Source organism: Panthera onca, chromosome A1 (genome assembly GCF_046562875.1).
Source record: "Panthera onca isolate mPanOnc1 chromosome A1, mPanOnc1 haplotype 2, whole genome shotgun sequence".
NCBI lineage: Eukaryota > Metazoa > Chordata > Mammalia > Carnivora > Felidae > Panthera > Panthera onca.
Genome location: NC_138339.1, coordinates 149,756,624 through 149,896,758, shown reverse-complemented (window position 1 = coordinate 149,896,758; position 140,135 = coordinate 149,756,624). Strand labels below are relative to the sequence as shown.

The 140,135-nt window shown below is 44.8% G+C and overlaps 6 protein-coding genes and 9 non-coding genes across 39 annotated transcripts; 4 read left to right on the top strand and 11 right to left on the bottom strand.

Annotated features, from left to right (window-relative positions):
* Positions 1 to 30,815: 30,815 nt before the first annotated feature.
* TRNAP-UGG (transfer RNA proline (anticodon UGG)) lies at positions 30,816 to 30,887 on the bottom strand. Its single transcript has one exon. It is a non-coding gene; the product is annotated as a tRNA-Pro (tRNA).
* Positions 30,888 to 33,409: 2,522 nt separating this feature from the next.
* On the bottom strand, positions 33,410 to 33,482 carry TRNAT-UGU (transfer RNA threonine (anticodon UGU)). The gene has a single exon. It is a non-coding gene; the product is annotated as a tRNA-Thr (tRNA).
* A 1,954-nt stretch (positions 33,483 to 35,436) lies between these two features.
* Positions 35,437 to 46,366, bottom strand: TRIM7 (tripartite motif containing 7). Of its 9 annotated transcripts, XM_078452094.2 has the most exons (8): positions 45,308 to 46,301; positions 44,294 to 44,389; positions 41,647 to 41,877; positions 40,416 to 40,438; positions 40,007 to 40,122; positions 39,491 to 39,526; positions 39,144 to 39,252; positions 37,915 to 38,083 (listed from the first exon to the last, which is right to left on the bottom strand). In XM_078452094.2, exons 1-8 carry the CDS (start codon positions 45,812 to 45,814, stop codon positions 38,023 to 38,025), a joined length of 1,179 nt encoding a protein of 392 aa, XP_078308220.1. In that variant the 5' UTR covers positions 45,815 to 46,301; the 3' UTR covers positions 37,915 to 38,022. The 9 variants fall into 9 exon arrangements, with proteins under 9 accessions (XP_060492454.1, XP_060492453.2, XP_060492456.1 ...); XM_060636471.3 differs by lacking the exon at positions 39,144 to 39,252 and having other exon boundaries at positions 35,437 to 38,083; positions 45,308 to 46,217; XM_060636470.2 differs by lacking the exons at positions 39,144 to 39,252; positions 45,308 to 46,301 and adding an exon at positions 45,206 to 45,302 and having other exon boundaries at positions 35,437 to 38,083.
* A 1,954-nt stretch (positions 46,367 to 48,320) lies between these two features.
* TRNAA-UGC (transfer RNA alanine (anticodon UGC)) lies at positions 48,321 to 48,392 on the top strand. Its single transcript has one exon. It is a non-coding gene; the product is annotated as a tRNA-Ala (tRNA).
* Positions 48,393 to 48,840: 448 nt separating this feature from the next.
* Positions 48,841 to 48,913, top strand: TRNAK-CUU (transfer RNA lysine (anticodon CUU)). Its single transcript has one exon. It is a non-coding gene; the product is annotated as a tRNA-Lys (tRNA).
* A 6,501-nt stretch (positions 48,914 to 55,414) lies between these two features.
* Positions 55,415 to 55,487, bottom strand: TRNAV-AAC (transfer RNA valine (anticodon AAC)). Its single transcript has one exon. It is a non-coding gene; the product is annotated as a tRNA-Val (tRNA).
* A 3,362-nt stretch (positions 55,488 to 58,849) lies between these two features.
* On the bottom strand, positions 58,850 to 58,922 carry TRNAK-CUU (transfer RNA lysine (anticodon CUU)). The gene has a single exon. It is a non-coding gene; the product is annotated as a tRNA-Lys (tRNA).
* Positions 58,923 to 59,378: 456 nt separating this feature from the next.
* TRNAV-CAC (transfer RNA valine (anticodon CAC)) lies at positions 59,379 to 59,451 on the bottom strand. The gene has a single exon. It is a non-coding gene; the product is annotated as a tRNA-Val (tRNA).
* Positions 59,452 to 60,407: 956 nt separating this feature from the next.
* TRIM41 (tripartite motif containing 41) lies at positions 60,408 to 71,333 on the top strand. 5 transcript variants are annotated; one of them, XM_060636463.2, is made up of 7 exons: positions 60,408 to 62,150; positions 64,105 to 64,152; positions 66,300 to 66,395; positions 68,170 to 68,400; positions 68,966 to 68,988; positions 69,189 to 69,316; positions 69,744 to 71,333. In XM_060636463.2, the coding sequence occupies exons 1-7, from the start codon at positions 61,341 to 61,343 to the stop codon at positions 70,343 to 70,345; spliced, it is 1,938 nt and encodes a 645-aa protein (XP_060492446.1). In that variant the 5' UTR covers positions 60,408 to 61,340; the 3' UTR covers positions 70,346 to 71,333. The 5 variants fall into 5 exon arrangements, with proteins under 5 accessions (XP_060492446.1, XP_060492444.1, XP_060492448.1 ...); XM_060636461.2 differs by having other exon boundaries at positions 68,137 to 68,400; XM_060636465.2 differs by lacking the exon at positions 64,105 to 64,152.
* An 858-nt stretch (positions 71,334 to 72,191) lies between these two features.
* Positions 72,192 to 76,708, bottom strand: RACK1 (receptor for activated C kinase 1). Its single transcript, XM_060636482.1, has 8 exons — positions 76,476 to 76,708; positions 75,284 to 75,455; positions 74,597 to 74,744; positions 74,256 to 74,351; positions 73,748 to 73,858; positions 73,186 to 73,326; positions 72,685 to 72,795; positions 72,192 to 72,300 (listed from the first exon to the last, which is right to left on the bottom strand). The coding sequence occupies exons 1-8, from the start codon at positions 76,582 to 76,584 to the stop codon at positions 72,235 to 72,237; spliced, it is 954 nt and encodes a 317-aa protein (XP_060492465.1). The 5' UTR covers positions 76,585 to 76,708; the 3' UTR covers positions 72,192 to 72,234.
* On the bottom strand, positions 74,899 to 74,977 carry LOC132682590 (small nucleolar RNA SNORD96 family). The gene has a single exon (XR_009611762.1). It is a non-coding gene; the product is annotated as a small nucleolar RNA SNORD96 family (small nucleolar RNA).
* Positions 76,114 to 76,181, bottom strand: LOC132682602 (small nucleolar RNA SNORD95). The gene has a single exon (XR_009611774.1). It is a non-coding gene; the product is annotated as a small nucleolar RNA SNORD95 (small nucleolar RNA).
* Positions 76,709 to 76,714: 6 nt separating the features above from the next.
* Positions 76,715 to 91,821, bottom strand: TRIM52 (tripartite motif containing 52). 4 transcript variants are annotated; one of them, XM_060636485.3, is made up of 2 exons: positions 90,371 to 91,821; positions 76,715 to 79,010 (listed from the first exon to the last, which is right to left on the bottom strand). In XM_060636485.3, exons 1-2 carry the CDS (start codon positions 91,193 to 91,195, stop codon positions 78,969 to 78,971), a joined length of 867 nt encoding a protein of 288 aa, XP_060492468.1. In that variant the 5' UTR covers positions 91,196 to 91,821; the 3' UTR covers positions 76,715 to 78,968. The 4 variants fall into 4 exon arrangements, with proteins under 4 accessions (XP_060492468.1, XP_060492470.1, XP_060492467.1 ...); XM_060636487.2 differs by lacking the exon at positions 76,715 to 79,010 and adding an exon at positions 80,499 to 87,844; XM_060636484.2 differs by lacking the exon at positions 76,715 to 79,010 and adding an exon at positions 80,499 to 87,281.
* A 2,337-nt stretch (positions 91,822 to 94,158) lies between these two features.
* LOC132681726 (H-2 class I histocompatibility antigen, Q10 alpha chain-like) lies at positions 94,159 to 115,234 on the bottom strand. Of its 10 annotated transcripts, XR_009611217.3 has the most exons (11): positions 114,179 to 115,234; positions 113,676 to 113,842; positions 110,410 to 110,513; positions 105,213 to 105,473; positions 103,825 to 104,100; positions 101,768 to 102,043; positions 101,544 to 101,654; positions 99,287 to 99,419; positions 98,750 to 98,920; positions 97,533 to 97,675; positions 94,159 to 97,410 (listed from the first exon to the last, which is right to left on the bottom strand). XR_009611217.3 is itself a non-coding variant. In XM_060636475.3 (9 exons), the coding sequence occupies exons 1-8, from the start codon at positions 114,218 to 114,220 to the stop codon at positions 99,310 to 99,312; spliced, it is 1,347 nt and encodes a 448-aa protein (XP_060492458.1). In that variant the 5' UTR covers positions 114,221 to 115,234; the 3' UTR covers positions 94,159 to 97,675; positions 99,287 to 99,309. The 10 variants fall into 10 exon arrangements, 7 of the variants coding, with proteins under 7 accessions (XP_060492458.1, XP_060492459.1, XP_081652675.1 ...); XR_009611216.3 differs by lacking the exon at positions 98,750 to 98,920; XM_060636475.3 differs by lacking the exon at positions 98,750 to 98,920 and having other exon boundaries at positions 94,159 to 97,675.
* Positions 115,235 to 122,824: 7,590 nt separating this feature from the next.
* Positions 122,825 to 123,992, top strand: LOC132681728 (immunity-related GTPase family M protein). Its single transcript, XM_060636483.1, is given in 8 exon segments — positions 122,825 to 123,018; positions 123,020 to 123,084; positions 123,087 to 123,125; positions 123,128 to 123,207; positions 123,209 to 123,698; positions 123,701 to 123,741; positions 123,743 to 123,817; positions 123,819 to 123,992. Coding segments are annotated over 8 exon segments (1,158 nt in total).
* Positions 123,993 to 140,135: the final 16,143 nt, after the last annotated feature.

Below are 140,135 nucleotides of genomic sequence, written 5' to 3'. Positions count from 1 at the left end.
AGGCTGGAGGATAGAGGTGGCCCATGATTAGCCTAGTATTTTCCTGGTCTCCTCACTTGTGAACATTGGAAGCAGGGTACGCGGTAGGCATTTGACAAAATAACCTCTACATGTTATTCTCTCCTGTTCACCAGGGCACTTTACACCATTCATTTTCTTTCCTTGAATTCTTGCCTTTGAGGATTGACTGATGAGAAGGACTTTTTTGGCAAACTCACCCTGACTCTCTCATAATGGGAATGAGTGGGAGCCCAGTCTTCTCATGTTCTCCCTGTCTTCAAGGATACCCCTATGGGTCCTCCTGAGACAATTATCAGCTTTGTCCCAACCCAGGGCAGGGAAGCCAGTGGTTGGAAGAGCTCTGAGAACAAACAGCTCTTTCTCTGAACTCCTACTATGTCCCAGGTCCAGGCCAAGAGCTCCAGGGATCAATTAGATAGGAAGAACAATCCCAGGAAGGGGTACTTGGGAAGCATTTGGGGATGGGTACCCTATCATATGTCACATGGGTCACCTTATCTAACTGTAATAAAAGAAGCCCAGAAAATATACTCTTTATCTTGGCCTTAACCCACCCTGATAATGGGCAGGATATTCAGCAAAGATGTTGGAAACAGGACAAATAAAAATGCCATGAAAATGAGGTATTTTGGAGTCAGAAGAGACCTTTTAAGATCACCCCATTCTACCTTCTTATTTTACAGATGTGAAAACAGACTCAGATAGGTGTGACAGGCTCATGTCACAGAGCAGGTCCTCCCTCCATGCTCTAGGCTCTGCCTATGGCCTCTCAGAACCATGCATTCCTGGAACTGAATTCTCATGGATTTCCGTATGGTCAGTGACCAAGCCAATCTGGTTTTACCCTGGATGCTGGACTTATGATGGGTCCCTCCAAGTCTGGACTCTGCCTCTGTGCTGAGCTAGAGTACTGGTGAACAAAAGTCACTTTCTCAAGAGACCTCAGTACTTTCAGGTACAGTCCTAGAATATGGCAAGGCCCAAGGGAAACTTTGAGGAAACTTTGAGCCCAGTACCCACCTTCAGGTCAGATGAAGTGAGTACATAGGGAGTTGGTCTGAAACCTTCTCCAGAAAGCTGCCTGGAGTCCCCAGGTGGAAGATGTCACTCCCCCCACTCCTTCAGTATCTTCTCTGTCCCTCTTTTGGCATCTGCTTCATTCTATCCTGTACTTACACAGTAAGTAAGACACAGTACTTACATTCAGTTAAGTTTTGGAAACCAATGAACACACCAAACTCCCTCTCATCCCTAGAACAACACCAAGAGTGGATGACCAAGGTTATGCCCCCATTAAAGAGCCCATCCAGGAGAGAAGTAAGGGCTGTGGGGTCTGGGCCAAGTAAGGAATGCTGAGGGATCATTCTGGCCAGCAAAGGAAGGATCTAGCAGAAAAGGACAGTTCCTGTTCCTGCAGTGGGCACAGTAATGCTTCACTTCGCCTTTGGAGCCCTGGCAGGTTTCCCTGGAGCTGTTGCCAAAGACATCTGGCTTCACGCCAGCTGGAGGCTCTGGGTCCTCTCCCACTGGGAACAGCTGACACACTTGCTTACATCTACTCCCTCTAGCAGACTTGCAGGCCCAGTAAGTTTCTTGGCATAACCAAGGGCCTTGTTATGGTTCCTGAGAGATGCTTGCCTCCCTGGCAGCACACCTGTTAGAAACTTTGGCATTAATGAGCCCTGGAGGGAGGCAGGATGCAGAAGGAACTGGGGGGGAGGGGTGGTGGGTAGGGATTTGAGGCCTGAGGAACAGGTGACCTCAACCCTCTTGGGCGTCATATGCCACTTCAGAAGCTCCTAAAACAGCTTCAAGAATGCCAGGCTCTGAGCAACCTGCTTTACATATACTCTCTCAGTTAAGAGAAAAACAGTTTAGGCTGCAAGAAATGGGCCAACTCCCAACACTTTTATTTTTTTCTTACTATCATTATTGTTGTTGATAATCACACTAGCCTCAGCCCAGCACCCCCAGCCTCTCTACCTTTTGTCTTACCCTACCCTTCTGATCTGGTCAGACCTTAGATGTCCCCCTCCTACCCGCCCCGCCATCACTGAGCACTCTTCATTCTTTTTGGTCTGCATATTGTATCTTCCATTGTTCCTCCTCCCAGCCTATAAATGCTGGTCAGCAGGTTCCTTCTGCCTCCTTTCCTCCCTGCTGTATCCCGTGGGCCTAAACAGTGTCTTCCTTGACACACCTGATGATTCAGTAAGCATTTCTCAGTCCTGACTTGTGCTTTGCACACACTAACTCCTTCAACCCTCCTCACCACCCTATAAGAAAGGTGCTACTATCATCCTTTCTCTAGATGAGGAACCCAGGACCTCCAAATGAAGCCTTACTTGCCCTGGACCACCCTGACACTGAGAGATCACACATACTCAACACCACAACTGCTCCACACCCCTGAGTGCTCATAAACAAAAGCTTTTTTATTAGTTATTTTTAAAATTTTTTTAACGTTTATTTATTATTGAGAGACAGAGACAGAGCATGAGCATGGGAGGGGCAGAGGAGACACAGAATCTGAAGCAGGGTCCAGGCTCTGAACTGTTAGCACAGAGCCCGACAGGGGGCTCGAACTCACAAACCACGAGATCATGACCTGAGCCGAAGTAGGGCTCTTAACCAACTGAGGCACCCCAACCTTTTTTTTTTAATTTAAAAAGACAGATACAGGAAATAAAGGTGAAAGTCCCCCCTCCACCCTCACCCTCATTCTGACACACCACGGGGTGGACTTATTGTCACCATAAATTCATTCATTTTAGGGGCAGCTGGGTGGCTCAGTCAGTTGAGCACTGGACTCTTGATTTCAGCTCAGGTTACAATCCGAGGTTCATGGGATCCAGCCCTGCATTGGGCTCTGTGCCAAGTGTGGAGCCCGCTTAAGATTCTCTCTCTCTCTCTCTCTCTCTCTCTCTCTCTCTTTCTACCCTTCTGCCTTGCTCTCACACACTCTCATAAATAAATAAATAAATAAACAAACAAATAAATAAATTTGATCATTTTATGCATCCACACTTCATTTCTATGACATGCATTTTCCTTTCGTAAATTTATCCCATGGCAAATTTTCCATTTTGGCAATTTTGGATTGGGTGATTTCTATCACCCCCATTCAACTTCTCTGGTCTTGCAATGGCCACTCACCTCCTTCATTTAATTGGGATTTCTTTAAATTTACTTATATCTTTATTACTTCTATAACTACTTTAGCTTCAGCACAAGTAGTACTATCAATAAGTTCAATTTTCAAGACATAAGCTACATGTCTTCTAAACTACATTAAAGCATTACATAAACAGTAAGGATGTCTCTGCATCACTGAAATCATTTTGAACACTACAATTGTCACCTGTGCCATTCCCTGGGAAACAACTGCTTTCTTGTAGTTTAGTTTTTCTGTTTTGTTTTAGCATTTCATAACAGTTTTATTGAGGTATAATTTTCATGCAATAAAATTTACTCATTGTTGGGATACCCTGGCTGGCTCAGTTGGTGGAGCATGTTGACTCTTGATCTCAGGGTTGTAGGTCTGAGCTCCACATTGGGTGTAGAGATTACTTTATAACTAAAAAAAAAACACTCATTGTTAAGTGTACAGTTTAATGATTTTTTAGTCAATGTTCAGAGTTCCACGACCATTATTTGAATCCATTTTTACAACAGTTCTATTACCATAAACATTTCCTGCATGTCCATTTTCAGTCAATCCTGGCTTGCACCCTCAGGCCCAGACCCTACTTATCTGCTATCTGTCTCTATGAATGTGCCTTTTCTGGAAATCTCACATAAATAAATGGTAGGAGTGGAATTGCTAGATTGTAAGCTTAACTTTGCTATACCAAAATGTCAAACATAGAGTTTATACTATGCTAAACTATACTATAGCCAGCAATTCCACATGTAGGTATATATACCCCCCAAAATGGAAAACATACGTTCACTTAAAAACTTATACACAAATGTTCATAGTAGTATTATTCATAATAGTCAAAAAGTGAAAGGATAAACAAAATGTGGTATATCCATACAGTGAAATATTATGCAGCCATGAAAAGAACTAACTGATACATAATACAATATGAATAATCCTCAAAAACATTATGCCAAGTGAAACAAGCCAGACATAAAGGCCACATATTTTATGACTACTTATATGACATATCTAGAAGAGGCAAATCCATAGAAACAGAAAGTAGATTAGTGGTTGCCAGGGACTTGGGGGGGGGGGGTTGAGAATGGGGAGTATCTGCTAATGGGAAGGATGACAGATAGTATCTTTTTGGAGTGATGAAAATATTCTGGAATTTAATAGTGCTGATGGTTGTGCAATGTTATGAATATACTAAAAAAAACTATACATGAACTATACTAAAAACAACTGAATTGTACCCTTTTAAAAGGTGAATTTTATGATCCATGAAATTTTCTCTCAATAAAAAAGATGCAGCAAAGAAAACAGACTATTGCATGTAAAAACATGAATAAAGCCCAAAAAATATATAAAATTAAGAGAAGTAATTCTAACACCAAGGGATACATACCAGATCATTCTATTTATGTAAAGCTCAAAAACTATTCAAGGTGTTAGAAATCAGGATTGTGATAACATTTGAGGATAGCAGGGTATTGACTGAGAAGGAACACAAGGGGAACCTCTGGGCTGCTGGTAATGATCTATTTGTTAATATTGATTTGTCACATAAACTTAAAAATTATATTAAAATGTCAAGAGAAAAAATATCAATTGACCATAAATTTAAGGTCTGCTTCTGGACTTTCTATTATATGTCTTTTTTTATGCCAGTACTGCCTATCTTGATTACTAAGCTTCATGAAAAATGTTGGAATTGTCATACTCTAACTTTGTTCTTTTTCAAAGTTGTTTTGGCTAATCTCAGTCTATTGCATTTATATATCATTTTTCAAATGAGCTGTTCAATTTCTATGGTAAGGTCTTCTGGGATTTTGATAGCAGTTTTTATGAACTCTGGAACAATTTGGGCAGAATTGCCTTCATAAAAATAGACTCTTCCACTCCATGAACATGGACTGTCTCTCCATTTTATAGACCTTTATCTCAATAATGTTTTATAGTTCTAGGAGCACAAGGCTTTCAATCCTTTGTTTATATTTTATATTTCTTCTTTTTTTACTGTTTTATTTATTTTTGAGAAAGAGAGACAGAGATAGAGCATGAGCAGGGGAGGTGCAGAAAGAGAGGGAGACATAGAATCTGAAGCAGGCTCCAGGTTATGAGCTGTCAGCACAGAGCCCAATGCAGGGCTTGAACTCATGGACTGCAAGATCATGACCTGAGCCAAAGTTGGACCCTTAACCAACTGAGCCACCCAGACACCCCTGTTTATATTTATTCTTAAGTACTTTTTTTCTTTTTGATGCTATTGTGAATTGGATTGATTCTGCAATTTCATTCTTGAATTATTTATTGCTAGTATAAAGAAATCCAATTGATTTTGTATATTGATCTTATATTCTGAAATCTTGCCAAACTCATTTATTATTTCTAATACAGGTTTTTGTATGTGTGTTTTAAAAAAATATTCCTTAGGATTTCATACTTGCAAGAGCATACTGTCTGCTAATAAAGACTGTTTTATAAATGCCAGGGTGCATGTATCCCTTTGAATTAGTATTTGGGTAAATATCTACAGTGCAATTGCTGGATCATAGGGTAGTTTATAGCAGCATTATCAACAATAACCAATAGCTCATTTCCATTGACCCATTGACTGATGAATGGATAAAGAAGTGAGATAGATGATAGATAGATAGATAGATAGATAGATAGATAGATACAATGGAATATTACTCAGCCATTAAGAAGAATGAAAGCTTATGGAACAGAATAGAGAACCCAGAAATGGACCCACAAATGTATGGCCAACTTATCTTTGACAAAGCTGGAAAGAATATCCAATGGAATAAACACAGTCTCTTCAGCAACTGGTGCTGGGAAAACTGGACAGAGACATGCTAAAAAATGAACCTGGACCACTTTCTTATATCATAGACAAAAATAAACTCAAAATGGATGAAAGACCTAAAGGTAAGACAGGAAGGCATCAAAATCCTCGAGGAGAAAACAGGCAAAAACCTCTTTGATCTTGGCCACAGCAACTTCTTACTCAACACGTCTCCGGAGGCAAGGGAAACAAAAGCAAAAATGAACCACTGGGACCTCATCAAAATAAAAACCTCCTGCACAGCGAAGGAAACAATCAGCAAAACTAAAAGGCAACCGACAGAATAGGAGAAGATATTTGCAAATGACATATCAGATAAAGGGTTAGTATCCAAAATCTATAAAGAACTTATCAGACTCAACACCCAAAAAACAAATAATTCAGTGAAGAAATGGGCAAAAGACATGACTGGACACTTCTCCAAAGAAGACATCCAGATGGCCAACTGACACATGAAAAAATGCTCATCAGGGAAATACAAATCAAAACCACCATGAGATACCACCTTATTCCTGTCAGGATGGTTAACATGAACAACTCAGGCAACAAGAGATGTTGGTGAGGATGCGGGGAAAGAGGATCTCTTTTGCATTGTTGGTGGCAATGCAAGCTGGTGCAGCCACTCTGGAAAACAGTATGGAGGTTCCTCAAAAAACTAAAAATAGAACTACCCTACAACCCAGCAATTGCGCTACTAGGTATTTGTCCAAGGGATACAGGTGTGCTGTTTTGAAGGGACACATGCACTCCCATATTTATAGCAGCACTATCAACAATAGCCAAAGTATGGAAAGAGCCCAAATGTCCATCGATGGATGAATGGATAAAGAAAATGTATATATATACAATGGAGTACTACTCAGCAATCAAAAAGAATGAAATCTTGCCATTTGCAACTATGTGGATGGAATTGGAGGGTGTTATGCTAATTGAAATTAGTCAGTCAGAGAAAGACAAAAATCATTTGACTTCACTCATATGAGGACTTTAAGAGACAAAACAGATGAACATAAGGGAAGGGAAACAAAAATAATATAAAAACAGGGAGGGGGACAAAACAGAAGAGACTCATAAATATGGAGAACAAACAGGGGGTTACTGGAGGGGGTGTAGGAGGGAGGATGAGCTAAATGGGTAAGGGGCATTAAGGAATCTACTCCTGAAATCATTGTTGCACTATCTGCTAACTAATTTGAATGTAAATTTAAAATAAAAATTGAAAAAAAGAAGAATGAAATCTTGACATTTGCAATGACATAGAAGGAGCTAGAGAGTATAATGCCTAATGACAAGCAAAATAAGTCAGAGAAAGACAAATGCCATATCACTTCATTCATATGTGGAATTTAAGAAACAAAATAAATGAGCAAAGGGGGAAAAAAAACCAGAGAGAGGCAAACCAAGAAACCGACTCTTAACCATGGAGAATAAACTAACAGTTACCAGAGGTGAGGTGGGTGGGGGGATGGGTGAAATAGGTGATGGGGATTAAGGAGTGCACTTGTCCTAATGAGCACTGGGTAATGTATGGAAATGTTGAATAACTACATCGTACACCTGAAACTAATGTAACACTGTATGTTAACTAACAAATTTAAATAAAAACATTTTTTAAAATATTTTTATTTCTTCATTTCCAGTCTGATACCTTCAACTTCTTTTTCTCACCTCCAGTACTATGTTGAAAAAAAATGTTGAAGATATCCTTGTCTTACTCCAAAATTTAGAGGGAAACATTTGGTCTTTCACCATAAGCATGAAGTTTGCTGTAGATCTTTTGTAGCTGCACTTCATCAGACTGAGGAATTGTCCTTCTCCTCCTACTTTGTTGAGGGCTCTTCTTTAGTAGGCAGGAGTAGATAAGACTAGATAGAACTGGGAATGAGGTGGGAGCTGGAGGATGATCACTGAGGAGGTGCTGGGTATGGGGGTGGGATGAGTTGACACAATAGGACAGTTCATAAGGGGATGTTGGTTCTGGGGAAGGGCCATTTCAATGTTTGCCCAAGGGTGGTCAAGGTCTGGGGGCCTTTGGGGAGGGGGAAACCTGACTAAAGTTTACTCAACTCAATTTAACAGGCATTTTGTACAGATTGGTTAGTTCAGCTAGTCGTTTCTGAATCTGGGTCAGCCTTGTTCACAGATACATAAGATCATCTCAAGTGACATGGGGAAGGCTCGTTTTTGGAGAGGATTTCCTAACTGTTGTTGTCTTCCAGGAACACTGCATCAGGTAAAATTCAGTGTCAGAGACACTGGAGACCTTCCTTTTTTGCCCCCCCCCCCCCCCCGCCCTGCCGCCAGCCAGGCCTGCAGCACTGAAGAGGTCTCTCCCCAACCCCAAACATATTTGAAGATGATTTTTATGTCTCCCTGGGCCACCTGTCCTGCTTTCCCCTACTTTGTCTCTCTCAAATGAAATGCTCTTCCCCTAGTTCTGGCCAAAGGCCATGACCTCCTCAAATGGAATAAGAGTTGCTCATGCCTGCTCCCAGGTGACAGTTACACAGAACAGTTCTCTCTCCCCTAACAGTTCTGAGACACAAGGTCAAGGTTAACTACCTGTGTGCCCAGCACACAGTGGATTAAATGGTCGTTTGTCTTTTGTTCATTGTTTATAAACTTTTATCGAAGCCTAAACGTATTCAGAAAAGTACACAAATCCTAAGTGTACAGCTCAGTGAATTTTCACAAAGAGAATGCATGATGTAACCAACACCCATGAATAAATAATATTACTAGTATCACAGAAGACCCCTCATGCCTATCCTACCCTCAGTCTATACCCGAATGCAACCCCAGCTTGAATTCCTGTACCATAGATGAGTTTTTCCTGTCTAAGCTTTAGGTGTAGATTGTGGTATTTTCATGTGACTGACATCTCTCTCTCAACATTATGCTTGTGAGACCCATCCATGTTGTGGTGTGCAGTTTGTAGTAGTTTTTCACTGTTAATACTGTATCATACTGCATTGTACAAATTTACTGTCAAATAAAACACATCTTGATTTAGATAAGGAGAGGCTTTCTTCAAAAGAACCATTGTAACAAAGGGAGGAACTATTGCAGGAGAGGGAAGGCTCAGACAGGTGAGATCTCAGAGTTCTCAAAGATTAGGCAGAAGGAAGTTACTCTGATAAAGAAAGCTCAAGAGAACTGCCTGTTAGTGGGTCACCTGGTTCTCGTCCCAGGTGCACCAAAGAATCGGAGGCCTGAGACCAGAATGGGGAGAGTTTATTGAGTAGATTAGTACACTTTCAAGAATGAAAGTGGGTCATTGCCAGAGCAAGAGTGGCAATGGCCCCAAGAAACTCTAGTTTCATTCTTTTAAGCCTGCTTTATGTGCATGGAAATGTGGCTTTGATTGACAGCTGGTGGTTATATAACATTTTGGCCTGCACATGCGCCTACCCATGATGCATTCTGTTATAATTGTATTTATATATTGCATATTTATAGACTTTTAATGAGTTTTGTGGTGACCTTAAAGGTATTTAAGGGCAAGTTGCAGTTGCGCCCTTTGTGAACCTGCTTAGCTCTTAGAAGTCCCCTTGTGGCTTTTGAGCCAGCTCTGTGGCTAGGCCTTTCCTGTTATGTTATCACTTAGAGGTGATTCTGAAGGTGTGGCTGTATCCCTGGGGGTGGCTCAGAGGGTGTGGCCAGCACCTGTTTTATATTTCCTTGCTCAGATCTAACTATCACTGCCTGTGGGCTGGCGGGATGAGAGGGTGAGTGATCAAGTCACTGAACACATGTTTTTCTTTGTGGTCAGCCATTGTCTATAGCTGAGGCCCTCTGCAGGAATTGCCGAGGGGGGAAGGGAGCTGTCTCACCCACGGTTACCCAGAATCCAAAGATGGATTGGGCCTGGCCCACTCACCTCAGCCTCACCTCAACTGGGACATTTCTGCAGGTTCCTCCCAGTTCCACAACTCCTCATGAAACAGCTGAGACCTCAGTAGTAACTTCCTTGCAGTTCAGCTTCTCCCTCTGCACATTCCTGCCTGCGTGCCACCCTTACTGCTGTTGATCTTACAACTTACTGTTGATCTCGGGAGCACTCCCCAACAGACTTCCTGCGTGCAAATCTTTGCCTCATGACCTGTTTGCTTGGGGCACAAACTTTGAGTCAAGTGTGAGTTTCCATGGGGTACATTCCAGGTGTGGCACTGGGGCAACAGCCTGAGGTCTGGCTTGGGTCCAAAACACACCCTGAGGCTCAAGCAGAATTACATAACTGCTCTGAGCTTGGGTATCTTCACAGTAAAGCATAGCTAATGACTGATGATTCCAGTAACGATGCCTGATAATCAGCACTGTGAATGCTGTTGTTACACAGTTAACACTGCCATCCAGAGTGTGTGCTGTTGAGGGGCTCTGGTGCCTGGCATCTGCTGGTCAGATCCTCTCACCACTTCCTACATGACCATAAACTCCTCCTGACCCACTCTGCTCATCTATAAACTGGAGCTAATAGAATTTACTTCCTAACACCGTTTTGAGAGTTAAGTGGGTTTGATGCCAGCAGTGGGTTTGATGTAGAGTGGGGCCCTACAGGACTAGCCAAGAGGGTCCTTGCCTTTGCAAAGGATGGGAATCAGATGCGAGCCAGCAGGAGGTGAAAGCAGAGTTTATTCAAGATATACATAGAAAGAGAACAACAAAAAAAAAAGATCTGGACAGAGTGTCTGGAAGACTTGGAAAGGAAAAGAACATGCTTGGGGTATGGGGTTTTTATTGGGGATTGTGGTGTGGTGCACATGTTCTCTTAGGCATCCAGGAACTAGTCAGAACAAGGACAGAGTCCAGGTGTCCTTCATAAATCATTCATTCCCGGGGCTCCTGGGCGGCTCAGTCAGTTGTATTCAACTCCTGATTTCAGCTCAGGTCATGATCTCATGGTTCATGAGTTCAACCCAAGTTGGGCTCTGAACTGACAGTGCAGAACCTGCTTGGGATTCTCTGTCTCTGCCCCTCCCCTGCACGCGGGCGCGCGCACGCGCACACACACACACACACACACACACACTCTTTCTCTCTCTAAACAAACTTAAATAAATAAATAAATAAATAAATAAAAATACTCATTTCCTGAAGCCAGAGGTCTTGTTAGGGTGTTTGGACTCACAGTCTTGGAGAATGTTTATGAACACCTTGCCCCATCACTCCTTAGATGTTATCTATGTGCTGGAAGATTCCAAAGACATCATCTCTGTCTCTTATAAGGAGGACATATGCTATTTGCATCACAAGACATATGTAGAGTAATAGTGGGGTGGGGGTGCAGGCCCTAGCAAGAATAGAAACTGAAAAGCAGTGAAGGAAAAAATGGCTTTTTCCCCCCATGGGGTCCCTTCAATTTCCCTGTCCCAGATTGAACCAAGTCAATGAGTGTGAGGAAAACGGATGGGCCTCTTGAGTGCTTGGCAAAGGGTGGCCTTTATTAAGTGTGATCAAAAACAAAATTCAAGATCTTATTTGCGTAAAGATCTTATTGGCTTTATTCATCAAAGATTCATGAGTTGGGTAGCATTCAATCTAGTGAATGAAAAGGAGCTCTGAGGAGTCATCCAAAGTGAAAGACATTTGTAGGCAAAGGAGAGAGGGAACAAGGAAGCTATGCTAAGCAAAAAAAAAAAAAAGTGAATTGGTTATGGCAAGATCACCTTTCTTTAGGAGATGGCAGGGGGGGTCTATCAGGCAGATTACTTAACTAGTGCTGATCAAGCAATTCCCAACTGGCTGGTTAAAATTCTATTCCTGGGAGAGTCAAAACTATAAATAAATCTCAGTTCAGTGACTGAGGCTTAGCATAAGTGACTCCATTTGGGGCCTGTTGTTCTGTTTTTAACAAGGGCAAGGGTGTTTCCCAGGATTGGAAGGACCTCAGAAGTGCAAAGTACTCATTTAAATCAGGCTGTGTCTAGGGGCACCTGGGTGGCTCAGTCGGTTAAGTGGCCGACTTTGGCTCAGGTCATGTTCTCACAGTCCGTGAGTTCCAGCCCTGTGTCGGGCTCTGTGCTGACAGCTCAGAGCCTGGAGCCTGTTTCAGATTCTGTGTCTCCCTCTCTCTCTGACCCTCCCCCATTCAAGCTCTGTCTCAAAAGTAAGAATGAAAAAACGTTAAAAAAAATTTTATAAATCAGGCTGTGTCTAGATGGACACTGGATGCACCTCGTATCCTATCCAGCCTGGATCCACTAGGAGAAGGTGATGGAAGTTGGTGGGACTCCTCGTGGCAGTTGAGAAATTTCTTTTTTTTTTTTTACTGTTTGTTTTTGAGAGAGAGAGAGACAGAGCACAATCAGGGGAGAAACAGAGAGAGAGGGAGACACAGAATCTGAAGCAGGCTCCAGGCTCTGAACTGTCAGCACAGAGCCCAACATGGGGCTCAAACCACAAACCATGAGATCATGACCTGAGCTGAAGTCAGACACTTAACTGACTGAGCCACCCAGACGCCCTTAGAGGTGAGAAATTTCTGATTTGTCAGCATAGTCTTTGGGGCTCAAGCCCTCAGAAAAGCTAATGGTGAAAAACCCTTGAGTTTTGGAGTCAGAACACTAGGGCTTGAATCCTATGACTGAGCCACCCAGGAGCCCTTAGAGGTGAGAAATTTCTGATTTGTCAGCATAGTCTTTGGGGCTCAAGCCCTCAGAAAAGCTAATGGTGAAAAACCCTTGAGTTTTGGAGTCAGAACACTAGGGCTTGAATCCTAGTCCAGTTATGTCACTTCTTAGCTATTATGAAGTTACTTAATCCTTCTATCAAGAGTACAATAAGGAAACTATGCCTACTAATGGGGTTTTAGTTAAGATTAGAGTTTAAGTATTTATTGTGAATATCTGACATGTAGCAGCGACTTAAATAAATAGCAGCTAGTGTTAAAAATCATCAGGAATTTTCTATAGGATAAAAATCTTTAGACCTAAGTGCTGTCTCCAGCTAGAACCCAAGATTTGACCTTTACCTCTCACCTGCTTGTACTTACCAGCCTTTGTCCCACATTTTCTCTTAAGCTCTTCTTTCTAGCTTACCTCTCAGGCAAATGGAAAGTGAAACCGCCCCTCAAGCAATAGTGACTGCCCTGGCCCAGACCACCCAGACTAGTTTGAGCTTAACCCCTGACTCTTGCCTGCACAGATGGACCATGGAGTGACCTCGAGGGTGACCAACAATTACCTGTACCTCATTAATATAATACTAAAATCTCCACCCAAGGAGGAGCTCAAGCCTCATTTACGTAACATACAATGTATGTATAGGTATGTTTCCTTAAGGTGCACACACCTTATGCCTGCCTCTACATAGGATGACAAGGCTTCCCTATCTAAACATTCACCTAACCCTAAATAAAAGGAGCCCATCCACCCTTGCTCAGGGAGTCCTGGCTTTGGAAGCTATTCCCTGTGATGTCCTTATTTGCTGCAAATAGTTTCTTTTGTATGACAACTCAACCTGGCACAGTTTCTGACTCATCAAGGAGCGAACTCAGTTGGTTTGGTTATAATACCAGCATATTCATTCTGGTCTATGAGACAAAGAGGAAAATATTTCACATTAAGGCTATCCCAGGAAATCTAGGACACTTGACACAGAGAGTAAAAAGAGACCACGACAACTTCTGAGAAGTTACATGCGCGCGCACACACACACACACACACACACACACACACACACACCAGAAGCCCCGACTTTCAAAAGCTAGCCAGGTACTCACAGGTAGGTCATGTTGCTCTCCTATTTGACATAAGTCTACAGAATATCAATCTTAGGCGAGATTATTCTGAGACTGTGATAAAATGAAACAAAGCAAGGCCATTTTTCATTATGTCTAAGCACAGACAAAAACAAGGTCCCAGTGCCACTCACATAAGACCAAACACCCCCTCTCTTGGCCAAAGTGAGTGACTGTTCCCTCTTTGCTTTATCTTCACTCTAGTCTACCTTCTCTACACATAAGATTTATTGAGATACCCAATGTTAAAAAACAAAGTACAACATAGTAAATTTGAAAATATATTGGCTTTATTCAACAATTCATGAAATGGCAGCACTCCATCTTCGCATACAGAAAGAAGTTCTGAGGAGCTGTACAAAATGGAAAGCTTTTATTGGCAGAAGGGGGTAGAAAAAAGGAAGTTTCTATCAAAAAAAGTCTTGTTTCAGGCAGAGTCACCTTCCTTTGAAGGAAAGCAGGGGTCTATCAGGCAAATTTTCTCACTAGCGCTGACCAGGTAATTCCAGATTACTGGTTAAAGGTTACATTCCTGAGGGGCTGAAACTGCAGTTAGGTTAAATATTAAGTCTTCATTTGCTAATGGAGGGCTTAGGGCAAGTGACTCTTATTATTTCTTTTTTAACACTTATCTCAGAATTGCCCTGGATTTTTGACAATATCTAATCCAGAGCACCTGGGCCTGGAGTCTGGCATGCTATCCCACTGCTGCACTCTGACCTTCCCATGTTCCTGAGATCTTGTCCTTCTCCCTTTGCAGCTGCCTGCCTCTCCAGCCTCCGCTTACTTGTTTCTCAATCTGAACAGATGTCTTGCCCATGAGTCCATGAGTTAACTCCCTGAGGGCAGGAATCTTTGTACCCTTAGGATCTAGACTAGGACATGCCAGAGACAGGAGCAGATCATATAAATGTTTGCTGAATAAATGAATAAATGAAAAGTTAATAATAATAATAATAATAATAATAGGCAGTAATAATCCTTTATTCAACAAACAAAACTTTTGGGGCCAGGGACCCCTTGGGAAGTCTGGTGAAAGTTATGAACGTCTTCTCAGAATGTTTTTATATGTACAAAATACATAAGATTACAAAGGAGTTCAATTCTATGGAAAAGTAATCAAAAATGTTTTTAAGAATCAATTTGCAATATAGAAATAAATGTGCTGATTTATTGACACACTTAGTAACAAGATATAGAAGCTTATCTAATAATTTCCACAATTTTCTAAATACTAAGGAGCATAAAGGGTAATTCAAGGTATCTACATCAACTATGATGTGATATGAAAACTTCTGACGTTTCTACCAGCAATGAAGTTACAAGTCCTGTTAATCTTACAGGGATCTGTAGCTTGAACTCATAATAAAAGACTGAATTTCAGTTAGTGATTAGGAAAAATATGAGTTCTGCTATTTTTTTCCCCCATCCAAGTTCACAGACCCGATGACTGTTACTGACCACCGCCAGAATAAGCAAACCTCTCTACCCGTAACAGGTGTTTTTCACTTCCAACGCTGCCACCACTGCCTGTCCACAGTAGAGGGAGCCAACAGCAAGGCTCTCCCCCTGCACATCGGAAATAGAATCCCAAATAACTGGAAGCATTAGTTAGAGCCTGCAAGCTGTGACTGAAGAGCTTGCAGTGATTAGGAATGTCATTATAAGTATAACTAAGAATTTTTTCTCTAGATGATTGGTTGTATTTTACAAAATATGTGCATTGAGATAGTAAATTATTCACAAGGTTGGGAGGGATTAAGTCTGTCCACACAGCTGCCCCCTGCTCTGTCCAGGCAAGAGGGTGTGCAGTGCCTGCTCTTTGCTTACTTATTACCTTCTGGTTTCCCCTTGTTTCCTAGCACTCATCATGAGTGTCTATTCTGTTTTATTTCTCACTAAAAATTCTGGGGTTTGCTCATGCATCCCTTTGAGCTTAGTTAATGGAGTGAGCACAGAAGAAATGACACCTTTCTGATGTGCTGGTGGTAGGGGGTGTGAGGGTCCTGACTATAGGGTGTGCCAATAATCCTGGAGGGAGATGATTGTGGCAGTGGAGTTGTCCAGAGCTACCTAGTGGACGTGAAAAGCGAGGAACATGCTGGCATCATTTCCAGAAGGGGGGAAGGTGCAGAAGCTGCTGTTTGGAGAATGGAGAGGGCACATGTTTGTTCTGGTGTGGATCTGGAGCTTGTGGGGTAGGAGAGACTTGGAGTGGAAGTGAAAGAGGAAGCCAGGTGACAGATCTGAGCTAGAGTTAAAAATCAAGAGCTGTTGATCCTACTGACAGGCATGGAAGGGGACATGAGAAAGAGGTCCAGACCCTTGTCCTGCAGAATTCCAACATGGAGGAGGAGAGTCAGACACAGAGGCTCAGGAGGTGGGACAAAACTAGATGTGGTATCATATTACAAACTCAGTGTGTTGATGCTTCAGAGAACTGAAAAGGATGGTAACTGAATAGTGTTCATGGCTCTTACTATACGGAGGTCACTGGCAACCATTGTGAAAGGTGTAATGTGTGTTGGGTGATTCCCTCATCAACCAACAGGGATGCTGTTACTTCCACCCTGCCTGAACTTGGGGTTACAAGATGATCCAGTAATCGCACTTCTAGAAATATAACCAAAGGCAATATAATCAGTATTTTGAAAGATATCTGCACCCCCAAGTTTATTGCAGCATTATTTGTAGAGGCTACTTTTCGGCAAACAGGCTTGAGCAATGAAATACAGACAGGCCCATCAGGCAACCCACCTCAAGATATCAATAGGCCCTAACTAATCAGTGGGCTACTTACAACTAGGCACAGTTACCAAAAAAGGGAAAATTCCTTAGGTCACCATACTGCCTCACCTTCCTGCTTTAAGAATGGTCCCCACCCACTGCCTCTTTGCAGACGGCCTCTCCTCTGCTGTCCTGCCCTTGCGGGACCCCATTTCCTTGCAGTGTGCCCAATAAACTTCTATCTCCTTTGTTCTGCCTCAGGTGAATTCTTTCACCTCCATGCCATTTGTTTCCACCTGATCATCACTCCACATTTGGGTGGACTCCACAGTTATCCAATTGAGAGACACCATATTTGGTGGCTAGCACAGGGAGACTTTGTGGCCACCCTCCCCCTGCCACATCTGGGGGGAACCTCACATGAGGAGCCTTTGCCAGTATGGGACTCTCCCCAGTTCTCCGGGAATTTCCCTAGACTTTTCCTCTAGTACTCCTTGGGGAACTGATGACTACCCGCCAATGTTACTTTTGGGTAAGAATTCCAAGCCCCAAAGGGGAACCAGCCAGACCTCCCTTGCCCTATAGGGTGAGAGATCTCCCTTTTGCCCTTGCAGGGACCCCTCCTTCACTCTCTTGTCTCTTTCTGGCCCTTCAGCAGTCTAACCCTAGTACCTCACAGACAACGAAGGCCTCCAGCTAGGGCGGCTTCCAGTGTGGTTTAAAGGTCAGAGAGTGAACAGGACCGACACTACCTTCAGATGAGGTTGAAAAACCCCTTTCCTCTGCTTTCTCACTCCGTCCACTGAAGTCTGCTCCCAGAGTCTAGGGCAACTGACAGCTCACCCAAGGTGACTTCACACACATTACACACTTGGTTAGGACGCTTTCTTGATGCTAGCTGCTCTCAGCTGCCTCACTTCTTTGGGCCTCTGTCTCTTTCCCTCTGTTCCCACAGATCAAGCCACCATTTTGATCTGCAGGCAAGCACGTTCCCACCCATCTGAGTGGTGAGTCCTCTGCCTCCTTTTTCTGACCGGGTTTGGCCAAACCCCTATCTGGCTCTCCCTGGTGCCACAGGACGCCCCAACAGGAAGTGTCATGCCATTTGCCGTGACCTTCTTTTGGTGGGACAACCCCCCCCCTCGCTCCCAACTGGGTGGGATGCCCCAAGAGTCAGTTGCCCCGTATTTGCTGTGACCCTCTTGGTGGGACGCCCAAAAAGAGTCAGTCCCCTCATATAGGTCCAGTCCTTTTTCAGGTCAGCGGGACGCCCTGAGCGAAATCATGACCACCAGTAAGAGCTCCATTCCCTTTGGCAATCAACAAGCAGGTCTTACCATGGAACCCCCTTTCTTCCTTCCGCCTCACCCTTGGACTGTGTTATTAAAAGGTGGAACAAATTTGACAAACTCCCAGATCAAGAGGTATCGCCCTCCCTGGGAACTCTCTTTTCTAAGAGTAATTTCCACCTTGCCCTCCTTTGCTGGAACTCCTCCAGCAAAGTGGAAAGTCCCATACCTGTTTTGCTCTGTTTCATGGCCCTAAATCAGGACCCTAAGAGCCTATTAGGGAATGTGCTTGGCCACTAATCAGGCTAAATAAACTTCCTTCTGACATATTGGAGGCTCTCTCACTGTTCCTTCTCCTAACAGACCCAGGTTACTCTTGCTGTATTGTAGGGGCTTCTTCCTCATTCATTTCCTGGGTTAATATGCTATGATTGGAGCCAACTGTCTCTGGTTAATTCTACCTCAGGAAAGGGACTCTATGGGATATTCCCAAGCAGCTGCACAGAGCCTGGCATGGGGCTCGAACCCACCAACCAGAGATCATGACCTGAGTTGAAGTCGGAGGCTTAACCAACTGAGCTACAAGGCACCCCCAAACTGATTGACTTTTGAGTGGACCCAAGTGGAACATAATTCAATATTTAAACTAACTGAAACTTTTACTCTACCAAAGTTTACTAAAGGTGAAAAATAAGATTGTGTTATCTCTGTTGCAATTTGTCAGCAAAAAGATGACCTGGAGCACCTGGGTGTCTCAGTGGATTAACCATCCAACTCTTGATTTTGCCTCAGGCCATGATCTTATGGTTCATGAGATCGAACCTTACATTCAGCTCCTCTCTGAGAGCAAGGAGCCTGCTTGGGATTCTCTGTCTCTCTCTCTGTCTCTCTGTCTCTCTGTCTCTCTCTCTCTCTCTCTCTCTCTCTCTCTGCCCTTACCATGCTCAAACATACACACTCTCGCTCGCAAAATAAATAAACATTAAAAAAAAAAAGATGACCTAAAATGATGGTTAGTTTTATCTGTCTCAAATTTTTCATGGGTATTGTTAAGATAGTCTTTGCTAACCTGGAACTTTAAACTTTTGCTGGATGATAAATTGAGGTTGAATTCATTGGACATTTAAGTCTTTTCCAAATGAGATAAAATACGAAATCATTGATTACTGAACATAGGTTTGTGCTTTTGACTTCTTATTGCAGAGAAAGTAAGGATATTTGAGTCTGTTGTTAGTCATACTTTGTGCTTAGTTGATTCACAAATTTGCCATCTAACGAATTCTGGTGTAACAGTTCACAACTGGTTACTACTTAGAAACCTTAGTCTCCAGTGAAAACTAAGAGTTAAGACTGAAGGAAATAAGGGAAGCAATACTGTATGTAGGAAAGTGGGAGATATGTAAGAAAGTCATAAGGAATGGGATTACATTTTTGTTGAAGGTAAGTAATTTTGTCCTAAAATGAGACTGATGGCTTGGAGAGAAATGGCTTGGGATAAAATCTAATTGCAAAGGAAAGTTGTAGACGGTCTTTGTGAAGGGAAATCTTTGGAAAGGAATTTTATGCTGTCAGGACAGACTAAGGTTAAAATGAATGGATTTTAGAAGTACACTGGTGTAAGATTAAAATTCTGCTTTTCTCTCTGTGAAAAAGACAAAGTTTTCTTGTATCATTGGTTTGCTTTTGATAAGAAAATGTAAACAAAGTGGTTTTCTCTTTTTTTGTCTGCCCAGAAAAAAACAGTTTCTATGTTTTGTGCTTATCAGGTCTTTGATTTTATCAGTAATCTTATTCAGGCATGTGCTTCAAAACTTTCTAAGGTTTATAACAAATTTCCCTGAGATTTAAATAGTGAACGAAGTCTGAAGTCTCTTTGAATAGCTAGGCTTGTTTATTTGGTATTTTAGTTTCAGGTATAAGGTCATCACTTGATATTCTTGGTTTTTAAGTGTTATGGGGCACAGAAATAACCAAATTCCCTTGTCAGCTACTTCATAATGAACTCTCATATCATTAACAATATCTGGCTCTGAGTTTTTGTCATTTATAGTTATTGTTCTGATGCTCTTACAAAAGGAATTTTGTCTTCAAGGAGATTCATGAAAAATACTTTTTTTTTTAAGTCTTAATATCTTTAAGATTGTAAAAGTGAAATGGGTAAAAATTTCCAGACCTAAACTAAAAAGCTACATTCAAACTGACCAAGAATTAGTAAATGGTACTAAATGAACTGAAGACGATGATTATAGTTTTGTGACTCTTGTTTGAAACGTTGCTGGTTTCTAATGTTCTTCCAGATTAAGGAAATTTTCTCATAAGATATCTATGACTTATAAAAATGTGATAAGTATTCATTTGTGAATTGAAGCATTTAACTTTTCTCTACCTGAACTCTCTAAAATTCAAAAAGTCTCTAAGTATTTCTTCTTCCATGGCAATCATATCATTTGCATAAGTTCAATAAGAATCTGTTCTCCTTGTAACAGGGCACCATTGGAAACATTGGTTATTTACCCAGGCTTTGACTGGAATGTCCTATTTGAGAGAGACATCCATAGACTCAGATATGACCAGACAGCTTTAAGGAACTGAAGTTAACTTTATGAAACATGGGGTCATAAAGCCTCTTGGAAATGTTGGCCTGATACCTTGTTGACAGAGTTCCTAGCAGCCTTACCAGGTGAGTAAATAATGTCACTTCCTGGCAGGTGCAGGAAACTCAGGATGTTTGGGGAACCTGGAGAAGAGAAATTCACCCAAATCTGAAGGTATTGCAGGCATGTCTAATGTCAGGTGTTTGGTTAGGCTTCTGGTCTAGAGAGACTACTAAAAGTTCAATTGAAATTCCTTATAAAGAGTTCCAGTAAAGCAAATTTTCTTTTTAAGTTTATTTTTTATTGTTATTTATTGAGAGAGGGGCAGACAGAGGGAGAGAGAGAGGATCCCAAGCAGGCTTCATGCTGACTGCGCAAGGAACCCAAGTTGGGGCTTGAACTCACGAACCATGAGATCATGACCTGAGCCAAAACCAAGACTCAGACGCTTAACTGACTGAACCACCAGGTGCCCCTCTAGCAAAGCAAATTTTAAAAGATCTATATGGCTAATCACTGTTCTTGCTGAGCTTATGTAAATAATTAAGCCAAGTTTATTAAAATTGGATTGTTTTAAAAGCATCTTGATTTGGCTATCTCTGGAATAAGGGTGATTTTAGAAAGAAAAAATATGTTTTGGGGCACATGGATGGCTCAGTGGGTTAAGCTTCTGACTCTTGGTTTCAGCTCAGGTCATGATCTCACAGGTTGGGAGTTTAAGCCCTGCATTGGGCTCTGTGCTGACAGCTTCAGAACCTGCTTGGGATTCTGTCTCCTTCTCTTTCCCCCTCCCCACTCGCTCGCTCTTGCTCTCTCTCCCTCACTCCCTCTCTCAAAATAAACATTAAAAATAAATAAATAATATGTTTCAATAACACACCTTTGTGGATGTTAAGTTCTAGTTCTGATTGTCTTTAAACGTTTCTTGCCACGGGGCGCCTGGGTGGCTCGGTCGGTTAAGCGTCAGACTTCGGCTCAGGTCATGATCTCATGGTCCGTGAGCCCAAGCCCCGTGTCGGGCTCTGTGCTGACAGCTCAGAGCCTGGAGCCTGTTTCGGATTCTGTTTCTCCCTCTTTCTCTGCCCCTCCCCTGTTCATGCTCTGTCTCTCTCTGTCTCAAAAATAAATAAGTGTTAAAAAAAAGTTAAAAAAAATATTTGTTAAAAGTTTCTTGCCTCAGCTGGACAACTTTGAAGTAAATTGCCACAATAGCCCTTGTATGGACAATCTTCATGCTGGTTATTCTGTGGGGATAATAACAGGACCTGATGGCATATGATTATTTAAAGAGCTGGAAAATGAAATGGATTCCCCAACAATTGTATAATTTAGCTAGCACTTTGACCATTTCCATGTAGCTGGAATAACAAAATTTCTCCTTAAAAGTCAGCGTATACCCCACGTCATAGGATTAACTATGGGTTTGTGAAAATAATGGGTGGCCGGCCCCACTTTCCTTATGACTAGATTGGGTGATGCACTGGGGGATGCCCATATCCCCAGACAATTCTTCTATTTGCCAATGATTCTCACAATTAGGACATTGTTACACCTAGACATCAGAGAGCTTCTTGATGGTTTTATCCCTTAGCCATATTTGTCCCAGAAGCCACCTCTATTGATATAAAATTGTAAATAGAGGCTTTAGCCAAGCATTCAGCAGCCACCTTTAACTAAACTCAACATGCAGTTATGGACAAATTCAAACAATGGCCCTTAAATCCTGACTGCAGCTCAAGGAGGTACCTATGCTTTATTGAAACAGAGTATTATGTATATACTCCAAATTACCACAAAAATGTGACTGAGTTACTAACTGACATGAATACTCAATTGGTGCTTTAAACAATCCCTCTCTTTCCTTTAATGATGGGTTGATGTTCTGGTTTTTGTCAACTATCAAAGGACCCTTAGTTGGGCTTCTTTTTCTTTTTGTTTTCTAATTAGTGTGTTATATCCCTAGGGCAAACTGTCTCCACCTTTAATGACCACCAAAACCAGCACAATTCAAAACCTAACTCCTCTTTCTCAGGTAACATACATCCAAAGTTTACATACTGGGATTGGGTATACCTTAAGACTGTTTCACAGGACAAAAAGCCTATCTGCACCAGGCCTGATCAGGTCCTCTTGACCACTCCAACAGTAGAAAAACTTCACAGCTTCTCCTCATGGATCCATCTTTCCAAAATCAAGACCTCTCTGGCCCCAGATAAGGAGCCCTTTGCTAAGCAAAGCTGCGACCAGGTGGGAGATCTATGCCTATTATTCAGAGGAGACCCTGGTGATACAAACCCAGAGGCCTAGAGGCCCATGAGTCTGGCCCATGGCCAATCTCTACTCTCACATTCAATCATTCTATGATATTATCTTAGAAAAATGCCCCTTGATACTTTTCTCCCAAAACTCTTACAATTTCTCCTTCCCAATTCCAAGACTTCATTCTCCACCTTTTTCTTCAGGGTGACCTCTCTGAATTCACTTGGTCAGAAATCATAACTTACCTGGAGCTATTCCTCTCCCCAATCCCTTGATGTCTTGCTCTCACAATACAATCATCACCCCTTTGGGGGCTAAGTTTTGTCTTTCTCACATCATAACCTTCTTTTGGTTTCCTCCTTCCTGGACCATGCAACACAAGGATGGTTTTCCTGGAAAGGAACCCTGTTCATGACTATCCTAATTCCTTCCCTTCTTAGGACCCCTGGCCTCAATACTCATACTTGTAATTATTGGTCCTCCCCCCTTCTTTAATCTCTTTGTTAAATCCGTCTCTTCCAGAATCCAACAATTCCATATATGAATGATGGTTCAACAGGGATTCCAGCCCATACCATCAGAGGGCCCGTTCTCACAAGTCCCATGGACCTGGCCACCAAAGAATTTCACTCAAGTTGCCTCTCAGCACATTAATATAATACCATGCTCTGGTCTATGGCTGCACAGAATCCTTGATGAACCAACAAGTTTAGGTAGGGACATCTCTACACTCCTTATTAAGCAGGAAGAAGCTACTGGGGAGGAGACCTCCACCCAAATGCCATAGATTCTCCTTGTTGATCTATCAGGGTGGGGGGTGGGGGGAAATGTAGAGACTGCTTTTTGGCAAACAGTCTTGAGCAATGCAATATAGACAAGCATATCAGGCAACTCACCTCAAAATATCCATAGGCCATGGGGCACCTGGGAGGCTCAGTTGGTTGAGTGTCCAACTTCGGCTCAGGTCATGATCTCACAGCTTGTGAGCTCGAGCCCTGCACGGGGCTCTGTGCTGACAGCTCAGAGCCTGGAGCCTACTTCAGATTCTGTGTCTCCCTCTCTTTCTGCCCCTACCCCTCTCATGTGTTGTCTCTGTCTCTCTCAAAGATAAATCAGCGTTAAAAAAAATTTTTTTTTTAAATATCCATAGACCTTAACTAACCAATGGGCTACTTACAACTAGGCACACTTACTAAAACAGGGAGAATTCTGTAGGTCACCATACCTCCTCACCTTTCCTTTTAAAGAATGGTCCACACCCACTGCCTTGTTGCAGACAGCCTCTCTGCTTTCCTGCCCACTATTCCCTTGTGGTGTATTCAGTAAACTATCTCCTTTGTCCTGCCTCAAGTGAATTCTTTCACCTTCCATGCCATTGACTTCCATCTGATCATCGCCCCGCATTTGAAGGCCCCTGTCTGACCGAGAGACACCCCACTTAGACACCACATTATTCACAATAGCTAAGATGTGGGAACAACCTAAGTGTCCACTGATGGATGAATGAATAAAGAAAATGTGACATATTTTTAATGGAATATTATTCAGCCTTAAAATATAAGGAAATCCTGCCATTTGTGACAGCATGGATGAACCTGGGAAACATTATGCCAAGGAAAATAAGCCAGACACACAGAAAATAAGTGCTGTATAATCTCACTAATATGTGGAATCTAAAAAAGTCAAAATCAAAGAAACAGAGTAGAATTGTGATTACCTGGGACTGGGAGTTGGCGAAATAGGATACATTGGTCAAATTTTCAGTTATAAGATGAGTAAGTTCTTGAGACTTAATGCACAGTGTAATGACTATATTTAATATACTGTAGGGGTGCCTGGGTGGCTCAGTTGGTTAAGCATCTGATTCTTGATTTCAGCTCAGGTCCTGATCTCAGCCCCACATCAGATCTGGTATCAGGCTTCATGCTGTCCTTGCAGAGCCTGCTTGGGATTCTCTCTCTACCCCTCCACCGTGCTTTCTCTGGCTCTTTCTCAAATAAATAAACTTTAAAAAATATGTATATAGTATACTTAAAATTTGCTGACAGTAGATCTTACATGTTGTCACCACACAAAAAAATTATGTAAGGTGATAGAGGTGTTAATTAGTTTGTGATTATTTCACAATGTTTGTGTACAAACATTGTATTATACACATTAAATATGTACAATTTCTATTTGTCAACCATACCTCAATAAAGCTGAGGGGAAAAGCTAGGTTATGGAACAGCACTGTCAGCAGGGTCTAGGGATACAGGAGCTTACACACACAGGAGAGCCAGACAATAACAACAACAACAACAACAACAACAACAACAAGTGACCCAGATGATTTCAGCTACTGATAAAGGCCAGGTTAACATTTGAAAAATCAATCAATATAATTCACCATATTAACTAAAAAAGAAAAACCATCTTATTATCCTAGTAAATGCAGAAGAAGCATTTGACAAAATCTAATATTATTTTTTTAGGGACATTTAATAACGGGCTTTACTTATTCTCCAGTAGAAACTTACATAATGTTTATGGCTAAACAATAAGATATAAAGATTACACAAAACATTTTCTGGATTCATAACTTTTTTATTGAGGTATAATTGACTTATATTCGTTTCAGGTGTATAACATAATGATTTGATATTTGTATATTTGATAATGTAGTATATACTACATTAGTACCTGTTTTCATTAACCAAAAGAAATCCAAAGAAGATTTAATTTTTAAGGGAAAAGCTGTGACCATACTAATCCAGGTCTTTTGTAAAATCAAAGTAGTGTAACTTGAACTTTCAGAAAGTGGGCAATACTCTTCACTTTATGCCAGTTTGGTTTACCAAAGGTCTCATAGGAACATTCTACTTTCTTTTTTTTTTTAATGTTTATTTATTTATTTTGACAGAGAGCAAGCTGGGCAGGGGCAGAGGGAAAGAGAATCCCAAGCTGGGTCCTCACTGTCAACACAGAGCCCGAAGTGGGGCTCTATCCCACAAACCGTAAGATGGTGACCTGAGCTAAAATCAACAATCTGATGCTTAACCAATTGAGCCACCCAGGCACCTCTAGAACATTCTATTTTTGGAGAGCAGAGAAATCTATACTGCAAAAAGTCTAGTTAACATCTGTCACCATACGTAGTTCTGTTTCTTTTTTCTTGTGTCTAATGTCCATTTTTGATAAAACTCAGCAAACCAGGAGAATTGACTCTCAACCCTAGAAAGGGCTATCATACTCAATGTTGAAAATCTGAGAGCCTTCCCCCAAAGAAGAACAAGGATTTACACTCTCACCACTTCTATTTAGGATTGCTTTAGACATTCTAGCCAGTACAACAAGGTGAGAAAAGTAATTAAAGGCATCCAGATTGGAAAGGAAGAGGTACAATTTTCATTCGTCACAATGATGTAATATCTATGGGGAAAATCCACCACAATCTCCCCCACCCCACACAAACACACACACACAAATACTAGAAGTAAACATGTTTAGCAAAGTTACAAGATACATCATCGATAGCTAAAATAAATTGTGTTTCTATATACTAGACATGAATAATTGGAAAATGTTTTGTTTTAAAAAATAAAAGAAACTGCTGAATTCCATTGTTACTTTTAGACATGACTGAGAAACAAAAAGTTGTGTGTAATTTCTGAAGTATTATAATGAGTATTATAATGAAGTATTCTGAATTATTATAATGAGTATAAAGTAAAATGGTGCAGACACAATCTGCATTTTGCAAGCATTACAGAGTTACAGCATGCCTCAACAGCTGAGTACTCACGGTTTGGTTTTGTTTTTTGGAGAAACCGAAATAAATAAATCATTTCCCCATGAGCTCAGCCAGCCCATTCACCACAGGCTCTAGACTTTGGATAGCCTCCAGCTAAGCAGGTTACCTGTGAGAAAAAAGTCTCACTCTCAAGACTGGCTGTGATGTTTCTCTCCTTTCTCCTCTCTTTCTCTTATAAATCCTACATGTGCCTTTATTTGAGAAAATCAACCAGTTGATTGGTCTCTGTCATATTCCTGTGCAAGGGGATCTCAACAATCTCAACAAGTGAGTTTTGGAGCTATTTCCTGACTCTTCACACAGCCCCTCCTAATAGGTTGCAGTAATTCCTTAGGTAAAAGGTGAAAGGCTTATTTTAAAACCATCTGAAGCTTCTTAGAAGGAGCTGTGGACAAGTACCAAATAATGTGTTTATTTTTTTAAAGTTTTTATTTAAACTACAGTTGGTTTACAGTGTAGTATTAGCTTTAGGTATGCAATATAGTGATTCAGTGCTTCCATACAACACCTACCAGGTGCTCATCACAGCAAGTGGAGTCCTTAATCCCATGACCTATTTAACCCATCCCCTTTTCCCCCCATCTCCTTTCTGGTAACCATCTGTTTGTTCTCTATAGTTAAGAGTCTGTTTCTTGGCTTGCCTCTTGCTCTTTTTTCCTTTGCTTATTTTTTTTTTCTTAAATTCCACATATGAGTGAAAATATATAAATAAATAAATAAACTTAAAAAAATCCCACATGAGTGAAATCACATGGTATTTGTCTTTCTCTAACTGACTTACCAAAAACACATGTGTAAATGAGCTTCTTTGATTTAGTTCCTAAGGGCTACACCTGACCCACCTCCTTGGCCTATTGCTTTCTGTTTAAAATTTCATAAAAGTAGGGTGAAATGATATAGAAGGAATTTATGGCATGAAAGTATAATAATTACACTTCTTGAATATTTTTACAAAGCAAGTTACAAGACAGTGCAAAGTATTTTTGTTAAAATAGTGTGTGTATTAAAATATGCATGAAAAGAATCTGAAAAGCTCTAAGCAAAATATTAACAATTGGGTGGCATTGTTGAAGGTGATTTTCATTTTCTTTATGCTAATTATTCTTATGCCTGTCTAATTTTTCTACTCTGTGTACATATTGATGGAATAATCCTTAAGTTTCTAAAAATACAAATGGAAGTCCTAAGGAACTAAAAGAACTGGAGGAAGTTGACCACCCACATGACACAAGCAGCAGGGAGAGCACCAGGGTGCACCTTGGCCAAGGGTGCCTCTGTTTCTGCCCACTTTGGTGCAGTGTAACAGCAAGCCCATTTAGTCTCATGTTGCCAAATAAAAACAGAAAGTTAGCATTGACACACAGGAAGAAGGGAAAGCCAGAACTCCCTCTCACCTCACTGCAGGGTCACATTTTTAACAAGTTACTAAAACAAAAAGACTGAAGGAACTTGGAAAGGCTCTTATGCTGGGAGATGCTTCCATATCTGGTTCTTGTGTCTAACTGCAGTAGGCAGAATTCAAAGATGGGTCCCAAGTTTCCCATGCTGGTGTACATACCCTGTATACTCCCCTTCCCTTGAGTAAATACGAAGGGATATCATACCCATGATCATGATACATTTTATGGAAGAAGCAATTTTGCAGATGTAATTAAGTTCACTGGTCAGTTGACTTTGAATAAATCCATTTTGGGTGGGCCTGATTTAATCAGGTGAAACCTCAGACAAAAGTGAAGTACCAGGGGAGGTTGCACTCTTGGCCTCAAGGGAGAAGTAAAGTGTCCTATTGTGAAAGGGTCAATGAGCCAGCAAGAGGGCTCTGAGAACAGCATCCAACAAACAGCCAGCAAAGCAATGGGGATTTTAGTCCACAACCACAAGAAACTGGAGTCTGCCTACAGCTAATAAGGTTGGGAGAGAATCCTGAGCCTCAGAGAATATGGCAGCAATGGCCAAAACCATGATTCCACCTGGTGAAACATGAGGAAAGGACCTTGCTAACTTGTCTCCAGACTCTTGACCCACCAAAACTGTATGATAATAAATTTGTGTTGTTTTAAGCCACTAAATTTGTGGCAATTTGTTATGCAGTAATAAAAATAAAAAATGGTCTTTTGAATTAAGGAACCCCTCTTTTTTAAAAAATTGTTATTGTGAAAAATATCTTTGTTGTGCAAATATTTTTACATGTGCAAAGATCTTAAGCACCCAACTAAGTGGGACACGTGCCCATCACCCAGATCAAGGTAGTATGTTTCCAGCACCCGAAACTGTTACCTCCTGTCTCTCTGCCATCAGTACCTACACTTCTTTCCCCAAAGTAACAGTATTTCTAACTTCTATCAGCAGAGATTAGTTTTGCTCATGCTTGAATATCTTATGTATGCAATCAACAGAAAATAGGATCTTTTATGCCTGACTTCTTTGTTCAGTATTAATGTGAGTGAAATCTATTGATGTTTGTAACAGTAAACTATCTACTTCTGTTCGAGCTGCCGTAACAAAATACGTGATTCAAATCTGTATCTATAGGAGGTAGACCTACTGGTGCAAGAAAAAGTTAATGGAGAATATTGATACTGATCACTAAATATTGATAGTTGTTTCTGAGTTGTGGGTTTTCTGATGAATTTTTTTCTATTTTTTTTCCCGGATTTGCCGAGTTGGTTTTACTTTTTTAATGGATTTGTATAATGGGGAGGGAAGGGAGGATACCCTGCATAGGATTCAATCTAGCGTGTTTTTTCAAGACCCGATACCTCCAGCTGAAACACTTGTTTAAAGGGTGGAAATCAGGGCGTTCACTTTTAAATGTCCCCTCTCTGTAAACAGAGCTTTACTACTATTCTTACTTTCTAATCTTATACTCTAATAAACTTTTGCTTGCTGTTGAAGGAAGGAAGGAAGGAAGGAAGGAAGGAAGGAAGGAAGGAAGAAAAGAAAAAGAAAAGGAAAAAGAAAAAAAGAAGAAAGAAAAGGAGGGAAATCTTAGGTAGCAGAGTTGCACGGGTGGAGGCCTCAGATCTCAGCTACTTCTGAAAGTGCTGGTGCTACTGCCAACAAAAAATGTTATGGGTTTTGTTTTGTTTTGTTTTTTTAATTGAGAGGGGGTGCAAGATTCCTACGCATTAATTTCTGAAAATAATATACACTCACAGTTTAATTTGAAAAAAAATTAAAAACAAGGTGAGATTATAGAAGTCTTCCCCTGCGTTCAGGCCCATTCCCCAAAGTGAGAGGTGGGAGTGACTTGAGTGTCTTTCCCAAAACCAAGGCGTGGGGTGTGCGCTTCGCCTACCCTTCTCTGTCAGCGCTCGTGGAGCTCAGGTTCCCTGCCTGTGACTCTGGTTAAACTAATCTTTCCGGGCGGGATACGGTTCTGTTTTAACCTGTAAATTTTCCTCAATGCTTCCTTTTCCTGAAAAACCTTTGAAAAGTTATCAGCAGTGAAGACACCCAAAGGGACTTTGCAGCAGGGTAGTGTGGCTGAGCGGTCTAAGGCGCTGGATTAAGGCTCCAGACTCTTTGGAGGCGTGGGTATGAATTCCACCGCTGCTAGTTCCTTGACGTGCTTTATGCTATTTTGCTTTGGGTCACAAAAGAGGAATGAGGCAGAATTGGGAGCGCTCCGACCTCGGTGTCTGGGATTCCGTTTTAGCAGCGTGAGTCTGCTACGGATTGTCGGATGCTCTGTGCGGTCTCTGTGCGCTCTGGTGTCCTAGACAGTGAGTGGGTTGGGATGAGGTATTTAACAGGCGTACGTGGCTGAGGCGGAAAAACGGCTGTGTAGATACCTTTTCTCTCCATCCTGGAAGATCGCGTGTCTCTGTACAAGCAGAAGTGATGTGGAAGTCCTGAACTGGACCCTGGTATGTCCCATAGAGTCTCCAAGTGTACCCCAATGTAGTAAATTGCAAGTAGTTGATGATGGTGGATGTTCTAAATCAGGACCAAGTTTGATTTACAGAGTCTCCAAATGTTAAGTAGTAAGAAGAAAAATGGCAGGGGAAGCCCCACACATTGCTATGGCCCAGCTTTGAACCGAGAACTTCCACGCGTATTAAGCAAACGTGATAACCACTACACTACGGAAACTTCCGGCTGGAGAATCCCTGTAAGACTTTTGATGATTAAGAGAGCCTCCTTGGGTACACTAGATGCAAAGTTCTACGACTGAGAAAAGATGGTTCCAGGTCCCATGCTGGCGGAAAACAAAGGCGAACGGTTCTGCACCCAACCCTTCAACTGCGACCCTCAGTTCTGGAACGGCTCACTCACTCTCCTACCTGCTCTTCTTACTAAACCGCAGGACACTCAGAGCTCTTGGATATGCCAACTCTGTTCAAGGACAAAACCATCGACATAAGGGACCTAGCTAGAAAGTAGAATTGAAAAAGTGGGCTCGTCCGGGATTTGAACCCGGGACCTCTCGCACCCAAAGCGAGAATCATACCCCTAGACCAACGAGCCACTTCGTGCTTAGCTGTTTTTTGCTCAACTCATAATCAGATTCTCCAAGAAGTAATTTTTATCACCGACGGAGACTTTTATTTTTGACATATTGAAATTGCTCTCTGGATCTGAGTCTCCCACACCCAACGCATCCCTACTCCACAGTCTGGGCATCTGCCATTAATCTCATCCGTAGGTAGCTCGCCCAGCGTAAATGGTCCGTGTCCCTTGGTCCCTCTGTATGTAATCTGGAATCCTAAGGAGTGCCTCACTAGCAGCAGGTAGGAGCAGCAGGCAGGGGCAACTTTCCGCTTTGGGGACTGGGAGCCCCTGCCCAAGGGAGCCCAAGCAAGGCTCAAGTCTGGAGGCCCAGGGTCTGGGCTCAGAGGCCGGGAGAAGCCCAGGGCTCCTGGAGAGACCGCGCGCGGGATTTGGAGGGGACGCGGGACTGACTGGGTCCTGAGCCGCCACAAGCGAAATGAAGTCGAGGTAGTAGTCCCTTCAGGTGGGGCGCCTGGTAAAAGGGAGAGAGCTTTTCTTTTATTGTTTTATGAAAACATGAAAAGCAACACACCCTTATTTGCAAAAGCTTCACAAAATGTAGGGAAGTGTAAGGCGGAAACAAGATGACCGGAAACCCCGCTCCCTTGGGGTGGCTGGCTGAAGTGGTGGTTGCGCAGCCCTGGAGGCTTGCCCTAGAGCGCGCGCGCACACTGGGCCCGCAGGCTGAATGCCCCGGCTCTCCGTCCCCGAAGCTTTGTCCCGAGATTGCACTGAAGCAGCCATCGGCTCCCGCCAAACCAGGGTCCTGGGCTGTGCGGGCGCTGTCCTCCCTCGTCTCAGGCTTGCTTTCCCTAAAAAGACTTTAACTGCGCTGGATTATTCAGTAGTAAAAAAACAAAAACCAGTGATTCTGATTTCCTGCTGTAAAATTCACACAAATCCACTCAGAGCTGGTCCAAAGGTTTATTTTTGTGCAGCCAGCAAAGAAATTTCCTACACAACGGCAGTTATAAAAAATGAGTGGGAGACGAATGGTGGTTAACCTCCTCCAAGGAAAAAAGTGCTAATTTATCTACTGCCACTCCACGATCTTGCTCATCCCTCTGCATTGACCGCTCCATTCGCTGCTCCTCTCGGACTTTTCCTTGGAAAACACAATGCTAACCCGCCTCTTCGCCACAAGGCGTTGGCGTTGTCCTCGTCTCTTTTCGAGACGCATAAAGCGTTAGATGGGCTCTCTTCTGCCCTAAGCCACCGTGTGTCCTCGGCCTGCGTTACTACCACCTCCGTGTCGTAAGCATTTGCTTCTCTTCTCTATGGAATTATATAAAGAAAAGTACAAACTTCCACAATTAGTAACACCTGCCCTAAAGACTATAATTGTCCCATTTACTTCCGGTCTTTTTTTAACCATTTAGTTTTTCTTTTAAACAAAACAATAAAAACACAACTGCTGACCTTCTGACTTTGATTTATTTATTTATTTATGCTGTTAAAGGAAGTCAAGTGTACAAAATGAAACTAAATCCCCAGTGAACAACTGGGGCGCTGCCAGATAGGCAGAGCCAGGCTCACGGAGGGTCTAGGGCACCATCCCGCCACGGCTTTCGCCCGCACTACTAGGCAGCCGTGGCTCAGGCAGAGGCGTGACCATGCCCCGCCGCGCTATCCCAGCCCGCAAGAGTCCTCTCTCCAAGTCAAACGGGACCTTCAGAAAAGTCCCCACGTGGGGACGCGGCTGACTCCTGGCAGCACTCTATCGCGATTCGGGTTTCGAAAACAACCCCGGCCTGGGGCAACAGAGTGGAGAAAAGCTTGCGGAAACCTGGGTAGACGCCGGAGAAGAGGCAAAGGGAGTAAGCCGGTAGGGAGCGTGGTGGATGGGGGCCACAGGCCTTTGCACCGGCCGGCTCCCATCCAAAGAGCCAAGAGTGCTTCAAGACCCGAACAGACACGCCCAGGATAGGCCAGGAGCGTACCAGCACCTTCCGGCACCTGCGCGTCCCGGGGTCCTGGAATTCGTTGACCCTATGTTCCTGCCCTACTGGACAACCACCTCACTATGGAAGCTAGATTGTGGAGAGCAATGGCGAGCCAAGGGTAAGGCTTAAACCTAGTCCCCCTCCAGACTAAAATAGATTCCCAGGGTGCGTTGTGAAGAGGTTAGCACAGACAGGTGGTCCCCACTTAACGAAGAAGACAGAGACCAGGGCGACTCCCTGGCCTGAGTAGGTGAGAGGAGGGGAACGGAAAGACCTTCCACGAACTTGCAGAGAGCCTGCGAAGCATACCAGCGAAGGACCGCTGTGGAGAAGACGCGCGGAGCCAGCGGAGCCTGTGATCGAAAGGTCACGGACGCAGTGGGTTTGGTTCTTCAAAAAGTAAAGCCACTTTTAGTCGGTGGGCATCTAAGTGTCAAGGAACAGGCAGCTCCGCCTAAGGCCTGGTCTCTAAGAAAAGCGGAAATTCGTGTTGGCTCAAGCATCTTCCGCTTTTCCACCTTTGAGGAAAGGGTGGGGAAAAAAACACGCACCAGCAGGCCCCAGCGAGATTTGAACTCGCGACCCCTGGTTTACAAGACCAGTGCTCTAACCCCTGAGCTATGGAGCCAACCGTAAACTTTGCTTCTGCGCAAGAATACTTGATGCTGTCATCGTCTGCCGCGCAGCCGCAATGAACCACAGGAAGGAGCTAAGTAGTAACAAGCCGGCCGGTGTCTCTCCACCAACTAGGGCCCAGTTGGGCCCTCGCTGCCTCTCCGGGTACTTCAGTGTCAGTGCGGCAGGCCAAACCGCAAATCCTGGGAGACAGGGCAGATCGTGTGAGAGATAGGGTGAGAGTATTACCCGACGTGGGCGGGGGCGGGGCCTCCAGTGGGCGGAGCTGTAGGAAGACCCGAGGTCTTTCTCGGGCTTGGGAGTCGGGGGCAAAGACGAGTTGGATAGATAGGTCCAAGGCTTATTCTGTATGAGAATGAGTCCAAGGTCAGGGCTGCGAGGGAGGAGCTAGGGTAAGGGTGTCAGTAGGCCTGTTCCGAAGGAATCCAGGTCCGGGCTGGTAAGGTGGACTGTCAGTGGGCAGTGAGTGAGAGGCTGAGAGAGGGTGTTGGAAAAATCAGAAGGTCAGAGCGTGAGGAGGTGCTGGTGGGAAAAGGACTGGATCAGGCGTGGGGTTCCCTAGCCCCTGAGGCACCTTTAGGCAAGTTAGGAAAAGGCAACCTTTTGTAGCAACCTGGATGGAACTGGAGAGTGTTATGCTAAGTGAAATAAGTCATACAGAGAAAGACAGATAACCATATGTTTTCACTCTTATGTGGATCCTGAGAAACTTAATAGAAAACCATGGAGGAGGGGAAGAAAAAAAAAAAAAAAAAAAAGAGGTTAGAGAGGGAGGGAGCCAAAACATAAGAGACTGTTAAAAACTGAAAACAAACTGAGGGTTGATGAAGGTGGGTGATGGGTATTGAGGAGGGCACCTGTTGGGATGAGCACTGGGTGTTCTATAGAAACCAATTTGACAATAAATTTCATATTAAAAAAAATAAAATAAAAAATAAAAAAATAAAAACTTTCAAATAGTTAAAAAAAATAAAGGAAAAGGCAACCTTTGGGGCCCACCTCAACTCTGGAGGTGCTGGTTCTGTAAGAGTCCCTAAAAGCCCAGGGGATAGAGAGCAGGGTGAGAGCCCAGGTGAGAGACAGGAGCCCTAGCCCTGCAACGGTCAGGAAGTTGCGGCTGTACAAGATATGGAAGCAGCCCAAGTGTCCATCATTGATGAATGGGTAAAGAAGAAGTGGTATATATATACAATGGAATGTTATTCAGCCATAGAAAGGAATGAAATTTTGCCATTTGCAAGCACATGGATGGAGCTAGAGAGTATAATGTTAAGTGAAATAAGTCAGAGAAAGGCAAATACCATATGATTTCACTCGTGTGTGGAATTTAAGAAACAAATCAAGTGAGCAAAAGGAAAAAAATAAGATCAAGAAACAGACTCTTAACTATAGAGAATGAACTCATGGTGATCAGAGGAGAGGGGAGGGGAGGATGGATTAAATAGGTGATGGGGATTAAATAATACACCTGTCATGATGAGTACAGGGTGATGTATGGTGTTGAATTAACTATATTGTACACCTGAAACTAATATAACACTTTATGTTAACCAACTCAAAGTAAAATTTTAAATTAAAAAAAAAGAAAGTGACTGCTGTAAGTGATGGACCTTTCCCTGGTGGCCCAATCTGCTTTATGGTCCCTGCAAGGCCAGGTGACTTAGATCCATGGGCACCCTCAAGTCTGTATGCTGAGGAACCATTTAAGGGTCTGTTGTCAGGGAACTAGCTCATGCAATTCACAAGCATCTGGGACTAATGGGTGGGGTCAGAAGGACCCAAGTTAAGCCAGTCATTGCTTTCAGAGACCTGAACACCTAACAGATCTTACGATCCCAAAGGATGGGAGAGAAAATTGCATACAATCACACATACCCTCACATCAGCATTGTGACATCCAAAGTCACTGCATTGCCTTGTTGACCAAAAGAGAACATCTCAATGTGTGATTGTTACTGTAACTGTTGTTATATTTCTTCAGATATATAGATGTCTATGTAGTTATTAACTCTGCAAACACATACTTCGATAGACACACAATCACATTCACAAACACAAAAGCTGAAAATATACACACAGACAGCCACTCGTACAGTCCCCAGACCTGGCCCTACAGGCACCTCCACCAGCCACCCACCTTCTGTGACCTGTAATATGTGTTGCAATACTTCAGCACAGTTGTTATGTGACCTTAAAGGTAACTGTGATACTCAGTCCAAAAGCCATATAAACCCAGATAATATCAGGGCTTGACGATAACATTAGGCGATTTAATTAGCAAGTGAGTGTTAAAAGGAGGGGGGGTCCTTGTGGAAATGACTAGTATTCAAATACATGGATTGGCTGCAGTGTTCTAGAACTTCTCCATATATGAACACAACATAGGATTCACCCTCTGGAATGATACAATTATACTGTAGGCTGGACACTTATATGATCCTGACCCAGGCCCATAGGACATTGGATTCAGATTTCCTGGTGCTATGTCCACTGTGTCTGCCTCTAGAACAGTGTCATGCCTCCCCTGTAAGACCCCTGTATTCAAAGTGTGCTTGGAGCATCTCAGGGACAGAGCACAGAAACCCCATGACACTTGCAGACCAGGTTATTCAATTGTCACTGTCCCTACATGCCAACATATCTGTCTAAACAGATTCATCTAGCCAGTTAGCTAGGTAGTGGGGGAGGAAAACCATGACCCTCACCTAAATGTGGAGTGGCTAATATTTAACAACAAATGAAAAATAGGGTATTACCAAATTGACCTAGGTCTGTTTGCAATACCTAAACCTACACATGAGCTGATAAAACTGCTCTCCAAAATCCACACAAACCCCTGCCCCCTCAATCTGAGATATAAACATACATGCACACATTCCTCACACATTTAAACACACCTGATCACCCAGTCTAGCAGAAACCTTCGCTACTACTTGTGCTCTTGCACTCAGACTGGAGGAGTCAAGAATGAGCTAAGCCACCCTAGAAATGAGCTCAGAGTTTGTATTTCCATCTCCTCATCCCCCTTCCCTGGGTAGCACTAAACAGGAAACTGCCCAAAACCCCCTCCCAGAAGCCCACCCAAACAGAAGCTCGGGAACAATTAGCCAAGGGAATAACACCCCACCAGGGCACAGGCTGAGCAGACCTTGGCACCAGGGTCCTCTGCTGTTGGCACACATTTGACAAGTTCCAGGAAGGGTATATCAGGGGCATGTTTGTGCTCTGTGCATTCCCATGCTGATATTAGTTGCATCTGTAAAATTATAAGTGTTGTTTTGTGTTTCAAAATCCCATAGCCTTTGGTCTCCTTACTCAAGGGAGACTATACTTTGGCGTTTGAAAGGGGTTTAGGCATGTGTGAGAACACATGGCTGTCACTGTGGCAGAGGATGTACATATCACTCTGTATCATCATTAAGGGGTATTGGAAGGTAGCCATGATAAATGCCATTGTCCTGGGCTTTCCTCTCATGTACAGGTCAAGAATCTCCTTTCAGTTCTGTCCCAAGCTGTTCTCTGACCTGGGAGTACAATGCTCCTCCCTGAGTGGTGGATCCAGGCGTCTGAAGGCAGAGCTAGAAGCTGACAAGAAGGCAAAGCAGAAGTGGTCATGAACTTGGCTGGCTGGGCCTGAACCTGCCCCCTTGCACCTGAGGACAGCACTGTACTTGCTATTGCTCCAGACCCAGAGCCCCTGCTAAGTCCAGGTAGAAAGTCCCAGTGATGGGAAACACCTCTGTCAATAGCTGGGCTCCTGTCCTCACCCACCTCCAAGTCCTCACAGCTCAGGCTAGCTGAATCCACATGTCGACAACAGGCAGAGGACAGGCGCCAAGGGTCCAAGGCATCTTCTCTTCTACTCAGTTGACCACGGAACCCTTTTCCACAATCACCCGTTTTCTGTCTCCAATGTTGTGGTCTGCAGGAGCCCCTCCAAGGCAGCCCAGAGCCAATCTGGAAGGCAGGCCCACAGTAACCAGGAGGCTCCGACAGAGGGCAGCATTGCTTCCCATGAGCAGCCGGGATGAGGAGGTATTCACCCTCGACTGATTCACCCTCTCTGGGAGGCCAAAGACTTTCAAGGCCAGATTCGCAAGTAGGTGCCGGTGGAGCAGACAGAGAAAAGGGGGAACACTCGCTCGTGGAAGTTGACGCGGAAGGTGTAGAGGTGGCGCATGTCCTCCACGGCGTAGAAGGACACGGCCCCCACCTCTAGATCCAGGGCCACCCGCACACGGGACAGGTGGCCACAGCTGAGGGGCGTCCGTTCAGGGCTAGTCACTGCCCAGTACTTCCCGCTGTTGAGCTGCAGTGCCCAGACGCCCTCCTCAGGGGTGAAGGGCGTGAGGCCCTTGCGGCGCACGCTCTCTCGCGCCACGCCGAAGGCCCAGCCGTCCTTGGAGCCCACTTCCACCTCCCAGTGGTGCCGCCCGGAGGAGAAACCACAGGACGCCAAGACTCGCGTGTTGGTGTCAAAGCGGCGTGGGTGGCAGGGCAAGTCCTGCGCCCGCTGTCCAAGGCGCACGCTCTTAAGATCCAGAGAGAGGATGAGGCGGGGGTTGGCAGTGTCGGGGTCCAAGGTCAGCTCCACTGAAGGCAGAGACAGGGAGAGATGTCCCATGCAAGCCCTCTCCCCAGCTCCCGTCAGTTACTTCTCCTCCACCATCCCCCCAAAACATGTACAAGTGGAAGCCAAACAAAAGGAATGTGTGAACCTACTTTGGATCACAATTAGAACAGATCGACAAATACAATTTAAAAGACAACTGGAGAATTTCAAACACTAGGTATTGGAAAGAAGCATTACTTTTTCTAATTGTGATTATGGCTTTGTGGGGTTTTTTTAAGTCTATCTTTAGAGATAACATACTGATATTTATGGAAATAACTTATCCATGATTTGCTTCCAAATAATCCAGTGGGAAGAAGCGGGTAGGGGCGTTTATGAAAAATATCAGCTGAAGGTCTATGATGAGAACATAATATTCATTATGATCTTCTCTCTACTTTTGTATATATTTAAATTTTTTCATAATAAAAACTTAAAATATGCACACTTGTCATAAGTACTATGTTCTAGGACTATTCTAGGCCCTGGGAATCCCACGGTTCAGTATCCCTGCCCTCCTGTAGCTTCCTTTCTGGGGGGAAGGAAAGAAGAGACAATAAATGGTGAACATGGACAATAAGAGGAGTCAGAAGAGAAGGCTGTAATTTCAATTAGAGTGGCCAGGGAAGGTGAAAAGGCCTAGGTATGCATTTGAGCAAAGACATAAAGGAGGTGAGGAAGCCAGGCATGTAGCTGTCTAGAGGAAGTATATTCAAGGCTGAGGCCAGCCAGTGCAGTGCAAATGCTCTGAGGTGGGGGTGTGCTTAGTGCATTTCAGAAGCAGCAAAGAGCACTTGTTGTGGCTGCACAGAGTAAGCTAGAGGGAGAGTGTGCAGTGAGTTCAGAGCCTATGAAGCCTTGAAGGCCATAGAGAGGACATTATTGAATGAGAGGGGCTGTCCTAGGGTTCTGTGCAGAGGAGGGTCATGATCTGACTTGGTTTAGATCCTTCCATGGTAAATTCTGACATAGCTTGATCAATCATTAGCATCATGAATATGTGCCCCCCTCTGCCCTCCTGCAGAGTTGGATCCCACTCACCCCAGAGCTCTGCAGTAGTAAGAACCTCCTCCCTTCCTGTCTTCAATCTCTTCCTGCTTTGCCTGACCCCTGCACACAAGCCCTGTCCCCAGGAGAGGTCTCTGTTTGTCTGGAAGGGGGAATGGGGAGAGAGGCTCATCCAGGTGACTGGTCCGCAATTTATAGGCCTACAGGTCCCACTGAGGCCTGAGGGAGCCAGAACTGGGAGGCAAGGATGAGGGGAGGGCAGAGGCAGGCAGGTAGAAGGAACCAGCCATTCACAAAGCCCAGAGAAACAATCATGGGGAGGCAGTGGATTCTCTACATGGCCAAATAATGGGAAATCACTATCACAAGAACCATCTTACCTTTCTCCTCTTTCTCTAGCTCTCCCCGAAGATCCTCTGAGGAGGAGAAACAAAGCAGGATATTCGTAAATGACTCAGAAGATTGTCTATCTGGCAATGATGGTGAATATCACCTCCTCTGACATTTACAGCCAGATACCCCGAAGGCTGAGAGTTGATGTGTAGACACTGGGTCAAGTGTGAGGGGTCAAGAAGGGGCAGTATCCTAGCTCTACCTCTTCCACTTCCCTCTCTTTTGCCTGAGCTAGTCTGAGCTGAGCTCTCCCTCCTCATCCTTCTTCTTGCCCCAGTAGCCCTCTACCCTGCCTGTCCCTGGGGGAATCTTTGTGCTCTGGGAGCAGGGGCTGCTGAATGGATTTGCCACCACCATCTCCCTGCACCAATCTGTCCTTGACACACCCTAGCTCCTATTTTCTAACAAACCTTCTGGAAAGACACATTCCTGGGCCCCCAAACTACCAGAAACACACCATGGCCACCAGCACTGCATGGCCCAACCCCAAGAACAGGCCCTACCTTTGAACTTCTTGAGCAGCCCCTTTAAGACAAAGGTCTTGAGGGAAACATTCCAGACTTTATTCTTCATCTCAGAAGAGACTGTGGTTGGCTTGGGACCAGGCACATTGCTGCATCTGCAGGACAAAGAGCCTGAGGAAGGCCCACAAACACTGTCCCACTCCCACCAGGCTGTGACAATTAGGATGGTAAGGTCCTCTTGGTGGGGAGAGGTAGAAAAAGAGAGGCTGATCTTGCAGCAGAATATCCACAGCCAGGCAGGTGGACATTTGCCTTAGAAGGTACATAGGTAAGGCAATGTGGGAATTGGGAGTGTGAGGTCAGGGATGAGGGGATGAAGAGAGAGAGCTCAGTGGAAAAGAAGAAGAGCCAGCTTGGAAAGACCTAAGGAAATCTTAGGTCCACTCACCTGCTTAGTGTGTTTTTGAATTCCTGGAAAGAAAGATAAAAGAAAGCCAAATCAGCACCAGGTAACCTCCAGTTACTTTTGAGAAAATAAAACTGACCCCTTGTGCTGCTTCCAGAGGAATATGCAACTTTTTATATTTTTACTTTTTTAGTAGGCTCCACAAGCAGTTTATAGCCCAAGGTGGGGCTTGAACTCACAACCTTGAGATCAAGACCTGATCTGAGATCAAGAGTCAGAGCCTTGGCCAACCAAGGCACCCAGGGATCTAGGTACCCCCAGAGGAATAAGCAATAAGGTGTACTACCACTCCCTACCACCTTTATGGGCCCAGGTGTCAATGGCTTCCTGCTGTGGCTGGTTTCTGGGTGTTTTATCAACTCTCTGCCCACAGCTTTGCAAATGCTCTCTTCATTACAGAATCATCACTGGAGCTTTGTGCTGGGATCCAGTGTTGCCTACCCTCTCTACACCACCCCAGATAAGTCACAGCTCTTATGCAATGACTGGTTACTCATACCAGCACCTTTCAAATGCCTATTCTTGACCAATTTGTGGATTGTGACTATTTATTTATTTTGAGAGAGCCCATGAGCAAGTGGGGGAAGGGCAGAGAGTGAGGGAGAGAGAATCCCAAGCAGGCTCCTTGCTGTCACTGCAGATCCATACGGGACTTGATCCCACCAACCATGAGATCATGACCTGAGCTGAAATCAAGAGTCTGAAGCTTAACCAAGTGAGCCACCCAACCGCCCCCCCCTTTTTAAAGTTTATTAATAATATTAGTAATATTAATAAATATTGAGAGAATGAGCAGGGGAAGGAGGGAGAGAGTGTGACTATTTATTTTAAAAGGAAATAGAATAGAAAATGTCAAAGTACATCCGGAGTAGTAAAGTATTATTTTATGAGACTTTTGGCATAAGGTTTACATCCTGGAATATGACATAAGCCTTGCATATAGCTCTTTGGAACTCCTTTCTGTCTGCTAGATTGGATGTTGCTCAATTCATGTCGTTGAGTAAAGCCAGTAAGATCTTTATTGTGACTCGAGGTCAAGAAATTTTTATCACAACTTTTTAGACCTTTAACCCCAGAAGAATCAGGGCAGTTTTCTCCAGTCCCCTTCTGCTTGAGTATGTGATTCTACTAAACTCACAGGATCTAACGCTGTTCTCACTGTTTATGAAGCCTTAGGATAAATGATCCATACCTCTGGCCAAGCCAGACTCACCTGAAGAAAGTCAAGGTCAGGCTTTCGAGATGTCTCCTGGATCTGGCTGCTGAGCTTGGAGAGCTGGGTGATTTCACCCTCAAGCTGAGCTATGTTCTCATTTTGCTTCTGTGTCACCTCCCGTGACAGCTCCTCCAGGCGGCCCAGGAGCCGGCCCTCCTGCTCCACCAGGAAGGCCCGCAGAGCCTGGAACTCTGCACCCACCTTCTCTCGCTCAGCTGCCATTTGCTTCTGTCTCAGGAGAGAAGTTGGAGAGGCAATGGGGCACAGGCATCAAGATGTGGCATTTGGACAGGAGACTCTGAGCCATCCCACAGGACAAAGTTCCGTCCCCCTCACTGGTCAGGGGTCAGAGACTCAACTACACATACCCACCAAGCACAGCCTCTAATTTAAATATCCCACCTCTGAGTGCAGAGCAGCTTCAACACATGCTCTCATGTCCCCTGTCACAGATGTGCTCTCCCATCAATCTAGGGCAACTTATACTTGCCTCAGAACCACCCTGGGCTGCAGTTTCCTCATTTGAAAAGTAGGAGGGATAAATTAGTGCCTCCTAGAGCCACTGCAAGAATTAAACTGAGGTCACTCCCTCCCACCCCCGAACACATTTATTTTGAGTTAAAAACCATCCTAAAATTTGTATGGAACCACAAAAGACCCCACATAGCCAAAGTAATACTGAAGAAGAAGACTAAAGTGGGAGGTATCACAATCCCAGACTTTAGCCTCTACTACAAAGCTGTAATCATCAAGACAGCATGGTATTGGCACAAAAACAGACACATAGACCAATGGAATAGAATAGAGCCTCCAGAATTGGACCCACAAAAGTATGGTCAACTAATCTTTGACAAAGAAGGAAAGAATATCCAATGGAAAAAAGACAGTCTCTTTAACAAATGGTGCTGGGAGAACTGGACAGCAACATGCAGAAGAATGAAACTAGACCACTTTCCTACACTATTCACAAAAATAAACTCAAAATGGAAAAAGGACCTGAATGTGAGACAGGAAACCATCAAAACCCTAGAGGGGAAAGCAGGAAAAAACCTCTCTGACCTCACTGCAGCAATTTCTTACTTGACACATCCCAAAAGGCAAGGGAATTAAAAGCAAAAATGAACTATTGGGACCTCATGAAGATAAAAAGTTTCTGCACTGTAAAGAAAACAATCAACAAAACTAAAAGACAGCCAACGGAATGGGAAAAGATATTTGCAAATGACATATTGTACAAAGGGCTAGTATCCAAAATCTATAAAGAACTCACCAAACTCCACACCCAAAAAACAAATAATCCAGTGAAGAAATGGGCAGAAAACATGAATAGACACTTCTCTAAAGAAGACATCCAGATGGCCAACAGACACATGAAAAGATGCTCAACGTCGCTCCTCATCAGGGAAATACAAATCAAAACCACACTGAGATACCACCTCATGCCAGTCAGAGTGGCTAAAATGAACAAATCAGGAGACTATAGATGCTGGAGAGGATGTGGAGAAACGGGAACCGTCTTGCCCTGTTGGTGGGAATGCAAACTGGTGCAGCCACTCTGGAAAACAGTGTGGAGGTTCCTCAAAAAATTAAAAACAGATCTACCCTATGACCCACCAATAGCACTGCTAGGAATTTACCCACGGGATACAGGAGTGCTGATGCATAGGGGCACTTGTACCCCAATGTTTATAGCAGCACTTTCAACAATAGCCAAATTATGGAAAGAGCCTAAATGTCCATCAACTGATGAATGGATAAAGAAGATGTGGTTTATATATACAATGGAATACTACTTGGCAATGAGAAAGAATGAAATGTGGCTTTTGGTAGCAACATGAATGGAAGTGGAGAGTGTTATGCTAAGTGAAATAAGTCATACAGAGAAAGACAGATACTATATGTTTTCACTTATATGTGGATCCTGAGAAACTTAACAGAAGACCATGGGGGAGCAGAAGGGGGAAAACAAAGTTAGAGAGGAAGGGAGGCAAACCATAAGAGACTCTTAAAAACTGAGAATAAACTGAGGATTGATGGGGGGGGGGGTAGCAGGGAGGGGAAAGTGGGTGATGGGCATTGAGGAGGGTACCTGTTGGCATGAGCATTGGGTGTTGTATGGAAACCAATTTGACAGTAAATTTCATATTTAGAAAAAAAAAAAAAAAAGACAAAAGGCCCAAAATGGAGTCACTCACGCTAAGTCCCCCATCAGGAAACAGAGACTTAATTACAGTTTCAGTTCTCCCAGAAATAGAATCTTAAACCAGTCAATCAGGAGTCACCTGATCAGCATTAGTTGGGTAACTACCTGACAAACAGGGAAAGTAACCTTGCAATAATCCATCTGCTTTTTGGCCCAGTATAACTTCCTTGTTCCTGCCCCCTACTGCCTATAAAATCTCTTGGCTTGCATAGCTTTTCAGAGCTCTTTTTCTATCTGCTAGATGGGATACTGCCCAGTTCATGAATCACTGAATAAAACCAATAAGAACTGCAAATTTTACTCAGATTTTGTCCTTTAACATTTGTCACCCCTCCAACTTTCACTCTTCACTTCTTTTTAAAGATTGCACATACAATGCCAGGATGGTGGGGTCCTCTGTTGTCACCCAAAGAGGGCCCACCTGGAAAGTGCCCTGCTCACCAGGAGCTCCTTGCTCTCCTTCTCTTCCGTGGAACGAAACACCTCATAGTCTTCCAGATCCTTCCTCAAGACCTTCAGCCTAGACTCCAGGAGCTCCTGCAGGAGAGTGAGAAGGGAGACATTATGGGAAGAGGACTCTGGAAACCCTACATGTGCCTTCCCGGAGCCATCCAGGAGAAAGACAAGGCCCTATTAATTGAAGAGGAGGAGGCAAGGTTGAAGACCTGTCTGGACATCGGGATAGCTGACAGCCTGCACAGACGCACATAGGGGTACGGGGCAATTGAAAGGTGACTCCAAAGACCTCAAGGTCTCACTTACCCAACCATCTGTGCACAATCCTGGCTGAAATGCAGGCCCTTTGGCAGCCCAACCTGCCTAGTTTTGTCCTCTGATCTCTTAATCACCATCAGAAAGACGTCTGGGAGGGAGTGCTGGAGCGGATTAAGGAGTAAAGAAAAACTGGGGGCTGTGTGCCTGAAGCCTCCGTGCACACCCCAGTAAGGAAGTGGGAAAGAGAAGTGCCTCAAACCCATATCTTTGACACAACCGAAGACAGCTTTTGGTGCTCTATTCAACCCAGAAGTCACCCACTGCCTTACCCCAACCTTTTTGGAAGGTCGTCCCACTCCAGGACGCGGGGACATTGCACAGAGCCACGCCCAGGGAAAGGGCGGGGGCTGAGAATGGGGGCAGAGGAAGTGGGGGTGTGACGGAGACACCGCTAGAAGCCAGGGACAGACAGAAAGAAAATCGCGAAATGTGGGGGCATCAATTAGGCGATCCAGTAGGGAGACCAGAGGGAAGCTCGAGGTGGGTGGGAGGATGGTACTGGTTGTGTGTGGGTGACCCAGCGAGTGCTGCAATCAGTCCCAGAGCCAGTGGAACAGGAAGAAAGAGGCAGGGTCTCACCTGGGTATCCTGCCTGCCTGCCAGAGGTCTGCACTGTCTGCGCGGGAAGACAGGACCCGAACTGGGGTCCTGAGGCTCTGCATGGGTGGGGTCCGCCCTCACCTTAGCTTCCTGCACAGCCTCGTCTAGCGGCAACACTGCGTGCGCGCGGTGTTCGCGGGCGCGGTCGCACACCACGCAAATGGCGCGTCCGTCGTCCTGGCAGTAGAGCTTGAGCGGTTCACCATGCTGTACGCACCCGGCCACCGCCGCCTCCAGGGGCCGGTGTTCTCCTGGCGCGGCCGCAGGCAGGCTGAAGCGCCGCAGCAGCGTGGCCACTGAGGCCAGCTGCCTGTTGGGCCGCAGCTGGCCGGGACGCACGGGCTCTCTACACTGTGGGCAGGGCAGCGGACAAGGCAGCGCGCGCGGCACTGTGGTCGTTCCTGTGCCGGGGCGCTCCCAACAGCGCGCGATACAGGAGCGGCAGAAGCTGTGACCGCACTCGACGGATACGGGCTCGCGGAAGAGCTCCAGGCAGATAGAGCATGTGGCCTCGCCCTGCAGCTCTGCCGCCAGTGCCAGCGCCTCGGCCCCGGAGCCGGGGCCAGTCCGCGGCCCCACCGCCGCCATGCGCTTCCTTAGCGCACTTAAGTCCAGCAGTGCTGGAGAAGCCGAGGGACCCGACAGTTCGCGGCTCGGAGTGGGGAGACCCAGTAGGGGCCTCCGAGCACCCACTAGGAGAGGAAGGGCGGGGCTGACGCCGGGCAGGCGGAGACGTAAGCTGAGGGCTGGCCGGGCCGGGAAGCGGAGAGAAGAATGAGAGTTGTGGGCGGGCCAGACCGCACTGCTCGACTGGATCCAAGCGCCGGCCAGCTCCCTGCACCTCTGCTCTGGGCCACTCAATCACTGGCTTTGGTCTGCGGCCTCCTCGGTCCCCTGGCGCCCTCTCTCTGTCGCCCCCCCTAGCCCAGCCCGTCAGCAGTCCTCTCTAAGCCACCCACAGCCTGGCCCAGGCAGCCGTGGGAAACAGGCCCGGACAGGTGGGAGCCCACACCCAGCCGGGCACAACTCGTCGTGGCCGCCTGAGGCCAACCCAGCAGGGCCAGGCCTTGGGCCTAGCGCCCGGGCCACAGTGTCAGGTTCCCAGAGTGCAGGTTTGTCCTGGTCCTGTGCTGACCTAAATTTAGTGTCTGGAACCTGGCTCTTGCCCCCACCCCCAAGCCTGGCATAGTATCTATTTCCCACTGTTGTTCTCCCCCTTGTTTATTCTTTATTTAATTTTTGGCTTTGAATAAATAATACATTTACAATGAATTTTCCCACTTTAATCTCCCTCCCAAATAACTCAACCCTCTACTGTCCCTCCAGAACTACCTGATGTATTTGTTTCCACCCCCTTTCCTCATTCCCTCTGGAGGCCACTCAGGGCAGGCTTTAGCGACCACCCTCCTCAGAAACCGCTCTTGTTAAGGTCACCAGTAACCTCAGCGATCCTAACCTAAAGGCATAGGCTCCTTCTCCGGCCTCACCTCATCTGCCCTCTTCTCTGATGCTTCCTCCTTGCTGACACTCTTTCCTGGCACCTTCCAGGTTACTGTACATCCTGGCTCTCCACCCACATCCCTGGCCTCCTACCTTTTTCTTGGTCTCTCTTGTGGTTTCCTCCTCCTCTCCCCGCACTTGCTCAGCCCTTGGACCTCCGTCTATCCTCACTTGTGATCTCTTCCACTTTCTTGGTTTGAAATACCCTCTCCTTGTGGATGCCACAGTACACATCCCCACCCAGGTTCCCTTAGGATGCCTGGCTCCCACATCCAACCCCGGGCAGCATGTCCTAAGGAATATCACTTCGCATTCACTGTATCCACAACTGTATTTCTAATCTGCTTCTCCACCTGTTCCTTCCACAGTCTTCCCCACCCCACCCCATTTAACAGCAACTCCATCCCTTCAGATGCTGAGGCCAAACTGGGGAGTCCTCTATGACTCCCAAGAGGAATACATTGCCCACACTCCACCCTCAGTTCCTCAGTGTGTCCTCCCTCTCTCACGTCCTCCACTGCACCATTTCCAATGATCTGATGATCACAATTCTCTCCCCTTCTGTCACATTGTTCTACCTTGTCTTCTCCACCCAGCTGTGAGAACAGTCCTGTTAAAATGTTAAGTCAGATTAATGTTAAGTTCTCCTCTGCTCAAACCCTCCATTGGCTCCCACTTCTCAAAGTCAAAGTCTTTACAGTCCTCCAAAGGCCCTATCCATTCTTTGACCCCATACCCTGCACCCAGCCTCTCTATCCGCATCTCTTGTCACTCTCCTCTGTTGACTCCTCTCTTTCCATATGGACCTCCTTGCTATTCCTGCACCATGCCAGCAAGATCCTATCTCAGGGCCTTTGAACTGGCTTTTACCATTACTTGGACTTCTCTTTTCCCATACTTGTATGGCTTACTTCTCACCTCTTTCAAGCCTTGTTTCAAATAACCTCTCAGCGAAGCCTGCCCCCACCACACTGTTTAAAATCGCACCTTGCCGCACTTTAATCTTCAACGCGGGCTCTATTTTCTAACACTCTACTCCCTCCTCTGGAATTTGAGCTATTGAAGGGGATGACTGTGTCAGTTTTGTTCGCGGCTGGACCCCCAGATTTCTAGAGCAGTTCTTGGCACATAGTAAGCGATCGATAAAGTTTTCTTGGAATGAACTGATTTAACATTGTTCAAAATTCAGATATACACAGCAGTTCACAGCGAAAAGTGTGTCCGCTGTCTACGCTCGAGTCTCCTCCCCATCCCAAGCGATCAACTTTGCAATTCTGAATTACTACACTCCCTTTCTTTTTGTTTAACAAACGTAGCAGTCTGCACACAGTCTTCCTTACTTCACTTTTTCGGATCACAGTTCATTTGGGGCATTGTGCCCAATGACTTCCCCCCTGCCTTCAGGTGTTTATTCTGGCTCTGTTCTTCCAGCGAACGTCCCCTCAGTGGGGACAGTGGAGGACTCGGAAACACAGCTCCAAGCGTTACGGTACCCGCTTTGCAGCATCTGGGTTATCTCGCTCCGCCATTTGCGCAGCCGCTCTCTGTGCTAATATACAGTCAAGAGAGCATGTAGAGAATCACTAGGCCAGGTGGGGATGTAGCTCAGTGGTAGAGCGCATGCTTTGCATGTATGAGGCCCCGGGTTCGATCCCCGGCATCTCCAGCGCGGGTTTGCGTGAAACCCTCTTTTTCATTAAGTTTTGAAACTAGGCGTGTTTGCAAAGCCTGGGGGACAAACTTCCTATCTTGGAGTTTGCACAGGTTGGAGGGGGCGACCGTGGGACCCACCTATTCGAATTCCCAGATACCACCTCTGAACTCCAGATTAAAGTATCAGAGTGAGCATGCCAGCGCCATAGAAAGAATGCGTTTGCCGTCCTTCGCCCCGTGCGCTTTCCGGGAATGGAAAAAGTTTAGGTCGCGGGCAGACCAGAGTAAACAGAAACCAGACCTAGGTGGGAGGGGCAGTCAGGCATGATCTAGAGGCTTTACGTTCCCCGGGCTAAGGAACCATTTGATTAGATTACAACTAAACCGACCTTTAAATTTGGAGCCACAAACAGCCTGAATATTACCTTGAAGTAAGAATTGTTGAGACACTTCCTCTAGCCGCCCGGCTAGCTCAGTCGGTAGAGCATGAGACTCTTAATCTCAGGGTCGTGGGTTCGAGCCCCACGTTGGGCGCGCAGTGTGTCTTCTTTTCTTGTATTTCAATTAATGACAACTGGTTCTGTACCTCTGTTCTGGGACAACAAAAACCTCATTCTGGAAATTTCCTGTGTGCAGCAGTCAATTGGCCTTTTTTTGTAGCTATACCTTTGTTCATGGATTAATTTATGCTTTACCGCTAGCAAAGTGAATTTTATATAAGTATATGTAAATTATTAGTTTTTAAAATAGTTAAAATATGCAAAATAAAAATTACCATTTCAATAGTTTTTACATGTACAGTTCTGTAGCTTTTCACACATTCACACTGTTGTGCAATCACCATCTATCCATCTCCAATCGCTTCTCGGCCTTTTGGCGAAGATCAAGTGTAGTATCCATCTCCAAACTTTCTCGTCTTCCCCAACTGCAACTCTATCCAGGAAATACTATCTCCATTCTCTCCTTCCTCCAGCCCCTGGCAACCACCATTCCACTATCTCTATGACTACTCTAGGGGCCTTATACATATATTTGTTCTTTTGTGACTGGCTTATTTCACTTAGCACAGTGTCTTCAGGGTTCATCTGTGTGTATCAAAATTTTTTTCTTTTTAAAGCTAATATTCCATCATATGTTACATTATTTTTAACTGTTCATCTGTCTACAAACACTTGGTTAGTTTCCTTCCATTTTTTGGCTCTTGTGAATAATGAAGCTATTAGCAACGGTGTGCAAATACCTGTTTGAGTTCCTGCTTTCACTTCTGTTGGGGATATACCTAGAAGTGAAATTGCTTACCATATGGTGTTTATTTTTTTCTTTTTAATTTTAACTCCAGTATTATAACATATGGTATTTCTATTTTTAATAGTTTTGAAGAATCACTATACCATTTTCCACAGAATTCCACAAAATAAGTTTTTAAATATCTTTTGAGTAGGTTACAAACTGTACTGTTCAAAAATTGAACCATATATAAAAATATTCAGTGAAAACTGTCATCTTCTCTCCTTAGGTAACAACTTTTATTTCTTTGTATATATTCTTCCACAGTTACATATTTTTGATGCAAATATATTTCTATTTTCCTCTATTTTATACAAAAAGATAATTACAACTCTTACATTTGGGGATCTTTCCATCTCAAGACATCGGAAACTTTCTAAATCTTTTTTTTTTCAGCTGCATCGTATTCCCCTGTAGATGAATCACAGTTTATTTAACAAATCACCTACTGATGGACATTTATGTTGTTTCCAACCTCTTATTATTATAATCAATTCTGCAGTTAATAAGGATATTGTTGTTATTTTGCACTTTTGCACTCATATCTGTGGGGCAAATTCCTAGAAGTGAGATTGCTAGGCCAAAGCTTAAATGTAATTGTAATTTTATAGATGTAGACAAATCACTGAACTGTGGATCTTACAGGCTGATATTCCTTCCTACCAGCCATGAATCAGATTGCCTGTTTCTCCACTACTTTGGTGGCAATGGACTGCTTTAACAAATCTAACATGACTCCACCCCCCTTAAAATTGCCAGGGTCCCTCACTGCCTGTCCTAGATAAGATGATACCCATTGCAGGGCCTACAGGGCATGGCCTGACAGGAAGAGGGACCCTCCTTTTGCTTCTCAGAGGAGCATACTCAAGCAAAAGATTCTGAAGATCACAGTGTCAATCTATTTATGGCTTCTAATCCAATTCTATAGGACAACATTATTTTTTTTCTTTTTTAGGCCTGGTTCTGTGAAGACTATTATGTTTCCTTCATTTGCAGAGCCACGACATCTTTGGAAAGGCAAACTCGTTTATTTCTTACTCTGCAAATTTTCTCCCTTGGACAGGAAGAAACCAACCAAACATAAGAAATTAAATTTGTATGTGATTTTCTATTTGGTCTTGATATCACATGGGGCATGTATAAATTATTAGATCATGGGGGTGCCTGGGTGGCTCAATGGGTTAAGCTTCCAACTTCAGCTGAGGTCATGAGCTCACAGTTTATGAGTTCAGGCCCTGCCTTGGGTTCTGTGCTGACAGCTCAGAGCCTGGAGCCTGCTTCAGATTCTGCGTCTCCCACTCTCTTCGCCCTTCCTCTGCTCATGCTTTCTCTCTCTCTCTCTCTCTCCCAAAAATAAATTTAAAAATATTATTTATTAGATCATGCATGAACTTGTGGTCTACAATAATAATTATACATAATTTATATATAAAATATTAATTCACCATAGACTTGAATATTTTTATCTAAAACCTCATTTGAAACAGAAAATTATCTCCAGGTTTAAAGTATTTATGGCTATTTTCTAACTAGTCTAAAAATACTCCAGTGTCAGCTGTTTCTTTAACAGTCAGTGGTTTCCTTTTACTAGCTTGACAAAGTCATTCTCCTAGGGTCTGTGTAGGATCAGGAGAAATGGCTCAACGACCAACAAATACCCCCCTGTTATTTCAACGCTGTTTATGTTATATCACATTTGTTATGGGTACAAAATCCCCTAAATAAAAGGCAGGTTTCAGTCACATACTGGTGTCCTGGGGAATGTGAATTTGGGGTAAGTAGGAAGACAAAATGTCAATCAGAGCAACCTAATTCTGGAGGACTGCATGCCAGAGGAAGAGTGACCAAATAGATGACCCAGAATGACCTCTCCTCCATTCTGTGTCAGGACCAACTGGATTAAAATCACTGGGTATTTTTGGCAACTGCTGTCATTTGAGATGTTTAATGTCTAAGGACTAGGGAGGCTTTAGAATATGGAAAAGAATACATACTTTTTCTGTGATTAATATTCAATGTATTACAGTTGTCAATGTTAAAGCCTAGTTTTTCTCAAGGTTTTAAATTCAACTTATAAGTATTGCTGTTTTTCTTATAAAGCTAGCAAATTTTGGAACAGGAAAATCACTAGGTCCTTGCACTCATTACTTCACTAGTGCCTTCATGAATTATGGTTATCGAAAGGCATCATCCCAAACATCTCAGCCATTGGTGATAGTTTCTCTTAGACGTTTCAGGTGACAGTTGTAGATGTACCTATCTGAACCCTCATTGAGTGTGGAGGAGAGGGAGGCACTGATTAGGTCACAGGTGCAGTGTAGAGCCAGTACCTGAACCTTGGTTGCTGCTGCCGTCTCCTTGCTTCAACCACCAACTCACAGCATTTAGAAACCCCGGGTGTGTTGTCTATTTGCAAGCTTCTGAATGAAGCTATGTGTTTATTCATCTGTCCTTAAAAACTCCACATTGAGGTCCTACTGTATTTCTCATTAGCCTGGGAGTCCTCTAAGACTATAGATCTAGTGTCTTCCATACCTTTTTCTATCCACTTGTAAATAAATACAGCAGCTGATGTGGATGGAGTCATCAGAATGCAGAGCCAAGGAGTTATAGCTGTGGCTCCTTATCCTCCAAGTCCCTGGTCTTCCTTCACTCATTGAACCCACCAAGCACACTCCTACTTCAGAGACTTTTAATCCTCTGCCCATCTCCCAGAGGCTTCTTCCCAAGATCTTTGAATGGCTGGCTCCTTTTTATCTTCCTGACTCAGTTTATTGTCACCTTTTTTTTTCTTTTTCTTTTTAAATTTAAATCCAAGTTAGTTAACATATAGTGTAATAATGATTTCAGGAATAGAATTTGGTGATTTATCACATATGACACCCAGTGCTCATTCCAGCAAGTGTCTTCCTTAATGCCCCTCAACTGTTTAGCCCATCCCCCCATCCAGCATCCCACCAGCAACCCTCAGTAGCCCATCTCTGTTTGCTTCTCACTCTATCAGATATCCTTCATTTTCTCACAGTCCTTATCATCCTCTGAGATAGAGACAGTGGGGTGGGAAGTGATGGAGGCAGAGATAAAACTGGAATTGTGGAATAGAGGAAAATGTTGAAGCTGGGTGATAGGTACTTGGGTTTCATAATATCATTAACTCTACTTTGAATTTCCTAATAAGTTTTTTTAACAAATAAGTCAAAAGGAAACATAATTACTTATGAGTGAGAGATTAAAATTTTAGGTAGATAATTTTGTAGAATAATGATATTGGGGCTTATTTGAAAAAACGTAAAGATCTAGCAAAGCGACAATTACATAGAACCCTGAGTGTTAACTCATGTCCTTTAAACTATTTCCCTGGGGTACTCAGAAGCAGGGGAGCCAGAGACCTTGAGCTCCATGCACTGTCCTGGCACCTAGATTTGGCCTTTTTCTTTCACTCTTCGCTGAAAAAAAAAAAAAGGGGGGGGGGGGGAAGCTCCCTAAACATTCTCCTCCGTCCTAAGGCAGGAAAAAAATTACAGATGAATCCAAAGCATGAGTAGTTTCCAGGAAACAAGGATGCTCTCAAATGGTCAGGGCAATGCTGAACAGATAAAGGGGCCAATGTGAAGGGGCTCCCACTGACAAGCAGCTACAATTTAAGTATCAAGAAAAGAATAATAATTAGCATTAATTGAAACAAGATGAGCCTAGGAAAGCTTTTAAAACCATAATGACAAGTTAGCACTAAGTGTAATCCAAAGAAATATGACTCAAAGCAGACGGCTTCCTGCACAGCTTGTTGCCCAGCCCACCTGGGTTTTTGGTGTTAATTGTGTTGCTTTGAATTTGTTTACTATCTCCACAAGGAACAGGAATGAAAGCTCATAGATAAGCTGAGGCACAAACCAAAATTCACCTGGTGAAGAGTGACTGAGTGATGGTGCTGGCCTCTCAGAGTTCTGGGGCCACCAAGAAGGTCAGTTTGGGGGGGGGGGGGGCGGCGTGCAGGAGACACTCTAACAGTGCAGAGCCTGGAGTGAGGAGCATGTACTGACTGACTTGCCTCAAATCAGTAAAACATGAAAAAAGAAAGAAAGAAAGAGGGAGAGAGAGACAGAGAGGAAGGAAGAAAAAGGAAAGAAAGGGAGAAAGAGAGAAAGGAGGGAAGGAGGGAGGGAAGGAAGGAAGGAAGGAAGGAAGGAAGGAAGGAAGGAAACAAGGAAACAAGGAAACAAGCAAGCAGCAGGGGAAGGAGAAGCTTTCTCCCAGGTGTGATCCAGAATCCTTCACTCTTCACTCCTCTGGGTCTCTAAGTTCCATGGCTGGGCTATAGCCTTTCTGGTTGGGTGAATGCATCTGTAAGTTCTGGGAAGTTATACAAATAAGTGTGAAAGAGCAATGATAAAGAAATGGGCAAGATAATTGATTTTTTTCTTATGCTATTTTTGGTTATGCTTTGTCTGCATTGTGTGAAGCTTTAAAGACAATTTGATTTACAACTTTGATGTTTTATTTGGCTTTCCAGTTTGACAGAAGTGTCGAGAAAGAAGTTGCTTGTCAAATGTTTAAATGTGCCCCATCGGTTATGAAAGCGTGAACCCTATTTTCCAGGGCGTGAAAACAGACTGCGCTGCAGAGGTCCACAAAGTGTGCGTCTCTACGGACATCTGTCAAGCCTGGAACATTGGACTGGGGGCCCAGAGCACCTCTGGACTGCTTCTCTAAATCCTTTTCCCCTTGACCTCTAGAGCCTGTTTCCCAACACACGAGGCGTCTCACAGGATGGAGGCCGACGAGCTGCAAGTGAGGATCAGTGAAGAGGGCGGCTGATCAAGGCACCTCTGGAGAGAGGGATGGTCCTTTTGACTGCTCTCCATCACTGAGGACACACTGTACAGTGGGAGGAATGCAGGGTAGATACCATGTGGGTCTGCATCAGGGGGCGCTCGGGGAGCGAGAGGAAGGCGCCACTTGGAGGAGCGGAGACGGTCCCACTCAGGACAGGTGGATGGGGAGGCCCCAAGCTGGAAGTGAAGCCAGTCGGTGTAGAATTGTTCGTGGTAGTGTCCATAGTGTGGATGGTGAGGCCATTGCCTTTGGTTCCACCTGGCCAATCACCAACGGTCCGCAGGTAGGACCAACGTTGGGTTCCTCTGCTGTGCTTACTTGAATTTCTCTACGTGCCTTGTTTTACTCTTCTCCATCCTTTAGCTCCGACTTCTATTCCTCTACCTCACGATTCTTCACCTTACGTGATGTGTCTGTCCTCAGAGGCGTCACCTACAAACTGGGAACAACAATATTAAGTACCCTGCAGGATTGTTAGGTTCCTTTGAGGCAGACACCTAAAACAGGTCCAGACAAGAGCAACACAACGCATTGTAGGTGGTGTGGTCATTACTGCTGCAACGATCTTCCCTGTGAATACTTTCCCCTGGCCTGACTTCCACCATGCATTTCCAGCTCATTCCTTCTTGCACTTTTCAATATTTCATTTGTGGTTGCGTGACATTCCTTCCCTTTTCAGTCTTTTAACCGGACAGGATTTTAAGTTCTTTGAAGGAAATGTCTAAAGACATAGACCACCTTCTTTGTACCACAGATTTAGAGACCTGGACTGTGTTGGTTGAAGTGAACTGGTCATGAATTGGAAAAGACAAGAGTACATGAAAAACGATGTATCCATACATATTTGCGCATATATTCCAAGGGCAAATGACCGAAGTAAACAAATTCGCTTAAATCAAAAGCTTGCACCCGAGATGTTTCCGCCCGGTTTCGAACCGGGGACCTTTCGCGTGTTAGGCGAACGTGATAACCACTACACTACGGAAACACACGCTAAAGCCTTCCTTCCTTAATCCTTCTAAGACGTATAGTCCTGCGTACTGCCCCGGTCTCTGCACGGGACCTGAGAGACAGAGTTCTTGGAACCCTTTTTTCCTAGTTTACTAAAGGCTCTCACTTCCCACCGTGGCCCTGGGTAATAGTACTGTCTCACTACCGAGCGCGCGCAACCCCTTAGTAGGTCCTGAAACCAGTCACATTCTGCAATTAAAACACCCCCCAGAACAGTAGTCAATGAAAGCAGTGGGCCTCTCTAGAAGTAGGGTAAATGTGGCTTCGGATGTTTGATACGAGATAATTGGCTCCATTTTGTCTCTTCTAGGGAGACAGCGGGAGGGTTTAAATTCTCACCCAATTTGTGCTGGATTGAGACTAAAGATTTAAAGGATTAAAGAAATGCTAAATGCATTCAAAGAATACGAGACTTGAATATATTTCGTTAAAATGTAAATATAAATAAGCCAAAAATAAAACTGGTTTTACCTTATGCTTTCAAAATAATTGTTTCCTCTAAGTTATGTAAAATTATCTATTAAAAATAAAGAGGAAATTGAAATTAATAAATATCAAATTTTAACTCAATGTTATTTAAATAAAGCTGAATATTTAAATTTTGTAATGTAATGAAATCTTTTAAGTATTTCATAAAAATAAAACTAATCAATTCTATCATGGAACATCCAGAATTGGGATGAGGCTTAATGCAGGTATATGTAGATCTATATACATACAAATGTAAGAGCAGTATAGATTATTTAATATTGCAAAACTTTTTTTTTTTTTTTTGGTCGCCTAAGCTGATTCCAGAAGACCTGCAGAGCCAGGAATTGGATTGGAGGCTGATTCCTACTGAGTCGAGATCCTTGAGTTGTCTGAAACTGGTAAGCCCTTCTTCACCAGAGCACAAGGTGGAGGCCTTCTTGTCCAAGTCTGGCTCTAGGATCAAGGTCACCAGGGGCTTGCTGGTGGCCCAATCCATAGATGTTTTACCACCTTCCCATATTAAAACATGTATGGAATTTGACTCTACCAATCTGTCCCTCCTTTCTTGCACATCTTAACTCCCTTGGCCTCTGTGGAAGCTTTGCTGCTAGCTTTACTCCTATTCTGACTCCTTGTCCATCTATCTACAGATGGCCATCTCCCTGGAGAGTCACATTGGCATTGACAGTTTGACCCAGCCTCTACCCCTATGTCAGTGGCTCCAGCAATGACCACTCTCCCCAAGCTTCAAATCCACAAGTCTTGGACATAACCTTTTAGACATCTCCCAATCTCTTCAAGACAGAACTCATTACTTCTCTCTCACCTCTCACCCCACTCCTCAATGTCAGAAGGTGGAAAGTCAGTATAAGCATCCTCTAAACTGAGAAGATGGAAAAAAGGAAGCAAGCTACTCCATTATGGCTTTCACAGAGTTTTATTCAGAGTAACTTAACTGAAAGGGAGAGTGGGTGAGCACAGACCACCCAGGCCATACCAGGCCATTCTCCATCCACATTCTCCACAGCTATACTCCTCCCAGTCCAGACCTTAATCCCTAGATTTTATGTTATGAGGGGCATTCCAGTCAGGCATACATTAACCTCCAGGGCACTGGAACACGTAGTGGGAGGGAAGTCATTGCCTGGCTTGAAGAGGATGGAGGGCCAAAAGTGGGTCAGTGTTGTCAGTACTCTTACACTCAGTCTCTGATCTCTGTTACTAAACCATCTAAAGCAGAAACCTGGGATCTCCCTCTCCTGTCCACGTATAAACCATATGCCCCTAGCTCCTTTACCCTTCTCCCTTCTGGCTGCTGTCTTGCCACTGCCAGGTCAGCCACTTCCTTTCTAGACCATGGCTATGTCCATCCAGTTCCTTCTGTCTAATGCAGTCTTGTTCCCATCACACATCTTACTTATCATTCCTAAAGGAATCCTTCTGGAATGTAAATCAGAGTGAATCCTACTGCCCCCATGGCCTCCATAGCCAAGTAGGAAAAAGACCAAAGATCCTAGTAGGGTTCCTTCTGTTTGCTGAATGTCTGAACTGATGAACACTTGACTCTTTTGTTCTAAAAGCAGCCTGGATCGCCTACCAGAGGGGATTCCAAACCGGGCCTGGCTGGAGGGGCAGCGGTGGAAAGGGTGGAGAGGAGAGAGAAGCAGGAATTGTAGCAAAAAGCTTGGAAGGGTGTGGCCCCAGCTTGTTGGGAGATGGACCAAGAAGCCTGCCACTTGGGCTTCCCTTAAATGAAAAGCCAGGATCTTTTTTAGGAATGTTTTCCTTTTCCAGTAAAGATTGTTAAAAAACAAAACAAAAACGTGAAACCACAATTTGCAAATGAATCCATATTTGTGCAAGAGAAAATGTCAAAGTTGAAACCCTTGGGACACAAGTTTATTTAGACCCATTAATTCCAAGATAAGACCACAGTAAAAGTAACTCTCCAGGAAGGCATGAGTGAGCTACGACTTACCATCAAATCTACCTATTTTACAAACTTTGATCAATTCCTGTCCAGACTGCCCTTATAGGGTGTCATGTGAAACCCTCCCTAATTCCCATACACTTTGAGACCGAAGGAGATTCAATTCTTTGCTTAGCAAGTTTAGTAAACCAGTTTTACATGATCAAGACTTCTCCTATGGTCTGGCGTGTGAGGGAGACTTCTACATTCGGAAAACAGAAAATAGGCTGAATTTGCAGGACTAAAAAAAAAAAAAAAAAAAAACCATTTAACGTAACGGAATGAATTTCAGTTGAAGTTAAGGAAGAACTTCATGATAAGACAAGTAAACTGAGGATGTTCATGTTAGAGTGTTCCAAAATAAAGGATATTTTTACATTCCTCTCTGTGTGGGGCAACATTTCACAAAAGATGGACCCTTAAAAAGAGAATTTGGGGGTCTCAGATTACGAAGAGTACCTCTTTCCTGACGAAAACAAACAAAAAAACCGGCGGCGGCAAGAGCTCGAGAATGCCAGCTTTTAAGTCACTTAGTAAGGTGGTCGCCACTCTGGAGGCTCTTGGGTCTCCTCGCAGAGAGGAGCCACGCCGTAACCCTCCCTCTCTGCGCAGCTCGCCCTGGACCAGACGCCTAATATGGTTGACCATGGACGAATTTCAGCAAGCAAAACGGTGTCCTGAGGAACATGTCCTGGGGCATTTGTCCGCTAGCAACCAGCACTCATTCACTCCCTTTTGGCCAGCAAGGGCCTATGGCTGGGGCATTCTTTTATTCGGCTACTGGTAACCATCCGTCCAGTTTCCGTCTGCTTGGCCAAGGATGCAGAGGAGCACCCGCTGTCGAACTGGAGGGAAACTCGATGCCTGCCTTGCGTCTTCTTCCCTTCAAAAGGAACTTGCGCCCAACGTGGGGCTCGAACCCACGACCCTGAGATTAAGAGTCTCATGCTCTACCGACTGAGCTAGCCGGGCACACACACAAGCTCTACATTGTACCTCGGAAGACTGAAATCTACATGCAGGGATGAGGGCACACTTTAAAAAGTAATTGCATAAGTATTATGGGGCACCTACTGTGTGCCTGATTGTCCTAGTGACTAGAGCCAGAGGATCGGAAGCCTAGCATCCCTGAACCTGGGAGAAGTGGCTGCGCGGGTTCCCGAGAGGGAAGAGCAAGAGAGTTGAGGTGCCAGATCTGAATTTACATTAGAGAATTTATGGAGGGCGTGCTGTGAGCTCTGTCCTGCTGGGGTCCGGCTTCACTGAGCGTCTACCAGAAACAGAAATAGACATACACGTGTCCTTCCCTCTGTGTGAGGGCAGTTCTTTCTCCTACGGAGGCAGAAGCAGCGTGGACGAGGAGGTAACTCTTTAAATGAAAGAGAGGCTAAAAAAAACAAAAAACAAAAAACACCAAAACCGAAATCCTGTTTCCGCCCGGTTTCGAACCGGGGACCTTTCGCGTGTGAGGCGAACGTGATAACCACTACACTACGGAAACCCACGCCACTCACGCTTGACTAATACTACCTAGAAGCTACACTGGGACGATTAAGGGGCTGAGTGAACCCAGACTTCCAAGTAAGTGACAGGCATTTTCTGAGCTGCCGGCTGAACTGTGTTCAGGTCTCGTATCCACACTTCTTTTGGCGTGGCTTCCTACAGTTGTTCACCAACGAGAATTCGTGATTTTAGCGTTTCAGGCCACCCCTCCGAGGAAGCAGGCGTTCACTCCGAGTTTCCCTACTAGGTGGGAAGCGCCTCGAGAACAGGGTGAGTTCTGCGTGCGCAGCCTTGGCATTCCGCAGCGTTTCGCACTCACTGAGACTTCTGTACATGAATTGCGTTCCCGTAACTCCCCCTCCAGTTTTTTTTTTTTCTTTTTAAAAATTCAAGTATTATTTCAATCGCCCGAATAATCTATTTGGCAGAGATGCTCTACGTACGAAAGCAGCATCTTTGGTAGCATAGTTCTACAGCCTGGATGAGATTCTCAAAAATAAATAAATAAATAAATAAATAAATAAATAAATAAATAAATAAGTATGTATATATAATAATAATAATAATTTAATACCACAAACCCAATTGGAGCCCATTCTCTTAGACTGAGACTCCACGAAAACAGACCTCGAGGTAGTTTGGACGTGGAGCATGCATGGTGCCCACTCAGAAAGTGCTGAATGACTTAACTCACTATATGTTAAGCAACATAGCTTTGAAATTGTATTAACTCTAATTTCACAAAACCCTCTGATGGCAACGATTGTACTTATTTTATACGAGTAAACACAGGACTACAAAGATATCAAATACATTTTTAATCCCCCCCCCCTTTTCTACACTTTTCAGCACCTTGCTTTTCTCACTTCAGAGTAAATCGTGAAGGATTCCCTTTTTACAGATAAAGAGTGTTCCACTGTGTGAATGTTTATGTGACGGTTTCACTACTCCTTTATTGATGGGCAGTTAGAAAAGTTCATCTAAACGCTACGACAGTGACCAGACGGCAGTTTCTAATGCGCGTGGAAATGCCAACTACAGTGGGGAGGTTGAAGAAGATGTCCGGTCGCCTTCTGGATCCCTGAGGAACTCTGAGTTCCCAACCAACAAAGTCCTCGGCCTAGAAGGGCCGGAAGTACTTGAGGGCGCTCACCGGGACCCGCCCCTCCGCTTCCGGCATCAGCTGTGGGGAGTCCCTGGCGTTGTCTTCCTTGTCCGGTTAGTAGGATGGCGCTGGGCCGACGCAGTCATAGCACCGAGAGCGGACGGCCGTTAAGAGCCTCAACCTCTCCCCGAAGTTTATCCCCAGTGGCGGGGGATGGAGGAGGCCGGTCATTCCGAGTTGTCCGCGTTCCCTGTTCCTTCGTATTACAGAGACGTGGGCCTCCATCGTTGTAGCCCTCCCGTCCTGTTCCCGTGTGCCTGCTAGAGCGTCTCCTCGCCGTTTCCTGTCGCCCAGGGGCCCGAGAGGAAAGAAGGGGGCGTAGCGCTACCGCGGGGGGAACTCGCGAGCTTAGGTGACTCGCAGACACCGGAAGTGTTGAGAGGGAGGCCGGAAGTGAGGGGGCGGAGCCAGGAAGTGAGGAGGGGCGGGGGTTTATGAGGAGGCCAAGGGAGCGTTGGGACAGATTTGCACTCAGGGCCACCTGAGGGACTTGGCTGTAGCGCTCAGCTCTGTCCCCTTCCCTCGCAGAGACACGGTTGTCGTCTAGGAGTAGGGAACTTTGTGGAGGGGGGGTTGTCGGGAGGACCTTTCTGTGTCTGCGATTGAGGCAAGGTGTGGAGAGGCGGGGTGGGGGTGGGGCCGGGTCGTCAGGGCGTCTGAGAGGGAAGACCCCCGCCCCCGCCCCCCCACCGCCCATCTACACTGGCTGACTGGACACTAAGATGGCTGCCGTTGCCATGACACCCAACCCTGTGCAGACCCTTCAGGAGGAGGCGGTGTGCGCCATCTGCCTCGATTACTTCACGGACCCCGTGTCCATCGGCTGCGGGCACAACTTCTGCCGAGTGTGTGTAACCCAGTTGTGGGGAGGGGAAGATGAGGAGGACAGGGACGAGTTAGACCGGGAAGAGGAAGAGGAGGACGGAGAGGAGGAGGAGGTGGAGGCTGTGGGGGCCGGTGGAGGGTGGGACACCCCCATGAGGGATGAAGACTATGAGGGCGACATGGAGGAGGAGGTCGAGGAGGAAGAGGAGGGTGTGTTCTGGACCAGTGGCATGGGCGGGTCCAACTGGGACAACATGGACTATGTGTGGGAGGAGGAGGACGAGGAGGAAGATTTGGACTACTACTTGGGGGACATGGAGGAGGACCTGAGAGGGGAGGATGAGGAGGACGAGGAGGAAGTGCTGGAGGAGGACGAGGAAGAGGAGTTAGACCCCGTCACCCCACTGCCCCCGCCTCCAGCCCCTCGGAGGTGCTTCACCTGCCCCCAGTGCCGAAAGAGCTTTCCCAGGCGGAGCTTCCGCCCCAACCTGCAGCTGGCCAACATGGTCCAGGTGATTCGACAGATGCACCCAACTCCTGGTCGAGGGAGCCGTGGGAACGAGCAGGGCATTTGTCCCAAACACCAGGAAGCCCTGAAGCTCTTCTGCGAGGTGGATGAAGAGGCCATATGTGTGGTGTGTCGAGAATCCAGGAGCCACAAACAGCACAGCGTGGTGCCATTGGAGGAGGTGGTGCAGGAGTACAAGGTGAGAGAAGTAGAAGATGGGAGTTTTGTGGGGGTGGAAAGAAGCTGGGAAAAGGAAATATGTCCCCTCCCACTCCCCAGAACTTCATGCACTGATTCTCCTTTTCTAAGCACTTAGTGGCATCAAGGTGGGTTGGAGTGAGAAGGATCCTGTACACTGGGCTGCATGTCTTGGGGAAAGCCACTGCTGTTTCACACTTCCATTGTTCCTAAGTGTAGGAGTACAGGTGACAGGTCCCTCAGGCTTTACCACCAGTCTCATTTTCCTCTGGGTAAGTTTTCAGTCTATCCTTGACTTGGACCCTGGAGATGGAAAGGACTTGAGGCCTCAACAAGAAAGGGCCCTAAGGAGCAGGAGTGTAGAAATGACTACTAGTGTCAGACCCAGATGCTTTGCACTTGCCTTTTAATGGGTTTCCTACCTACCCCATGATATGGCTTGGTTCTGTCCTTGAGGACTTTTGTTAAATCTGCATCAGTCGGATGTACTGACTAGAAGTTCTTACCTTACCTGAGAATGCAGATAAAAGGGAGAAGCTTTTAAGTCAGAAGAACAGGCTCTGCACTCACTCACCCAGCCATCTCTAAAAGCCTTGGAGCACTAATTTTTCCAGGGTTAAAAGTTAATATTTACTGAACACTTAACTTACTATGTACACCAGGCACTGTACTAAGCACTTTTCATGGACTGTCTCATTTAAAACTTCAAACAACCCTGTGAGTTTGATATGGTTTCTGTCCCTGTTTTACAGATTAGGAAATAGACTTAAGTAATATACACAGGTCCACATAGCTACTAGTAAGTGATGGACTTGGTTATGACCTGCCCCTGTGCCCCTGCATACTGTTAACAGTGTCACCACCATTTAGATGTCTGTCATTAGTTTGACTTTACTGACATGTGACTTCTTGGAGTCTGATTCTAGTTTGGTTAATACTTTGCACCCTACTTCTGACCTTTACTCTTTTGGGATACAGGTAAAGGAGATTGGTCTGTGAGACAGCCAGCACAAATAGCACTACTTAGTGAAGGCTGGGAAGGGTTTGAAACAGTGGGACCAGAAGGAAGAGAGGGTAGCTCCTGTGTGGTCTGTGCATTACCCCAGTTTTAGAGTAACGAGTCTAGAGCTTCTCAGCTATGAGTGGTACAGCTAAGACAAACTTAGATCGTCTCATGACAAGAAACTGTCTTCCACACAGCGATATTCCCAATTACTAGGGGAGTTTTCAAAAGTACAGTGGGCCCTACCACTAGAGATTCTGAGTCAGAGACAGGGAGAGTGTCTTTAAGAAAGCCCAGCCTAGCATTGGAATCACTGCATTGGTAATATCACCTGTTTAGGCTCTGTGTGGACATTCCACTTGTTCTCCACCCTCCTTCTACAGGGTTCTTCTGAAGGGCTTCTGAAACTGGATTTTTATTTGTGAATTTGTGTTAGCCATGTCTGTTGTATGCCAGCCTAGTAGGGCTCTGCAATTTGAGGAGGCCACATAGATGCAAATAATCTGCCATTAACTGATCAGCAAATGTAAATACATGGATTTTATTATTTGGAACTAATTTGAGTGATTCCTTTTTTAATTTACAGGCTATTTTATAGGTACGTAGTTTATTCTTTTCAAATCTGTACACTAATTAGCACTAGTTTGGAACAGTGTTGTTTTATAGAAATATTTTTTATTGAGTGGGTAATAATATGGATGATGTATAAATAAATCTCCTAAAAAAGTGAAAGTTCTTGAAAATTTCTCTTAAAATAGTACTCTGTTTGGACTTGTGCTCATGAATTTGTCAATGATTTATGAAAATTATTAAATGGGAAATTTAAGCATCATAAATTCTGAACAGGATTGGAGAAAAATAGAAGGTAATATCAAAAGACAAAATTTTTTGTAGTTTATGCTACTTTCATGTCAGGGGTTGATTGTAATATTATTAATGTAATTTTTTCTAGAACCACTCATCCTGTGCAACAACCACTGCCTTTTGTACTCTTCTCTGGGTCAGTAACCTCTTTAGTTCAAGGGTCATTATCAGGTTGTCATTGGCAGTTTAGACATAGGTAGAGAATACTAGATAACATTTATTGATCTTTACTATGTGCTACTGTGTGAAGCATACTGTCCATAACATGCATTCTGTTATTCCCAATTCCCATGTAAGATGAGGAAATTGGAAGTGTTGCTTGCCTCAGGTCACCTGGCTACATTTAGGTTTAGATTGGAGTCTGAGCTTGAGCTCTTCTGCTCTGTATTACCTCTCAAGGAAAAAGGCAGAAGTAGTAGGAGACATAAAAAAAAAGGAAAGAAAACAGGTTGGACCTATTTCTGGTCTCTAACAGCCCTTTAAAGAAAAAGATTCTGGGGGCACCTGGGCGGTTCAGTCGGTTAAGCCTCTGAGTCTTGATTTCAGCTCAGGTCATGATCTCACTGTTTCTGAGATAGAGCCCCACGTCTGGGGGCAGGGAGCCTGCTTGGGATTCTCTTTCTCCCTCTCTCTCTATTCCTCCCCTTGCTCTCACAAAATAAATAAATGAACATTAAAAAAAAAAAAAAAAAGAAAAAGATACCGTTATAAGAGATTGGAACATAGACCTCAAATGCATATTTGCCGTGAAGGTTAAAATTTTAGGAAAAGAGAGGTTTTGTTTTCCATTTATATTTATTTAATAATAATTAAAAAAAAATTTTTTTTAATGTTTATTTTTGAGAGAGAGAGAGTGTGAGCTAGGGGAGGAGGAGAGAGAGGGAGACACAGAATCTGAAGCGGGCTCCAGGCTCTGAGCTGTCAGCACAGCATCGAACTGATGAGCGGTGAGATCATGACCTGAGCTGAAGTGGACATTCAACCAACGGAGCCACCCAGGCGCCCCAGTAATAATTTTTTTTAAGTTTATTTATTTTGAGAGAGAGCTCGTGTGAGGGTGGGACAGAGGGAGGGGGAGAGAGAAAATCCCAAGCAGGCCCAGTGCTCTACTCAAGGCTTGAACCCACAAACTGAAATCATGACCTGAACCAAAACCGAGTCTGTCTCTTAACTGACGAAGCCACCCAGGCACCCCTTGTTTTCCATTTAGTAACTGAGTGAGAGAGAAAGCAGATGGACAAAGAGGCATAGAAATTAAAATAAGTAAAGTGGGGCCCCTGCCCCACAAGGAGCCATTGTGTCCTGGCAGAGACATATTTAAAAACCATTACAGTGTCTAGGAAGTATTGTAAAGGTTGTATTCATGTTCCTTGGGATGACAGAGGAAGTTGGGGGCAGGGAGGACCATGGTCAGGTAGCTGGTATTTAAAATTTCTTTTTTTTTTTAACGTTTATTTATTTTTGAGACAGAGAGCATGAACAGGGGTGGGTCAGAGAGAGGGAGACACAGAATCTGAAACAGGCTCCAGGCTCTGAGCTGTCAGCACAGAGCCCAACGCGGGGCTCGAACTCATGGACCACGAGATCATGACCTGAGCCGAAGTCGGCCGCTTAACCGACTGAGCCACCAGGCACCCCAGGTAGCTGGTATTTTAAAGGAAGAATGCCTTGGGCCAGGTGGAGAAAGGAAATCCCAGAAAGAGGGAAGAGCATGTATGAAGATAACGGAATTACATTCGGGAAAAGACAGTTTTATGTGGCTAAAACTAAGAGTCTATGTCAGAAGGGGTAAGTGTAGTAGAGGAGTCTAGAAATGTAGAGGCAATGAAGGAACCTCATATTTTGCAGGTGATTGAGAACCACTGAAAGATTTTTAGCACAGGCACAAAATCATCAGAGAAATATTTAGAGATGAAAGTTATGAGGAAGATTGCTTATGAGGGCTGGAACATTTCATATGGAAGGACCTTGTGTGGTGAGGGGCTCAAGCCAGGTTCACCCCAACTCTGGGTATGGAGCTCTATGGTCACCAGGATCCTACCTATAGAGAACACACTCAGCGGTGTGTTCTTCTATACATGAGTGCAGGCAGAGGGTTGGAGGCCTTTGTCATCATCTGAAGAGAAGAGAGGGGAGGAAGAGAGTATGATGCTCATCTGATACCTGTGATGGGGGTCAGGCTTTGAGCCCCAGTCCAATGCAGGGAGGATGGGGGAAGTGGGCACTGAAAGCAGGTGGCTCTCCTATCCCAGGCTTCTAACCTTCCTTTTCTCATTCCCTCAGGCCAAACTGCAGGGGCATGTGGAACCACTGAGGAAGCATCTAGAGGCTGTGCAGAAGATGAAGGCCAAGGAGGAGAGGCGTGTGACAGAACTGAAGGTGGGTGAATGTCCTTGATAGGGCTTACTGGCTCTGAGATCAGGGCAGGGAACATGGGTTGTCTACTCTCAGAAGTGGTGACAAGATTCCCTGAAGAGGGACCTGGGAGAGAGGTAGAGACATTCCCAGGGTTTTGAAGAGAGAGGGCCCTTAAAGGGTCAGGGGGCACATTTATTCTAGGTTCCAGAATGGAGTGGAAACAGATCTAGTATAGAGAGGTTGGGTCCGTGGCCCAAGCCTGAAGAACAGGCTTACCACCCCAGACACCTCACTTCAAGGCCTGTGCCCACCAGGCTGGATAGCACAGAGGGCAGAAGTGGGCAAGGCAAAATCTACATAACAGCCATCAGAGAAGCCCCAGGTCCCAGGACAGATGGTAGGTGGTAGGTAGAGCAACCCTGAGCATGAATGGGAAGGGGAGGGCATGGTGTTTAATGGAGGATAGAATGTTACAGAGACCTGGTCTTCTCTAGTCCAGTGTTTCTCAGCTGTTTTTCTTGATTGATCACCCCTCCCCAAGGAGTATTTTTAGATATTTTTTCCCTAATACCACCCTCCCCACCCCCAACTCTGTACGTGTGTTTGTAAGGTCAGCAGAAACTGGAATGGCCTGGCACTGAGCTTTGGAGACCAAGACAGGACAGCCTTCTTGTCTGACCTCTTTCCTCATCTTTTCCCTGGCCAGTGGGTGGGTCTTGCCACTTCCCAAGTCTTGTACTTATTTTTTTGCCACCTACACATTAGGGACTCTGCTGCTGGCAATTGCCGCACACTGAGTGTGTCTGGGAGCCAGGGGGTCCTCTTAGCCAAATGCTCAGATTGAGACTTCTGGGGTTCTGGGATGCAGAGAGAAGATGTCAGGGTCTGCGTATCACTGGGACAGATAGTGAAGCTGACTTTCCTTCACCGACTTAGCCAGTCAGAACTTCCTTCCTCACTCTGGCCTGTCCCTCTTTGTCCCAAGAATGTCTCTAGTTGATGATACCTGCATGGAAAGCATGCCCACTATCTGGGATTGCCCAGTCCAGGCAAATGGGGTGAGATTAGGCAGAAGTTTTCTCTGATTATATATAGACTACAATCTACACAATGATATCCATGATTTTGCTTTTTGGCTTTTAAAGTGTAAAATAACATTTGGCCGTTTACAGAAAAAGTTTGCTAGACTCCTGATCTAGAAGGATTCGGTGACTTTTCCAAAGTCATTAGTAGTATAGTCAAGACCCTAACTTGATATCTTGATTCCTGAATTTTTAATTTATTCATTGCAAAAAACTTTTACTAAGTACTGGTGCTGTTCTGAGGTCTGAGGATCCTGTGACAAACAACTTATGCAGTGGTGGAAAAGGATGTTAAAAGATACTTCAATGTAAACAACATTTCAAATTAATATTAATGCTGTGAGGATATATAATGAATGATATTTATGGGAGATACGATGGTATTTATGGGGGTAGTCCTGATTTAGATCTAGCGGGGAGAGAAGGCTTCTCTCAGGGAATATTTTTAAATTTAGATCTGAAGAATGAATCAAGTTAGATAGCCAGGGTGGAGATAAGTTGCAGGCAGAAGTTAGTGAGTTTCAGACCAGTGTGCTTTGGAGTGTGGGAGTGGTGCCTGGTAAGGCTGGGAGGTGGTGGAAGGGACAGGGGCCCCTTTCCATTTGGGATGCAGAGCTCCATTACCTTGGATTGAGGGGCAGCAGTTGCAAAATTGGAAGTTTATGTTTCTGTGTGTTGAGGTGGTATCCACCATCCCCTTTGCATCATCCCAGAGCCAGATGAAGTCAGAGCTGGCAGCTGTGGCCTCGGAGTTCGGGCGGCTGACACGGTTTCTGGCTGAAGAGCAGGCAGGGTTGGAGCGGCGCCTCCGAGAGATGCACGAAGCCCAGCTAGGGCGTGCAGGAGCAGCGGCCAGCCGCCTGGCGGAGCAGGCTGCCCAGCTGAGCCGCCTGCTGGCGGAGGCCCAGGAGCGGAGCCAGCAGGGGGGCCTGCGGCTGCTCCAGGTGAGCAGTGCCCCCTTCCCTGTCTCCCCCTGCCTTCCCCCCAGCACCCTGTATTTGCTCTGTTAGGCAGTGCTTACCAAACATCTGTTCAGAGCTGCCTCTCTTCTCATTGGGAGGACCCATGATAATTTAACCTAAGACCAAAAGGTTTTTTGAGGCTGGGGACAGGGTTAATGCCAAATGTGGTGTGTGTGTGATTATACCCAGTGAAAAGAAAGAAATTCAATTGTATAAAGAGGGTTTTAAAGTAGAGTCAAGGAAAGAATTTTTGACAGAGACATCCCGAGAAAGATGCCTAAGTCATGTTGTAAAAATTCTTTCACTGGGGTTGAAAATTCTATTATTGGTCTCACAGCAGGATGAGAGAAGTGTGCTAGGGCATAGGGATGATTGAGATGGATACACACTTACTGAGGGTCTTGAGGGTTGCTTTTTCTTACTCCCTGTTCAAGTTCAGTCCTTTCTCTGGCTGGAATCAGATTGAGAGAAAGGAGCTGTCTGTGTGCAGCTGACTCTCTCTTTGTCTCTTTTTCCCTCTCCCTCTTTTTGTTTCTGTTATTCCCAGGACATCAAGGAGACTTTCAATAGGTGTGTTGCCACCCTTTATCCTTTGTGACCCAGTGGCATCTGGTTCCCCATCCCTACCTCTCTTGGATATCCCGCTCCTTTCCTTCCTTCCCCAGGACCCGAGTTTCTGCCTCCTGGACCCTCCTCTCCTTCCCCTCAGCTTCTGCTCTTCCCTCTGGGAATATCATGGTCCCACCCCCTGCCCGGTCCCCTTCCTCTAGGTGTGAAGAGGTACAGCTGCAACCCCCAGAGGTCTGGTCCCCTGACCCGTGTCAGCCCCATAGCCATGACTTCTTGACAGATGCCATCGTGAGGAAAATGAGCCGGATGTTCTGTCAGGCTGCCCGAGGTAGGGAGGTCACCTGTACGACCTTCCTTTTCCTTTCCCTTCACAGACCTGAGATTGGGTTCTGAGGAGGAGGTTGGGCCTGGTGGGGGGAAGAATGGGGCTAAGGTGGAGCAGGATACAGGTAGGCCGCTTGGGGCTTCAAGCTAAGAGTAGTTTTTGACCTAGACCAGGTAGGTGTTGATGGTGGGAGTAGAGGGTGGATAGCAAGAGCCAGGGCCAGAGGGAAGACCTGTCCAGGGTCCTGGAAACAAGAGTCGGGGAAGAGGTGGAGCTCATAGGAACTAAAGTCTGGTCTCTAGGATGGGGAGGGGTGAGGACAGCTGGAAGGTAGGCGGGGAGGGCAGCAGGAAAGGCTGAATCTTGGAGTTGGCTACTGATGGGGAACAGTTGTTCCAGCCTTGGCGTATTTGTCCTCCCCCTCCCCAAGTGGACCTGACGCTGGACCCTGACACGGCTCACCCGGCCCTGATGCTCTCCCCTGACCGCCGGGGGGTCCGCCTGGCAGAGCGGCGGCAGGAGGTTGCTGACCATTCCAAGCGCTTCTCAGCCGACTGCTGCGTATTGGGGGCCCAAGGCTTCCGCTCTGGGCGGCACTACTGGGAGGTAGAGGTGGGAGGGCGGCGGGGTTGGGCGGTGGGCGCTGCCCGTGAATCGACCCATCATAAGGAGAAGGTGGGCTCTGGGGGATCCTCTTTGGGCAGTGGGGATGCCAGCTCCTCACGCCATCACCATCGCCGCCGCCGGCTCCACCTACCCCAACAGCCCCTGCTCCAGCGCGAAGTGTGGTGTGTGGGCACCAATGGCAAACGCTACCAGGCACAGAGCTCAACGGAGCAGACACTGCTGAGCCCAAGTGAGAAACCACGGCGCTTTGGCGTGTACCTGGACTATGAGGCTGGGCGCCTAGGCTTCTACAATGCGGAGACTCTAGCCCACGTGCATACCTTCTCAGCTGCTTTCCTGGGCGAGCGTGTCTTCCCTTTCTTTCGAGTGCTCTCCAAGGGTACTCGTATCAAGCTATGCCCTTGATTAGCCTGCCACCCGCAGGGGCCCCTCTGGTCAGCACTTGAGGGGCGGGTGGTGGTGGAGGGTGTCCCATAAGTTTGGGGGCTCAAAGGCTCCTTCCACTGTTTGTTGCTTCCCACTCCCCTTTGACCCCAGGCCCGCTTCTCCCTCTAGGAGCCTAAAGAACCTTCCTGGCCCGCAGCTCTGCCTTCTCTCACCTGCAATGTCTGTTCAACAGGTCTGCATGGGTCCCTGATGAGAACAGCTGCCTGGTTTTCCTTCCCTCTATCCACCCAGGGTTTTGAGTAGGAGTTGAGGGGAGATTTAACTCTATTACTTAACTTCCCTTTCCTTGCCCCTACTCTTCACCTTTCTTGTCAGTTCCCAGGCTGGGATATTTGGGCAAGACTCCTGTCTGTCCCGTATTCCATTTTCTGATGCAAATTTTAGCTAAGGGATTTGGAAGCTTTTTGGGGAGGCGGGTTAGGCAAAAGGGTAGAGCTGGGTAATAAATGTCTATTCTCTGGGGGAGGTAGGAGGGATTCTAGACTCCTTCCATCCCCAATTTCTACCTCCATAGACTGGCCAGAATTTAGCTTGAGATCTGGAATGGTCAACACAATTGAAACTACATACCATTGTATTACCCAATAAATTATTTTCTCCCCCACCCTTTTTCCAGCACTCACATTAGGAGTAAAGCTCACCCCGCCCAGCCCCTCCGGGTCTTTTCACTGCCAGGCTCCTTTCCTCTTTGTCCAATGAAGTTCCTTGTGTCAGTATCCAGCCTCATATATTAGTTCTCTCCATCTGGTGAGCCCTGACCAGGAGCCTGGGGACAGGGGTTTGGATCCCCAGGAGAGCCTTGGGTATAATCTATTTTTCTAGTAACCCCTTGCCTTCTGTCACTTGTCAGCTTTTGTCCTTTGCTTTGATGGCAGAGGTCAACTTCTGTTCCTGGGGGAAAGGGAAGACGGGATGTGTTGTGGAAATAAAGTTTATTTGCTTCTTTTGTGGAGTCCTTTCCTTTAGGTGAGCAAAAATAGAATGTAGGGCCAGGGTTTCTTCCACAGTAAGCCAGTCTCTCCAATAAATGTAATGACACAGAACTGAGGACTGATTGTACCTTCCCCATAACCTGCGTTTTACACCACTCATGTTATTTCCATAGATTGGGATATTCACTCTCACCCCATTTGAATATCCTACATAGTTTTATTGGTACCCTCTTCAGCATGCACTTTGAAAATTGTTTGCCACTTGTCTATCACTGCTTTGAGGTTTTAGGATTCTGGTTTTCCCAAGAATCTTTACATTTCTAAAGTCTTTCCATGTGATTGCGTCTAGCTGAAATCCCATAAAATTGAAGCTAAAGCCACAGTAGCCTTATCACCATTAGGAGTTGATGGCAAAGGAAACTGTACAAGCTACTTCAACATGCTACATATTTACTTAGCCACTACCTGAGAAAAAGCCAGCTGTGATTGTATTTATGAATACCTGCAGACTTCATAATTTTTAATCTCCAACAATGAAGGGAGTAAAAAGGACCTGATCTTAAGCAGAACCTCTTTTGGGGAGAGTTGCCTTATCATAGACGAAGGGTTCAAAAAAATCTCCATTTTAACAAAAAGACAACTTGACAGACTACACTAACTTGAGTTTCAAAATATTTCATATTACCTTGAGGAATGACAAAATGCCTACTCAATTATTTATGTTACAAATTGAACTGAGATTTTACTATTCCCAAAGAACATTTTCTCCAGGCTTAAGCGAGGCCCCAAGGATCTATACCTGAGACACAGTACATTGTGATGCAACCCAGCATTAGAAAGCAGTTTTGCTTATCAGAGAAAGACACTATAAGTCAGCAAACCAATGTTTTATTTCCAAAGTTCTGCCCTCTATTTCTAGCGGGTGCCAATGGTCACCTGCCACACTCGCACCAGGTTGTCCGTGTAGCCAGCAAACAGAGTCTGCAAGGGAGAAATGACAGTGATAGGTCATGTCAGAGCCATGGAACTCTGCATTCCCTTCTTTTAAGACCCCCAATCTTCTAACCACCAGGTTGTAGGTGGTATGTATTCCTAGAGGAAGCAACAGCTGGTAGTAAGGACTCATACTCTTGTAAAATGATTAAGTTATCCAAAGTGTTAACTGAAGGTAGGTAATCATTGCTTGTTAGATCAATTTTCCTTCCAGTGCAGGAACATGTACTCTGTTCACTGGTAGAGCTAATTTGGTTCTCTCAAATCAACCTGGCTAGTTTTGTGGTTTCATTTTATGTCAAAGACATTCCAAGAGCAAAGAGGGGGAGAGAAAAGGTAAAAGCTGAGTCACTTAAGCAGAGACCCACTTACCTGGCCATCAGCAGACCAGGCCAGAGAAGTACACTGGGGTGGCTCTGCCTTGCTGCTGGTACTGATAACTTCCTGCTTCAGTTCATCTACAATGATCTTGCCTTCCAAGTCCTGGGAAAGGGGCAAAATCAAGGTAAGGAGGGTTTCTACTACAAGCATCCAAGGAATAGAGGCCAAGGATGTTGTGAAACAGCCTAAAATGCATAGGACTGTCTCCCCTCCCCCCACCAAATTATCTAGACCAAAAGGTTGATTATGCTGAGACTGAATAAATTGCTGTAATTTGTGACACCCTTTAGTAGGTAAGTATCGTGCACCACTGCAAATCCCAATCCTAGCAAGTTGTAACTTGCTCTTCCTGGGTCTCCACTGATAGCCTGATGATCAGCAGTTGTTCAGGAAGCTCGAATCCCAGCAGTGACATATCAGGAAATCGCAACATTGCCATGGCTCACAAGAGTAAAGCCAGGAGCTCGGCCCTCAACTGTAGCCCACACTCACCCAGATCTTGATGCTGGGGCCTGTGGCAGCACAGAGCCAGTATCGGTTAGGACTGAAGCACAGGGCATTGATGATGTCCCCACCATCTAGTGTATAAAGGTGCTTGCCTTCGTTAAGGTCCCACAGCATAGCCTGGCCATCCTGAGAAGAGGAAAGGGGAGTCAGGGTAATATGAAACCTATTCCAGGTGTTAATCTCAACTGTCAAGATTCTGTCTTAATTCTTATTCTCCCTCCCACAACTTCCCCAAAGCTAATGATTCAAATACCAGGATATCTCTGAATGCCCCTCCGTTAATGCATGACACCCCATCAACCCTACCAAGGCCCTGACAATTTCTAAAATCACTACAATCAGTTCTGAAAACAGAATTCTAATAGTATCAACAGCTTTAAGAAACCAGCTTTACTGAAAACAATCTTTTAAACAGTATGGTGTATATAATTTTTAGAAAACAATTTTCACAAACATTTACTCTTGGATTGCTACCTTATTATCAAGTATTTTTTTAAAAAAAACACTGTCCCCCATTGAGTAGAATACTCCCAGCTCCTGAACATACCTTCCCTCCAGAAGCACAGAGGGATCCATCTGGAGAGACTGTCACAGTGTTCAGGTAGCCTGTGTGGCCGATGTGATTGGTCTTCAGCTTGCAGTTTGCCAGGTTCCATACCTAGATATGGGAGGGTTGGGGGTAATAGGTGAAAAACCTGGCTCCGAATCCACTGGGGTCAGGAAGGCTCAAGACAAAAAAGGCATGGCACCTTCTTTAAAAGCATTTCTGGATATGGTGGCCATTTTTCATTCTACCAGTAACAAAAAAGGTTAAAGAATTTGTCTTGGTCACCTAAGGACAATCAAGATTAAATAAAGAATGCTTCGTTGCTCTACAAGGGATATTGGGTTCAATTAACTATTCCACACCAAGTATCAAAAACTAATAGTTAGAAAACAGCAATAGGAAACGTCAACTGAGGAATAAAGCTTTCAAAGTTAGAACTTATGACCATCTACGAGGCAATGGGAACATTCTGGCTGGTAAAAGCCCTACATCCTGACTTCAAGCTCACCTTGACCAGCTTGTCCCAGCCACAGGAGACAATGATGGGATTGCTGCTATTGGGTGAAAAGCGGACACAAGACACCCACTCCGAATGGCTCTCATCCTAGAGGACAGAAAAGAAATAAGGAGAAACTATCCTGTCCCATGAAACTACACCCCTCACCCCTTCCCTCAGTTACATGGGAGGTACACTGATGGCTTTGCACTCACATCCCTGGAACCCAAACCTTTAATATCAACAGAACCCCTTTGGAGCCCAAGCCAGGCTTGAAATCACCACATAATGCCAAGGTTAAGAAGGATGGGAGAGAATCTTCATGTGCTTTCTGCATGTGCCTTCACTGTTACCTGGACAGTATATTTGCATACACCCAGAGTATTCCACAGCTTGATGGTTTTATCTCGGGAGCCAGAGACAATCTGGCGGTTGTCGGAGGAGAAAGCCACACTCAGCACATCCTTGGTATGTCCTACAAATCTGCGTGTGGTGGTACCCCTAAGGAGGAGGACTTGGTCAGTCTCTAGACTCTGCAAACATTCTTCCACATCAGACTGTTTCCCTGGCCTTCCCTGGTCTTACTGGAGCTGCCATTACTCACATGACCCTGGACATGGGTCTGATCACAACATGGGTTGAGCATATGCCAGAGAATCCCTTCAGAATTGCAGGACATGTCCTCACTCCCACATGGGGATTGGCTGACAATGTCATCTGTCATCACTAGGATCCTCCATTATGCCTGACCATCCAAAGACTGAGCTCCCAAGATAAAACATGTTCAAACCCTTGCCTACTCTCAACCACAGTATGTGGCAAAACTGCTCAACCAGCCCACTCTGAAGCAACTCTGCAAAAGTAATTAAAAGCAGCAAGGATGGAAGCCAAGCAACCCAACTATCTTCTCTATGTATGCCCTGCTTTACAGTTCCCACAATGAACCTCACTGTCCTTTGGAAACCACCTCCCAACAGCATCTACCTCATTTCTGCCCAGCTTTTCCCCAGTGCCCCAGAGTTAAATGAGCAGCTACTTGCGTTGTGAGATCCCAAAGACGAAGGGTTCCATCCCAGGAGCCTGAGAGGGCAAACTGGCCATCTGAGGAGATGACCACGTCACTAACGAAGTGGGAATGACCCCGAAGAGCACGCTGTGGGATGCCATAATTGGTCTCATCCCTGGTCAGCTTCCACATGATGATAGTCTTATCTAAGGGGAGGTAACACAAAATCCAGTGAGGAATCCCACAGCCCACTCACTGACCTACTGGATAATCCAGGATCCCTCAAGGTCATTGGTGGATTTACAAGAAATTAAGGACACTCAAGGGGGGAGGGGACCCCCAAGCCGAGAGCGCTGTCATTAGTCAAAGCTAAGTGATTCATTATTCCAAAAAAAAGTCAAGTAGAACTAAGCAACGCCACTAGAATTAAACTTAGGTGTGGAGGCCTTTAGCAGATTATGGATGCCTTTTTGTGACATTCATAACAGTCCAATGTCTGAATTTTATTCTGAGGTCTAATACATAAACACTGCTGCTTGGGTGTGGGAAGACTGAACGTGGGCTTCCTACAACTACCACTGAGGGTGCCAGAAGTACTGGATTTAGTTGATTTACACACTACAAGGCTGGAAGCTTTCACTGAAACGTGTTGGGACTCGACACGCTTTCCGATTAAGCGTCAGACATGATCCTAACCTCAGACTGTTTTTAATAGCGTGGGGGCAAACAATAGCGTGTTCATTCAAACAAGAGAATGACAAGAAAAAAAAGGCAGAAAAGACAAGACACGGGCTTGCAAGGAGATTGGCGTCACGACTCCCTTTGGGAGTCCATCCAGGAAAAACTAGGCACAGGGCCGGGCGGCAGCTCAGAAACAGCCTCTGGGTCTCAGCATGGGCACTCAGATGGCATGTTGGGGTCATCACCGCCCCGCCCGACCCGTATAGGCTCTTGCACACTTAGCCACATCTGCGAGGAGGCGGGCAAGAAATAAAACCCCAATCCTGCAATCCTAGCAGCCACGAGCTGATCTATGTCTCGGCCTTTGCAAAGTGGAAAATGCCTCACGGGCTCATCCAGGCTGAGACTTAGGCCCGGGTCCGCATGCCCCACCTCGCAGGCGGACGGAGTTTTCCGGACCGCCAACTCGCGATCCACTGGAAACAACAAGGGACACGCGCAACCCACTTATCTTTCAACCCCTTGCCCCGCACCTCAGCCCGTACCTCGAGAAGCGGACAGTATCATGTCCGGGAACTGGGGGGTGGTGGCGATCTGAGTCACCCAGCCGTTGTGGCCCTTGAGGGTGCCACGAAGTGTCATCTGCTCAGTCATGGCGGCGGGGAGTGCGGGTGTCGCCGGGGCGACAAGGATGGAGTTGGATAGCTCAGAGACTAGCACCACAGGCACTCGCACCGCGGCTCTGCAGAGGAAAAGAGAGAGAAGGCACCCCACCGGAACCGGAAATACCCGTCCGCTCCAACAAAATGGCGGCCCCCATGATTCATTTCTGCTTAAGATGGCGGCGCCAGGTGGGGCATAGGGGCAGGTGAAATGATAAAACTTCATGGTCCCCTTCCGCCACGCATTATAGTTTAGCTGTGCCATACAAAAAACATTCTGAAACCAACTCTGTCAAGTGTTTTAAAGAATCCATCAAACGTTCACTGGGGCGTGATGTTTAAGAAGCGGAAGAGGGGAAGTGCACGGCACATTCCCGTCAGGATCGCCCAGCACCTTTGGTATTCCCATGTGGCACAGCCCGAGCTCCGCCCTTTCCGCAGGGTGGCTCGGAGGGCAACGCTGAGGGAGCTTAATTTCTGGGTGAGAACTGCGAGAAATGGTAAGCGATATGAAAAATATGGTATTAAATTTTTTTAAATACACTGTGCTCAGGTGAATTATTAAACCCTAACAGACTTCTGTCTCAGAGAGCAGCTCTTTCATCAAGAGGTTTTTGCTCTTAGGGAATTGGCTGAGGCACTCCCTGTTCGGAAGGGCTTAGTCCAGGCAGGAGTTAAGACGAAAATGGGTTACGGTGCGGAAAAGCGGGGAGGAACGAAAAATCGGTCCGTGGGCCGCTAATCGTTCACCGAGCTCTCGTCTAGGTAGGAGTGCAGAGAGCCGTCATAGAAACTGAACGTCCGCGAGAGGAAAGGCCTCCGGGTTCTGAATTCTGGGGACTCGGGTCCAAAGCCACTCTGGGCCTAACCACCTCACTGAAAGGCCGGCTGGGGGGTCCAGGCGTGCCCCCAAGGAGGTGTCCTCAGACTGGGAAGCAGTGGAACATGGTTGCCTGGCTGGCTACCACCCTCCCATTTAACCTCATGGTATGTGAGTATGTAGTGCCTCCCGCTACGGCACATTCTTGAAATTAAGATATGATGCTGGCTGGCAGCGCCTCTCTCAAGTATTTTTAATTTTATTTTTTTAAAGTTTATTTTAAGAGAGAGAGGGAGGTGCACATGAACGGGGGTGGGGGCAGAGAGAGAAGGAGAGAGAATATTCAGGCAGGCTCCATGCTCTCGGCAGAACGCTGGACACTGGGATCGAACTCACTAATCCTGAGATCATGACCTGAATCAAAATCCAGATTCAGATGCTTAACTGACTGAGCCACCCAGGTGCCCCTCAAATATTTTTTAAATGGGGGAGGGGGGGGGTTGCACAGATCAGGATGATAGCAGTGACTATCATTTATGCAAAATAAGGGGGGATTATACATAATTATTTTGTTTGTAATGTGTATTATTTTTAGTGTCACATCTGTAAAATGAAGTTGGAAACAATAGTATCAACCTAAAACGGTGTTGAGGAGAGTAAGTGAGTTAGGTAAAGCACCCAGGGACGCCTTGGTGGCTCAGTCAGTTAATCGACCGATTCTGGATTTTGGCCCAGGTCATGATCTCACAGTTAGTGAGTTCGAACCCCGTGTCCAGCTTTGCGCAGAGAGCACGGAGCCAGCTTGGGATTCTGTCCTCTCTCTGCCCCTCCCCTGCTTGTGCTCTATCTCTATCAATCAATCAATCAGTCAATAAATGTAATGCCGCCCAGAATGGTGCCTGGCAGAGTAAATGCAGGCAAACTTAGCATTTCTTTGGTACCAGTTCCTGTTTTAGGTCTTGGGGGAATACACCTGTGAGCCAAGACAGTGGGGACCTGGACCTGGTTTTTTTTTTTTTTTTTTTTTGGTTTACATTTGATGGGGTGAGTGGAACGGAGATTGAGAGAGAGATTGGAGCAAAGAGAGGAAGGAGAAGTAGGATACAGCCCTGTGGCTATATGGAAAGTTAATGTTCCAATAATGGAAAGTATGTGGGAGGAGATGTAGTGGAGAGGCAGTCAGTGCAAAAGTCTTGAACTGGATTGTTGCAGGTGCTGAAACTCAAACCCTGAGATGGAGGTAAGGGGCAATTGACAAGAGGGCCAGCAGGCTTGGGGAAGAATCATGGCTCTTCAGGACGCTGTCCTGACTGTGCTTCAAGGGTCCCAGTCATGTATGTCACCCACCACCATAGCACCCCCAATTAGCTGTCTTCTTGCTTTTCCAACAATATAGTCCAACTCGACTTCGACCCATGTATTTTGTTTCTCCTCTGGTCGTGGGAGACTCTTACCTTCACCCACACCAATATCCAGCTTGCTGTTCATAACTGGGGTCATGCCAAGTGCCCTGGGCACTTGGCACAAATGGAGAGGTGAGAGATTCCACGCATCATCTAGTAGAGATGCTCAGCGCAAGCACTCCCCTGGCTGTTGACCTGTATATGCAGAGGATTTCCTCAGTTCAAGAACACGGGTTCTTCGTCTCCTATCTCCACTCCCTAAAGAGATCATTGCTCAGTCACTTTATGTTTACCCGCCTGGAGAAATACCATTTGGCTCTCAGTTTTCTTGAATTTTGCCAGGGAGCCGCTGTGGAATCAGCATCCCTGAGGCAGGGCCAAGGGTGCAGGTTTAAAACGAGCCTCCCAGGTCTTACTCAAGGACGACGCTCAAGGACGACGTTTCTAGGCATCTCTCAGTTCCTTTCCAGAAGAGGGCGGTTCCCAGGCTAGCCCCGCCCTCCCCCAGTCCCATCTTTGGCTGGCCCCTTCACGGAGTCCTCCCTGCCGCCTACCGAGCTCGAAATTTCTGGAAGTGCCCTTGACTTCCCATAATTCCGTGGGCCTCTTCGTACACCAGCTCCTTGCTCTGTAAGAGGATTGTGTTAGCGCCCCATCCTATGCGGCCAAGGGGGGAGGGTAATTCGCGTTTTCTTCTGGAGCCTATTAGTACCGGTCTGGCAATGCCAGAGGAGAAGGAGAAATGGAATGTAGTGGACTTCCCCGGACGACCAGATTACAGGTTTTGGGCTTTCCCCCTCGGAGTTTTCCTCCAGTTACTGCCTGGGCTCCTGGCAAGCCACAAAGTCATTGAAGAGCATTCCTGAACCGAGGGAGGCATGGCCCCGATTCTGGGTGTAGCGAGGGGCAGGAAGGAGGGTGCAGCGGCAGCCTTTCCTTCTCAGCCCCAGCTGGAGTTGAGCCCCATACACACCTGCTTCCCTCTGGGTCCCCATGGTTCCCAGTTAGGCATATGGGCTCACCTGGACTCCTCACACCTCAAGCCCTGCCCCTTCCAGTGGGATGACTCCCCTTGGCTACAGGATGCACAGTTCCCACAACGGGTCTATTGTGGCCGGCCTTTTCATTCCAGATGTCTTTGATCTGGCCTCTAGGAGGTGGAAGCCTGCTGGAGGGCCCCGCCTGGCCTTTGGGAGAATTTCTCTGCAGAGCCTTCTTTCTGCTCCTCAGGCTGCCCCTCCTGGAGGGTTCCCCACCCACTTCTAGTCCCAGTCCCTGGGCTGCTCCCTTGTCTCCCACATCCTCACTGGCACCACTTCCATTCCCACACAAGGTAAGCATCCTAAGGGAGAAATTGGAGATGCTCTTTTAAGGAAGTCTGTCTTTTCTGCTGGGAATTCCTAAGACTCATACAGCTGGGAGAAGCCCCTCTGGTTTCCCTGCTAGAGGTCCATAGCCTCTCTTTTAGGAACAGACCTCTATTCCCTCCTGTCAGCATTCAGGAGGTGAGACAGGTCTTCCCTTGAATGTGGTGGTGATGACTATTGTGGGTGATAGGTGAAGGGCTGAGGGAAAAGGATGTGGCCAAGACCAGAGGGCCCACTGCCAGCTAAAGCGGGTGACTTCCCTTCATTCTACTGTTTCTTGGCAGTTTCAGTGTGGTTGGCTCTGGCCCATACTTACTTTTTTTTTTAATTTTTAATGTTTATTTATTTTTGGGAGACAGAGAGATAGAGTGCGGGAGGGGCAGAGAGAGAGGGAGACACAGAATCCAAAGCAGGCTCCAGGCCCCAAGCTGTCAGCACAGAGCCTGATGCGGGGCTTGAACCCACAGACCGTGGGATCATGACCTGGGCTGAAGCCGGACACTCAACTGACTAAGCCACCCAGGTACCCCTGGCCCATACTCCTTTTGTGGGTACACTGGCTCTCCCCTGCTCCTCCCAACTATCAGTTCTCTCCTCCACAGAACACACACCTTGTTCTGCCGGGAAGGCCCACCATATTCCACCTCCACTGTTCTTTTCTTTGTTTTTTTAATGTTTATTCATTTTTGAGGGAGAGAGAGACAAACTGTGGGCAGGGGAGGGGCAGAGAGAAAGAGAAACACAGAATCTGAAGCAGGCTCCAGGCTCCAAGCTGTCAGCACAGAGCCCAACAGGGGGCTCGAACTCACCAACCACAAATCATTAACTGAGTTGAAGTTGGATGCTTAACCGACGGAGTCACCCAGGCACCCCTCACCCCCACTTTTCTTAATCTAAGCTTCCTTCAGGAAGCTCAACTCAGGTCTCAACTCAGGTTGCCACCCCAGAGAAACCCTCTGTGACCCTCAAGTCTAAGTTAGGCTTCTGGTTTCATACCCTCATAGTGATGGTGTGCTGGGCCTGCATAGCCCTTAGCTCAGTTTCCCCTTATTTGAATCCCTCAGGGATTTTCTCAGTGCCCTGAGGTCAGGGACTGGTCTGTTTGGGCTCAAATGCTGCATTTGCTGGTAGAGGGTTTGGCTGTAGAAGATTCCAATCTTGGTAACTAGCCTCACAGGCTAAGTAGTTAAGGGCAAGTAGTTAAAAGGTGTTCCAGGCAGAGGATCACCATTGGGAGGGGTTAGAGTGGTTTGCATGCAGAAGTTTTAGAGGGATAGTTTCAAATGGGAAGGTAGGAGAGAGTGAAACCCAAGGTGGCCAGAGAGCCTCTATCAGGAAGGAGTTGACTACTAAGGAATCTGGATTTGTCTTGAGGCCTAGGTCTTTCTCTTTAGGATTATCTCATCCCTCTCCTGCCTAGACTTAATTTTGTTGTAAAGTGTTTGGTCTCAGAATGGAGGGTAGGTTGAAGGTTGAAGGAAGACTAGAAACGACAAGAGTTCAGAAGTCAGACAAGGGGGTTTGTAGGAGGGTCATGAGAGTCCTATGAAAGGAGAGACTGAGTGAGGACTTACCAATGGCCTTATGATGAGGGATTCAACATGTCTAATCCATCTGTCTCCTCCCTACCCCACCTTCTTCACTCCAGTATCTAGAATTGGGCTCTGATTATAGAAACTAATTCATGATTGAGGCCTAAAGAATTAAGCTGAAAAAGATTAGAAAGAAACATGGGAAGTTCTGTTCTTATTGTAGGTTCTATTGCTTTCTTCCTGGTGAGAGGCAGGGATATGTTATTAAGTCAAAGCCAGGAACAGATCTTGCAAAAAATCACATATCATTTCCTTATGTCTCTGGATAAATATTCATTGCCCATCTTAGGCAGAAGTCTGAAGTCTAATAGTGAAAGCTGCTAAGGCATTCTGTTGGGTTTTCCCTGGGAGATGGACTGTGGGTTCTCCAGGCCCTAGGTACTTCAGCAGATGTACAGTGAGAGGCTGTGGAAGTGGGTGTGGTCCAGGCAGGTGACTACAGGCCGGGTAGAATTATAAGACATGCTAGGAGAAGGCAAACCTCTGGCTTGTTAAAGGATTTAAAACAACATTAGGTGGTAGGAAGAAACAAAAGATGACCCAAGGTGCCTTTTTTCAGCTTTCTCCTGGAAGAAGACAATTTCATATGAACTAGGGTTGGGAAGGTATGTTAAAATGGAACCTTAAAGACTGGCTAGCTTACCACACTGTAAGAGGGCTGAAGAGAAAACAGTTCTTTCTACTCACACTTGGATTAAATAGCCAGAGCTTGCTGAGAAATTCCATCCTTTGCTGGACAGGGTAGACAGAGGATTCTATCTGATTAGGAAATGGCAGACAAAAAAGGGCAGGACCCCTAGGGGTCTTCTTCCAGGTGACCTGGGTCCTTCATCTTTGTGGGGCCCTGCTTCATACCAGGTGGAATAGTCAATGAGAAGTCTCTGACCAACTCTGCTGAGTCCTTTAGGATGGGGTAAAAGACTGGGAAGGCCTAAGCATGATCCTCAGTAGCTATGGAAGAATAAGCCTCAGTAGCTATGGAAGAATAAGACCTATTCTTTAAGGCTATTTCTAGCTCAAATCTCTGAGGTATCCATTTTCCTGCTTCTTTGGAAGGGATAGAAGTGGGGAGAAGAGTAGTAACTTAGCGGCCCATTTCCTTCCTTCTTTGCTGGTCTCCTGTCACAGCTCCTACACTTCTCACATTGTAAGATGAGCTATTTCCCTATGCCTGGGGTTCTCATATTATACCTCTGAGGACTCTGGTTTGTGGGCAAAGACTATATAATTAAAAGTTAAATTTGTCACCACTTTTAGCTCTCCTCCTTTTCAGCCCTGTTATTCCTAAAACCTCTCACTTCCTCTTTTCTTATTTAGCACTGCCAGCACAAACTGCTTTCCCTTCTAGGACTCCATGATCTCCTTACCACTCTCTGTCAGGATTTAGGTGAGAGGAAAAAGGGAAGAACCCACTTACCTACTTTAATGCTAGGTTTTGCCCCACATCCCACTTTCAAAAAGTCAGGCACCAAATAAAACCTTATTTATACTTCTTTCCCCTCCTATTTTGAGGCCCAGCTTTGGCTTTTTTGGGAAAGAGGGTAATGCAGTTTCTTTTTTAGCTGCCTTCCCATTAGAGTTCCTTATCACATTTCTCACATGTGATCCACATGAATCACAAGTGGAACTGTTCAAGGCTGTTTTAGTCAGATTTTTAAAAAAAAATGTAAGAAGGCCTTTATTTATTTATTTTAATGTTATTTATTTTTGAGAGAGAAAGACAGAGCGTGAGCAGGGGAGGGGTAGAGAGAGAGAGGGAGACACAGAATCTGAAGCAGGCTCCAGGCTCTGAGCTGTCGGCACAGAGCCTGATGTGGGGCTCGAACTCACAAACTGAAAGATCATGACCAGAGCCAAAGTCGGATGCTCAACTGACTGAGCCACTTTCTTTTATGTATTTGCTTCTGTGCCAAAAAATAACACCTTTGAGCCTGCCTCTTCTGATGGGGAAAAGAAAGTTGTCTCATTTCTTTTTCATCTTTCCTTTGGACTTGCCTCTATTCCTGAGTCCTAGGAAGGACCAGAATTCAACGAGCCTTCTTTCTATGGAACTATACAATTCAATATAACTTGATAGCCACTAGTGGCTATTTCAAATTAATTAAAATTAAATACAATTAAAAATTCAGTTCCTGAGTTGCACTAGACACATTTCAAGAGCTTAAGTCATATGTAGCTACTATATCAAATAGCATAGATTTAGAATACTTCCATTGTTGCAAAGTCCTTTCAGACCTGGTATAACAGCCTAATGTCTTGTGTCCCCCTTTTTGTAATCTTTTATCAGTCAATAAATATTTGTAATAACTTTCATTGTTCCAGGATTAACTTTCAGAGGGGGTCAGGAGTTGGGGGTGGGACATAGCATAGAATCTGTAGGTCCTATAAAGATTTCTGGAGGCATGGCATAGGGGCCAGAGGTTGGTGGCTAGTAGAGGAGACTCAGGTTTTAAGGAAGTGCTTTAGGGGTTGACGTTATACTTATTAAAGCAGGGCCACTCCACTCCACCAGGAGCAGGCAGGCTCTGGTTTTGTAAATTCTGCATAATACTTAAAAATCAAAACAAAAAATGACTGTCCTGTAGCCCTGCTGAAACTGATATTTGCTGAAGTGATTGTCTTTTATTACTCATCATTTCTAGATCTTGATTTCATACATTGCTTTATCTGTCATAGGCCTTGCTCTCCCAAATGGCAGTGACATATGCAGCTCTGGCTTAAAAAAAAAGTTTGCTGGGGTGCCTGAGTGGCTCAGTCGGTTGAGCATCCGACTTCGTCTCAGGTCATGATGATCTTGCACTCTGTGAGTTCGGGCCCTGTGTTAGGCTCTGTGCTGACAGCTCAGAGCCTGGAGCCTGCTTCGAATTCTGGGTCTCCCTCTCTCTCTGCCTCTCCCCCACTCATGCTCTGTCTCTCTCTCTCTCTCTGTCAAAAATAAACAAACATTAAAAAAAAAATTTTTTTTTTTAAAGTTTGCTGACTTTGCCACCTGCCTGCCAAGAGCTGGGAGAAGTAGGGGTCATATCAATTAATACACTGATGCTAAGACCGTTTAATAAGGTTCTAGGTAGGTGGGGCTATTTTTCCATTGAACACTTTTTTTAAAAAGATAATATTAATTTAAATTTAATTTTACAGAGCACAAGCAAGCAGTGAAAGGGCATAGAGAGCAGGGGACAGAGGATCCAAAACAGGCTCTGTGCTGACAGCAGACAGCCTGATATGGGGCTTAAACTCACAAACCATGAGATCATGACCTGAGCCGTTGTCAGATGCTGACTGAGTCATCCTGGTACCCCATTGAACACTTTTAAACACCTATGTCAATCACTGGCTATAGGGCATAAGTAAAGCTGGTAATGGCACATCTGTGGATTTGACCACTTTCCCTGAGTCTAGACCAATGATTCTTAACCATGGATGATTTTGCTCCTGTCACCCCTCTCCATAAGACATTTGGAAATGTTGGGAGACATTTGTGGTTGCCACAGCTGATGGAGGGGTGCTACTTACATCTGGTGGGTAGAGTCCAGGGAATGCTCCTAGGCATCCTATAATGCACAGGACAGCCCCAACCTGCAAAGAATTCTCTTATTCAAAATGTCATTAGTGCTGAGGTTGAGAAATGCTGGTCTAGACTACAGTGTGGATCCGTTCTTCATGCCAAGACTAATCATGAGGTCCAGGCTCAGCAAGAATCTATTAAATTGGGAAAGAAAAAAATTAGGAGTCAGTGAACTGTGGCCTCCACAAAACTGAAGAGCAGGTATAACTAGAGTGTGTTTAACTGCATTAGGAGGCAAAGAGCTAAGGTCATAGTGCAGTTTAAAGTGAGGGTTTCAGATAAGTAGCAAGTCTGTAAAGATGAGGTCCCAGGTACAACCATAGGAGTAGTGAGGACCAAGTTTAAACAGTCTGACTTGTGATACAACAGTCAATAGCTGAACCTAGTAGGGAAAACATTCAATAAATAGATGAATATCTGGTGAATATGGATATACCAGTTTTTCCTTAACGTTTTTGGAACCCATAGCTCTACTTTTCATATACGTAAAAATTTCACATTTTCCCTCTAGTGTTATTTAAAATTTCACAAGTATCATGACTAAAAATCAAAGCAAGGGTAATTTTGGAAGGCAAAAATTTATTCAGATGATGTGATAACTATGTCACTGTTAAAAGCCTTATCTTTCTTGGGTGGTGTAGAAGATGTAACAAAACACAAGCTGCTTTAACAATACTCTTGTACTGTCCTCTCCCCACAGCTAGATATACTCCACCCCACCCCCCCCCCCAAAAAAAAGCTTTTAAGATGTAAAGAGAAAATGGAATAACAAATGGAACAAAGTCTTCACATATGCTTAGACATTTTATATCCCAATTTCTCTGGAGTATTTATCTGGAAGTTTCTAGTCAAAACAAACAGACTTAAAGTTCCACATACTCCTCTTAAAGGAATTGAACCAACCAACAGTTGAAAACATTCTTTATAAAAGCGACCCCAGGTAGGTTTTAAGAACAAGGTCAAGAACAATCACCCAAAATAGTTATGGGTATTTCATATTTTTGTCTTGAAATAACATTCAGAAATCTAGTCCTTGAAAGATTGGCCAAGCAAGTTAGACATTTTTAGCATGAGTTTGCTATGTGTAGCTGGATTTTTGGCAAGTTTTGCTTAAAGTATTTCATAATGAGAGTGATGTTGGTGTTTGCCTTTTGACATTTCAGGGTCAATGTATTTTAAGCTTCAATGCATTACATTCTGTCAAAAGTTCTAATTTTTGAAATTTTAAAGAACAAATTCTCTTTAGATGGTGTTCCAAAATCAGAGAGTTATTTTGTCATTGGTGTTTCAAAGTCAGTTCTGTCCATAAATTCAGCTGAGTACAGTTCTTTGACAACCAAGGAACCTTAGTACATAAGAGAAAACACTCTCAATGGCATTCTGAACAGATCTTCAAAAATCAAGGCAAACTGGGATCAAATCTACTGTTTTTCACAAGGGTTATGCTGACAGCAAGGTGAAGATTTCCAGTAGATTATGGGTCAATCAGTGGAAGTGGATGCTTGGTGGGGATTGCTACAGTACATCTTACACACAGTTTTCTTCAGTTCTTGCCAAAAACCCAGATTTAGAACACTCCATTGCTGTAGCACCACCGAGTATACTCGTATAATTTTCTTCCAATTCAGTTCATTTGATACAGCTTCAAAAATACTGTTTTTAGTGGTCAAGTATTACGTTTATGAAACCACCACATCCACAGTTTTTAAAGCTTTATTTTTAAACATAAGCAAAGCACACTTTTTTTTTTCAGTAGATTCATCTCAACAGCAAAGAAAGATGAGCTGAAGTTTTTAAAACCTGAAGTTTGATATGTTCAGTCATTATTTCAGAGTTAAGACTGTAGAAGTAGATGAAGAAAGTCTGGAATTCCTCAATTTCCTCTCAAAGTTGTGGCAGCACTTGGAATGCAAGGCTTCACAAATTTCTTCATTTTTTTCTCCTTTGCAATTAAAAGGGCTATTTAATATTATGCTTTCATAGCTTTTGGAAGATTGCTGTTAATATTCCAATACTGTCCAATCTTAAAGCTTCAGAGAATTGTGCTTTGCAGAATACTCCACTGTTTTTAATGGCATAAATTTAACAGTGTTTGGCATTGTGTCACTGCCCAACATTTTCAGGTAACTGGTAACTCAACTGAAGAAGATGACCCTATCTTCTGCATCATAACGTGAATATATACTTGATAAAAGCCTCAAATAACTTTTTGGCTGCCATATTTAGCTACCTCAAAGGAGAAAACAGAAAAAGGAGTACTGATGATGGAAGCATCTGGTCCCTCTTGCAGAACGATGAATGATTTTATTGGCGGCAGCTGGGTGGCAGGGCAATACAGGCATCCAGTTGTGCCTGAACCCCAACAAGTGAAGTCTTTGTTCATTTCCTTTTTATACACCCATCTGCCGCCTAAAACCTGACACCATTTAATGGTGCCCTTGGTCAAATCTAAATGCTTTTACTTTCATAATCCTCTGATTCTATCTTGAAGAGTCAAGATGAACTCTAACTCATGGGATGGACAAAATGGAAGATGTAAATAAGTAAGCTTTTCAGAGCTAAAAAGCCTCTTTTTATACAAAATTAAACTTTAAAAGTACATTGACCTCGAAACAATATAATTGTCTTGGATATGCAAGAAAAATAGCAGTATAAATATTTAGCATCATACCCACAATGAACATCTGTGGCTACCCAACCTGTTCATATGCCTCATTAATTATAGGCCTTACTCTGAATGTTTCTTGTTCTATCTTTGTATTCCCACCAGCCAAGGAGTTCTTTTATAAATTATAACATTCCCCATATGTGCAATGCTAATATAACTTGTGGAGGGAGAGAGAAAGCCTTTCTCTCCTATTCCTGAAAAATCACTGACCTATTCCTTGAGTCTATGAGTAACAACTCCCTACTCAGTCCCTAAAACTAAAAAGCTTGATCACCTTCAAAGTAGATTAAAAAAATGTGTTCAAGTGGTAGCTGACAAGAATTCACTGTAACCAGAACTGTGTGATGGATAATGCATAATATGAAATAAACCTTTATACAAAAATAGTTTCTTATAATGTTACCTATCATGAGAGTTTTCAGTAAAATTGTAAATTATGCTGCTGGTATATGTTGACCAATGAAAGGCAGTAACGAAACTACATTACCAATTACTAAAAGTTTATACATACATAAAATGAAAGTTTTAACATCTTCATTGTAATTCCTATGTTTGGCAATACCATCTACTTAAATTCTGGTATGTGTTTGAAAATAAAAGTTTTATTTTCTTTTAAATATTCTATATTTTGAAAGGAATTATCCCCAATTTGTTTAACTTGGTTTTGCTGTTTATGTTTACTGGTATGTTTTATAAATAATTCAAGTTTCAAGTGAGTGTTATCTGGCTTCCCTAGTTGAAAAGACCATCTCTTTTAACTTTCAGTGAAAATTGTGGTTTCAAAATCCTTACAGAAAATTCTAGCAGAGGAATGAAAGGTTACCTTCTTTCCTCAGGTTCACTGTACTAAAAACCAGAAGTATAGGACAGAGTTTCTTCTGGAGGCAAACTTTATTACCCTGGGGGAAAGCATGGTGCTAGGGTTGTCCTTAAAGTCAGGTTTGTATGATGAAATTAGCAGTGATTTGTAGTTAAGATTGTAGTGTCTCACTGTGCACTTACCAGTAACTAAATTGAAGGGTGATGATAATAGCTAATGTATGATGCCTTAGGACAGCATTTGTGTTTTGACTGCAACCCAGAGTAAGCAATACGTTTTACTGTGAGACCAAGTATACACAGGTGTACACATAATTTAAAGCTTTCATAAGACAATGTTTACCTTACTATGTTCCATGAACCCTGATATTTTCTGTTTAATTTTAAAATAATGCTGGGCATGACACATTTATTTTAAGACCCACTAATTGGTCAAAATCCACAACTGGAAAACCACTGCTGTAGGAGAACATGAGGAAATAGATTTTATAAACTGTAAAGCACACTGAGATGTGAGCAGCTGCTAATGAATATCCAAGATAAAACTTTTGGGGCCTGAGATGTCCTCTCCTTCCTTGGGTACTGCTAGAAGTCACATTCACCTAGGCTTTTGGTAAGGAAGACATTATTTATGTGGTCATTGAGATAACTCTCTACTACTCAGGTCAGGAAAGCAATGTATTAACTAAATCAGAACCCAAAGCAAAGACAAATTACAGGAAAATCAAATAAAAGCAAACATCTGTTTAGTGCTTCATGGTTTATAAAAAACTTTCACGTACATGGTCTCTTTTAATTTTAACAAGCCTAGGGGAAAAGTAAAGGTAAGAGGTGGAGACCTGCCCAAGTTTAGACAGTAAGTGGCAGAGCCAGGTCATCTCATCCTAAATCCCTCACTCCTTTCATGATAAAATACCAGGAAAGGAGAGTGGTAAGGACATGAGACTTCTTTTGATCCATCATAAAGATGTTTATGTCCTCTGCCTCTCTCTACAGGGAAAACAGACCCCACTGAAGGTGAGGAAGCAACCTCAGATTTTGGGAAGGGGGTATGGCCAGTTGCACTTAGTCTATGACTCCTACCTGGCATTTCAGCATACCAAAACCAGCAATGTTTGTGTGTGTGTGTTTCCCCAGTCATCTGTTTTGACACTGCTTGTGCTCTGAGGTTTCAAATGTCTATTATGGTTCAAGTACTTAATGGTTTTCCATTCCTATGTGTTAAGGGTCTTGGAGTCTTGGTCAGGTACACCCTCAGTACTCAACAGAGTGAAATTTGGTACTAGGGACATGCCACTGATACTCAGATTGAAAGGGAATAACAACAGTGGTCAGCTTTGGTGCCTCTGCTCAGCTTCCTTTGGGGAAGCCAATCAGCCTCAGCCAGTGTGTCTCTTGTCCACATATGCCCATCTCTCTCCACTACTGTGCCCTTATCTCTCACAAAAAAGATTCAACTAGCAAGTATCTGCCTCCCAGCTGCCCTTGTTTTTCTCTCCACTCCCCTCACCCCCCCATTCTCCTTCCCCCCTTGTGCCTCTCACCTTGTACTCCTGCACCACCTCCTCCATTGGCACCACGCTGTGTTGTTTGTGGGTCCTGGATTCTCGGCACACCACACAGATAGCCTCTTTGTCCACTTCACAAAAAAGTTTCAGGGCTTCCTGGTGTTTGGAGCAGATGCCCTGATCATTCCCCCGACTTCCTCGATAAGGAGTGGGGCTCATCTGGCGAATTATCTGGACCATGTTGGCTAGCTGCAAGTTGGGACGAAAGCTGCGATGCTTAAAGCTCTTTCGGCACTGGGGACAGATGAACTGACGTGGAGGGGGCGGAGGAGGTGGGGGAGGTGGAGGTGGAGGAGGAGGAGGCAAGTGGGTGTCAGGATATAGCTCTTCGTCGTCCTCGTATTCTTCCAATATCTCCTCTTCTGGGTAGACGTCAATTCTCAGGTCATGTCTCAAGCTTCCCAGGTAATAGTCCTGATCTTCCTCCTCTTCTTCCTCCTGGTCCCACACATAGTCCATGTCCCAATTCCTGACGCCACCGTCACCAACCCAGAGTTCATCATCTTCTTGGTCCTGGAACACCTCGTCAGCACTGCCCTGGTACAAAACCTCTCGAATAGAGTTGTCCCATACACCGGTGGCCCCCTCCACATCGTCGTCCTCGTCTTCTTCCCATCCATCTTCTTCCCCGTCCCTGTCTTCCTCATCTTCCTTGCCCCACAGTTGGGTCACACATCCTCGGCAGAAGTTGTGCCCACAGCCTATGGAAACGGGATCCTTGAAGTAATCCAGGCAGATGGCACACACCGCTTCCTCCTGAAGGGTCTGCATGGGGTTAGGAGTAGTGGCACAGCCAGCCATTTTAATGCGCAGCCTGGAGGTGTGGATGCGTCAACTCCGAGCTGAGGAGCGGGGAACGTGTCTGCAGGCTACGTGTCCAAGCTACGCTTGTGACCCAAGGTTTTTCTCTACACTGCTCTTCCTCCTCAGGCCGGCAAAGGAGCCTTACTCCCCTCCCTCAGGCTCTTCCCAGCTCAAGGCGCGAAAGCCCTCTGACGCCGACTCAGCCGCCCTCCAAGAGGAGCGGGAGCGGAACCAGGCTGCAGCTTCCACTTTCCTTCCAGCCTCAGCTTGCAAATCCCGGTCCCGACACGTTTCTTGCCTCCCTCCAGGTTTGCCCGACCCAGCAGCGTCCTCCTCTGGTGGCGGCACTCCCCACCCAGCCCGAGGCGACAGAAAATGACGTAGGCGCTCTAACCCACACTCGGAAAGGGTAGACTGAGCCAATGGAGGACTACGTTCTCTATGATGCCCCAGGGGACGCGACAGTTGGGAGCCCTGACGGCCATCCAGCCGGTCCTGATAGGAAAGACTGGTGAGAATGGGCAGAAGTGGAAAGAGAATCAACACACCATTACACCGCTCCACACCAGCCAGACACAGAGTGTCCAGCAGTCCCTCAGCCGAGGCAGTTCCCCGGACACGGACCCAAAAGGGTGGGGAGAGCGGCGTCCAAACTCGCGCTCTCGTGCACTTTCGGCCCTTCTAGCCTGAAGCCTTTGTGGTAGTGAGAACGCCCTCTCCACGGAGGCCACGCTCGAGGGTGTGGCCTGCAAGAACGCAGTGGGGTGGTGCTTGCGGTAGCGTGGAGTGGCTGTGAAATCAAACGATCTCGCGTGGGGACTCGTATACCTCCAACTTTTCTCCTCAAACCAATTAATCCCTTACTACCTGCAGAGCCTCGGCTTTCTAGCCCTCATCTCTCCCGTTACGACTTCTATGTCCATCTCCACTGTCCTGCAACTTCTCAGATAACCTCAGACTCAGTATGCCCTACGCTGACTTATTCTATAGATCTTTTTGTCTTCATCAATAATGCTTCCATTCACCATCCCCTCACTTATCCATGCATGCATGCATGCATGAATACATCCACCCATCCACCTGCCCATTCATTTAATTAATGTCCATCATTAATTCATTTAATTCATCCATCTATCACATACATGCATAACCCATCCATTTATCCATCCACTTTATTATAGGAACAAAAACATGAGTAAGGCATGATCAGTCCCTTCAAGGTGTTCAGTTACAGGCGTGTGGTTATCCTTAACCCAAGGTTTTTACAAGGTTTGTTTTTCTTTCTTTCCTTGACCCTCATTAAGAAGTGCGTTGCACATATTAATCCAATACAGACTTGCACATATGTAACAGAAATAAGATTTCTGAAAATTGTTCTTTCCCTTATGGCAGTCAAGGCACCCTGATATGTTCTATTCTATTTTGCTTCGGTAAAATGCTGTTCAAGATCCACTGGTATGATTGCACCCCTCAGTAAATGCTCACTATTTGGTTTGAGGAACACCACCTGCCCTAATGGAATCTTCAAGGCACCCTGGAACCCCTGCTGTCCCTCTCTGAGCCCAAACTTGAACTGTAAATTCTACAGAGCAGGGATGGTAAATGTGCTGTTAACATTGTACATGCAGCTCATCTATCATAATGCTGAACATACAGCCTATCTGCTGAATAAATAGTAAACAAACACAACAAAATGCAACCATCAAGTCCTGCTGATTTTTATCTCCCCAAACCTAGGCCGATTTCTCTATCTCTTCCTGTCATCCTAGATCTGACCCTATCAGCTTCCAACTGGATACATTTCCTAAAGGGTCGTTTGCCCTCATTTCAGTCCATCCTGAAGCCACCAGAACCATCCACCTGAAATGGAAGTCTGACACACTCATGCTAGGCTGTTGGCCTCTATGTCTTTGGGCATGTTCTTCCACCTGGAAGGCTTTTGTTTCACTGGTTCACCCAGATATAGCTCCTTAATTATCCTTCAGGTCTCTGCCTAGGCATAACCTCTTGAAGGAGACGCTTCCCTGAGGCTCGTCCCAGACTGTGTTAGCACTCCAACTCTGTCACTTAACTCTGTGTGTGACTTTCGACTAGTTTCTTAACAACTGTGCTGCTATATCCCCATCTGCAAAATAAAGATGACAGTAGCACACATATATTAGAGTTGTTGTGAAGTTGGAATAATTGACATCTGTAAAGTAATTGGAACAGTGCCTACTGGGGCTATCTTTGTATCCCCATCACCTACTATTATATGCCCTTCCTGTAGTAGATGAGCCATAGAAGAAAGTCCTCCTCTTTGAAGGGTCAGGAGATTGGGACCCTGTGGTGAAAAATGTCCTACTGCCTGTCGCTTAGTGGTTTGGAAAACCTTATGTTTGGAGAGGGAGGGAGTTGAAACCCAGGCCTGGCCTGCCTACAGTGGGGCATCTATTGGTAGTGTTTATTTGTTAGGAAACTAACAAGTAAATTCCCATTATACAATCTGGGAGCCTTCCTAGAGGTCATGACCGAGCTGAGGAGCCACGAGGGGAAATCTGAACAAGAAGAACTGAAACTGCATTTCAAGGCTGAAATACTTACCCATCTCTGAATGCGGGTTGTACCCTACACATGGAATGGTAGGGGAACCAGCTGGGGAGTAGAACAAAAGAAGAGGGGGCTGCTCAGAGTTGCATGCTCTTTGGACCCAACCAGCCATGTGCCCCTAGCAGAATTTTTAGGTTGGAGAAGCCCACACAAGAGTTCAACTGCAGATAATTAAATTTCAGTTCATGGTGACAAGGCAAGCCCTTGTCACAGACACTGGGGACCATTTGTCAGAGGTACTAGAGAGGCAGTCTAGCATTGGTTACTTTGCCCAGGGGTTGACAAATCTGGCCCTCAGTTTCTTTTTGTAAACCCCAAGAGGTAAGAATGGTTTTTAAATTTTATTTTTTTTAAATTTTTTTAAATTTAAATTTTAAATTTAAATTTAAATTTTTTTTTTAAGTTTATTTATTTTGAGAGAAAGAGTGCAAGCATGCATGCATGAGTTGGTGGGGGTGGGGCACAGCAGAGAGAGAGGGAGAGAGAGAATCCCAAGCAGGCTCCACACTGTCAGCACAGAGCCCAAAGTGGGACTCGGTCCCACGAACTGTGAGATCATGACCTGAGCTAAAATCCATTGTCTGGGGCTCAACTGACTGAGTCACCCAGGGCACCCCAAGAATGGTTTTTAAATTTTAAAGGAGTTCAATAAAGATGAATATGTGGATGGAGACTATATGTGGCCAGAGAAATCTAAAATATTTACTCTCTGATACTTTACAGAAAATGTTTGCTGACACCTGGGCTAGGAGGCATGGAATAGAGGATCTCTAGAGTGTCTTTTGATGTGATTCTGGCTTGTTTCTCCCCTCTGGGTTCAAGAGCCAGACTCTTTCCCTAGCACTCCCTTCTTGAGTCAGATTACAGAGGTCCTGGCTGGACAGGTGAGTGTGACCAGTAGGTCTGCCTTGAGTCTGGTTGTGGGTTTGTGGGTGGTGTCACTGTTATAGACTCCAGAAATACTGGTAGTTCTTTCACTCCCCTCCACTTGAAATGTGACATCCATACAGAAATGCACAAATCATAAATTTATAGCTCCAAAAAAATTTCAAAGTTATACATTGAGAACAAGAAATGGGCATCCCCAGAAATCCCATGTCCACTTCCACTCATTCCCCATAGCAGGCAAGCACTATCCTGACTTCTGTAGCCATGGATTAGTTTTGTCTTTTTGTGAACTTCACCAAAATGGAACATACAATGTGTGCTTTTATGCTTGGCTTCTTTCATTTTACTTAATGTCCAAGGGATTCATCCATGCTGTTGTATGTAGTAGTAAATTCTTCATTCCAATTTGGTATAACTGCTCCATTGTGTAAGTAGAGCAAATTTGTTTACCTGTTCTTCTGTTGAGGGGCATTTGGGTTGTTTCCAGTCTGGGGCTATTATGAACAGTGCTTTGAACACTTGAATCTGTCATTTAGTGAACATATGTATGGATTTTCTTCTTCTGGATGTAAGATTTAGGAGTCAAGTTACTAGGTCAGAGGGATACATAGGTTTAGTTTTGAGTACATCCTACTTAACTGTTATTATTTAAACCTTGGAATTAAGAGCCCCCTGCACTTTGGTTATTTCACTGGGATGGGTGGGGCTGGACCAGAGTGGGACACTGAGGCTGAGTAAGAGGTAGTAACTAGGCCTCTGGAGTGCTACCCCAGGCCTCTCCTTGCTGGCACCTCCCCAGAGCAGACAAGGTGAGCTAGCATAAGGTACCAGTCCTCAGGCAGCACACAAAGTTAGGGATCTCAGGAGCAGCCTGTTGTCATCATCAGGGATTTTAGGGGACACCTCAAGCTCAACCTGTCCCCCAACTCATTTCTTTCAAAGGGCATTCTCTTCACCTCACCACCTCCTTTCCAGCTAGCCTTTAGAGTTGAAGATGATGAGTGCCAGGCACCCCATTTCCTGATGGGGACAGATGCTGGATGGAAGACATATGATCCAGGACAGTTCCCCTGTGTCTTCTCCTCTGGTGTCCTGGTGGGGAAGATCAGGGAGCCTGTGTGGGTAAGAATCCACCCTCCCAACCCCCCAAGCCCCATCTGATTCATGGTCAGGTCTAACTTGGAGCCTGCAATATTCTCCCTGCTCCCAACATTCTCAGATACTCCCTAGCTCCCTCCCACTGGCTGTTTCTTCCCAGGCAAATGTCTCAGGAGGTGGTTGCAAGGACAGATTTTGCCTTCTGAGCTTAGTACACTGTGAAGGGAAAATGAGTTTTGGCACAGCCTTCATCTTCCTTAACTCAGGCTCAGCTTCTCCTCCATTTTCACTGCAATGCTTTGGCTCTCTGGATCTCTCCCTGTCCTGGATTTGCTCTAGCATGTGGCTCCGTCAATGTGGCCAGGAAGCAGGCCTAGAGAAACCTGAGGGTCAGCCTTTTGGCATAGGGCAGACTGGCAGACTGACTCCCTTTTCCCTAGCTGTTTGTCTTGAGGTGAAGCTGTGTGACTCCATTCTGGAACTTACTATTCAGTTACATGGCAGTCTAGGGGCAAGGCTAAAGAGACACAAATGAAACAGCCTGTCTTTTCAATCCTCTTCTGTTTACATTGGTCTGTGAGCTTCTTCAGGAAGTTAGGGGATTAAAAAAAAAAAAAAAAAGACTCGTCCAGGACTGGGCCTTCCTCCTGGTCTTTGTTGCTGGCCAAGCCTTGACTGCCTGGACACAACCGAGAGACATGTGCTGTGGGCATCATGGAACCTCAGAGCAGGGATGGCTAGGAGGGCTTCTGGGAGCATGACCTGAGCACAAGTCTCAGAGAATTCCTGGAGGCTGTGGGGAGAGTAGGTGTGGCATTCTAGGATTGGAACAGTGCAGTTACTTACAGGACTGAGGCTGCAATGGGGATAGCCTGTAAGGAAGCCTTGTATTTGGTGGACATAGAAGCTAATATTCATCGAATACTCATAATTTATTATTTATTAATCAATGCATTCATTCATTCGACACATCATCACAAAGCACAATTCCAGGCCACACTGAATTCTGCCCTAAATATGGTGGTCTGGAAAAAGTCGTGGTTTGGGACTAGAGTCCAGAGGGTTAGCAGGTAAGATCTGTGTCAGTGGAGGGGTATCTCAGTGCAGCCTGAAGACTAGAGAAGTCTGATGTAGCATTCCTCCCGTGGGGAAGATGTCTTGGCCTCTGTGAGTGAGGGGATGGCCTGTGGATGGAAATCCCATGGTTCTGACCCAAGGCCAGGCCAGTCTGGGCTGAGAGAGAGAAGCAGTTCTCAGGAGCAGCTAGTGGAAGTATTGCCCTGCTGGGTGAGAAGGTTGCTTTTCCTGTGGGTCTGTGATTTTTTGCAAAGCTGTCTTCCTGTCCTTGCCAGATTTGTAGGCCCCTTTACTGCTTCCAAGTGTGCTTAGAACCCTCCTCACTTGCCCTCCTGCCTCTGTCTACTCCTAAGACTGTGGTAGTAATCAGGGGGCACCCAGGGGAACACTTGGGGCTCAGATGAACTCCCTCTGTGTTTGCCTTCTGTCCTCTCACGAGCTTCTCTCCAGGCAGGAGTGGCTGAGGAAAGAACCAGGGAGGTAGGCAGGCAGGGCATCTGGGCTGGTCCTGCTGGGTCCAGAGCCCCTGTCTTTTGGTTGAGATCACTGACCAGCCATTGCTAAGCAGAGAAACAAAAATGGGAGAGGCAGCAAGGCCTGGGTTAAGTGAGACCACCTTATTTTCTGGGGCTGTTCATCCCTCTGTGGAATTAGACTCGGGACTCCCAGGTTCACCTCCTACCTGGCCATGAGGTGCTGGTGCATGTTCCTTTGTCTCAGGTTTTGCAGGTGCACTGGACTTAAACCAATATATGCTTGGGGTGTGGGTGGAAGAGAAAGAGAGATGTGCACTGGAGAGAGCTGACATCCTAGACAGGAAGGACTCTAACATGAGAAGCAGAGAGAGGTGGCATGATCATGGGGTTTGTGGGGGAGAGTGTGTCAAGTTATCAGGGGCTTGTAGGGTGCTATATGGGGTTCCTTTAGGTCTAAAATTTATTTTATGGTTCCATGGGCAAAACACTGAACTAGTCTGTAAAGGAAATGTGATTGAAACAAAATAAAGCTGAAGGATGCTCAGTTGCCAAGATCTCATAATCTAGTTATAGAGCAGATACTTCCTGAAGGTCAGAATGGGGTGCCCTTGACAACAAGAAGATCAGATTCTTTCAGGGGTGTGAACTAGAAGTTATTGGGTTAGTAGGACTCAGGAAAGGGGAGAACAGCCCCCCCCCCCATGTTAGGGGGCAGTGTAGTGGCCACCCCTCTCCTCAAGATATTTTTGTCTACCAGGCCCTGTCCCCAGAGTCCCAGGTTCCCATGCAGATGTCAGGTTCCCAACTACCGGGAAGGTCAGGTAGGTGGAGGTTGAGGAAAACCATTAGGAAAAGGAAGTGAGGTGAAAAAAAAGGAATGGCTATCTAGAGCAGATACAGACAGCACAGCCCAAGCCCTCAGGCAATTTCTAAACGAAGTAGCCAATGAGGCCACTCTGATAAGTGGTGACCCTACCCTTTGGGTTGTGGCAGGTGGCTGGGGCTCTGCTGCCATCCTGTAGGCACCGTTCTGAAACTGTATCAGTCCATGGCCTTTCTGCCCTCTCTCCTCATCAGAGAGATGGTCCTACAATCCTGCAGCCCAAGAAGTACTCAGAGTTCTGCACATAGAGATGCGCAGAACTGAACAGGAAATTCTAGCCCATTCTGCCCAAGGCTCACACTTATAGAAGCCAGTGTCCGTGGGATGAGTACCTCATCTAAGGCTCCCTGAATTTACAAATCCTCTGTATCAAAGAAGCCACACAAACTGCTGGTCTAAGGCCTATGCTTTACTAGGCAGGACCAATGCTGGAGGATGGGGTGGGTAAAGTTAGCTGTGGGTGAAGGAGCCTGATGTCTTTGGGGGTAGGGGGACAGAAATGTGACATAGCTATACTAATTCAAAGTGAGACTGACTGACCAGAGCCTCCTCCCATCTGCTTCTCCACAAATACACTGGGCCCTCATCCTCCTCAGGGATGGAGTTTTGACCTTTGCTCTGGAGATCCTAAGCACATCTTCAAAGGTCAGCACAGGCACTTGTGCCTTCCATTGGTGTGGGCCAGACCCACCTTGTGCCTCAACATTTTCACTGTACAGACAAGGGTAAAAATAAAATATTTATTATCAAAAAATCTTATTAATACAGGTCCACAGCCCTTACCTGAAACCCTGGGGGCCAGATGTATTTAAGAATTTAGAATTCTTTGGGCTTTAGAAAATGCCAAAGTATAGATGCTGAATGTTACATAACATCTCCAGAGTTTGTCTGGGGCACCACTCCATAATCAAATATATCAATATATCTGTGGAAAATTGTGAAAAGGCACACTGGCCTACAAATAGCCTCACTTCACTTCAGGTTGGGTTTTGATGCCAAAATAAGGAAGGAACTTCTGGTTTTGGGTTAGGGTTTTCACAATTGCAGATAAGGGATTGCAGATTTGTGCTTATGTACCCATTTACAGAATGGCACAGATGTCATTGAGGTTTTTGGTGCAGTAGTAAAGTGCCCAGACTGTAGCCACAGACTTTCATGTCCTGACTCTGGCACAAACCAGCCATAGGACCTTGGGCTTCAATGTCTTCACCTGTAGCACAGGATTATTAATTCTCCCACACAGGCGTGTTATGAGGATCACACAGTTTAGTACATGTAAAAGTGCTCAGAACCAGCACAGCATGGATCCTGATGGCAGCACTAAGACAGGCAGACAGACATTAGAGACATTTTCAGTGCAATCACATAGTTGCAAGCTCACTGCTGAGGTTCTTCAGGCCACCAGGGCAGGCTGAATCTGTCTAGTATCACAAATCTTTCACATCCTTCAGCTTGGGGCCTCCCAGGGCTGCAGACATGAAGGTTTCAGAAATCCCCACAAGAGGCTTAGTCATGCCTTGGGGCTCTACAGAGAGGCAGAGGGTGCCCTGTGAAGGGCCCAAGCTTGTGTCCTTTATGCCAGTGGAGTGGTCCCTCTGCTGTGGCTAGGGAGTCCTCTCCCTTTGCACATCTGCTGGCCGGCTGTGTGACTTGAACTGCTCTCTGAATAAACAAAAATGTGTGCTCCCCAGGAGATTCTTATTTACAAAGGAGACGTAGGGTTTCTGCTATACTGAAATTCAGAGAAGGAGATGCTGGACCTTCCCAGACACATCCTTAACAAGAATTCTTAACAAGCATTTCCACAGGACATAGTGAAACTTCTCTTCCCCTTATTGTAAAAGTAACATGTACTTATTGTAAAAATTCAAACCATTCAAGAGGACAGGATGGAAAATACTGACTGTATTGTTTTCCATCCTTCAGCTGCCCTGGGCTAACAGGTCCCTGGGCACCTGTCCCTTGAACTTCTCATACACACAAAGTCACCCCCTGCCACACGCCCCCCCCCCCCCATACACCGTCACTCCCTACACACCCTCACACACATCATGGACCCCCTTGTCCTCACACACCCACCCTCACCCTGCAGGAACCACATATCCTCACATCCAACACTCCAATCTTCTTTATAAAAGAAAATATACATACACACAAGAACACATTTATAAAAGGAGGTAGGCATTTGGCCATGCTGCCCCCATAACTCCTTGACTGTTCTTCTGGTTCTTCCTTAACTCCCCATAGCTGTGGTTTTCATGTTGGGGAAGTGGAGGTGAGAATACCATCACCGAACTCACAGAGTACCTGAGAGGCTCAGGTGGGATCTACACTTTACATGAAATTATCGTGCAAATTGTCAAGTGTGAACCGATCTGAGGAATTATTACTGCCCTCCTTCCCACGCCCCCAAACTGGAGACAATTAGACTTTTAAAAGGACTTCAGGAAGATGGCAAATGTATCTTAGTGGCCCAGACTGCTTGTGATGAGGCTGATGGAGCTGAGGAGGGCTCAGTTTTGAGGTGGGGTGGGCCCTTCACAGTTGGATCACCACTGCCAGCCAGCTAGCACACTGGATGCCCCCAAACCCTCTATAAAACACCTCCTTGATCTGTGACAGTGAACTTGTGTCAGCAGAGCAGCTGAGCAGCCTCCACGCTCACTGGGTTTTGGGAATTATGAGGCTCCTCTCCACCTGCAGGGAGAAAGTAGGGAGGTGATCCAGACTGCTCCCCAGCCCTCTCCCAAACTCAGCAGTGGCTCAATGGAGTGCTCCTTGCCCCCTCCACCTGGCTCCCAGATGGTGGGAGGGAGCAGAGGGTGAGGGATGAGGCCATGCTGGAGACCGGAAAGCTTCCGCCCACCACCCTGCCTCCATTTTTGGTTTTCAGGCATCTTAGCCATGCTTGGGAGCACCTGGGGCTTCCTCTCCCCAACCCACCCATCCCACAATCACCTGGGGCTTGTTTGCAAGATTCCTTATTCCTGGCTATGGGAAAAAGAACACAAAAGGAGAGACTAGGTGGGTGGTAGGCAGAGGTGGGGGTCCCAGGTACCCACCTTCCACTCTCTCTCCCCCTCTCGGGTCTTTTGAAGGTCAATCCTAGTGGTCTTCCCTGGCTGTGTGATCCACAGTGTCTTTAGGGCAATGTATGGCTATTGGGTGGGGGTACTTGGGCTTTTCCACAGATGGGGACAGGTGTTCAATAGTAGTTGCTTCTCCCCAAGAGAGAACAGTTCTGGTGGAAGGGATGGGAGCAGAGCATTCCTCCCTATAGGGTTGAGCTGGCTGTGAGGACCCTCCACCACTTTTTTTTTTCTTCCCTACTTACCTTGAGAGTACTGCTTGATGAAAATCAAAACTCCAGCCACCAGCAAGAAAGTGATGGTGAAGATGATGGAGATAACCTTGGCACTGGTTATCCACTGATGAGAGGGTGCTTCTAAGGACGGCAGAGAAAAGGGGGCACCAGCCCCATGCCATGGGACTGTCTCTGGGTTCCCTGGGACCCTCCCCTGCTCCTCCTCATCCCCTCTGCCAAGCCCATCTCCTCACCCCAGGCCACAGTGAGTGTATGGTTCAAGCTGGAGTGCTGCACATGGCAAATGTACCCATTCTCCATCCTGGCTGGCACCCGCACGGCCGCCCATGTCTGGTAGGTACCGTCTCCACCGGGGCGTGTCTCCACATACTCAGTCTCTTGAACCAGCTCCTCCTCCCCCAGCCACCAGCTCAGTGAGATGTCCCGTGGGTAGAAGCCCCGGGCCCAGCATCTCAGTGTGATGTCCCCATCCTCAGCTGTGTGTCTTGTCACCTGCACTTTGGGCGGCTCTGCAGAGAGAGGTTGAGGGAGGAAGGCTGGTGAGAAGCTGCTCTCTGCTCATTCCTCATGCCTGATCCTGGGCTGCTCTAGCATTTTCCAGGGTGGAGGACACCCCTTCTACCCACAGAAACCCTGTGGCTTTCTCAGAGACTTTACATACTTCCTCCATGACTTCTTGCACATGGTAGGTGTCTAACAAGAAGTGAAGGCAAGAATGATGGTCCTTCCCTCACTTTGGAATGAGGTGGTCATGTGTGTAGCTCTGGAGCCAGACAGCCTGGAATTGAAGCCCAGCCTGACTCCTGTCCACAATCCTCCAGTCTCTCAGGGCCGGATGGGGATTCTTTGTTTTTTCCTTTCAGGATTGTTCCAAATGACATAATCCGTGAGTGATGGTTCATTTTATGTGTCAACTTTACTGGACCACACTGTGCCTAGGCATTTGCTCAAGCATTACTCTGGGTGAGATTCACATCTGAATCAGTAGACTCAGTAAAGCAGATTGCTGTCCCCAGTGTCAGTGGACTCCATCCAATCACTTGAAGATCTGAACAGGACAAAAAGTCTGAGTAAGAAGGAACTACCTTCAGCTGGGGCATCAGTCTTTTCCTGACTATAGTTTCAAACTGAAACACTGGCTCCCTTGGGTCTCCAGGTTTGCCAACTGCAGATCTTGGAACTCCCAAGCTTCCACAATCACATGGGTGGATTCCTTAAATATGTCCCCTTCTCTTTCTCTCACTCTAAACACATCCTGTTGGTTCTGTTTCTGTGGAGATTCCTGACGAATTCATCAGGTGATATGTGTGTAGAACATCCCCCTGGTGCTGGATGAGAGCTCAACACTCATTTAAAACACGAATATGGTGCTTCTTGGAGGCAGGGGCTATTGTTACCATCCCTGTAATACTAATGAGGAAACTCAGGCACAGAAAGGGCAAGTAACTTGCCCAAGGTCACACAGCTAGCCAGTCCTGGAGCCAGGACGTGGATCTGCAGGCTAGGCTCCAGTACCTGAGCCCTGACCACCCCCCCACCCCCACCCCCACAAACACACTCTACTCTCATAATCACATCTTGATGTTATTTTCCCTGCCTTCCCTTCAAGGAATGTCCTCCCCATTGCCTCAGCTGATTCACATCCCACCAGTCCATCACCAAACATCCATGGTGTGTTGGGTGTTCTGACCAGCCCTACCCACTAGTAGCCAGTGAGGCCTCTGCCTCAGCACCCCCATGCACCCACCTTCCCTAGGGTCCATCCTAGTCCTTGTATCTCCAGCCCTGCTGGCTGGAGTCAAGAATTTAGGATGCACCTGGAGTCTGAGGAGCATGTTTAGCATGAGGGGTGTGGGGGCAAAGAGCCTCAGCTTCCCTGGCAGTCCCCAGTAGTCCAGGGACTGGCCTAGTGATGGATGCTATCCCCTGGGGCCTGAGGTGCATTTCCCAAGGAGAACCACAGGATGTTAAACCCGCAAAGGACTTTATGAGCCAACTAGTTTAACCTACTTATTCTATAGATGAATAAAATGAGGCCCAGAGTCAGAGCCTCATTCACCAAGACCATATCATGGGGCATGAACTCCCCATTCTACCTCACCTGGAATGAGGGCCCAAGGTCCAAGCTTCCGTGCTGCCCTACTTGAGGAAGCTGTTGGCTAGTCAGCCTTCTTTCTGGGGCCAATTGGGCTTGTCTGAGCCAGGGAAACACAGCCTATCTCCTCACCCCGCCAAGATCCTCGAGAACGGGAGTGTGGGCCCCTCTGTGTTGCCACAGGCTGCACCTTACCTTTCCGGGTGAGGCTCTGGCTGCCCAGCTCCAGGTACCTGTGCAGGGAAGTGAGGCAGAGGCCCTCCAGGTAGGCCTTGTCATATTCGGCATAGCAGCGCTCTGTTTCCCACCAACGCTTGGTCTGCACAGCCACAGGCTTGGCTGACACCCAGCTCAGAGTCTCCAGGTCCAGTGACAGGTGGTCCTGGCCATCAAAGCCAAACTGCCAGAAGCTGCTGGTACGGCCGTCTTCCCGGATCTCACAGCCGAACGTTCGCTGAGTGCTGTGTGTGCCTGTGCATGTGGGCAAGCAGGCTGTGGTTTGCCTAGGCTATAGGTCGTATCCCTGAGGCTGGGGAGAAGCCCACCACCCATGGGTGCCTCTGAAGGATGGGAGGGGGTCAGAGTGGTGCCATTTACAAAAAATGCTCCCTGGGTAATTTTCATAAGCAGGCCAGGGCTGAGAAACCCGTTGGGCTTCTCACGTGAGAACACTTGCATACATAACTACAGGCATTGTTATTAGAAGGAAAACTCTGCTACTTATGGAAGTAAGATGTCCTTAAAATACACTCGTGGTAAGATGAAATCACACCCCAATTTCAGAGATGTGAAAGAGATGTTAAAATGTGAACCTGGCTGCTGCCACAGCACCTGGGGGCTGGTCATGCTTATTATTCTGGGGCTCCTGGGCTAATGTATAGCTTGTCCCAGCCTTGGGCTTTTACCTCTACTCCCTCTGAGGCATCTGGGACCTGAGGCTTCAGTTTGGGTTTCCAGGGACAGGATGGGAAAGGGCTGAGAACAAGTGCCCCACAAGCACACATGCAGCATTAGCAGCAGCCATCAGTACGCATGAGTTAGCCTTTGCTGAGATAAGGAAGCAGAAGCCTGAGAGAATGCTATTCCTCACTAACACTGGGTAGAGCAGGGGTCTTTAACTAGGTTCTCTTTCCCACCCTGAGCTGTCTGCCTAGTTCAAGTTCATTTGGCTTCCCTCCCTGCATGGCAGAGTTGGTGTCTGAGAGCCTGGTGGATGGGTGTGATTTAAGTGTTTGGTGAGGATGAGGGATTGGGTAGGGAAAAGCCTCTGCCTCTGCCAGTCTGCTGAGGTCTGGAACCATGGGTAGCTGAAGGGGAGGTGTTGTGAGTCCCTAACTTCTGTGGATGCTTGCTGTGCTAGCCCAATGGGCTGCCACTGGAGCCACAACTTATTCTGAAGGCCCCTATGGCCCCTGCTTGGTCCTTATGGTAGGAAAGCTATGCATCAGGAGCATGCCTTGTACCCTCTTATGGGCTCAGTGGAGTGACCTCTGTTCCCAACTGGAAGGGCATGGCTGCCCAGAGGGTCAGCATGCAAAGTATGAAGGAAGGAGGATGTGGGGTGGCAGGAGCCTCTGACGCACCACTGCTCTGGTTGTGGTAGCCCATCACAGTCCATGTCTCCACCTGCTGCACCTTTGCCCAGGCTCTCTGCTTCTGGGTCTCTGTTTCCCAGTACTGGGTGTCCACAGCTGCCATCCACGGGGCCTGGGGCTTGGCTCTGTCCACACGACTGTCATAATGGATGAAAGGCTGGTCGTCCACGTAGCCTACAGCCAGAAACTGAGGAAGGCCCGGGCCTGGCTCTGATAGGGCCAGGTAGTGGTAGTGGAGAGAGTGTGTCCCTGTGAATATATGAAACAATAAGGCTCCTATGCACTGCCAGGATCTGCACCACAGGTTGGGTGACTGATGGGATTGGCGGTGGAAACCTATCCAGAGTATTTGCTTATCAGTAAGAGCAAGAACTGAGAATTTCAGTTAAGAAAATAAGTGTATCCAAATAGTTTAAATAAAGAATCAATCAATCAGGCAAGCAAGCAAGCACTGAGGCCAAAGTTTATTTGCTCAGGCTTGTGGACTTTATTTTTAGGAAGTTTCTCAGCTCCTGACTCAGGCTTACTTGCTCATGCTTTACACTCATCTCTGTAAGTATGATTACTATTTTTCCGTCTCACAATAAAAAAGGTATGATTAAAAAAATTGACTGTTTTTAAGCTTAATTTACGTGAAATTATTCATTCCCCAGAGATGCCTGATGAAGCTGAGCCATCACTCCTGGTTTGAACCATTGCTGCCAAGTTGGTGGCATCTTGACTGCACTCTCCACTTACTCCTGTTCCCGTAGCAGACAGTGCTAGTCATCTCTTCTCTTTATGTCCAAATGCTGCCCTAATATTTGTTCTCCACTATCTCCAGAAGCACCAACTCATCCATTCAACTTGATGCTGGAGATGAAATCTATTTAGCAGCCAGGCCTGACTCAAGCTACGAAAACAAATGCTGTATCTTTAAAAAAAAAACCTCAGTCCACCTTTCTCAGAGATTCACCCAGGGCTCACTCCCTTCATTTTTTAAAAAGGTCTTGCTTAGGAGGCGCCTAGGTGGCTCAGTCGTTTAAGCATCCGACATCAGCTCAGGTCATGATCTCATGGTCCGTGAATTCGAGCTCCGCGTCAGGCTCTGTGCTGACAGCTCAGAGCCTGGAGCCTGCTTCAGATTCTGTGTCTCCCTCTCTCTCTCTGCCCCTCCCCCATTCGTGCTCTGTCTCTCTCTGTCTCAAAAATAAATAAACATTAAAAAAAAAAACAGGTTTTGTTCAAATGCTGCTTTCCCAGTAAAGCCTTCCTTGCCCACTCTGTTAAATACTTACAACCCCAGCACTCCCAACAGTGTTTTTCTCTAGGGCATTATTACCACCTCCTAGAGAACATGCACTTTACCTGTTTATCTTGTTCATAGTCTGTCTCTCCCCTGTAACATCCATTCCCCAAGGGCAGAGATTACTGTAAGGATCATTCTCCTGGGGCACCTGGGCTGCTCAGTCGGTTAAGCATCCTACTCTTGATTTTGGCTCAGGTCATGATCTCATGGGTTCATGGGATTGAGCCCTGTGTTGGGCTCTGCACTGACAGCATGGAGCCTACTTAGGATTCTCTCTCTGCCTCTCGCTTGTGCTCTCTCTTTCAAAAAAAAAAAAAAAAAAAAAAAAAGGATCATCCTTCTTTCCCAGCCTGCAACAGCTGCTGGCACACAACAGGTGGTTAACATTTGAATATTCAGATATGAAGGGATGAGTCAAATGCATCCCCATCCTCACAACTCCTTCTGCTATTTTATAACCACATCAAACTCTGCCCAGGCGCTTTGTACCTGCAGTTCCTGCTGCTCCCTCTCTTCTCTCAGCCAATGTCTCCTCAGCCCTCAGGTTTGAAGGTCAGCGTCCCTTCCTCCAGGAACCCCTTCTGATTCCACCCAGACATCCCTCAGGGGTCTCTGGGCTCCCTATGAAACTGTGGGCTCCATGAAGGCAGGCAATACATCTGACTGTGCCACTAGTGTTTCCACGGGTCTTGGAAGAACACCATGCTTGGCATACAGTGGACACTTCCAGCGTTTACTGAGTTGGACAAAAAACAAGAACATGAAGGGCAATGATGATGATCAGAGCTGTCATTTTTGGACAGTGACCACTGTGTGCCCTGCACCAGTCTAACTGCTTTTCATTCACCATCTCAGTTGATCCTTAGGATAAACCCAAGAAGTTGATGTGATTGGCCCTGTTTCGCAGATGAGGGAACTGAAGCCCAGGGCAGGGCAAGTACAGCACCCAAAGTCGTAACTAGAAAGGGAAGAGCCCAGATTCTCTCCTCAGAGCCTGCTTTTTCTTTTTCTTTCTTTTTTTTTAAATGTTTATTTATTTTTGAGAGAGAGAGAGAGAGAGAGAGAGAGAAAGCAGGGAGGGGCAGAGAAAGATGGAGACACAATCCGAAGCAGGCTCCAAGCTCTGAATTGTTAGCACAGAGCCTGATGTAGGGCTCGAACTCATGAACTGTGACATCATGACATAAGCCGAAGTTGGATGCTTAACCGAATGAGCCACCCAGGTGCCCCAAGCCTGCTTTTTCTAAGCTTAGGAAGAATACAGAGGAGCCCTCTTCTCACACTGATGAAACCTCCTTATGGGAGGTGAGAGGGATCAACGTTGAAAGTGTTTGAGTGAAGAACTGATACCAGGTCTGGACTGGTATGGGCCTCCTGGGAAATGACTGAGTCTCAGGGTGTTGTTTCCTTGCAAACTACTGAGTTAAGATTAGTGAGATGCTCCTGGGCTGGGAGCTGTAAACAGGCATGCAGGCCTTGAAAGGAACAGAGGTTGTGGCTTCTTTATGTTAAGGTAACCCACCTGCTCCTTGGCTGTGATCTGCAGAAGCTCTGCTTGTTTGTGGGGTGATGGAGGGCAAAGAGCCTGTGCCCTTGGGTAGCTGCTGGGCCTCCTGAGTGGTGGGGAAGCCATGCATGTTGTAGTTTCTGTCCTGCCTCCTCCACAACTAAGGGAGCACAGTATGGTAGCTGAATCATGCCCCCCACTCCCACAAGATATCCCTAGAACCTATGAATGTTACCTTATATAGTAACAGGGATTTTGTAGGTGTGATTAAATTAAGGATCTTGAGCTTAATGATGATTGTAAAAAAAGATAATAAAAAAGGTTAAAAAATAAAATAAATAAATAAATAAAAAGAAATAAAAAATTAAGGATCTTGAGATGGGGAGATTATCCAGGATTATCTAGGCAGGCCATAAATGTGTTGTTATGAAACGGAGACAGAGGAAGATTCCATGACTATCAGAGAAGATGATGTGAAGATGGAACAGAGAAAGAGGCAGGAAGGTGCCATGAGCCAAGGAATGCAGCTCTAGAAGCTGGAAAAAGCAAAGAAATGGATTCTTCCTGAGAGCCTTTGTAGGGAGCTTTCCTGTGGCACCTTAGTTTTAGCCCAGTGAAGCTCATTTTGGACTTCTGACCTTCAGAAATCTAAGAGAATAAATGTATGTTGTCTTAAGCTACCAAGTTGTGGCCCCCCCCTTTTATTTTAAATTTTGTTTTAATGTTTATTTATTATTTTTGTGACAGAGACAGAGTACGAGCGGGGAATGGGCAGAGAGAGAGGGAGACACAGAATCTGAAGCAGGCTCCAGGCTCTGAGCTGTCAGCACAGAGCCAGACACAGGGCTCGAACCCAAGAACAGTGAGATCATGACCTGAGCCCAAGTCAGACGCTTAACCAACTGAGTCATCCAGGCACCCTGTGGTCCCCTTATTATAGCAGCTATAGAAAACAAATACATATAACATGAGACTAAAGTCTGTTGTGTCTTGTGAGTTTGGTGGGCAGTTCAAACCCATGAGCTCTGGAGGTTCTGCTGCCCTGAAAAGGAGAGAAGGATGCACAGTCTGGGAAGAGAGATGTCCTCTGAAAGCTGTGCCAGTCTTTAAGCTGCCACTAAGACTGAGGCCTGGGGAACACAGAGTGAGGGTGCAGGGACCCTGGTATTCCCACCACTGAAGCAAAGAGGCCGCATAGGTGCTGACATGCTCTTTCCTAGGTGTGGGAAGGTGGGAAAGAACAAGAGATCCAAGTTCAGGCCTGCAGGAAAGACACCAACACACATCTGGTTGTTTCATTGGGGCAAGTGCACAATTTGCTTCCTAGGAAACATTTCTATTTATTAATATTAGCTGCTCTAGTGGCCAGTTACTTTAGTTTAAAAAATGAGGGGAAGTCTATCAATGTATTATTTTTTAAAATCACAAAATAGTTATAAAGCACTTAGGTGCTGGGCCCTGTCCCGAGCACTTTACAAAATTTTGGCTCCATTAACCTTCATGACAATTTTATCAGGCAGGTATTGTGCCACTACTGTTCCTGTCTATGGGGAAACTGAGCCCCAAAGAGGCAAAGTCAACTGCCAAGCTCACACCAGTAGCAAAAAGCAGGGCCAGACTGCATTATTCAGATTCTCAAGGTGTCCCCTGGCCTGCACCTGCCCTTTAGTGAACACATTATAAAGACTAACAGTGTGTGGCTGGCTGGGGGCACAAAAGTGGCCACATGCCCACTGCTACCTCAGGCTCTGTGTCATCATCCACCCCTTCCCTCACTGCTGATTCCTGGTTACTGGGCCACATTACCCACCCCTCCCACCCCCACACACAAAAGGGGCAGTCCTGCTCTCTTATGCACAGCCTCCCTTTTTCTCTGACTATGGTGGGGAATGAGGTACGCTACCCCTTTCCTGCCCCAACCTCTGGAGACGTTTTTGTATCTGCCCCACCTCCCTACAATCCATGTGGATTGCAACTCTCTAGCTGTGTGACCTTATTTCACAGCTTCCGGCTTTGGTTTCTTCCTCTGTGACCTGCTCCACTGGAGCATTTGGTGAGGTAATAAACACAAAGAAGTATAGGCATGGAGGAAGGGTTCTGTGGACATCATTTTCTTAGCCTTAGTTCTTTCCTATCTGGTAGGGAGAGATGGGCATGGGAAAAAGAGAGCTGGAGTATGGGGGGGATGAGGGTGGGAAAGATACCTAAGTGAAGCCCCCCTGGGGTACCTTCCAGAGGGTATGGCCTCTGTGTCCCCTACCTAAGCAAAGACAGTCTACCAGGTTCCCAGACTCTGTACATGCCCCTCTGTAAGCCCCGGGGGGTGGGGGGAGGGAGCTCCTGGTCTCTGCCATCTTGCCTCCTTTTTCATCACATGGGCAGAGCCTTACCTCCAGGCCATGGCTTGTTTTCTAACTTCAGGTCAGCCAGTTCTGCCATCACCACCTTTGCTAAGGAAGCTGGGCCATCAGCTACCACAGGCAGCCCCCAGGGACTCTCTGCATGGGGGAGAAGGAAAAGGGAAATATGAATTTCAAGGCATAAACATCCTACACATCCTTGTCTCTGCTTGGAGAGATGGTATGAAATGACAAAGAGAGGCACATTGGAAGGGAAGAGGGACATAGGAGCCTTGCCTCAGGAATGACCAGAAACTTCCTTAGCATGCAAGTATAAAACCAACAGGGCTGAGTTCTGGGTCTTGGTGCCAGAGCTTTATAAGGATTAATTCATGACATTTTTACTGCATTTTTGTGAGGTAGGGTGTTCCCACTTAAAAGGGAAGCCAGGGCTGGGTTGCTCATACCTCTGCCAGAGGTTTTCCAACCAGCTGCCTCTGTACCTCCTGGCAACTTTGACAATTCTGCTACGGACACACATTTGGTTGGTTTGGAGGGAAGAGGAGAGGACACTAGCAGACACTGAAACCTCCCAGGTGATGCTCATGTGCTGCCAGGTGAAGAGCCCATGCCCTCTTGGCTCTGCCTGGCCCTGCCCAGCTTTGTCCACTTGCTCACCTGGGCCAGTCCTGACCTCTCCCCTTGTGACATTACTCATTTGGCAAACATCTGTTGAGCACCTACTACTACGAGCTAGGCACTGAGCTAGGTGGGGGTGTGTGTGGGGACAGAGAGAAACCAAGACAGACATGGGCCCAAGGAAGCTCAGGTCTGACAAGGAGGTGGCAATTGAACAATTAAATAAGTAGGTCCAATAAGGTGAGCAGGGCTGATGAGCGTTGTGGTGCAGGAAGTACCAGGCTCCAGAAACACCCTGGGGTGGGAATGTGCTGGGGTCAGGGGCCTTATAGGCTGAAACCTGGAGGGGATCTCACCAGCTGTGAGTTACCAGGCAGTGGAGTTGGTGAGGAGGAAAGAACATTCTAGGCTAGTGAATCTAGTGTGGTTCCAGGACCAGCTGTATCAACATCACCTAGGAATTTTCTAGAAATGCAAATTTGCAGGACCCAACCTAGCCCTACTGAATCAGAAGCTCTGGGGGTGGGGTCCAGCTTTCTTTAGTTCAACAAGTCCTCTAAGGTTTGAGCCACTTCAAACTTCCCTGCTGCAGCACTCATGATAACTGCCCCATGAAAGCCACTTCCTCATTCCCTAGCTTCTAAAGGGAAAGACTGGCATCCAGGAGTGTTGTGAGCAGGCAGCCAAAAACCTCTGGCTACCTCCCCTCTGTGTGGCATCTCCCTCCTACAGTTTCGTAAATCCCGGGGTTATCCTCCACTCCTTTCCTCCTCTTTGGTTTGGAGTCCTGTCTCCCTAAGTCAATCCCGGCCATTCCCTACAAAGGCTACAGGGCCTTTGTGCCCACACTCATGACCATTCCTGCCACGCAGAACTAGAATCACCCATATGCCCCTGTATCACACCTGAGGACTTGGGGGTGCTGTAAGTAGAATCTCTAGAGGCTGTATGTAACTTGAAAACCAAGACTGGTTATACAATCTTGGCCCAGAGACACAGTGGCCCATGCCCTTGGGGTCACTATTCCAAGGACCAAACTCTTCCCCAATCTTCTTCCCAGACATCCAAGCTGATTCTCCTTCAAGTGTTTTCCATGGGGAGCTGAGGGCTGAATCCTTCTGTAGATGCATCCTGTTGAGTTTTGGAGCCTCAACTTGGAGGGAAAAAAATAACCTCTTTCTTTTCACTAACCTCTGGCTGAAATTTAGCTTTTCTCTCATGATGAATGAAGGCAACAAAGCTCAGCAGGATTAGCAGGGCCTGTGCTTTGTTCTCAGACAGAAGCCACAGGTGTTTTTGAATCACAATACAGTTGTTGCAGACACCTGGAAATATGCTTTAATCTCACTACTTACAAATTATGGGAATTGTTGCTATTCAGTGCGTTATTAAACGTGTTAACTTAGAAGCATACATTCTACATCTCACACATTTATATTTCTATTTAAAAGATTTTAATAGCTTTGTAGAAACAATCAGATTCCTTTGTAATCTTATATATTTCATTTTATGTATTGAAAACATTCTGGGACCGGGTCTAAGGCATAGAAAAGGTTAAGAATTCCGACTTTTGGGGCTCCTGGGTGGCGCAGTCGGTTAAGTGTTGGACTTAAAAGCTCAGGTCATGATCTCACGGTTCCTGGGCTCCAGCCCTGCAACAGGCTCTATGTTGACTGCTCAGAGCCTGGAGCCCACCGCAGCTTCTGTGTCTCCCCCTCTCTCTCTGCCCCTTCCCCGCTCATGGTCTCTCTCTCCTTCAAAAATAACATTAAAAAAAAACAAAAAACAAACAAACAAAAAAACCCGACTTTTGATCCTGCCACCTAGCGTCCGGAGCCGTGCATTAAATCTGTAAACAGTAAATTGAGAAGTGTTCTGTGAGTTGAAATGGCTTCTTGTATGTGAAGTACTTAAAATAGAGCCTGGCGTAAGGGTGACCAGCTATTGTTACTTCTATGATGGTGGACACTTCCCCGCCTGTGCTAATAAATGTTCGGGTATACATGCGGCCCGGATGGGCAGTGCCCTATGGGAGCCGGGGGCGGGGTGGGGGATGGGGGAGTCCAGGATGATGTCAGGCCCAGCTACCAATGCTGGAAGAATTAAAATTGGGAAAGAATGGAAATTCCGGACCAGGTCAGAGAAATCTTCCTCACCCAACAACCCACGCCAGGAGATGCTCGGGTAACCCAACAGAGCCTCGCTAAGGCTCCAGGGAGACTACCGCGAAGGGCGGGCGCCTGCCCCAGCTAGATAGCAGGGGAAGTGCCAGCCGCTCTCACATTCCTGACTCCACAAGGGCTTCACCAGGGCCTTGTTGGAGGACCTGGCCCCAGAAACCGAGTGGCGTCCAACAAATGTTGGACCCCCCCAAGAAGGGCACCCCCAAGAAGTATGGCATCGGCTGCGTCCCAGGCCGGGGTCACCGCCAGCACCCCGCGTCCCGCCGGTTTCCCGTATACTCTAATCCATATCCCGGTGTAACCGTGGGAGACAGCAAACAGGAGCTCTAACGCAGGGCCTAGCGTCTCCTACAATCCTGGGTCGGCTCTCCCACCATCCTCGTTCCCCAAACCCGGAAGTGGCATATCTCTCCCTGCCTCCCCCAGCCCCACCCGCGCTCTGCTGGGCAACGACTGGGGTTCTGCCCCTGGCCCCTAGACTCTCCTCCCAGTCACCTGCCGTGAGCTCCCGCAGTAGCGACAGCAGCAGCAGGAGCATTGTCCGCGGCGGCGTCCAGACGTGCGCGCTCCCGACGACCCTCGAGCCGGTGTCCGCCAGCCTTGCGCGCGTCCCTAGGGCGTCGATTACCCCGGAGTCGGTCGTCAGCTGTGGGGTCGGTGGTCTGGCGCCAACCGGGGAGAGCGAGAGAGCTCAGCTTTGGGAAGGCAGCGCACCAGCGACCTCAGCCCTCCTCGCTCAGCTGGAGTTCCAGCCCGGCCCCTTCAGCCTCGGGCTCCGGCTCCCACGGCCATTGTCACAGCTTCCCCCACTCCCCCGCGTTGTCCCCCACAGCTCCTCGACTGTCCTTTTTATATATACATAGGAAAACCAATCGTGTTGGTAATTGGCCAGTGAGGATCACCTGGTTTCAAGGGTGTTTAAAGGTCAGAGGACTTCTGCCACTCCTGCTACACCGTGTGCCCATAGTAACCTGAAAGTGGAACTGGGGGTGCAGCACCTGCAGCATCAGGAGGATGTGTCCAGACGTGCAGAGAAGCATGGCTCTGATCACTTCCAACTGGAGGACAGCAGTACAGCATCAGCAACAGCCTGGACATGAGGGTACTCTGGCTGGAAGTTCTGGAGAGGGGAGGGGCAGGGAGCCTGGCCTCCTCAGGTTCTTGCCTGCCCTGTTCTGCAATCCCACATCCCTCCCTCTTCTTTCTTCTCTTTCTCTTCCTCCACTTTCCACCCTGGGCTCTATAGAGAGGTTCCTACAGGCCTGCGTGTGTCACTGGGCAGATATATCTCAGCTCCTCCTTGGGTACAGTCTCCACTGTCGCTCACTTCTAGTAGCTGAGTCTGGTGTCTGGAGACTCCTACCAGGTCATGTCTCCATGTACTCTGTATCTTGGGTCAGCTCTTTCCTGTCTAGTAGTCATCCAAGCATGGTATCTTGAGGGAAGGAGCCAAGAGCTCAGGCTTTAAAATGGTTTCTTCTACATCTTGGTGAGTGTGTGCATATATGCATGGTCACCTATGCTGATGGAGAACTGGAGTGGAGCAGAAGAAATGAAGTTAAGGTGAGGCAGAGACTGGAGGGGCTACCCTGGAGCTTTACTCCCCACTCCCATAAACTGGAAAATGGGGGGCTGGATTAGGAGAAACCACTTCCAGAGCCAGACTATTTTCTGAGTTCCTGACCCCTATTAAGGCTGTGGCCCACATGCCAGGTTAAAGGAGGAGTGAGGAGTTAGAGCTGGCTGCTCAAATAACCAACATGATTCATTACAGCTTCAGTATAGTTGGAAACAAACCCAAAGTACATCTGTGGAGGCTGGCTGCATATGTAATGACACATTATGGATGTAAGTACAGTATTATTTGTCATGAAACAATGAGAATGCTCTATGTATGGACATGGAAAGATCTCCATCAATTGTAAGAATGAGTGTCTGTTATGTTACTTCTTCTGGGCAAAAATAAGAATTCCTATTTATTTTCTTATATATGCATAAGGGAATTATATAAAATATTTGGACAAGAAATTAAAGCCAACATACAAAGAAGACTTATACCATATTCACAGATCAGAAGCTTCACTAGCTGTCAGTTCTCCTCAAGTATTCCTTTAAAAATATGTCCTCTAATTTTATTTTTTTACTCTTTTAAATTTGAGTATAATCAGACAATGCTTTTTAGTTTCAGAGGTACAACATAGTGATTCGACAAGTTTATATATTATGCTATATTCCCCACAAGTCCCCACACATTGCTATTACAATATCACTGAATTTATTCCTTATGCTCTGCCTTTTATTCCTGCAACTCATTCATTTTATAACTAGAAGTCTGTATCTCCCTCTCCCCTTCACCCATTTTGTTCAACCTCCTACCCTCCGTCCCTCTGGCAACCATCAGTTTGTTTATGTATTTATAGGTTTGATTCTACTTTTTATCTGTTTATTCATCTTTATTTTTTAATTCTTTTTTTTTTTTTTGGAAAGAGAGAACGAGTGCACGAGTTAGGAAGAAGGGCAGAGGGAGAGAGAGAGAGAGAATCTTAAGCTCAGCCCAGAGCCCAATGCCAGGCTTGATCCCACAACCCTGGGATCATGACCTGAGACAAAATCAAGAGTCAGATGCTCAACCAACTGAGCCATTCAGCTGCCCCCTATTCATTTTTTTCAGATTCCACTTATGAGTGAAATCCTATGGTATGTGTTTCTCAGTCTAACTTATTTCACTTAGCATAACACCCTTTAGGTCTATCCATGTTGTCTCAAATAGTTAATTCTCCTGTTTTATTTTATGGATTCAATTCAATATCAGTCAAAACCACAGCAGGACGTATGTATGTATGTATGTATTATTTTTATTTTATTTATTTTTTATTTCAAGTTTTAATTTAAATTCCAGTTAGTTAACATATAATGTAGTATTAGATTCAGACATAGAATTCAGTGGTTCATCACTTACATACAACACCCATTGCTCATCACAAGCATCCTCCTTAATACCTATCACTCCTTTAGGGGCATTTAATCCATTCACAATGTTATGCAACCTCTATTTAGTTCTAAACAATTTCACCGGAAATGTTCCAAAACATTTCCATCACCTGAAAAGGAAACCCTGTACCCAGTTGCAACTGTTAAACAGTTGCTCCTACTTTCTGCCTCCCCTTGACACTGGTGACCAGTGTATTGTGTTTTTTTCCTGTGACGGCTTTAACAGAGGACCACAATTTGGGTGTCTTAAAACATGAGGAATTTATCCTCTCACAGTCCTGAAGTCCAGAAGTCTGAAATCAAAGTGTTGGCAGAGCCATGATCCTTCCAAAGGCTCTAGGGGAGAATCTTACCTTGCCTCTACCAGCTTCCTTGGTTTATGGCAGCCTCATTCCAATCTTTGCTTTACCTCTGTCTTCATGTGGCTACCTTCCCTCTGTGTCTCTTCTCTTTTTATAAAGATACCATTACTGAATTAGGGCCCACTCTAGTTCAGTACATCAGCAAAGACCCAATCTCCAAATAAAGTTACATTCACAGGCACTGGGGCTTAGGGCTTCAGCATATCTATTTGGGAACACTATTCAACCCATTCTACCACCAATATGAATTCTGTCTGTGGATTTACCTATTTGGGGTATGAGATTTCTGCACCCTACAGGCTAATTATAAAGTTATCACTCATCCTGGAATGAAAAGCCACTGTACTTTGAACTCCTAGTTTGCTCCAATGGACTTTGTTTTTATAACAGCTCCTCTCACCTTCCCCTTTTTCTCTGTAAAAGAGCAGCTCTCTCCTTTGTTCTCCAGACTTGCCTATGGTTTTGCCATAGCTTGCTTGTCCTAAATTGTTACTCTTTGCTATTCCCCAATAACCCATTTTTTGCTGATAAAATAACTGACAGTTTTATCTTTAAGGATAACAGCTCTTTACTAAGCCAAGTCGCATTCCTGTTCCATCCCCTCATTCTACTCTCCTCCCACACAATGGCATTTGTCTGCTTTGACATGTATCATTAAATTCATTTGTATCTTTGATAAGTCTGTGTTGCAGTTTATATTTTTATTTTATTTTATTTTATTTTATTTTATTTTATTTTATTTTATTTTAAATGTTTATTTATTTGAATATATTTTTATTTTATTTTATTTTAAATGTTTATTTATTTGAAAGAGAGAGAGAGAGAGAGAGAGAGAGAAAGAGAAAGGAGAATCCCAAGCAAGCTCCACACTATACAGAGCCTAACTCAGGGCTCTACCCCACCAACCATGAGATCATGATCTGAGCTGAAATCGAGTCTGATGCTTAACTGAGCCCCCCAGGTGCCCCATGTTTTTATTTTAAATTTACACAACTAGTATTATTCTCTGGAACAGGTTCTTTTTTAGTTTTTCTCTTATAATCTGTACATGTCCATTTTGCCATGAGGACAGTGGGAACAGAGAGTTACAAAATTGAGTTATAATTGCAAGGGGGTCCCAAAATGGAGCTGGGAGGTCATTGGAAACACAGAGCTTATGCACATCCACACCCTGATGGAAACTGAACTCTCACACTTGGGCCTTAACCACTTAACCATATCCTGGAACATTTCTATGTATTAGATAGCTTAAACTTTGTCAGCATCAATCATAATTCTTTCAAAAACAGTTTATATAACCTTGCAGTTTTGGCCTTTATAACCCCTAATTTCTTCCCCAAATTGGAACATGCATTCAATTCCTCTTGAATCTGTGTCTCCTGGAATTGCAACTCCTAAAACCCCCAAAAAAGTGCATTGTTAGTTCTTATAGCCTCAATCTGAAATTTGTTGACAATAGATACCTACATGGTATTCCACTGTGGTTCTCCCTGCATCATCTCCCCTCACACATGGCCTCCTCACTTTTCTCATCTTTGATAAGCATAGATGAGTGCCCCACTTTTGTTTTAATTTCCATTTTTCCTCATGACACTTGATTTTGAGAAATCTTTTGGCCTTTTAAGTTTCTCCTTGTGTGAATTGCCTCTTCATAGTCTTTATTTTTCCATAGTACTTCCTGTTCATTTTTCCTCAAGTTGTATAATATATTCTGGCCATTGGCAGTTGTTTTAAATATCTTTTTCTCATCTGTCCTCTTCTGTGTGTATACGGTGACTGTCATTAAGGAGGAAACTTGAGTTTTGATGTCATCAAAGCTAACAATTTTCTTCTTATGTTTTTGCTTTAGGGATTCAAAAATATCATCTATTTTATTATTAATTTTTTAATAAAACTTTACTTTGAAATAACTGTAGATTCATTTCTTGTGCTTTTAATTTTAGCTATTCTGACAGGTGTGTGGTGATATCTCATAGTAGTTTTGATTTACATTTCTCTGATGTTGAGTGATGTTGAGCATCTTTTCATGTATCTGTTGGCCATCTGTAATGCCTTCTTTGGAAAAATGTCTATTCAAGTCCTATACTCAGTTTTTATTTAAAAAAATTTTTAATTATTTTTTTTCTTTTTCAAATTTTTGTTTATATTCTAGTTAGTTAACATATAGTGTAATATTGATTTTAGGACTAGAGTTTAGTGATTCATCACTTACATATAGCACCCAGTAGTCATCAAAGTGCCCTCCTTAATACCCATCGCCTATCTAGACCATCCCCCATCCACCTCCCTTCATCAACCCTCAGTTTTTTCTCTATCATTAAAAGTCTCATGGTTTGTTTCCCTCTCTCTTGTTTTTCCTTTCCATATGGTTTGTCTGTTTTGTATTTTAAATTCCACATAGAGTGAAATCATATGGTATTTGTCTTTCTCTGACTGACTTATTTTGCTTAGCATAATACACTCTATTTCCATCCATGTTGTTGCAAATGTCAATATTTAATTCTTTTTGATGGCTGAGTAATATTCCATTGTATATATACTACATCTTCTCTATCCATTCATTGGTTGATGGACATTTGGACTCTTCAGCAATAGCTTGGCTATTGTTGATAATTCTGCTATAAACATTGGGGTCCATGTAACCCATTGAATCTGTATTTTCGTATACTTTGGGTAAATATGTAGTAGTTCCTATGCAGTCCTTTTCTCCATAACTTATTTATTTTATAACTAGAAGTTTGTACCTCTTACCCCCTTCACCTATTTCACCTGTTGCCACCTCCCCTCTGGCAATCACCAGTTTGTTCTCTCTATTTGCACCCAGCTGCATGGTATGCTCATCTCTGCACTGTCTTAAGAGAGAGAGAGATAGGTTGCCCTGGTGCTCAGTTTTTGTGTTTGGGTCCCTCTTTTACAGTAGTTTTGCCTGTACCCTAGTGATACCATGTCCTTTATAATTAATACATTTTATTATAGTTCAATTAATAAAATTATAATGTTATTGTTAATAAATAATAGGACACATGTTTGACTGACCACTGTGTCAGAAGGAATAAAGTAGATATATGCATATGAACATAGAGAGATGCCTGAAACAATACTGAGTTACTAAGTCAGGAACTGACCCAGTTAGGGGTTTTCATGGAATCATAGACATGATTGATGAACTCATTGGCCATTGGTGATTGAACTCAGTCCCTGGTCCCCCTCACCTCCCTGGAGGTTGGGGGGGGGGGAGGGGGGGTGGAGGTGGGAGGTGGGTGGGAGGGAGTAGGGGTTGGGGAAGGAAGGAAGGAGGAGGCTGAAAGTTCCAATCCTCTAACCTTGGGTTGGTCTTTCTAGCCATCAGCCCCCATCCTGAAGGGTCTCCACCCCTGAGTCATCTCATTAGCATACGAAAGACACTCCTATTGCTGAAGAAATTCCAAGAGCTTTAGGAATTCCTTCTAGGAATCCCCTGTACCTTCTATGGTACATTTCAGGAAGGGCATGTTGGGCAACCCCAAGGAGCAACCTTGCAGGCAGAGTCTATATCCATCTGAGGGGCCAGCCTCACAGGTGCTGAATGTTTATTTCTCACTGATCTGGGTGCTGACATCAGAGGAACCATTTCAGGTAGGAGGAAGCAACACCTCTCAGAGAACCCTCCCCCTCTGTTAGGCCTGTGTAAGCCTCAGACAGATGCTGCAGGAGCCCCACCCTCCAGAATAGAGAGGGTGAAGTGGTTTTGTCCCCATTGTGAGAACTGGAGTCATTTAGTGGAATAGAAACTGAAAGTGACCCTCTCTATCTTCCCTTCTGCTGAGGCCCCGCCGCCGTCACCTTTACCCAGAAATCACACAGCTCTGAGCAGGAAAGGCACTTGAGAAGAATACTCTGCAAAATCTCTCTGTCCTTCCCAGCATCACTTCCTTTCTTCTCTTAAGACTCTTTCTAGGACTCTTTCTAGAACCCAACACAACTTCTTTCCCCCCTTTTGGAACATCCTGGGCTGGAACCAGTTTTCATCTATCCTGGAGGTAACTGCCTCTGCCTGAGAGCTAGATCCTTTCCCAGGGAGGGGTAACATGCCAGGAGGGCCACTGACATCTGCCTAATCATGGTCGCCATCTGCTTTCTGGAGCAGGTAAATGAAAGGGCTCTTACAATCCAACTTGAATAATAACCTGCTAGTGTAAAGACATGAAAGGTGGAAACTGGCACCAGGGCAGGAGAGCTGGGGGACTGGCTTACTCATTTTAGTGAATATTCACAGCAGGACCCCTCTCTGGCATTCTTCAGGAACCAAACTTAGCACCCGAATTCTTTGCTCCAAACCCATTCAAGCCCTCAGTGTGTAGGCACTGTGCCTCTGTGTTCACGGCAGAGGGGATGTTCTTATGGAAAAAAGGCTTTGAAAAGGACAGCATGATTTTCTATTCATATTCTCTTAGAGTCTAAGCAGGATGCAAGACAATGGCAATTTCTGGGGTTGCCTGGAATTTGGAGTCTATCTGGGACACCAGCTGGACCTTCTGTGGAATAGGGACTAGGTTTCAGGGACAAGGTGTCTAACAGGCCTTAGACAACGTATAGGAATGCACGTGTGTATCTTTATTGGAAAAATTGTCCCTATTGTTATACACCAACTCCATCTTTTTTTAAAGTTTATTTATTTTGAGAGAGACAGAGACAGCATGAGTGGGAAAGGGACAGAGAGAGGGAGACAGAGAATCCCAAGCAGACTCTGCCCTGTCTGCACAGAGCCTATTGTGGGGCTCAAACCCATGAAACTGTGAGATCATGACCTGAGCTGAAACCAAGTTGGACACTTAATGGACTGAGCCACCCAGGTGCCCCAACCAACTCCATCCTTTACAGATGATGTTATTAAGGTGGACTCTTGAAATACTCCCTCCCCAGACTGGGTCCTTTTGTGCTTCATGCCCATTGATGTGGATGTTGGTATACTTTTCTAGAATAAATCAATATGATACATCCTCACCCTTTCCCTATGATAATAATAAAATGTGGGAAAATGTGGGGCTTATTCCACATTGGGTTCAAGCTCACAAAAGTCCTTGATGTCTCCAATTTCTAGTCTGATCCACAGCTCATCCCCGCTTCATGGCTCAAGATAATTGGACATGGCACAAACCATATAGGATCTTGCATGGAAAATCCACTAATGAGTGTTTTTCATTCTGCTTTTTAGGTTACAAAATCTTTTTGGTGCATTATAATAAGAATTTAAAAAAATGCCCAGTGGAAAAATATAGTAGTGGAAGGTAGATAAATTGTTGGCAAAATCATTTTTCAGGTATATACATGTGTTTCTGTGCATCTGAATTGAGTTTTACCAGTTTTGTTGAAAGATAATTGACATACATTACTGTATGAGTTAAGGCATACAGCATGATGATGTGATTTACATATTTTGTGAAATGATTACTACAATAGGTTCAGCTTACATCAATCATCTCATAAAAATACAATGGAAAGAAAAGAAAAAAAAGAGAAAAAATTCTCCTTGTGATGAGAACTCTTAGGATCTATTCCCTTAACAACTTTCCTATAAATCCAACGGTGGTATTACATATAGTCATTAGACTGTACACTACATCCCTAGTGCTTACTTATAACTATAACTGAAATCTTGTACCTTTTGACTGCGTCCTCCAACAGCCCCCCCTTCTCACGCTGTGCCTCCACCTCTCCACAAGTCTGTTATCTTTCTTTATGAATTTATTTTATTTTATTTTTAGATTCTACACACAGATTATACAATATCTGTCTCTTTGATTTATTTTACTTAGCACGATGCTTTCAAGGTACATCCATGTTGTCACGAATGGTAGGATTTCCTCATTCTATGGTTGAATAATATATTTAAATTTTTAAATGTTTGTTTATTTTTGAGAGAGAGAGAGAGAGAGAGAGAGAGAGAGAAATCAGCAGGGGAGGGGCAGAGAGAGAAGGAGACACAGAATCAGAAGCAGGCTCCAGGTTCTGAGCTGTCAGCACAGAGCCCGATGTGGGGCCTAACCAATGAACCACAAGATCATGACCTGAGCCAAAGTAGGGCACTCAACCAACTGAACAACCCAGGCAACCTTAATATATTTTAATTTTTGACAAACTATCAAACATTTTGCAGGGCCTTGTAGTTTCCAGTCTAAATGCCTTTGCAGTGAGTTGGGTGTGGATCTGACACCCTCAGTTAGGATACCAGATCTGATAAATCCTCAGCTGCACCTGGCACTCCTAACTTCCCTGCTCTTCCTATTTCTCCAGGTCAATCCACTGTCTGACATGACATAGCCCGCCCTGTCCCTTCACACCCCATTATCTACATCCTTCACTCCTGCTGTGTGGTACAATATGGGCTGGAGCATTTTATCTAAGATAGGTGCCATAAACATTGAAAACGCTGTGGGAGGAGGGAAGTTGCTGGAGGTGGACTCTATAGTCAGGGGCACCCTGGAGACAGAGTCCAGTACCCCAGTGAGCTGTAACTGGGGACTCCAGCAATGTCATGTCCTCCTTCATCAAAGCACTGCGGGTAACTGGGCATAAGAAGAGGCAACAGCCCCCACTGGGATGGTGAGGACCACCTGATTCCCACTTGCTACTCTTCCTCCTACATTCCAAGTGTGGTGCTGTGGGACATGCCTGGAACAGGGACTGCCACCCAAAAGTCCGGAGAACTATCTGGAGGAGATGCATTTTAGCTAGTATGAACTTTTCATCATCAGTATATCTGAACAGTTCAGCATGAATCTCATAAAGCTAGCCCAGATCATTCAGAGTCTGGGAAAGAGGTTCTACATCATCTGGACCAAGCTGGACAGGGACCTCAGCACAAGTGCCTTCTGGGAGGAATGGCTCCTGCAGAATATCCAGGAGAATATCCAGAAAAATCTCCTGAAGGAAGGGGTGTGTGAACCCATCATATTCCTTGTCTCCAGCATCGATCCCTTATTGCATAACTTCCCAGTTCCTAGAGACACCTTGCACATCAGGTACCATGGTCCCCTAGAGAACTTGCCTTACACCCATGAGAAGGTCATTAATTATGAAGTGATCTCTTTGTAGGTGAAAATAGCATCAAAGTTTTTCCAGGACACCCTTGGCTTTCAGAATGCAGATGATCTGGGGGAGTGTCTGAAGGCCTACCATTTGCTTTTTGTGTGGATGATGAATGTCTCCAGCAGGTGGCCCAGCATATGGGGAAAACCCATGGAGGAATACAAGACCATTATGAAGTCTCAAGATCTGCACACTGTTCACCCCAGGGAGAACATTATTGGCATTATATTGGATGAATTGTAATACAGCCTCTTATATTAGCCAAATTCCACTCTTAGATGACACTATTATCAACTACACAAGACAGTAGAAATATAGACAGTTCCTTGGAATAGTCACCAAGGACACCAAGACCATCCTGAAGAAAATCCTGCAAGACTTCATCATCTGAAGAGCTGATGTCTCAACAGTCTCCTTTTGAAGCAACCTCAGGACATCTGGGGTCTTCTCCTCACCTTATATACTTTATAAATTCTCAGTCAAGCTCAATATGTCCACTTTCATTGGTTCTAAATTCTTTGAGGCAAGAGAGCTGAGTAGTTCATTTTGAACCAACCTCAGTAAACTCCATAATACTTCCTGTCATTTATTAAATTAGCTGGGACCCAAAGGTGGAAGAAAACATTTGCACAGTGTGACATACAATCTCATTCTGATATCACCTTATCACTTTACATTAACATCTTTTCTCCAAGACCGCTTGGTTTCCCCTGTTCCTTTACTTCTTACCTCTAACTCCCTGGACTCACAGAGGTGTGCCTGGAGGCAAGGATGTTCCCCTTGGGGAAATATGATGGAGAGGTGTGCTTAGATGTTCTCTGAAAAGTATGTAGTGGTTCCAGGATTCCAAGGCCAGTCTGACATCTTGTGAAGTTTTGCCCTTATACCTATTTGCCCATATAATTCATATCCAAAAAAAAGGAAATGGGGGATGGACTCAAGAGGCACTATTACTGGGATTGGAAAGTTGTTGAATGGAAAAGCAAACCTGACTACTGTATGTAACAAACACTGACCCCACTCTCTGAGAGGTCATGCTCTTCACATACACTTCATGGTGGGCCTGTTATAGGATGTACTACCTGTTAAATTGTTTGCTATAGAGAAATGTTTGTCCACTTAAAGTTACCTGTTATGTTGTGTTATTTGTCAAGGTTACCCCCAATGTTTGTCAAAGGAAACTTAATTTGATCATCAGCTTTGAGGAAACTAACCCACTGTCTATGACCTTACTGTTTATATAGTTAACCCAATCTATATAGAGACTATAGAAATCCTCCTAAATGGAAACCATTCCAGATCATACATCTAGGTTTTTTATCACTGCTAGGCACATGCATAATGAAAATTGATTTGTAACTTATTTTGTCAGATAAAATCTGAAATCTCACTCTCCACCACCAGAAGTATCATAACCTGGTTCTCATAACTGGGAATTACTCAGTCCTAATAAGAGAAACCCTCCTTCCTGCATCATTCCCATTCAAACCCATCACTTTACTGTATTTACCTGGGAAGATTTCACCCAGTGTGGAGCGCAATCTGAATTTGGTAGATGTATCTGAACTGGACCAATGTGTAAAATTTTGGGCCAACTTAAGGCTTTGGCTCACAAAGGAGAGTTTATCAGAGGTTATCATAAATATTCACTGGGATGGAGAGTGAAGCTAATATTGAATGGAAGTAAACTGAAAGATGCCTAGGGGAGTGGTTAAGAATCCTAAGGTTAAATCCCAGCTCCAGCATGCCCTGGCATGTGAGCGTGGGCAAGTCAGTTGACAGTCCACTGTCGTAGTTTTCCAATAGTTAAAATGGTGATAATACTACATCTTAAGAAGTCTACCCAGATCCAGATAATATGAGAATTTAATGAGTTAAAGAACATATAGCACTTAGAATAGTGTCAGACATGTACTTCAGTAAATGTTTGGTATTATCATTATCATTCCTTCTCTTCATGGCTAAGAAGGGACAAAATAAAGTCACACTGAAAGAAAGGGCCACCAAAAGGTGAGGGTCCTACTGGAATTGTCCATCCAGTGGCATGAGAAGAGTCTGGTGTGAGAGACCTGCATTTAACATAGAAGCCTGAGAGCATAATTGTGTCTCATTCTTTTTCCAACTCAGCTGTTCAGTTTCCATTTTGGAAATCAAGGAAACAAAAACAGTCCCACACTCTTTCTGCATCCTGAGATCACCAGACAATGAGGGAAGAGGAAGAGAATTGAGACTGGCAGTCAAAGGGTTTTAGAGGTCAGAATTGCCCTAAGTACAGAGGTCTTAGAGTAAACTGAACCCTAACTAACCTCTTCTGGGTGATCATGATAAGGGAGGGTAAAGAAGAGCCCACACCCACTGGAGCCTCCCAGTGCTCAGACAAGAAGAAAGCCAGGTCACGCTGAACACCAGGAAGCCTGACCACTGGGTAGGTCTACTGGGGGGTTTGAGACCAAATAGTTTACCACATAGGAAGTGAAAAATAGAAATGCACTGAAGACAAATGAGGACAGATCATCAAATGAGACAAACCAGGAGACAAAGTGATCAGAACCTGTGATAAAGAGCTTACTCCTCCCTGCTTGGAATCCCAGCAGGTGTTCCCAAATAGGATTGGAAAATACAATCTTGACATTCCCTTAGGTTAGTGGAGGCACCTTTAAGATGGCCTCCAACATTATCTCCTATTTTCATGGCTTTATTTAATCCCATTCCCTGGAGTTAATAATGGAATAGGGCTGCAATAATGGAATGTTCAAGAATTCCAAAGTTTTGTTAAGAAAAGTCTGCAGCTTTTGTGTTATAAATATTCTCTCTTACAGGATCACTCTTGTTCTCTTGTGTTCTCTATCTGTCTCTGTCTCTCTGTCTCTCTCTGCCTAGTAACCATAGGAAGTTAGAACTAAACTGCTGGAGAGGAATTAAAGAATTAGAAGCCTCATGGAGGAGATCGTATTTAGCCTGCATTAATTGCCAGCCATGTAAGTGCATCATTTTGGGAACAAATTCTCCAGCTCCAGACAAAGCTTCAGAAGATGCAGCCCAGCTGATAGCTTGACTACCACCTCACAAGAGACCCTTATCCAGAACCACACAATTAAAACTGCTGATGCTGAGAAACTATAAGATAATAAACACTTGTTTTAAGCCACTAAGTTTCAGGGTAATTTGTTCCACAGTAACAGAAAGCAGATAATACAATCAAGAGGCTTCTTACAGAACTGGCAGTTGTGAATGACCCCTTCTGTCTGTGACAGTCACTCCTGCATGGACACAGCATTGAAGGAGTTGTCCTGCCCAATCACAGCCCTTCCCTCCTTGGTCTCTGGACATGTCTTTCCCTGCTTTCTACTCAAGGACCAGCCTCTGCCAAATATTCAGAGGTCCTTTAATCCAGCCTCAGGTCACTCAGGTCATCCAGTTTGAGGCTCTATGTTTACGAAGAAAAGGCTGGAAAATGAGGAAGAAACAAAACAGAGTGATATTCAGGAGTGAGAGGGGGAGTAAATGACTGAAGATGTTTTCACTTTCCTGAGGAAGAAGAGGCTAGGGTTCCCTGAGAGGCACTTCAATGACCCCACCAGACTTCCAGACTTTGGGGTTTTTTTTGGTTTTTTTTTTTTGTTTGTTTTGTTTTTTTGTTTGTTTTATTTATTTATTTTTTATTTTTTTATTTTTTAATATATGAAATTTACTGTCAAATTGGTTTCCATACAACACCCAGTGCTGATCCCAAAAGGTGCCCTCCTCAATACCCATCACCCACCCTGCCCTCCCTCCCACCCCCCATCAACCCTCAGTTTGTTCTCAGTTTGTTTTTTTTGTTTTTTTTTTTAAATTTTTTTTTTCAACGTTTTTTATTTATTTTTGGGACAGAGAGAGACAGAGCATGAACGGGGGAGGGGCAGAGAGAGAGGGAGACACAGAATCGGAAACAGGCTCCAGGCTCCGAGCCATCAGCCCAGAGCCTGACGCGGGGCTCGAACTCACGGACCGCGAGATCGTGACCTGGCTGAAGTCGGACGCTTAACCGACTGCGCCACCCAGGCGCCCCTTGTTCTCAGTTTTTAACAGTCTCTTATGCTTTGGCTCTCTCCCACTCTAACCTCTTTTTTTTTTTTTTTTTTTTTTTTCCTTCCGCTCCCCCATGGGTTTCTGTTACGTTTCTCAGGATCCACATAAGAGTGAAACCATATGGTATCTGTCTTTCTCTGTATGGCTTATTTCACTTAGCATCACACTCTCCAGTTCCATCCGCGTTGCTACAAAAGGCCATATTTCATTTTTTCTCATTGCCACATAGTATTCCATTGTGTATATAAACCACAATTTCTTTATCCATTCATCAGTTGATGGACATTTAGGCTCTTTCCATAATTTGGCTATTGTTGAGAGTGCTGCTATAAACATTGGGGTACAAGTGCCCCTATGCATCAGTACTCCTGTATCCCTTGGGTAAATTCCTAGTAGTGCTATTGCTGGGTCATAGGGTAGGTCTATTTTTAATTTTCTGAGGAACCTCCACACTGCTTTCCAGAGCGACTGCACCAATTTGCATTCCCACCAACAGTGCAAGAGGGTTCCTGTTTCTCCACATCCTCTCCAGCATCTATAGTCTCCTGATTTGTTCATTTTGGCCACTCTGACTGGCGTGAGGTGATATCTGAGTGTGGTTTTGATTTGTATTTCCCTGATAAGGAGCGACGTTGAACATCTTTTCATGTGCCTGTTGGCCATCCGGATGTCTTCTTTAGAGAAGTGTCTATTCATGTTTTCTGCCCATTTCTTCACTGGGTTATTTGTTTTTCGGGTGTGGAGTTTGATGAGCTCTTTATAGATTTTGGACACTAGCCCTTTGTCCGATATGTCATTTGCAAATATCTTTTCCCATTCCGTTGGTTGCCTTTTAGTTTTGTTGGTTGTTTCCTTTGCTGTGCAGAAGCTTTTTATCTTCATAAGGTCCCAGTAATTCACTTTTGCTTTTAATTCCCTTGCCTTTGGGGATGTGTCGAGTAAGAGATTGCTACGGCTGAGGTCAGAGAGGTCTTTTCCTGCTTTCTCCTCTAAGGTTTTGATGGTTTCCTGTCTCACATTCAGGTCCTTTATCCATTTTGAGTTTATTTTTGTGAATGGCATGAGAAAGTGGTCTAGTTTCAACCTTCTGCATGTTGCTGTCCAGTTCTCCCAGCACCATTTGTTAAAGAGACTGTCTTTTTTCCATTGGATGTTCTTTCCTGCTTTGTCAAAGATGAGTTGGCCATACGTTTGTGGGTCTAGTTCTGGGGTTTCTATTCTATTCCATTGGTCTATGTGTCTGTTTTTATGCCAATACCATGCTGTCTTGATGATGACAGCTTTGTAGTAGAGGCTAAAGTCTGGGATTGTGATGCCTCCTGCTTTGGTCTTCTTCTTCAAAATTACTTTGGCTATTCGGACCCCACCAGACTTTGATATCTCTGTCATGGCCCCTGGATTCCAGTGGGAAAATTCTATCATGGGCTCTGGAATTCACACCTGCCTTCCAAAAGTACCAGAGTGTGTGGAAGTTGGAGATGAACTATAATGTATCTTTGTGCAGCTCAGGAATCCATGTTTCTATCCTTGCCTACAGTGGTAATATAATGTATGTTGAAATACTTTAGTTCATTTTAAAAAATCAGAATAACAAAATTAGGCAGTGGTGAGCTACCACAAAACTGGAGATTATAAAATTCAATGTAAAATCCTCTCACCCTTATCTAAGCCCTATAACCCATGAGTAACTATTTTAATTATTTGTGACTCTGCCTTTATCTATCTTAATATTGTTCACTTACTAATTAAGGACAAAGAACTTAGCTTATTTTGAGTTTCCACACTCAAAATCTCTGCGAGTTTGTATTTGGTTTTAGGTCTTCTTTAGTTTATATTGGAGTTTTAAGTAATTTAATGCACATTGTATTTCCTGTACAATCCTGGCGATATGTCTTGCCCTCTCACTCTTATGTAGTATCAATCAATAATCCCATGATCCTTACAGAATTTCTTCTCTCTACTTGTCAACATGTCTGCCACACCTAACACTTGTATTGCCAACAATGATGGCACTTATATCATTTTATTATTCAAAATACATTTTCTTTGATTATTTTAAAGGTTTGTTATAAAACTGGCAAGCACTAAACAGTTTTAAGAATTTAATAATGTGGTTGTGGTTTTGGTTTATGCTTCTTATCTCAGTGATTATGATCATGACCTTGATATCCACCAAGACTCAGGTAAAGTGACTAGACTACACAGAGGGAGAAATAAACCTATGTCACTAAATTGGTGTAGCTGAAGGGAGGAGATAATTAAAAGTAACCTGGGAGAAAAGTAATAAGGGGATAAAGAAGTGGCATAGTATAATTTTATCATAATAATATACTATACCTTTCCCTTATCACTCAGATACCTCTTCTTAATCATGACATTAATCCAGAAAATCCTTTCTCTTTGAAGGTGGCCTATGCAGCACCTCTAATTCTTATTCTCACGTGGACTAGTTGCCCTCCCAGCCTGGAGTGCAGGCTTCACTCACATCCATCTATTTCCTTGGTGGTATTGGTGCTTCTTGAATGTCCTATCCATTTACATTGAGTCCATTCTCAAACAAATTGGGGGAAAAGTTCTCTGGGTGGTAAACTACTGAGTTTTGGAATTCCAGTTAATGCCTTTATTTTGTAATCACTTTCAATAGATAGTTTAACTGAGTATAAGATTCTGGATACAGCGTCATTATCTCTTAGAACTCTGAAGATATATCTCCTTCAAGCATGACATGTTTCCAGTAAAAAAACCCAATGCCAATTCCATTCTCTTTCCTTGCATAGTAACCTGTTTGTCTCCATAGAAACTTATAGGAACTCTTCAATGCTAAGGTTCAGAAGTGTCACCAGGAACTAGTGACCTGGAGCACTTCCACTCATCACTCAGCTTTCAGAAGGCTCCTTAAATGGCAGCTGGTATGAAAAGACATGGAAGAAACTGAAATGCATATTACCACATGAGAGAAACCAATCTGGAAAGACTATACATTGCATAATTCCAACTATGTAACATTCTGAAAAAGGCAAAAAGTTTGGCTACTTAAAAGACACAACTTCACCTCCTTTGAGTGCCATTGTCAAATTTAAACATACAGTGAAAAATCCCATGAAGTTACAGATAAGAAAATGAAGTCTAAGAAGGAATTTAAATGAGTCAGGAAGTTTTTATGTTTGTAGTATCATCCATTGGAGACTAAGAAATTCAGGCTGTCTGTTTGCAAGATTGGTGTCCTGGCTTGTGGAGTGGAAATGTTTCCTATCCTAAGGTCTGGTTGGAACTTCCTTTGAGACCATCCTATTTGCCTTCATTTCATAAACCACATCCGACTGTTATCCTTAGCACCTGCATTTTAGGGAAGGTGGTGGCAGTGGAAATGTTTTCTGTCCTCAGTATTCTCAGAGGCCCATGGGAAGAAGCAGACAATAGAAATGTAGGCCAGGGGTGCCTGGATGGCTCAGTCGGTTAGGCGTCCAACTTCAGCTCAGGCCTTTATCTCATGGTCTGTGAGTTTGAGTCCCGCATCGGGCTCTGTGACAGCTCCAAGCCTGGAGCCTACTTCGGATTCTGTGTCTCCCTCTCTTTGCCCCTCCCCCACTCACGCCTCTGTGTATCTCTCTCAAAAGTACATAAATATTAAAAAAATATTAAAAAAAAGAAATGTAGGCCAAACATTTAGAATGAGATTACCCAAAGCAAACTCTGTTGTGCAGGGGAGGAATGTATGTCTCTTGTAAACACTGTTCCAGGACTAATAGAAGGTGCAGTGTAGGGAATATGGTCACTGGTACTGTAGTGGTGTATGGTGACAGAAGGTAGCTACACTTGTGGTGAGTACAGCATTAGATATAGAGTTGAAGACTCATTATGTTGTACACCTAAAACTAATGTAACATGGTGTGTCAACTATACTGCAATTAAATGAAAAATGTATCCCAAGACTTTATATTAAAGGGCAAAATGAGGGAAAGCCTGGATATGGATGACATGTGGAAGTTCAGATGAAGTCTATATTCTTCTCTGCTCTCCACAGTGGTCAATCCACCAATTGATGCAAAAACTAGAGGCCTCCTGGCTACCCCAACAGTGTCTGCCTCTTACTTTCCTCTAGCTTCAGATGCTGGCTCAGCTCTACCACTGACCAGGGCAGTTACAACATCACCCAAGACCTCATTTCCTCATGCATAAAATAAGGAATTGGAATATTAAGCTATTCGAAGATCCCTCCTACACCAGTGAATTTTGGTTTTGTGACTCCTGGAAGCACAAAGAAGACAGTTTCCCTACCTAGGTATAGACTCTACACCAGCTGACAGCAGATTGGACTCAGTCAAGGGCTTCAGCTGCCCTTAGGAACCTGAGACTGAGTGGGGAGGGGCAGAAAGAGAGGGAGAGAAAGAATCCCAAGCAGGCCCTGCACTGACACATGGGGCTTGGTCTTACAACTGTGAGATCATGACCTGAGCCAAAGCCAAGAGTCAGACACTTAACTGACTGAGCCACCTAGGCACTCCTACATGACAATTTGATTAGGAAACTTTCCTAAACTCCAAAAAATATTCCAGAATCCATTGCTAAGACAATAGATGCCTAACAAAGATTCTTCAACTCTCTGGTCAAAGATTCTCTTGACAATAAAACAGCCTCTGATTATCTTTTAGCTGAGCAAGAGCTATATGTACTGTGACCAATGCCACCTGGTGCATCTGAATTAACACTTCTGGGGAAGCTTAGACACAACTACATAAGATCATTGAACAAGCCTCTCCTTCAGTGGGGTCTTTCTTTGACTTATTTGATTTTGATTGTTTTGGTCTTTGGAACCATGGCTTCAAAGTGTACTCTAACCATTGAAAATTATCCTGATTAAAAAATAATAATATGCCCGGTATATTGTACTCTCTCAAAAGTTTTAAATGTGTGAGATGCTAGCCATTAAGTAAATAAGATGAAGAGGATGGGGGGTGCCTGGGTGGCTCAGTCAGTTAAGCATCCGACTTTGGCTCAGGTCATGATCTCACCATTCATGATTTCAAACCCCATATCAGGCTCCATGCTGGCAGCTCAGAGGCTGGAGTCTGCTTTGGATTCTGTGTCTCCCTCTCTCTCTGCCCCTCCCCTACTTGCACTCTGTCTCTGTCTCTCTCTCTCTCTCTCAGAAATAAATAAACATTAAAAAATTTTTGAAAAGATGAAGAGGATGGGTGATTAAAAAATTGTGAACCTGAAGTCATCACCTGTGAGTATGATAGAGATTAAGCAAAAACATGATGACATGTGAATACCACACAAAGGATCAATAAAAGCAATGAGAGCTACCAAACAGTAGCTGAAAGTGGCTCCAATGCCTTACGTTTTGATGGCATCTATGAGTTAAGCTGGGAGTCCGATCTTGTGAAAAAGAAGGGCCACAGGGCTATGGGGCCACAGGGTCACAGGAAGCCATGTAAGGTAAGGCCTCAACTCAGTAAACCAAGTCTTAATACCTAACCTAACTACAGTTTCTCCCAGGAATGTCTCCTTTAGCCAGCATGCATAAGAGTTTCCTGGTCATCACAGGGCAATTAACTGATAGCCCCATCCCTTCCCCCTAGGAGAGCAATCCTAACTAACAGTGGATTTTTTTTGCTAATGATTTCTTTCTTTTTCTCTTTCTCTCTTCCTTTAAAAACATTTTCTTTCCTACAGTTTAAGGGAGCTCCTTTCTATTTTCTAGATAAGATGCTGCTGCCTAACTCATGAATCATTCAATAAAGCCAATCAGCTCTTTAGAATTTATTCAGTTGAATTTTGAATTTTGTTTTTAAACAGATAATATGCATTGTCTCCAAGGTGAAAGGTATTCAGACATGAGATGAGGGGTGTCTGATGGCAGAAGCTCTTGGGGAAATCCCTTATCCACTGACACCCCTGACATTCACATGATCCTTCTGCAGGTCACAGAGATAAAATTTGTTCTCCAACCACCTTTTGGAAATGTCCCAAATAGTTAAATTCTCTAAATGACTCACAGTCATCCACTAGCCATCCTGCCCCTCAGACTTTCAAATTCACAGCACCCAAAAGCAAGTATCCAGGCTTTCCCACACTTAGACCCACAAATCTATAATTATAGTTTTAGACCTGTATTCAATCCAAAGTGATTTTTGCTTACCAGCTCCTGAAAGAAAAGAGACTCCTTGTGTCAGAGTTGAGTACTTAATGTGTCCACTGGCAGTGCAGGAAATGCTGAGTTTTCTTGAAGTGCTTCTTGCCACTCACAGCAGGAACACTCTTGTACACAGACTGTCCTTGCACTGGAACAGGTCCGGGTGTTGATGTGGTCACTGCAGATTAAAGAGCTGACTGTCCCCCAAAAGGTTTAAACTGTGTGTGAGAAACTGGCATGACTGAAATAATCTCTGACTTCTGCTCCACCCTCACAGGAATCTGGTCAACACTGAAGAAACAGACACATTGAAGAGCCCTGCATTTTGAAGAACAGAAAGTGAAATCAAAGTTCTGTGGGCTCCTTTTCTGAGAAGCACAGCCATTGCCAGGAAGTGAAACTGAAAGTCATGTTAGCCACATATTTTGTGTTTTTGGCATAATGGGTGAGAGAAGACACAGGACCTCAGGCAGAAGACCTCGCAGTGACCCTGGTGAGGCCACCCTAACTAGGCCACAGTCTCTACACCAGGAAGAATCTGAATCCAGAATCAGAGAATATGGCCTGAATCTTGAGAAAATGACATGTATGGCCCCCTTGTTTAGCTTGGACAACCCAAACTCTATGGGCAGTGAAGTCTAATAAAGAGTATATCTAGAAGATAGTGGAGAAGTAGGGAGACTAAGCTTGTCTCATCCCTTGAACACAGGTAGATAGTTATCAAATCATTCTAAACACCCAAGAAATCAATCAAAAGTCTGAAAGAATAAAAACTTCAAATCTGTAAGTAGAAAAGTGATAATCTGCTGGATGGTAGGAGGTGCAGAGAGTTGACTTGGGGGAGACAGAGTTGAGGGTATGGCAGCGGGGAGGCAGCCTGCTTATGGACGCTACCACAAAGTATTATAGGCAGTGGAGTGCAAAATCTGAACTTTTACAAGTCTGCTACCATGGGGGATGTGCATGGCTTAATGGTGTTCTGGTGGCAAAGTGGGGTGGAATCCCAGGAGTGACACATGGTCTGAGGATCCCCTGGGTTGCAAAAAGGACAGGTGATGCCAACATGCTACTGTTTCCAGGAATAGGAGTGGGGTCTGGCTGAGGACAGCAGGCAGGGGTGCTGGCTTTCTGCTCTGTTTTGATATAAACTCTGAACTCATGCATGATTGCACAACTAGTTTTCTTGCAAGAGTTGGCAAAAGGGTGCGAGATCCTCCTCCAGAGGAACAGAGCTGGTCTGTGCCACAGGAGTCCCAAAATTTGGAGTTTATAAACTCAGTTGTGTGCCTGAGATAAACAATGAACAAAACAAAACAAAACAAAAACAAACAAACCCAAAACAAGCAACAAACAAAACAAACAAAACAAAACAAAAAAACAAAAAAACCCACAATAACTCTGACACAGGCAGGGTGAACAGGGTTTTGATAGAAACAGGGGGCACAAGAAGGGTGATTGCTCTTCTGTGATGATTCCCTGAAGAATGGAGGGTATGAACTTTCAGATCTGGCCTGGAGAGAGGGGCTCTGCCATATCATCCTACCCATTAGTGCTGAAGACTTCCAGAGTCACTTACACCAAGCCCTGCCCCCTGAGTCCAGGAGGCTCATTTCCACAGAAACAAGTCAGCCTGAGAATCAACATAGCAGGTTGTACACACAAAAGACCAGCACAAACTTCCTCGCACCAAGTCTACAGATCAAAGTGCTACGAAGCTTCAGCTCTAGGGGAGATAGGATACAGTTTCCTGTTTACATCTATTCTTTATTTTATTATTATTTTTTCATTTATATTATTTTTTCAATTCTTTTTAAAATTTATTATTATTATTATTACATATCTTATACATATTATTTATTTTTATTTTTGTTTATTTTCATTTTATTTTATTTTATTATTTTATTTGTGGATCTAGATTCTTTTAACTAGCAGACCAAAACACACCTGAGCCCTAGTTTTTTTGTGTGTGTGATTGTGTTTTTTCTTTTTTCTCTCTTCTTTTCATTTCTGCACAAAATGATGAGATGGAGAAATTAACCCCAAAAGAAAGAACAGGAAATAGAACTCATGGCCAGGGACTTAATCAGTACAGATATAAGTAAGATTTTTGAATTTGAATTGAAAACAACGATTATAAGGATACTATCTAGGCTTGAAAAAAGCATAAAAGATAGAGAATACCTTTCTGCAGAGAGAAAAGAACTAAAATTTAGTGAGGCCATAATTTATTTATTTTATTTTATTTTATTTTTTTTTATTTTTTAATATATGAAATTTACTGTCAAATTGGTTTCCATACAACACCCAGTGCTCATCCCAAAAGGTGCCCTCCTCAATACCCATCACCCACCCTGCCCTCCCTCCCACCCCCCGTCAACCCTCAGTTTGTTCTCAGTTTTTAACAGTCTCTAATGCTTTGGCTCTCTCCCACTCTAACCTCTTTTTTTTTTTTTTTCCTTCCCCTCCCCCATGGGTTTCTGTTATGTTTCTCAGGATCCACATAAGAGTGAAACCATATGGTATCTGTCTTTCTCTGTATGGCTTATTTCACTTAGCATCACACTCTCCAGTTCCATCCATGTTGCTACAAAAGGCCATATTTCATTTTTTCTCATTGCCACGTAGTATTCCATTGTGTATATAAACCACAATTTCTTTATCCATTCATCAGTTGATGGACATTTAGGCTCTTTCCATAATTTGGCTATTGTTGAGAGTAGTGAGGCCATAATTTAAAAATGCTGTAACCATGATGCAAATCTCAATGATTCCATGACAGTGAGGAGAAACTTAGTGATATAGAAATGAAATTATGGAAAATAATGAAGTCAAAAACAAGAGGGAAACAAAGGTCATGGTTCATAAAGGCAGACTTAGGGACTTCAGCAACTTTTAAAAATGTAATATCATTTGTATCATAGGAGTCCCAAAAGATGAATAGAGAGAAAAAGGAGCAGAAGGTTTATTCCAATAAATTATACCTGAAAACTTCCCTACTGGGGAAGGACACAGCCATCAAAATCCGAAAAGCACAGAGAACTCCCATTAGATTCAGCAAAAACTAACCATGGCCAAGGCATATCATAGTCAAATTCACAAAATACACAGACAAGAAAAGAATCCTGAATGCAGCAAGGGGAAAAAAGTCTTTAAATACAAGGGAAAACAGATCAGGTTCACAACAGATCTGTCCACAGAAATCTGGCAGACCATAAAGGAGGGCAGGATATATCCAATGTGCTGAATGGAAAAAATATGCAGCCAAGATTTCTGTCATTCAGAATAGATGGGCAGATAAAGAGTTTTCCATACAAACAAAAACTAAAGGAGATCGTGACAACTAAACCAGCCCTGTAAGAAATTTTAAAGGGGGACTCTTTGAGTGGAGGAAAAAAAAAACAGCAAAGACTAGAACATCAGAACATACAGAACATCACCAACATACAACTCTACAGGTAACACAGTGGAACTACATTATCTTTCAATAATCACTCTGAATGTAAATGGACTAAATGCTCCACTCAAAAGACATAGGGCATCAGAATGGATAAAAAACAAAATCCATCTATATGCTGCCTACAAGAGACTATTTTAGACCTAAAGACACCTGCAGATTGAAAGTGAGGGGATGGTGGAGTCTGGGTGGCTCAGTTGGTTAAGCATCCAACTTTGGCTCAAGTCATGATCTCATGGTTCTTGAGTTTGAGACCCACATTGGGCTCTCTGCTGTCAGCTCGGAGCCTGCTTGGGATTCTCTGTTCCCCTCTCCATCTGTCTCTGACCCAGCCCTCTCTCTCTCTCTCTCTCTCCTCTCTCAAAAATAAGTAAACATTTAAAAAAAGAGAGAGGAGAGACACCTGGGTGGCTCAATCACTTGAGTGTCTCACTTTGGCTCAGGTCGTGATCTCATGGTTCGTGGGTTAGAGCCCTGTGTCAGGCTCTGTGGTGATAGCTCAGAGCCTGGAGGCAGCTTCAGATTCTTTGGCTCCCTCTCTCTCTGCCTCTCCCTTGCTCATCTGTCTCTATCACTCTCAAAAATAAATGAACATTTAAAAATTAAAAATAAATAAATAAGTGAGGGGATGGAGAAACATGTATCATGCTAAAGGACATCAAAAGAAAGCTGGAGTGGCCATACTTATATGAGGCAAACTAAAATTTAAAACAAACAGTGCAGCAAGAAATGAAGAAGGGCATTATATCATGATTAAAGGGTCTATCCATCAAGAAGATCTACTAAGTGTGGGGAGCCTCAGTGGCTCAGTCTGTTAAGCATCTGACTCTTGATTTTGTCTCAGGTCATGAACTCAAAGTTTGTGGGATCAAGCTCTGCATTGACAGTGCAGGGCCTACTTGGATTCTCTGTCTCTCTCTCTCTGTCCTCCCCCTGATTGTGCTCTCTCTTTTAAAATAAATAAAAATAAAAAGGATTTAACAATTGTAAGTATATATGTCCCCACTTGGAGTACCAAAATATATAAATAAATTAATAAAAAATGAAGAAACTCCTTGACAATAATAGAATAATAGTAGGGGGCTTTAACACCCCACTTACAGCAATGGACTGATCGTCTAAGCAGAAATTTAACAAAGAAACAATGGCTTTCAATCACACACTGAACTGGATGGACTTAACAGATATATTCAGAACATTTTATGCTAAAGCAGCAGAATACACATTTTTTCTGAGTGTACATGCAACATTCTCCAGAATAGATCACATACTGGGTCATAAATCAGTCCTAAAAATGTACAAAAAGATCAATATCATACCATGAATATTTTCAAATTACAACACTATGAAACTTGAAGTCAACCACAAGAAAAAAAATTGGAAAGTCCTCAAATACATGGGGATTAAAGATCATCCTACTAAAGAATAGATAGGATAATGGGAAACTCAAGAATAAATTTAAAAAATACATGGAAGCAAATTAAGATGAAAACACGACAGTCTAAACATTTGGGATGAGGCAAAGGCGGTCCTGAGAGAGAAGTATATTATAATTCAGGCCTACCTCGAGAAGCAAAAAAGGTCCCAAATACACAATCTAACCTTACACTTAAAGGAGCTAGAAAAAGAACAGCAAATAAAGCCTAAAGAAGAATAAGGGATATATAAAGGTTAGAGAAGAAATAAATGATATAGAAACAACAACAACAACAACAACAGAACAGACCAATGAAAATAAGACTTGGTTCCTCAAAAGATTTAGTAAAATTAGTAAATTTTACTAACCAGACTTAATCAAAAGGAAAGCAGTAAGAATCCAAATATATACAATCATGAATGAAAGAGGAAAGATCACAACCAACATCACAGAAATACAAACAATTATAATGGAATATTGTGACAAATCATATGCCAACAAACTAGACAATCTGGAAGAAATGGACAAATTTCTAGAAACTCACAAACTACCAAAGTGAAACAGGAAGAAATAGAAAATTTGAACAGACCCATAACCTGCAAAGAAATTGAATCAGTAATCAAAAATCTCCCAAAAAACAAAAGTCTAGAGCCAGATGGCTTCACAGGGGATTTCTACCAGATATTTAAAGAAAGTTAATACCTATTCTTCTCAAATTATTCCAAAAATTATAAATGGAAGAAAAACTTCCAAACTCTTTCTATGAAGCCAGTATTACCTTAATTCCAAAACCAGACAAAGACCTCACACACACACACAAAAATTAGTCAATATCCCTGATGAACATGAGGCAAAAATTCTCAATAAAATACTAGTAAATCTAATCCAATGGTACATTAAACAATTTGTTCACTGTAATCAAGTGGGATTTATTTTGGCCTCAGGGGTGGTTTAATATTCATGAATCAATCAATGTGATACACCACGTTAATAAAAGAAAGGATAAGAATCATATGATCTTGTTAATAGTTGCAGAAAAAGCATTTAACAAAAACAGCATTCATTCTTAAAAAAAAACCTTCAATAAAGTAGGGGTAAATGGAACAAACCTCAACATTATAAAGGCCACATATGAAAGACCCACAGCTAATATCATCCTAAATGGGAAAAAATTTACAGCCTTCACCTATGGTCATGAACATGACGAGAATGCCCATTCTAACCTTTAATATTTAACAGAGTAGTGGAAATCTAAGCCTCAGCCATCAGACAACAAAGAGAAATAAAAGAATCCAAATTGGCAAGGAAGAAGTCCAACTTTCGCTATTTGCAGATAGCAGTATACTCTATGTAGAAAGCCTGAAAGATCCAACGAAAAAACTGTTATAACTGATACATGAATTCAGCAATGTTACAAAATATGAAATGCTTTACAGAAATCAGTTGCATTTCT

What these genes read in the sequence shown, in the direction of transcription:
- TRIM52 (XM_060636484.2), bottom strand. Translation starts at nt 91,195, where the DNA reads ATGGCTGGCTGTGCCACTACTCCTAACCCCATGCAGACCCTTCAGGAG. An exon ending in AGGTGGTGCAGGAGTACAAG is followed by an intron (nt 87,282 to 90,370) that starts GTGAGAGGCACA and finishes TTAATTGCAAAG; the next exon opens with GAGAAAAAAATGAAGAAATT.
- TRIM7 (XM_060636471.3), bottom strand. Translation starts at nt 45,814, where the DNA reads ATGGCGGCGGTGGGGCCGCGGACTGGCCCCGGCTCCGGGGCCGAGGCG. An exon ending in AGGCTGTGCAGGAAGCTAAG is followed by an intron (nt 44,390 to 45,307) that starts GTGAGGGCGGAC and finishes ACTCTCCTGCAG; the next exon opens with GAGCTCCTGGAGTCTAGGCT. An exon ending in GCTAGAGAAAGAGGAGAAAG is followed by an intron (nt 38,084 to 39,490) that starts GTAAGATGGTTC and finishes CTCTGCCTTCAG; the next exon opens with TGGAGCTGACCTTGGACCCC.
- LOC132681726 (XM_060636475.3), bottom strand. Translation starts at nt 114,220, where the DNA reads ATGCTTCTCTGCACGTCTGGACACATCCTCCTGATGCTGCAG. An exon ending in AAACAAGCCATGGCCTGGAG is followed by an intron (nt 105,474 to 110,409) that starts GTAAGGCTCTGC and finishes ATATATTCACAG; the next exon opens with GGACACACTCTCTCCACTAC. An exon ending in CATCAAGCAGTACTCTCAAG is followed by an intron (nt 99,420 to 101,543) that starts GTAAGTAGGGAA and finishes CCTGTGCTACAG; the next exon opens with GTGAAGACATTGAAGCCCAA.
- RACK1 (XM_060636482.1), bottom strand. Translation starts at nt 76,584, where the DNA reads ATGACTGAGCAGATGACACTTCGTGGCACCCTCAAGGGCCACAACGGC. An exon ending in TATGCAAATATACTGTCCAG is followed by an intron (nt 74,352 to 74,596) that starts GTAACAGTGAAG and finishes TCTGTCCTCTAG; the next exon opens with GATGAGAGCCATTCGGAGTG. An exon ending in TCTGTGCTTCTGGAGGGAAG is followed by an intron (nt 73,327 to 73,747) that starts GTATGTTCAGGA and finishes TCCTCTTCTCAG; the next exon opens with GATGGCCAGGCTATGCTGTG.
- TRIM41 (XM_060636461.2), top strand. Translation starts at nt 61,341, where the DNA reads ATGGCTGCCGTTGCCATGACACCCAACCCTGTGCAGACCCTTCAGGAG. An exon ending in CCTTTTGTACTCTTCTCTGG is followed by an intron (nt 64,153 to 66,299) that starts GTCAGTAACCTC and finishes TCATTCCCTCAG; the next exon opens with GCCAAACTGCAGGGGCATGT. An exon ending in GTTCTGTCAGGCTGCCCGAG is followed by an intron (nt 69,317 to 69,743) that starts GTAGGGAGGTCA and finishes CCCCTCCCCAAG; the next exon opens with TGGACCTGACGCTGGACCCT.